Here is a 124,003-nt window from a genome sequence, read left to right as displayed (position 1 = left end):
CAAAAATGTCCCAAAATTTTTTAAAAAAAGAGCAAATATTATTACTAAAATAAAAAAAAATTCTTTAAAGGGGTTGTCCACGGCCAACACTAAAAACAGCAAAAATAAATCCTACTCTCACTGTCATGCTCCTTGATCCACTGCAGGCCGCACTGGATCAAGGAGCATGACACCATTCACCACCCATGGGATTGATGCAGGCTTTGATCGGCTGCAGCGGTCAGATGACTTCATAGGATGCTTTTCTACTTAAAGGGGTTATCAGGTGATAACTTACTGATCAGTTGGATTCCATATGCTGAGACCAACAATGATTGGAAGAATAATTTCTGATTGGCGCTTGAGTAAGTACAAAATCAACCAGCGGAGGGCGCTATAGCAGAGCGAATGCATGCGACCAGCTTATTATAAGGGCATCTATATTTATGGGTATGTAGAAGTACGTCTAATAATAAAGATATATAGTCATGTAACATAAAGAATTATTCGCTGATTGATGGGGGTCCGACCGCTAGGAACAAGAACGATCACAAGAATAGAGCTCCAGATCCCAGGATTAGATTCTCCAAGATCCCACTGTACACATGCTCAACCTGCGAGCATGCTCACGACAGCTCGATTAATTGTCCATGGGAAAAAAACGAGTGCAACGTCCCAATATTTCCAGCAGACGCATGTTGGGTAGAAGGTGCATGTAGCGGGTGGCGGAAAAAAGTAATATAAAAAGTTTTAAAACATATTAAAAAAAAAAAAAACATAACAGTTTCTATCACCGCTCTTTTCCCAAAACAAAATAAAGCAATAAAAAAGCCCATATTTCTATATCTTGATATAAAATATCATTGCGTCCTAAAAAGTCCGATCTATTTAAATATAAACTTGTTTTTCTAGTTTTTCAGTCGAACATATGGAAAAGTGAATGGCGTCATTAAAAACAATAAAAAACAAGCCTTGTCCTGCTAGGAAAAATAAGGTCAATTTTGAGCAGAAAATCTGCATTTTTTCCCCCAATTTAATTCAGAAAATAGTAAAAAAGGTTTACAATTGTATAAATGTAAAAAATGTTTAAAAAGTTTCAGTTTAATATAAATAGAAAATAAATCAATACATGTCTGTAAAAACTGTAAATTACCAAAAAAAAGAGCGAAGAACAAGTAGTGAGTGGGGTCTCCTGGTAATAATCAAACGTGGGTGAATCAGCAGCAAGTGTCTGATTTTCTCACAGCGCCTCCGCAGGAAAACTGAAGTATTACATAGTGCCCATAGGAATCTATAGGTTGCACATGTACAGTGAAGGAAATAAGTATTTGATCCCTTGCTGATTTTGTAAGTTTGCCCACTGACTAAGACATGAACAGTCTATAATTTTAAGGGTAGGTAATTTTAACATTGAGAGACAGAATACAAAAATAAATCGATAAAATCACATTGTATAAATTATATAAATTTATTTGCATTTTGCAGTGAGAAATAAGTATTTGATCCCTCTGGCAAACAAGACTTAATACTTGGTGGTAAAACCCTTGTTGGCAAGCCCAGCAGTCAGACGTTATTTGTAGTTGATGATGAGGTTTGCGCACATGTCAGGAGGAATTTTGCTCCACTCCTCTTTGGAGACCATCTCTAAATCATTAAGATTTTGAGTCTGTCGCTTCGCAACTCAGAGATTCCACTTCCTCCATAAGTTTTCTATGGGATTAAGGTCTGGACACTGGATAGGCCACTCTATGACCTTAATGTGCTTCTTTTTGAGCCTCTCCTTTGTTGCCTTGGCTGTATGTTTTGGGTCATTGTCTTGCTGGAAGACCCAGCCATGACCCATTGTTAATGTCCTGGTGGAGGGAAGGAGGTTGTCACTCAGGATTTTACAGTACCTGGCTCCATCCATTCTCCCATTGATGCAAAGTAGTCCTGTATCCTTAGCAGAGAACCACCCACAAAACATAATTTTTCCACCTCCATGCTTGACAGTGGGGATGGTGTTCTTTGGGTCATAGGCAGCATTTCTTTTTCTTCAAACACGGCGAATTGAGTTAATGCCAAAGATATCAATGTTTGTCTCTTCTGACCACAGCAACTTCTCCCAATCACTCACAGAATCATCCAGGTGTTCATTGGCAAACTTCAGACGGGCCGCACAAGTGCCTTCTGGAGCAGGGGGACCTTGCGGGCACTGCAGAATTTTAAACATTTACGGCGTAATGTGTTACCAATGGTTTTCTTGGTGACTGTGGTCCCAACTGCCTTGAGATCATTAACAAGTTCCCCCCGTGTAGTTTTAGGCTGATCTCTCACCTTCCTCATGATCAAGGATACTCCACGAGGTGAGATTTTGCATGGTGTCCCAGATCGATGTCGATTGACAGTCATTTTGTATTTCTTCCATTTTCTTACTATTGCACCAACAGTTGTCTCCTTCTCATCCAGCGTCTTACTTAGGGTTTTGTAGCCCATTTCAGCTTTGTGCAGGTCTATGATCTTGTCCCTGACATCTTTATAAAGCTCTTTGGTCTTGCCCATGTTGTAGAGGTTAGAGTCTAAGTGATTGAGTCTGTGGACAGGAGTCTTGTATAAAGGTGACCATGACAGTTGTCTTTAATGCAGGTAATGAGTTGATTAGGAGTCTAACTGGCCTGTAGGAGCCAGAAGTCTTAATGGTTGGTAGGGGATCAAATACTTATTTCTCACTGCAAAATGCAAATACATTTATATAATTTATACAATGTGATTTTTCTGGATTTTATTTTTGATAGTCTATCTCTCAATGTTAAAATTAACCTACCCTTAAAATTATAGACTGTTCATGTCTTTGTCTGTGGGCAAACTTACAAAATCAGCAAGGGATCAAATACTTATTTCCTTAGGTCCTCTGAGTGCTGGCGAAGTCTCATCAATTAACGCTGAGTTCTGTAAAACGATATTTAAAACTTTCTGCTCAACCAGATGAGTTCTTTACTCCGACTGAGACGTAAAACTTGAACAAAGGTCAGAAAGATGTGCAAACAAAAAACACTTTCAACTTCAATTCTGACTATTAACCTCTGGACACCGTGAGAAACCGGTGAACCCTGTTTTAAGATCCAAGAGTCAAGTAGGTTGTTTCATGAACGTGAAGAATAATACAAACATGTCACCAGTTCAGCTAGACACCATCATTACTTAAACCTGTAAGCAAAAAGTTAAGTAAACACAAACACCGAGAATATAGAATTGTAGAATTCTGTGATTGTCCTCATATCCCAGATGAGATTCGCCAATGCAAGTCAATGGGTGCAAGAAAAAACTCGCACCTCACTCAGACCATGTGAGCACCGTCCAATTTTTAGACACCGATCTCCTTGAAAACCCGTAATTTAATCTGCCATGTACAGTAAAATCACAGCGTGACCTGACAGAATAGAATAGAAAGAATAGATATATACACATAGAATAGATAGAAATAGAATATAATAATAGAAAGATGTAAGTCATATATGTAATCAGTACAGTGCATGTGCAGCTTACTGTACATGTATTATATTAATAAATGATTTTTTCTGAAAAAAATGGCAAGGGTATATCACATAATTTTTATAACCAGCAGAGGGAAAGTGGACAGCTACGGGCAGATTTTTATAGCTCGGGAAGGGAGTAATACCCATGGAGCTTCTCAGGCTATTAATATCAGCTCATCACAGCTCTATACTTAGCCGTTACTGGTCATAAAATGGGGAGCCCCCCAAAATTACATAGGGTTCCTCTATTTTTAATAACCAGCAAAAGCTAGACAGACAGCAGCGGGCTGATATTACTAGCCTAGGAAGTGGCTATGGATATTGTCCCCATCCCAGACTAAATACATTAGCTCTCAGCCACCCCAGAAATGGTGCATCCATACGATGCATCAATTCTGGCACTTAGCCTCGCTCTTCCCACTTGCCCTGGTGCGGTGGCAAGTGGGGTGATAGTATTGGGGTTGATGTCACCTTTGTATTGTCAGGTGACATTAAGCCCAGAGGTTAGTAATGGAGAGGAGTCTATAAGATGCCCCCATTGCTAACCCCATAGTCATATTATAAAAAAACACAGACACCCATAATAAAGTACTTTTGATTGAAATAATGACAGACTCCTTTATTGAGTATAAATTAAACCATACTCACATCATCACCCAGTCCACTGAAGCCACTGTCCCCTGTAACAGAATTAAAATGATAAACAACAATATTCCTGACCTGTCCGCAGAGAAGAGATAACTGGAACTTTTCAACCTTTTCCCATATATCATGCTTCAAACATAAAGATACCAAATGTAAATTTTTGGTGAAGAATCAACAACAAGTGGAACACAATTTTGAAGTTAAACAAAATTTCTTGGTTATTTAAAAGTTTTGTGGAAATTCATAAACTGAAAAGTGGGGTGTGCAATATTATTCTGCCCCTTTACTTTCAGTGCAGAAGTTCATTGTGGATCTCTGAATGATCCAATGTGTCCTAAATGCCTAATGATGATAAATATAATCCACCTGTGTGTAATCAAGTCTCCGTATAAATGCACCTGCTCTGTGATACTCTCAGGGTTCTGTGTGAAGCACAAAGAGCATCATGAAGACCAAGGAACACAACAGGCAGGTCCGTGATACTGTTGTTTAACCCCTTAGTGACAGAGCCAATTTGGTACTTAATGACCGAGCCAATTTTTACAATTCTGACCACTGTCACTTTATGAGGTTATAACTCTGGAACGCTTTATCGGATCCCGCTGATTCTGAGATTGTTTTTTCGTGACATATTGTACTTCAAGTCAGTGGTAACATTTCTTAGATATTACTTGCGATTATTTATGAAAAAAACGGAAATATGGCGAAAATTTTTAAAATTTTGCAATTTTCAAACTTTGTATTTTTATGCCCTTAAATCAGAGAGATATGTCACGAAAAATAGTTAATAAATAACATTTCCCACATGTCCACTTTACATCAGCACAATTTTGGAAACAACATTTTTTTTTGTTAGGGAGTTATAAGGGTTAAAAGTTGACCAGCAATTTCTCATTTTTACAACACCATGTTTTTTTTAGGGACCACATCACCTTTGAAGTCATTTTGAGGGGTCTATATGATAGAAAATACCCAAGTGTGACACCATTCTAAAAACTTCACCCCTCAAGCTGCTCAAAACCACATTCAAGAAGTTTATTAACCCTTTACGTACTTCACAGGAACTGAAACAATGTGGAAGAAAAAAATGAACATTTAACTTTTTTTTGCAAACATTTTAATTCAGAACCATTTTTTTTAATTTTCACAAGTGTAAAAACAGAAATTTAACCACAAATTTTGTTGTGCAATTTCTCCTGAGTACGCCGATACCCCATATGTGGAGGTAAACCACTGTTTGGGCGCACCGCAGAGCTTGGAAGTGAAGGAGCACCGTTTGACTGTTTCAATGCAGAATTGGCTGGAATTGAGATCGGACGCCATGTCGCATTTGGAGAGCCCCTAATGTGCCTAAACAGTGGAAACCCCCCACAAGTGACACCATTTTGGAAACTAGACCCCTTAAGGAACTTATCTAGATGTGTGGTGAGCACTTTGAAGCCCCAAGTGCTTCACAGAAGTTTATAACGTAGAGCCGTGAAAATAAAAAATCGCATTTGTTTTCACAAAAATGATTTTGCACCCACAAATTCTTATTTTCACAAGGGTAACAGGAGAAATTAGACCACAAAAGTTGTTGTGCAATTTCTCCTGAGTACGTCGATACCCCATATGTGGAGGTAAACCACTGTTTGGGCGCACCGCAGAGCTTGGAAGTGAAGGAGCACCGTTTGACTTTTTCAATGCAGAATTGGCTGGAATTGAGATCGGATGCCATGTCGCGTTTGGAGAGCCCCTGATGTGCCTAAACAGTGGAAACCCCCCACAAGTGATACCATTTTGGAAACTAGACCCCTTAAGGAACTTATCTAGATGTGTGGTGAGCACTTTGAACCCCCAAGTGCTTCACAGAAGTTTATAACGTAGAGCAGTGAAAATAAAAAATCGCATTTTTTCTACAAAAATGATCTTTTTGCCCTCAAATTTTTATTTTCACAAGGGTAACAGGAGAAATTAGACCACAAAAGTTGTGCAATTTCTCCTGAGTACGTCGATATCCCATATGTGGGGGTAAACCACTGTTTGGGCGCACCGCAGAGCTTGGAAGAGAAGGAGTGTCGTTTTACTTTTTAATGCAGAATTGGCTGGAATTGAGATCGGATGCCATATCGCGTTTGCAGAGCCCCTGATGTGCCAAAAAAAAAAGGAAACCCCCCACAAATGACACCATTTTGGAAACTAGACCCCTTAAGGAACTTATCTAGATGTGTGGTGAGCACTTTAAACCCCAGGTGCTTCACAGAAGTTTATAACGTAGAGCCGTGAAAATAAAAAAATCACATTTTTTCTACAAAAATGATATTTTGCCTCCAAATTTTTATTTTACCAAGGGTAACAGGAGAAAATGGACCCCAGAAGTTGTTGTACAATTTGTCCTGAGTACGCCGACACCCCATATGTGGGGGTAAACCACTGTTTGGGCGCATGGCTGAGCTCGGAAGCAAAGGAGCGCCATTTGACTTTTCAATGCAAAATTGACTGGAATTGGGATCGGACGCCATGTCGCGTTTGGAGAGCCCCTGATGTGCCTAAACAGTACAAACCCCCCAAAAGTGACCCCATTTTGGAAACTAGACCCCCCATGGAACTTATCTAGATGTGTAGTGAGAACTTTGAATGCCCAAATGCATCACAGAAGTTTATAATGCAGAGTCGTGAAAATAAAAAATATTTTTTTTTTAACAAAAAAGATTTTTTAGCCCCCAAGTTTTTATTTTCACAAGGGTAACAAGAGAAATTGGACCCCAAAAGTTGTTGTCCAATTTGTCCTGAGTATGCTGGTACCCCATATGTGGGGGTAAACCACTGTTTGGGCGCATGGCTGAGCTCGGAAGGGAAGGAGCGCCATTTTGGAATGCAGACTTTGATAGAATTGTCTGCTGGCGTTATGTTGCGTTTGCAGACCCCTAATGTACCTAAACAGTAGAAACCCCCCAACAAGTGACCCGATTTTGGAAACTAGACCCCCAAGGAACTTATCTAGATATGTGGTGAGAACTTTGAATGCCCAAGTGCTTCACAGAAGTTTATAATGCAGAGTAGTGAAAATAGAAAATATTTTTTTTTCCAACAAAAAAATTTTTTTAGCCCCCAAGTTTTTATTTTCACAAGGGTAACAAGAGAAATTGGACCCCAAAAGTAATTGTCCAATTTGTCCTGAGTATGCTGTTACCCCATATGTGGGGGTAAACCACTGTTTGTGCGCACGGCAGAGCTCAGAAGGGAGGGAGCACCATTTGACTTTTTTAGCGCAAAATTGTCTGTCGTGTTTGGAGACCCCCTGATGTACCTAAACAGTGGAAACCCCTCAATTCTAACTCCAACCCTAACTCCAACACACCCGTAACCCTAATCTCAACCCGATCCATAATCCTAATCACAACCCTAACGATAATCACAACCCTAACCCCAAAACAGCCCTAATCTCAAATCTAACCATAACCCTAATCAAAACCCTAAATCCAACACACCCCTAACCCTAATCTCAACCCTAACCTCAAACCTAACCCTAATCCCAATACACCCCTAACCCTAATCCCAACCCTAACCTTAACCCTAATCCCAACTCTAACCCTAATCCCAACCCTAATCCCAAACGTAACCCTAATCCCAACCGTAACCCTAATACCAACCCTAATCCAAACCCTAACCCTAATCCCAACTTTATCCCTAACTTTAGCCCCAACCCTAACCCTAACCCTAATTTTAGCCCCAACACTAGCCCTAACCCTAACTTTAGCCCCAATCCTAACCCTAAATTTAACCCTAACCCTAGCCCTAACTTTAGCCCCAACCCTAACCCTAAGGCTACTTTCACACTTGCGTTGTGTGGCATCCGTCACAATCCGTCGTTTTGGACAAAAAAACGGATCCTGCAAATGTGCCCACAGGATGCCTTTTTTGCCCATAGACTTGTATTACCGACGGATGGCCACACGTCGCATCCATCGTGCACTGGATCCGTTGTGTTTTGGCGGACCGTCGTCATAAAAAAGTTCAATGTAACCTTTTTCTTGTACGTCGCGTCCGCCATTTCCACGTATGCGTGGCCGTAACTCTGCCCCCTCCTCCCCAAGACATAGACTGGGCAGCGGATGCGTTGAAAAACTGTATCCACTGCCCATGTTGTGCACAATTTTCACAACGTGCGTCGGTACGTCGGGTTGACGCATTGCGACCGCCCCGTACCGACGCAAGTGTGAAGGAAGCCTAAGGCTACTTTCACACTAGCGTCGTACTCGGCCCACCGCAGTGTGTCGAGCCGACGTACCGACGCTAGCGTTGTAAGCGCCGCACAACGGGTGCAGAGGATGCTGTTTTTCAACGCATCCGCTGCCCCATTGTGAGGTGCGGGGAGGCGGGGGCGGAGTTCCGGCGCGGTCGGAAATGGCGGACACGTCGCACAAAAAAAGTTACATGTAGCGTTTTTTTGTGCTGACGGTCCGCCAAAGCACGACGCATCCGTCGCACGACGGATGCGACGTGTGGCAATCCGTCGCAATGTGTCGCTAATGCAAGTCAATGGAGAAAAAAACGCATCCTGCAAGCACTTTTGCAGGATGCGTTTTTTCTCCAACAACGCATTGCGACGGAAGCAAAAAAACGCTAGTGTGAAAGTAGCCTAACCCTAACCCTAGCCCTAACCCTAAATTTAGCCCCAACCCTAGCCCTAACCCTAGCCCTAACCCTAGCCCTAACCCTAGCCCTAACCCTAACCCTAACCTGTTATGATCCTAGTGGCAAGGACCGCAGGTCGGACTAGCTAAGTAACTGAACAGACTACTAGCTCTGGGGAAGTGGTAACTAGATTGACCGCAACCTGATCCTATCCGCAAACAACTATAGGCAGCCGTGGAACGTTACCTAAAAAATCCTAGACGTCTCGTCACGGCCTGAGAAACTGACTATTCCTGGAGGGAAAGTAAGTCCTCACTTGCCTCAGTGGAAGACCCCAAAGATATAGAATAGCCCCCCACAAATATTAACGGTGAGTTAAGGGGAAAGCACAAACGCAGAGATGAAATCAGATTTAGCAAATGAGGCCCGCTAATAATAGATAGCAGAAAATAGGAAGGAAACTGTGCGGTCAATAAAAAACCCTATTCAAAATATCCACGCAGAGATTGCTTGAGCCCCCGCACCAACTAACGGTGCGGGGGAAGCAACTCCGTACCCCAGAGCTTACCAGCAAAAAGAAATCACATGTTAGCAAGCTGGACTAGACTCATCATACACAGAAATCATATTGCAGGCAGATGAGCAAAAAATATTCAAACAGAACTTAGCTTATCCTGAAGAGGCAGAAAAACAAGATAATCAGGAGTAATCAGAATAGCACTGAATACATTGACAGCCGGCAACAAGTGGAAGTGAAGCAGAGCTAAATAGGAGCCTCCCTGGTGAATAACGGGGCAGCTGATCCAGCAGACCCGCAGGATAATAAACCAAACCACCAGGGGGAGCTAAAAAAACCAAAGTCACACAATACCATCTGTGACCACAAGAGGGAGCCTGAAAACGGAGTTCACAACAGTACCCCCCCCTTGAGGAGGGGTCACTGAACCCTCATCAAAACCCCCAGGGCAATCAGCGTGAGCCACATGGAAGGCACGAACCAAATCGGCCGCATGAACATCAGAGGCGACAACCCAGGAATTATCCTCCGGACCATAGCCTTTCCACTTAACCAAATACTGAAGCCTCCGTCTAGAAATACGAGAATCCAAGATCTTCTCCACCACGAATTCCAATTCTCCCTCAACCAGCACAGGGGCAGGAAGCTCAACCGAAGGAACCACAGGCACCACATACCTCCGCAACAACGACCGATGGAACACATTATGAATAGCAAACGATGCCGGGAGGTCCAAACGAAATGACACAGGGTTAAGGACTTCCAAAAACTTATAAGGACCGATAAACCGAGGCTTAAACTTAAGAAAGGAGACCTTCATAGGAACAAAGCGAGAAGACAACCACACCAAATCCCCAACGCGAAGTCGGGGACCCACACAGCGACGGCGGTTGGCAAAGCGCTGAGCCTTCTCTTGTGACAGCTTCAAATTGTCCACCACATGATTCCAAATCTGATGCAACCTATCCACCACAACATCCACTCCAGGACAGTCAGAAGACTCCACCTGACCCGAGGAAAAACGAGGATGAAACCCTGAATTACAAAAAAAAGGCGAAACCAAAGTAGCAGAACTAGCCCGATTATTAAGGGCAAACTCGGCCAATGGCAAAAAAGTCACCCAGTCGTCCTGATCAGCAGAAACAAAACATCTTAAATAGGTTTCCAAAGTCTGATTAGTGCGCTCGGTTTGGCCATTCGTCTGAGGATGGAAGGCCGACGAAAAAGACAAATTAATGCCCATCTTAGCACAAAAGGTCCGCCAAAATCTAGACACAAACTGGGATCCTCTGTTGGAAACAATATTTTCAGGGATCCCGTGCAAACGAACCACATTTTGAAAAAACAGAGGAACCAACTCGCAGGAGGAAGGCAACTTAGGCAAGGGCACCAAATGGACCATTTTAGAAAAACGATCACACACCACCCAAATGACCGACATTCTCTGAGAGACAGGGAGATCTGAAATAAAATCCATGGAAATGTGCGTCCAAGGCCTCTTCGGGACAGGCAAAGGCAACAACAAGCCACTGGCACGAGAACAGCAAGGCTTAGCCCGAGCACAAATTCCACAAGACTGCACAAAGGAACGCACATCCCGCGACAAGGAAGGCCACCAGAAGGACCTAGCCACCAAATCTCTGGTACCAAAAATCCCAGGATGGCTTGCCAACACCGAAGAATGAACCTCGGAAATAACTCTGCTGGTCCATCTATCCGGGACAAACAGTCTCTCCGGTGGACAACGGTCAGGTCTATCCGCCTGAAACTCCTGCAGCACTCGTCGCAAATCTGGGGAGATGGCAGACAAAATCACCCCTTCTCTGAGGATACCAGCTGGCTCTGAATCACCAGGAGAGTCTGGCACAAAACTCCTAGAAAGAGCATCAGCCTTCACATTCTTCGAACCAGGCAGGTATGAGACCACGAAATCAAAATGAGAGAAAAACAACGACCAACGAGCCTGTCTAGGATTCAGCCGCTTGGCCGACTCGAGATAAATCAAATTCTTGTGATCAGTCAAGACCACCACACGATGCTTAGCTCCCTCGAGCCAATGTCGCCACTCCTCAAATGCCCACTTCATAGCCAACAACTCCCGATTACCAACATCATAATTCCGCTCGGCAGGCGAAAACTTTCTTGAAAAGAAAGCACATGGCTTCATCACAGAGCCATCAGAGCTTCTCTGTGACAAAACAGCCCCCGCTCCAATCTCAGAAGCATCAACCTCGACCTGGAAAGGAAGGGAGACGTCTGGCTGACATAAGACCGGAGCCGAAGAAAACCGGCGCTTCAGCTCCCGAAAGGCCTCCACAGCCGCAGGAGACCAATTAGTAACATCAGAACCCTTCTTGGTCAAATCCGTCAATGGCTTAACAACACCAGAAAAATTAGCGATGAAGCGACGGTAAAAATTAGCAAAACCCAAGAACTTCTGAAGACTCTTAAGATGTAGGCTGAGTCCAGTCATGAATAGCCTGAACCTTGACTGGGTCCATCTCAATAGCAGAAGGAGAAAAAATGAAACCCAAAAAAGAGACCTTCTGGACTCCAAAAAGACATTTTGAGCCCTTCACAAATAAAGCATTGGCACGCAGGACCTGAAACACCATCCTGACCTGCTTAACATGGGACTCCCAATCATCCGAAAAAAACAGAATATCATCCAGACACACAATCATAAATTTATCCAGATATTCGCGGAAGATGTCGTGCATAAAGGACTGAAAGACAGAAGGAGCGTTAGAAAGTCCAAAAGGCATCACCAAGTACTCAAAATGGCCTTCGGGCGTATTAAATGCAGTTTTCCATTCATCACCCTGCTTAATACGCACAAGGTTATACGCACCACGAAGATCTATCTTGGTGAACCAACTAGACCCCTTAATGCGAGCAAACAGATCAGATAACAATGGCAAAGGATACTGAAATTTGACCGTGATTTTGTTTAGAAGGCGATAATCAATACAAGGTCTCAAGGAACCATCCTTCTTAGCCACAAAAAAGAACCCCGCACCAAGAGGGGAGGAGGAGGGGCGAATAAGTCCTTTCTCCAAAGACTCCTTTATATAACTCCGCATAGCAGCATGCTCCGGCACTGACAAATTGAAAAGTCGTCCCTTAGGAAACTTACTACCAGGAATCAAATTTATAGCACAATCACAATCCCTATGAGGAGGTAGAGAACTGAGTTTGGGCTCATCAAATACATCCTGGTAATCTGACAAAAACGCAGGGACCTCAGAAGGAGTGGATGAAGCAATTGACACCACAGGAGCGTCGCCATGAATTCCCTGACAACCCCAACTTGACACAGACATTGCTTTCCAATCCAGGACTGGATTATGAGTCTGCAACCATGGCAGGCCCAACACGACAACATCATGCAAATTATGCAATACAAGAAAGCGAATCACCTCCTGATGAACAGGAGTCATGCACATGGTCACTTGTGTCCAGTACTGAGGTTTATTCGTAGCCAATGGTGTAGCATCAATTCCCCTTAGTGGAATAGGGAATTTTAAAGGCTCCAAAACAAAACCACAGCGCCTGGCAAATGACAAATCCATCAGACTCAGGGCAGCACCTGAATCCACAAAAGCCATAACCGGGTAAGATGACAGGGAACAAATCAGGGTAACAGACAAAATAAACTTAGGCTGTAAAGTACCGATGGTGACAGATTTATCAATCTTTTTTGTGCTCTTAGAGCATGCTGAGATAACATGAGCTGAGTCACCACAGTAAAAGCACAACCCATTTTGCCATCTATAATTTTGCCGTTCACTTCTGGTCAGAATTCTATCACATTGCATAGACTCAGGTGTCTGTTCAGAAGACACCGCCAATGGTGCGCAGGTTTGCGCTCCCGCAAACGCCGATCAATCTGAATGGCCAGAGTCATTGACTCATTCAGACCTGCAGGCGTAGGGAACCCCACCATGACATTCTCAATGGCTTCAGAAAGACCTTTTCTGAAATTTGCAGCCAGGGCACACTCATTCCATTGAGTAAGCACCGACCATTTCCAAAATTTCTGGCAGTACACCTCTGCATCATCTTGCCCCTGAGAGAGGGCCAACAACGCTTTTTCAGCCTGGTTCTCAAGATTAGGTTCCTCACAGAGCAATCCAAGGGCCAGAAAAAACGCATCCACACTGAGCAACGCAGGATCCCCTGGAGCCAATGCGAAAGCCCAATCTTGAGGATCGCCACGCAAGAAAGAAATAATAATCTTAACTTGCTGAACAGAATCCCCGGAGGAACGAGGTTTCAAAGAAAGAAACAACTTGCAATTGTTCTTAAAATTCAGGAACCTAGATCTATCTCCAGAAAACAACTCCGGAATTGGTATTCTAGGCTCTGACATAGGACTGTTTCCAACAAAATCCTGAATACTTTGTACCCTTGCAGCAAGATGATCTACACTGGAGGCTAAACTCTGGATATCCATATCAGCAGCTGAACTCAGAGCCACACCAAGATTAAGAGGAGGAGAGAAGCCAGACACACAGCAGCTAGACACACGGCAGCAAAAAAAAAAAAAAAATATCTCCAAGCTTCTTTTCTCCTGCTTCTGCCATGCAATTAACACTTTATAGGCTGGCTGTACTGTTATGATCCTAGTGGCAAGGACCGCAGGTCGGACTAGCTAAGTAACTGAACAGACTACTAGCTCTGGGGAAGTGGTAACTAGATTGACCGCAACCTGATCCTATCCGCAAACAACTATAGGCAGCCGTGGAACGTTACCTAAAAAATCCTAGACGTCTCGTCATGGCCTGAGAAACTGACTATTCCTGGAGGGAAAGTAAGTCCTCACTTGCCTCAGTGGAAGACCCCAAAGATATAGAATAGCCCCCCACAAATATTAACGGTGAGTTAAGGGGAAAGCACAAATGCAGAGATGAAATCAGATTTAGCAAATGAGGCCCGCTAATACTAGATAGCAGAAAATAGGAAGGGAACTGTGCGGTCAATAAAAAACCCTATTCAAAATATCCACGCAGAGATTGCTCGAGCCCCCGCACCAACTAATGGTGCGGGGGAAGCAACTGCGTACCCCAGAGCTTACCAGCAAAAAGAAATCACATGTTAGCAAGCTGGACTAGACTCATCATACGCAGAAATCATATTGCAGGCAGATGAGCAAAAAATATTCAAACAGAACTTAGCTTATCCTGAAGAGGCAGAAAAACGAGATAATCAGGAGTAATCAGAATAGCACTGAATACATTGACAGCCGGCAACAAGTGGAAGTGAAGCAGAGCTAAATAGGAGCCTCCCTGGTGAATAACGAGGCAGCTGATCCAGCAGACCCGCAGGATAATAAACCAAACCACCAGGGGGAGCCAAAAAACCAAAGTCACACAATACCATCTGTGACCACAAGAGGGAGCCTGAAAACGGAGTTCACAACACTAACCCTAGCCCTAACCCTAGCCCTAACCCTAGCCCTAACCCTAGCCCTAACCCTAACCCTAATTTTAGCCCCAAGTCGTCTCTCCTGCCGGCCGGCAGATGGCAGCAGATGGCGGGCGCAATGCGCATGCGCCCGCCATTTTCTTTACAGAGGAAGAAGCCGGCCGGCAAGAGGAAATGCAGGAGGACCCGGGGACACCGGGTGAGTATGATAGGGTCCCCGAATCCCCCTATTTCTCTGTCCTCTGATGTGCGATCACATCAGAGGACAGAGAATTACAGATCGCTTTTTTTTTTTTTTTTGCGGTCGCTGGTAAACAGTTAATTACCGGCGATCGCAAAACAGGGGTCGGTAAAAACCGACCCCGATCATGTTCTTTGGGGTCTCGGCTACCCCAGGCAGCCGAGACCCCAAAGATCTTCCGGGTGCCGGGCGGCGGGCGCACTGCGCATGCGCCCGCCATTTTTTCCCGGAAAAAAGATGGCGCCGCCCATCGGGAGCCACGAGGAGCACCGGGGGAGATAGGTGAGTATTGGGGGGCTATTGGGGGCCATCGGGGACCACATTTCTCTGTCCTCCAATGTGCGATCACATCGGAGGACAGAGAAATTAAATGGCAAATCGCGTTGTTTTTTTTTGTTGCGACCGCCGGTAAACGGTTAATTACCGGCGATCGCAACTCGGGGGTCGGTAAAAAACCCCCGAATCATGTTCTCTGGGGTCTCGGCTACCCTCGGAAACCGAGACCCCAGAGAAAATCCGACTCTGGGGGGCGCTATTCACTTTTTCCACAGCGCCGTTAATTAACGGCGCTGTGGTTTAAGTACCCTTAGCAGCCGCCGTTAAAAGGCGTATCGGCGGTTGTTAAGGGGTTAAATCAGAGAGATATGTCACGAAAAATAGTTAATAAATTACATTTCCCACATGTCTACTTTACATCAGCACAATTTTGGAAACAAAATTTTTTTTTGTTAGGGAGTTATTAGGGTTAAAAGTTGACCAGCAATTTCTCATTTTTACAACACCATGTTTTTTTTAGGGACCACATCACCTTTGAAGTCATTTTGAGGGGTCTATATGATAGAAAATAACCAAGTGTGACACCATTCTAAAAACTGCACCCCTCAAGCTGCTCAAAACCACATTCAAGAAGTTTATTAACCCTTTACGTACTTCACAGGAACTGAAACAATGTGGAAGAAAAAAATGAACATTTAACTTTTTTTTGCAAACATTTTACTTCAGAACCATTTTTTTTAATTTTCACAAGTGTAAAAACAGAAATGTAACCACAAATTTTGTTGTGCAGTTTCTCCTGAGTACGCCGATACCCCATATGTGGAGGTAAACCACTGTTTGGGCGCACCGCAGAGCTTGGAAGAGAAGGAGTGCCGTTTGACTGTTTCAATGCAGAATTGGCTGGAATTGAGATCGGACGCCATGTCGCGTTTGGAGAGCCCCTGATATGCCTAAACAGTGGAAACCCCCCACAAGTGACACCATTTTGGAAACTAGACCCCTTAAGGAACTTATCTAGATGTGTGGGGAGCACTTTGAACCCCCAAGTGCTTCACAGAAGTTTATAACGTAGAGCAGTGAAAATAAAAAATCGCATTTGTTTTCACAAAAATGATTTTTTCGCCCTCAAATTCTTATTTTCACAAGGGTAACAGGAGAAATTAGACCACAAAAGTTGTTGTGCAATTTCTCCTGAGTACGCCGATACCCCATATGTGGAGGTAAACCACTGTTTGGGCGCACCGCAGAGCTTGGAAGTGAAGGAGTGCCGTTTGACTTTTTCAATGCAGAATTGGCTGGAATTGAGATCGGATGCCATGTCGCGTTTGCAGAGCCCCTGATGTGCCAAAACAGTGGAAACCCCCCACAAATGACACCATTTTGGAAACTAGACCCCTTAAGGAACTTATCTAGATGTGTGGTGAGCACTTTAAACCCCCAGGTGCTTCACAGAAGTTTATAACGTAGAGCCGTGAAAATAAAAAAATCACATTTTTTCTACAAAAATGATATTTTTGCCTCCATATTTTTATTTTACCAAGGGTAACAGGAGAAAATGGACCTCAGAAGTTGTTGTACAATTTGTCCTGAGTACGCCGACACCCCATATGTGGGGGTAAACCACTGTTTGGGCGCATGACTGAGCTCGGAAGCAAAGGAGCGCCATTTGACTTTTCAATGCAAAATTGACTGGAATTGAGATCGGACACCATGTCGCGTTTGCAGAGCCCCTGATGTGCCTAAACAGTAGAAACCCCCCACAAGTGACCCCATTTTGGAAACTAGACCCCCCATGGAACTTATCTAGATGTGTAGTGAGAACTTTGAATGCCCAAGTGCATCACAGAAGTTTATAATGCAGAGTCGTGAAAATAAAAAATATATTTTTTTTTATCAAAAAAGATTTTTTAGCCCCCAAGTTTTCATTTTCACAAGAGTAACAAGAGAAATTGGACCCCAAAAGTTGTTGTCCAATTTGTCCTGAGTATGCTGGTACCCCATATGTGGGGGTAAACCACTGTTTGGGCGCATGGCTGAGCTTGGAAGGGAAGGAGCGCCGTTTTGGAATGCAGACTTTGATAGAATTGTCTGCGGGCATTATGTTGCATTTGCAGACCCCTAATGTACCTAAACAGTAGAAACCCCCAACAAGTGACCCCATTTTGGAAAATAGACCCCCCAAGGAACTTATCTAGATATGTGGTGAGAACTTTGAATGCCCAAGTGCTTCACAGAAGTTTATAATGCAGAGTAGTGAAAATAAAAAATATATTTTTTTCCCCACAAAAAAGATTTTTTAGCCCCCAAAAGTGGTTCACAAATACACGTATCCAGGTGTTAGAATGGCCAAGTCACAGTCCAGACCTCAATCCAATCGAGAATCTGTGGAAAGAGCTGAAAACTGCTGTTCACAAACGACCTCCATCAAACCTCACTGAGCTCGAGCTGTTTGCCAAGGAACAATGGGCAAGAAATTCAGTCTCTCGATGTACAAAACTGATAGAGACAAACCCCAAGCGACTTGTAATCGCAGCAAAAGGCGGCGCAACAAAGTATTAAGTTAAAGGGGCCAAATAATGTTGCACGCCCCACTAATCAGTTTTAGAATTGCCACAAAAATTTAAAATAACCAATAAATTTCATTCAACTTCACAATTGTGTTCCACTTGTTGTTGATTCTTCACCAAAAATTTACATTTGGTACCTTTATGTTTGAAGCCTGATATGTGGGAAAAGGCTGAAAAGTTGCAGGGAGCCGAATACTTTCGCAAGGCACTGTACATCCTGTATTATACCCCAGAGCTGCGCTCACTATTCTGCTGGTGTAGTCACTGTGTACATACATTACATTACTGATCCAGAGTTACATCCTGTATTATACTCCAGAGCTGAACTCACTATTCTGCTGGTGCAGTCACTGTGTACATACATTACATTACTGATCCTGAGTTACATCCTGTATTATACCCCAGAGCTGCACTCACTATTCTGCTGGTTGCAGTCACTGTGTACATACATTACATTGCTGATCCTGAGTTACATCCTGTATTATACCCCAGAGCTGCACTCACTATTCTGCTGGTGCAGTCACTGTGTACATACATTACATTACTGACCCTGAGTTACATCCTGTATTATACCCCAGAGCTGCACTCACTATTCTGCTGGTGCAGTCACTGTGTACATACATCACATTACTGATCCTGAGTTACCTCCTGTATTATACCCCAGAGCTGCACTCACTATTCTGCAGTCACTGTGTACATACATTACATTACTGATCCTGAGTTACATCCTGTATTATACTCCAGAGCTGCACTCACTATTCTGCTGGTGCAGTCACTGTGTACATACATTACATTACTGATCCTGAGTTACATCCTGTATTATACTCCAGAGCTGCACTCACTATTCTGCTGGTGCAGTCACTGTGTACATACATTACATTACTGATCCTGAGTTACGTCCTGTATTATACCCCAGAGCTGCACTCACTATTCTGCTGGTGCAGTCACTGTGTACATACATTACATTACTGATCCTGAGTTACCTCCTGTATTATACCCCAGAGCTGCACTCACTATTCTGCTGGTGCAGTCACTGTGTACATACATTACATTACTGATCCTGTTTTATACTCTGGAGGTTACTGACTTGTATTGTTTGTACTCAGTGACCCCCAGCAGTGTCTCATTAGTCTTGGGGTATACAGACATTTTTCTGTATTGCAGTTTGCTGAAAGTGGTTCTCCTGGAAACTTGTATGAGGGATGAAAATGTGAGTGACGACCTCTTACAAATATCACAGACTGCTACTATGGATATTGATAGCTTCCGAATGCTGAACATAAAGAGGTGACACACTGAGCTTCTGTGTGAAATGCTGTCTTTTTGAGTGTGGCTTTTAGCTTTCTCATGTCTGCCCACATCCCCTTAATATTTCAGTGTACTGTTATTACAGCTCTGATGGGCATTGCTGACCGAAGGAGGCAGAAGCAAGTAGCCCAGATAGTAACATAAGCAACTAAGGAACTAGTTAAAGCTACAAAGGAGCATGTAACAAGCTGCATCCAGTATTTCTGTGGTTGTAGTCCATCCCAAGAGAAAGAGATAGACCCTTCTGGATGAGAGAGCCGCCATTACCGAGCAGAGCAGCGAGGCTTGTTCCTGTGAGTGAAGAGTTCATCCACCAACCGGGTGAACACCAGCTACAGCAGAGGGAAGTAGGCAGGAATATTTCTGAGCCATGTAAGAATTGTGTGAACTGTAACATGATAACTAAGTGAGACGGCTGCAAGTGTGAAAACTGCAAGACAAGCAACTGCAGGGGACAGAGAGGTGAGAAGGGGCCCTGAGCAGCAGGCTGGATGTGTGCTGTGCTGTAAAGGGGGATATGCAAGTAGCTTCTTCAGAGAGGAAGAGGACAGGAACTCTGTCACCTACGGGAAGGAGCAGTCCTAAAAGTCCAAATCGACCTTTTAAAGGGTATGGCTGCATGAATTAGAGTACGAAGTCAAACAGGAGAGCATTGCGTGGCCTATAAGTCTCTTTACAGCTCACTTGGTGCTCCCCATAGGGAGAAACTTCACCAGTTAGATCCCGTGTGTAAGGCCGGGGACACACACAACGTATAAAAAAACGGTCCGTTTTTCACGGACGAGAATTGCACAAATGTTTCCAAAAACAGTGATCCGTGTGCAGTGCGAGGATGCGATTTCCTCGCATCAAATGATCCTTTTGACATCCATGTGACATCCGTATGCCGAGATTTTCTTGCAGGCTTGCAAAACCGACATCTAATGGATTTATGTGCTCAAATGTTCGGGAAAACATATATACAGTATGTATATATATATATATATATATATATATGTCATTGAGAGACACACACACATATATATATATATATACTGTATTTATATTTAATTCAGCGCGAGATATGTGAAAAGCCGGTAATTCAATTGCCGGCTTCTCATTTCTCCTTCACAAACCCGACATGATATGAGACATGATTACATACAGTAAACCATCTCATATCCCCTTTTTTTTGCACATTCCACACTACTAATGTTAGTAGTGTGTATGTGCAAAATTTGGGCGCTGTAGCTGCTAAAATAAAGGGTTAAATGGCGGAAAAAATTGGCGTGGGCTCCCGCACAATTTTCTCCGCCAGAGTGGTAAAGCCAGTGACTGAGGGCAGATATTAATAGCCAGGAGAGGGTCCATGGTTATTGGCCCCCCTGGCTACAAACATCTGCCCCCAGCCACCCCAGAAAAGGCACATCTGGAAGATGCGCCTATTCTGGCACTTGGCCACTCTCTTCCCACTCCCTGTAGCGGTGAGATATGGGGTAATGAAGGGTTAATGCCACCTTGCTATTGTAAGGTGACATTAAGCCAGGTTAATAATGGAGAGGCGTCAATTATGTCACCTATCCATTATTAATCCAATTGTATGAAAGGGTTAAAAACACCACACACACACATTATTAAAAATTATTTTAATGAAATAAATACACAGGTTGTTTTAATATTTTATTGCTCTCTCAATCCACCTGAAGACCCTCACTCGGCAAAATAATAAACCAACAATATACATACCCTCTGATGAACTGTCACGTCCCACGAAGTAAATCCATCTGAAGGGGTTAAATCAATTTACAGGCAGGAGCTGTGCTATAATGCAGCTGTGCTCGTGCCTGTAAAACCCCGGGTGCTGAAAGGAAAGCTGGGTGATCTGTACTTACATTGAGTCGCGGTGAGGCGCCCTCTGCTGGATGAACTCATATGAACTCGAGCGTGGGAACTTTTGTGACCCCGGCCTAAAGGAAGTGCTGCTGAAGCCTTTGCCAGCAGTCTATTCCAAGTGTTAGCTTGTTGCTGTGTATACCAACCGTCTATGGCCAGGTTCACACTTAGAAGGTGCTTTATGCCGTGCATTACAACTGGGTTTCCACTTGAATTTCCCCCAAAATATATGTTTCAATGGGAGCCATTCACTTCAATGAAGCCGACAGTCACTGTCTGACCGCCGTCCTGGCAGTATTTGTATTTGGAGTCTGTAAACTTGGAGTTTTGAGGTTTTTTTGTTTTTTTTAAAGAGGATTCAGTGAGTTTCTGTTCTGAATACTCAGTGTGAACAGGGTCTTAGCGAATGTGCACAAAGATGTTGGTGGAAATGCAGAGTTTTCTAAAAACACTTCAGGAAAACAACCAGTGTCTTTTCAGTCGCTCTTGGGGCGGTTCTGCTGCCGGCGTTTTTTGCTTAATAATTTTCAAGCATGAGCGGTCTCTTAATTTACAGCTTTCAGATTTGTGAACCGAGAAGCGGATACAAGTGACAGAAGACGGAACGTGCGCACAGCCTTGTCATTTTACACTGCGGAGCATTATGTTCCGCTTAGGAGGCGCTTACTCTGGCGGAATCCTCCCGAAGCCTTTGTGCGCAGACCCCTTAGGCTGTGTTCACAAGACGTCTTTGTCAGGCCGTTTCTGTTGGGAGCCCACATGTGCACATTGCCTTGGGGTGCGAGGTTTTCGAACAGGAACGCCAAGGCCTCAATTCATCCAAACTTTTAAGCCAGAAATCTGCTGTAAAAAGCTTTGAAAAGTTTCAAAATTTTTACTAAACGTGAGGTTGTGCAATTTTCTTCTAGTTATGCCATCCTCACCCAGCAAAGTGGTGCGGGGACAGTGGGGCGCGCGACCTCCGCTCCTGAAATTCATGACCTGGGGTCAGACTTGGGGTGGGGCGCCGCACGACACTTTGCACCTCGTTCCAAGACGACTCCTCATCAAAAGCGCCTCAGACGTCCCAAGTCTTCAAGAATCAGCGCCCAAGTGTTGAAGGAGTTTTGAGGAGGATTTACTACTTCGTTTTTGCTAAAAAAAAACAACAGGAGAATAAAACTGTGTGTGAACATCGCCCTACGGAAAAGTGGGACAGAGGGGCACTTGGATGATAGTGGGGGCTGTCCTGCAAAGGAAGGACACGTGGAAAAGGAGGAAAGGTTAGTGGTTTTATGTGACTTTGATCACGATATCGCAGCTGCACATGTGGCATGTCGCGACCAGGCTGAGGACTGAGGTGGTCTCTCTGCAGCTGCTACAGGGGCTCATGTGCGTCCTCTGTGCTGCAGGTCGCACAAAAGTCGCAGCACCGGGTCCTAAAGGCGCACTACAGTGCAGGCCTCTCCTCCTCCTCCGCCCCTGCCGCAGCCTCCTCTCCTCCTCCGCCCTCCCCGGCCTCCTCTCCTCGGTGCACTGCTCGGGTGCTTTGCTGGATGACGATGGCCGCCTGCAGATTCCTCCAGACTCTCAGAAGAGGCCTGAGCCTGCAGAGGAGCGCACACAGCAAGGTATGGGCCGTCCGCCATGGCAGTGCCAGCTGTATCATAGTGTGTGACATTGTGCATGCTGCCACCCTCTGACCTTGTGCCCAGACCAGTCCCTGGCTCAGTGGGTGCTGGTGCCCAGTCTGCCCAGTCCTGTGATCTCCAGCTCCCCTGCAGGCCTGGTCTGTGCTGACTTTGCCCCTATAGGAATGTATGGAGTCCTGCATCTTGTGGGGGCATCCCTGGGGTGCAGTGTTGGGCACTAGGCATCCCCTCTATGCATTAGTGACCCAGTGCTTCCCCACTTGCTGCTGATATCTCTGGGGCTGTAGGGCAGGGTGGTCTTCTCCTGGTACAGGGGGCGCAGAGCGTCTGTCCTGTATGTGACAGCGACCTTCACAAGTTTATGTGCATCGGAATATCCGCTGCGCGTTACTATCCCGGGATTGTGAATCCGCCGGTTTTTTTTGGAACTTTGCAGCAGCGGGAAGTGTAAATGCTCACATTATTTTCTGCAGCAAATCCGTACAAAAAAATAATTGCACCGAAATCTGCGCATGATACGGCTATGTGCACACGTTGCGGATTGGGGGGCAGAATTTTCCGCACAAAATCTGCATCTCCTGGTAGAAAACGCAGGTGCGGATTTGATGCGTTTTTTATGCGGATTTTCAGCGTTTTTTACCCCTGCGGATTTCTATAATGGAAGGGGTCAGAAACGCTGCAGATCTGCACAAAAGAAGTATTTTTCCGCACCATTAGAACAGCATTTTTTTTTTCTATTGATTTACATTGTACTGTAAATCACTTTGCGGATCAGCAGCGTTTCTGCTCGGAAAAATCCGCTGCGGATATGCATTAAATCCCCATCATGTGCACACAGCCTAAAGGTGGATTTTGGTGCTTTTTTATTAGTCCATGAGCCGGGCCAGATATCGGTACCACCCGGAGTGACTAATTTTCTTTGGTATTTTTAGGTAGATGCATGTCTGTAGTTTATTTTTTGATATGATAGCCCTTACATATACGTAGCTTATTAACCCCTTCAGCCCTAGGCCTATTTGTACCCAAGTGCCTAAGCCAATCTGACCTGTGCCACTTCATGGGCTAATAACTTTGGAACGCTTTCACCTATCCAAGCCATTCTGAGATTGTTTTCTCGTGACATATTGTACTTCACGTCAGTGCTAAATGGGAGTCAATATATTTTACCTTTCTATATAAAAAAATGCTAAATATTCGGAAATTTTGGAAAAATCGCCAATTTTTTAACTTTGAAATTCTCTGCTTTTTACAAAAATACTGATACCCCCCATAATAGTTATTAATTTACACTCCCCACATGTTTACTTCATATTGGCATCATTTTGAAAATGAAACCTTATTGTTTTACGACGTAATAGGGCTTATAGTTTTATGCGCAATTTTTCACATTTACAGCAAAACCCACTTTTCAAAGGACCAAGTCACTTCTGAAGTCACTTTAAGGGGCTTACATAACAGAAACCACCCATAAATTACCCCATTTTGCAAACTACACCCCTCAAGCTGTTCAAAACTCATTTTTAAAAACTGTTAACCCTTTAGGTGTTCCACAGGAATTTTAGCAGAATGAAGGCGAAATTTCAAAATTTCATTTTTTTTCCAGATATTACATTGTAATCCAATTTTACCTGCAACCTAGCAAGGGTTAACGGCAAACCCAAACTTGGTTACCCTAATTCTGCAGTTTATAGAAACACCCCACATGTACTCGTAAACTAAAGTATGGGCACACAGCACAGCTCAACACGGAAGGAGCGCTATGTGGTTTTTGGGTGGCGGATTCACTGGAAGAAATCTAGGGGGCCATGTCACATTTGAAGGCTGCCTGAGGTACCCCCACAGTGGAAACCCCAAAAAGTGACCTGGCTAGAATGTCAGACCATGAGGATCAGACCACCAGCAGTTGGACTGGGTTCAACATAAAAATCCGCAGCGACATTGTAGTGGCCCAGGACACTGTAAGCTACCTGCCCACTATCAATGCTCCTGCAACAGCCATGTCCACTGTGAATGAAGTCTTGGAGCAAACACATGCCATCATGCAGACCCTGAAGCTTAACAGAATTGTGTGTGTGTTTGATCAAGCACTCTATGCCAAAGCTGCCGAGGTTATCTGGAAACAGGAGAAGTTCAAGAACATTATAATTAGAATGGGTGTCTTCCACACAATCTGTAATCTCCTCTCTATCATAGGGAACAGATTTCAGGATGCAGGCCTTAGAGATCTGTGTGTTGAATCCGGTGTAATCGCTGAAGGATCAGTGTCTGGAGTGATGGACGGCCGGAGGTACAACAGAGCAGTGAGACTACACAAGCTGGTCTATGAAGCACTTATGAGGCTTGCATGGAAAAACTTCCTTCCATGGCTAGAAGAAAACCATGCAAGGGACCTTCACCATCTGGATGAAACACTGAAGAACATCACAAACTTTCGCATCAGTGTGTCGCAGGGATCCTTCGAAAAGCTCTTGGATAATGAATCTTGCACACTTACCCTGAAGCTCTTTCAAGTTTATCTTGAGACCCTCAGAAATGAACAACTCTCAGCATTCTGGATGTCATACTTGGACATGGTCGAGACCATGCTGGCCCTGGTTCGAGCTTCAAGAGAAGGCAACTGGATGCTTCACCTAGGAGCAATCCGACAGATGATACCATGGTGTTTTGCCTATGACAAGGTCAACTATGCCCGATACCTAACCTATTACTATGCCACAATGTCTCGGCTGCCCATAGAACACCCAGAGGTCCATGAATACTTCATGCAAGGTGGCTTTTCGGTCCAGATCGGTAGCAAGAATCCTTTTGGACGAATTCCTGTGGACCAGACCATTGAAGAGACAATCATCAAAGACACCCAGACACCAGGGGGCACAAAAGGCTTCAGCCTCAAAGTTGGAGCTGTTTCCAGGTTCTACCTGACATCAGAGTACCGCAGTATGTACTTGAGGCAGCTGAGGGCCCTGGTAGGCCAACAATATACTGACTTCAGCCATTCAGACCTACAGGTGTCTAGGATTAGAAGAGATGAAGCCGATGTCCAATCTTTCGTTCAACTGCTGGAGACAGGTTGGGTGAACCCCTTCAACAAAGAGCATAATGGTGAACTTATCAGTTTGTCAACAGCGACTGTAGCACCACCAGATGTAGCCAAAGACCTTCAAGGGGCATACAGTATAGGAGAGGATGCATATCAAACATTCAAGGATGAGCGTTTGGGTACCGATAAGCCAACTACATTGTTTCATGACAAGATGACGAAGAACAAACTTAAAACGTTCTCTAACATCCAAATGAAGACACGCAGACAAGGTCTTGGCAAGGAGGTAATTTTGAAGGCTGACAGAAACCTATTTGGCCAGATGATACTTGTAGCTGAGAACAGAAAGCTACAAATGAGTGATGTCTTGACTCATCCCCTGGGTCCATTGCCATGGGCACTTGCCAATGGTGATGGGTCTATCCGCAAGACCAACAAGGCTGCCCTCGCAAGGGAGTTGGAGAGGAATGCTCGTCCTGCAGAAGTGATCCCCGAGCCCTCTGCAACCATCATTGATGGGATGAGCCTGGTTCAGAAACTGAAGGGAAACAATGCAACATTTGGCCAGCTAGCAGGCACAGCAATGAGTCGCGCTATCCATGAGGGTGCTAAGAGCAAGCGCATTGATATTGTCTTTGACGTCTACAAGGAGACATCCATCAAAGATACAGAAAGAGTCAACAGATATGAAGGCACAGGGATCCATTTCAAGAACATTCAACATGGGCACAACATCCAGCAGTGGAAAAAGCTTCTAAGTAGTTCCTCCAACAAGGCAAGTCTCATAAAGTTTCTGGTAGAAGAATGGAAGGCGAAACACCACAGGGAGAAGCTTGAGGAGAAGGAGCTGTATGTCACATGTGAGCAGCTCTGCTTTAAGATCACCAAAGAACAGTGGGAAGAGGCTGCTGACCTTAAGTCAAATCAAGAAGAAGCAGACACACGCCTCCTTCTCCATGCTCTTCATGCAGCAGAATCTGGTTACAAGTCGGTCATCATCACTTCGGAGGATACTGATGTCATGGTCCTGTGTCTGGGCATGTGCCACAAAATCCCATCCCACCTGTTCCAGAAATGCGGTACACAGAACCGGACAAGATTCCTGGATATCACCACTCTGAGCCGAACATTGGGAGGCAGCGTATGTGATTCATTGATTGGTATGCATGCATTTACAGGCTGTGACACCGTCAGTGCATTCGCTGGCCGTGGGAAGATGACGACACTCAAGCAGTTGAAGATGAACAAGACATACCAGGATGCCTTTCAGGAAGTTGGTCGTTCATGGGAAGTGTCTACCGAACTTTTTGAGAAGTTACAGGAAATCACCTGCCACATGTACCTGCCAACTACCCAAACAACTGAGGTAAACAGGCTCCGTTATCAGCTGTTCTGTGCCAGACGTGGAGTGGTAGAGTCAAGTCAACTCCCTCCTTGCCAGGACTGCCTTTTCATGCATGCACTGCGTGCAAACTACCAGGCTGCGATCTGGAGGAGAAGTCTGCAGAGCCAGCCATGGGTTGCAAACCCAACAGACTGCGGTTGGATGATAGATAACGACGGAAAGCTTGTTGTCAAGTGGATGCAAGGGGCACCAGCACCAGAAGCTATTATACAGCTACTGTCCTGCAAGTGTGTGCGGTCATGTGAACTTCCTCAGTGTACTTGCCTCAGCAATGGCCTGAAGTGCACAGACATGTGCAGATTACAGACATGCCAGAACAAGGGTACTGAAGACGAGCCAGTAGAACAACAGTCAGATTCAGAGTCCGATGTTGAAGATATTATGGAGTAACATATATATATATATATATATATATATATATATATATATATATATATATATATATATATATATATATATATATATATATATATATATATATATATGCACATGACATGTTCAGTGTGTATTTACATAACTTGGATTAAATTTTGTTACAAATACTACATCTAGTCACTCCGGGTGGTACCGATATCGTCATATTTGGTTCTTGGCTCATGCTAAAATTCCTGTGGAACACCTAAAGGGTTAACAGTTTTTAAAAATGAGTTTTGAACAGCTTGAGGGGTGTAGTTTGCAAAATGGGGTAATTTATGGGTGGTTTCTGTTATGTAAGCCCCTTAAAGTGACTTCAGAAGTGACTTGGTCCTTTGAAAAGTGGGTTTTGCTGTAAATGTGAAAAATTGCGCATAAAACTATAAGCCCTATTACGTCGTAAAACAATAAGGTTTCATTTTCAAAATGATGCCAATATGAAGTAAACATGTGGGGAGTGTAAATTAATAACTATTATGGGGGGTATCAGTATTTTTGTAAAAAGCAGAGAATTTCAAAGTTAAAAAATTGCCGATTTTTCCAAAATTTCCGAATATTTAGCATTTTTTTATATAGAAAGGTAAAATATATTGACTCCCATTTAGCACTGACGTGAAGTACAATATGTCACGAGAAAACAATCTCAGAATGGCTTGGATAGGTGAAAGCGTTCCAAAGTTATTAGCCCATGAAGTGGCACAGGTCAGATTGGCTTAGGCACTTGGGTACAAATAGGCCTAGGGCTGAAGGGGTTAATAAGCTACGTATATGTAAGGGCTATCATATCAAAAAATAAACTACAGACATGCATCTACCTAAAAATACCAAAGAGAATTAGTCACTCCGCTTGGTACCGATATCGTCAAATTTGGTTCTTGGCTCATGGACTATATGCTCCGATTTCACTCTGGACCTTCACTTCAGAGAACTGTCATTGCTGCAGGACAAATAATCAGCACCGAGGGTGAATTTACACCCGGAGAATATCTACTTCTACAATCTCATCTTAGCTGGGACTGTTTTGTCCTTTTGGTTTTTGCGCACGTTTGTAAAATCCGCGGTGTGTGCCCTTACCATCCTGAACATCCCTGACGTTTCCTATTACAGCCTGGAATCTTCAGGATTCTGAGCCAAGGACATAAGTGGATCTCGTAGGACGGACAAGTGGGATCCGTCCTTCTTATTGTTTTTAACCTTATTTCTGACTTTGGCTAAAAAGTTTTGCAAGTTTTATGTTTACGACAAATTCATAAATAGGGAAACCTACAAGCTCCGTGCACAGCGCAGTAATACAAACGTCGCTACGCCCTCTGCAGGCGCTACACGTGCCTCCGCTTGACTGACACCTCCAGGGTCACATGATTGTCTGCGTAGGACGCACATTGTTTTCTCTTGAGGACATTTTATACAAGGTCACTGTCGGCTAACCATGTGACGGCTATGCAACCTGTGATACTAGTAGCCTCGTCCCAGGCCGTATTTATAGACCACGTACATAGGACACGCAACATTTCCAGTCTTCCTGTCACCCGCAGCCGGAGGTTTTCACCCATTCATGCACTTTTTGGACCAGATCCTTCCACTTGCAACCTGACCTCCCCAAAAAGTCTCCATACACATAGGGGCTACAGAAGCAGCTAAGGATTCTTGCTTAGGCCAAGCTGTGGGACCTCCGTTGCTGCTGCTCCCGCAGAGCCCTGCACATATGTCACACCTGTATCTTCTGCCTCTGACATTTTGCTCATGATTAAAATTTAAAAAAATCCTACATTCCATGTTGTGTCCCTGCGTCGGCTGCGTTGGGTATGTAATGTGCTCTGCGTTTCGTCCGTCCACTCATTGACCTCTGTGATTCCAGATCTGCGCCTGTTACTTCTCCACATCCGGGTCACACAGCGCCAGGTTCTACAATGATCCGGTTGAAGCGGTGAAGGACATACCGGACGGCTCCACGCTGCTCGTTGGCGGTAAATTTAATTCTGTTATCAATTTTGTGAAGTCTCATAATCTCATATGTGAGAGCAGCACAGGGTAGAAAAGGAGGCCGGGGATATGTAGTGTTATTATGACGAGAATTAGTATTTTCATGTGAAAAGGCTTTAACTGCTGCCAGGACTCTGAGAAAGAGCATGTGAGTCCTTCTCTCCTCCGTCCACTTGTAAAAAGAGTCTGTGAGTTCTTCTCTCTTCCATCCACTTATATAGCAAGTCTGTGTTTCCTTCTCCCCCATCATTTATAGGCAGAGCCTGTGAGTCCTGCTCCCCCCTCACTTTTAGGCAGAGCCTATGAGTCCTGCTCCCCCCTCATTTATAGGCAAAGACTGTGAGTCCTACTCCGCCCTCACTTATAGGTAGAGCCTGAGAGTCCTGCTCCCCCCCTCACTTATAGGCAGAGCCTGAGAGTCCTGCTCCCCCCTCACTTATAGGCAGAGCCTGTGAGTTCTGCTCCCCCCTCACTTATAGGCAGAGCCTGTGAGTCCTGCTCCTCCCTCACTTATAGGCAGAGCCTGTGAGTCCTGCTCCCCCCTCACTTATAGGCAGAGCCTGTGAGTCCTGCTCCCTCCTCACTTATAGGCAAAACCTGTGAGTCCTGCTCCCCCCTCACTTATAGGCAGAGCCTGTGAGTCCTGCTCCCTCCTCACTTATAGGCAGAGCCTGTGAGTCCTGCTCCCCCTCACTTATAAACAGAGCCTGTGATTCCTTCGCCCCCCACCCTCATTTATAGGCAGAGTCTGTGTTTCCTGCTTTTTCCCTCTCTTATAGGCAGAGCCTGTGAGTCCTGCTCCCCACCCTCATTTATAGGCAGAGCCTGTGAGTCCTGCTCCCCCCTCACTTATAGTCAGAACCTGTGAGTCCTGCTCCCCCCTCACTTATATGCAGAGCCTGTGAGTCCTGCTCCCTCCTCACTTATAGGCAGAGCCTGTGAGTCCTGCTCCCCCCTCACTTATAAACAGAGCCTGTGATTCCTTTGCCCCCCCCACCCTCATTTATAGGCAGAGTCTGTGTTTCCTGCGCTTTCCCTCTCTTATAGGTAGAGCCTGTGAGTTTTGTCCCCCCCCCCACTTATAGGCAGAGCCTGTGAGTCCTGCTCCCCTCTCACTTATAAACAGAGCCTGTGAGTCCTGCTACCCCCTCACTTATAAACAGAGCCTGTGAGTCCTGCCCCCCTCCCTCATTTATAGGCAGAGCCTGTGAGTCCTGCTCCCCCCTCACTTATAGGCAGAGCCTGTGAGTCCTGCTCCCCCCCTCACTTATAGGCAGAGCCAGTTACCAGAACCTGGACCCCATTAACTTGAATGAGGGGCTCGAACATCCAGTGTTTGTCACTCTGTTATGAGCATGACAGCATGACTATCCATGGCCCCTTACCAGCCTGAGAATACGAGCCCCCAGCTGTCTGCTTTAGCTTGACTGGTTGTCAGAAATGGGGAGGAACCCCACACGGTTTTTTTTTTTTTCTAAATATTTAAATAATTAAAAAATACTGCTTGGGGCCCCTTCTATTCTTGATAATCAGCCTTGCTGAAGCTGACAGTCGAGGGTTGCAGCCCCCAGCTGAGAGTTTTGCTTTGCTGGTTATCAAAAATACAGGGGAACCCACGCCTTTTCTTTTTTAATGAATTATTTATAGCGCAGGAGGCGGCTGATGAATACTCATATCAGCCGCTCCTGCTCTCACTGTTATTAGCGGTAGCAGGTGTCGGATGATGGGAGCAGTAGTCCCATCAGCTGACACCAATGGCCGGAGGTAAACTGTATACCTTCTATCACAGCTGAGCGCTCACACTGTCTTTTGACAGAGTGGGAACTGGGGTTGTCTGACCGGCGGAGATGATTTTACCGCCGATCAGAATCGGTATTTGCTGCGATGTTATGCACATGACAGCACGACGAACACCCGGAGTTCGCTGTCTGTGCCTGAACAGTTGGTGTTCTCTATGGACGCCGAACTTTACTGTGTGGGTTCACCCATCTCTACCTGGGAGTCCGGCTCCCTCCTCACTTATAGGTAGAGTTTGTGATTTATGCTTCAGAAAATTATCAATCCTATCAAAAGCCTGCAACCCCCTGATTATGAACTGCCCACCATTGGTAGTACCTCAAATCTCTGCTGGAATAGGGTCCCATCTGGCTCAGGAATAGTAACCTGGTACTGCATCTAAAGTATTTTTGTGTCACCGTGGTAACAGACTACACAACGCCTGTGTAGTCAGACCCCGCAGTTCTACTCCATTGTGTCCTTCTCTTACCATTGCCTTATATTCAGTTAATAGATTAGCAAGAAGTAGAGTCGCATAGAATGGAGTGATCAGACTACAGAGCCGTAGTTTGTAGTCTGTTACCACGGAGACACAATGCATCTGCATGGGCACCAGAGTAAATCTGAGCTCCCTCTGCCCCTTTAAGGGACTCTGACTCTGATAAAGTTTGAGGACTTCTAGTTGATCGTTTTTTTGTCCTCCCCAGGTTTCGGCTTGTGTGGAATCCCAGAGAAACTTATTGACGGCCTCCTTAAAACAGGCGTGAAGCGAATAACTGCCGTGAGCAACAATGCGGGGTAAGCGTCCATCCTCCATCATCCGCCCCCCACCATGTGTTTAAAAGAAGTCTGGGGGGCCGAGTCTCTGGTGTTTTATTGAAGCGTTACAATACAACACAAAAACGTTCTCAAGATATTCGCCCAAAAATTAAACACAAAAGCAAGTATTAATTTGTGGCCAAATCGAGCTTTTCGGAAGGTTTTACAAAAGGTTTTTGCTCTTTAGGACGTACAGTCCTCGACATATTCACACAAAAAAACATATTACAAAGGAAAACATTAATTGGTCCAGTGGTTATCTTTTTATTTTTTTATATTCCACTTTTTTTGCAAATAATAATAATAATATTAATAATAATAATCTTTATTTATATAGCGCCAACATAGTCCGCAGCGCTATATATGATTTGCCCATGTGCCAAATTTGGTGCTGATTGGTCCAGTCGTTTGGCCATTAATTAATGTTTGCGTCAGTATTCTGGTTTTGTTTTTATGTAAATATGTAGAGATCAGCAGATAAAGAATTCACTTTGGAAAGTTTAGGTAGGTGCACGCGTTAAGTATTTGCAGCAGAAATTTCTGCATCTCTTAGAAGGAAAAATGCTGCTTAAAATAGGTGCGTTTTCTGCATTTTTTATGCTTTTTTTTATTATTTCATGCGCTTTTGTTGCAGATTTTCCCCACTTGTTAATACAGGTGAAATCTGCAGCAAAATGACATGTTGCAGGTTTACATCTAATGCAAATCTGCAAGGAAAAAATAAGCAACGTGCGGATGAGACTTCAGGAATCTCATTGACTTTGTTGGCATCAGGAAAACGTTCAGGTTTTGTGACAAATCTGTACAGAAAAAACCACAACGTTTGCATGGACTCTAAAGGATCTGTGCACACAGTCAGTATTTGATGCTGACATTTCTGCCTCAAAAAAGGCAGGAAACGTGATGCATAAAAAACATGCGTTTTTACATGCTTTTTAATGCGTTTTTTTATGCTTTTTTTTTTTTTCTTTCATGCGCTTTTGTAGCAGATTTTCCCCACTTATTAATACAAGTGAAATCTGCAGCAAATTGACATGCTGCAGGTTTACATTTGCTGCAAATCTGCAAGGAAAAAATAAACAACGTGTGGATGAGGCTTCAGGAATCTCATTGACTTTGTTGGTATCAAGAAAACCTTCAGGTTTTATGACAAGACCACAACGTTTTTACGGACTCAAAAGGATCTGTGCACACATTCAGTATTTGCTGCATCAAAAAAGGCAGGAAACACAATGCCTAAAAAACATGCGTTTTTACATGCTTTTTTTATGCATTTTTTTTCCCAGTTTTCAGAATGTGAAAAAACGCTGAAAGCTTTTTCGTGCTGCAGATGTGAAACTGCTTCAAATATGCAAGAGAAAATAAGCAACATATGCACAAGATTTCAGAAACCTCGTTTACTTTGCTGGGACAGTAAAATGCTTTTTTTGCGGCAAAAATGTGATGTGTGTACATACCCTTAGACTGGGTTTCAGCGTTCTAGGACCTCTGTGGTAAATTTGGGGCAGATTGGTCAGTATATTTAGTACACACGTCCTAGAGAGCGGAAACCTGGTGTAAAACTTTCCAAAGTGCCTAAATAACCCTCCGATCTCTACACATTTGCAAAAAAGGGAGGAAAAAAGCAAATAATAACTTTAATAAATATATTTTTTTAACAACATCAATTAAGATACGTAAAACGTGTGAGCATAACTATAAAATAAAGCTGTGGTAAACGGAGTAATTCTACTAATACAACATAAACATGACCGGGCCTACACTGTCAGAAAGAGACCATCTTTGTTACCCATAGCAACCAATCGGAGCCCAGCTTTCATTTTTTAAACAGCTCTGTTAAAATGAAAGCCGCTCCGTGATTGGTTGTTATGGGCAACAAGGCGCAAGGAGAGGACACACAGTGGAGGAATAAATGTGAAACACATGCAAAATCGGAGGCTGGAGGATTAGAAAGCTACAAGCAGGTGCTTATGGGAAATGTAGTCTTCAGTGGTCACATGAGCAGCGCATATTTCACGTCGAGCGGAGAGACGCAGTTATGGAGGAACTGAAGCCAGAATAAGAAATTGGCCCATGACTATCCAAAGGCATTAAGAGATTTGACAGAGTAGTAGATTGTGGGAGAACCCTTTTAAAATGAATAAACAGAAGATCTATAGTTCAGTATCTACAGTATCGCCATGGTAACAGACTACGAACGAGCCTTATGTAGTCGGAACCCTCCACTTTATTCCATATTGTCTTTCTCTTACTACATCGAATTCTCTGGAGCTTCTTACACCATAAATAGATGTCGTGGTCGATCCTTACGCTTTCTCTTACTGGTTTCCTAAGAGTCGTCGTTGTTTACCGTCATCTGATCGGCCCAGGAATGTCGGGCAAAGAGCCCAGTATGGGCAGTAATACTGCGACTTATGGCTGGATTGTGTAACCCCCGGGAGACAGAATCGCGGTATCGTGCATGGATTATTATACACCCGTCGGTAACTATTATATTGCCGTGCCGTAGACCTTCCTGGCTCTGCTTCATCTGCACAGATGTCTATGTCACCGGCTTTTGCAGCAACGATCTAATGAAGCGCGCTACTGACACAAAGTAGCTGAACTATAACGTGTCCTCGTTAATGATCTACCACGTTCTGTGCATTAAGTCCTAATGAGGTGACAGGGCGGATAAGGGACAAGACGGCGCATGGGTAAAATGGAGCACAGGCCGATGAGAAGTGACCGGGCTGTAGGGACGGCTCGGGCTGAGGGGGTCAAGGGTTCCCTCTACTAATTATGCTAAATCTTTACACCCCTATAGAACTTGTCCTTGATATGGGGTATTTACATTTATGTTCTTCTACACAAGACCCCATAATCTAGTACAGACCCCAGAATAGACTGCAGATGATTGCCTTCTTGGGGGGTGCTGTAGACCACATCCTGACCCTAGGGCCTTCTGTGGGGGAGGGTAATTGTAGGAATATGGAAAGCATAATAGGACAGATGCCCGATATCTGCAGATCATGCTCCATCCTGGTCGGTATGTGCAGGCGCAAAGTCATTGGCACCGCTCCTCTCCCAATGCTGAATTGAGTGGTAGTGGACAAACCTTTTTATATAGGACCTCTCACCAGGTCGGCAGTACCCAGTTTTTTTCTTACTATTCTATTCCTGCTGCTTCCCTGAGTATTCAGTTTTTTGTATTCTTGAAATCCATTATACAGTTCCAGAGATATGGGCTTTATTGTTTCAAACCAATTTTTACCTAGGGGTGTGGCTAACAAGGTAATTATGCAGGGCAGCCCAAAGACACGCCCCAGAGGATCCTGTGAGACACACCCTCTTGTAAAGATCATAAATATTACCGCTAAATTAAAAAGCAGATATTCCTGGAAAAGTATGGCGGGTTTAAACATTAAACCAACAACAAAAAATTACCCGGGGAGTTGGGGAAATGAAAGAAGAGTAAAACCCGGCCAGTTTTGACTTGATGATAGATCTGTCTTAAGCTCAAGTTTATTTCGAGGCAGAAAATTCCCAATTCTTAACCTCGCTTTTGTTATGGGATTACCACATCTTCTGTTGCTTTACATTCTTCCCTGACCTTGTGGGGGACAGTTTACTTGCCCCATGAGGGGGGAGGGATTACAAGGGCCTGCCATGAATTGTCTACTCCGTACCTGTATCCTATAGGTAAAGCAAAGAGGAGTGCGGTGGATCCCGGGTGCTACCGCTGACAAGGTTAGTCCAGGCGGTAAGTATAAAAAACTTCCAATTTTTTGCAACGCGTTTCGGAACCAAAACGCGTTACCGAGGATCCACCGCACGCCTCTCCTGTTGCCGGAGCAGCACCAATCATTGGAGTATATATATCACTCTTGACGTAGTTGTGCCGCGCACAGCCTGACCTCGTATATCAGTAGTGACTCTCGTTATCAGCGGCTGCCATATCTGCAGATTCTATCCGCTGCGAGCGTTACTTTATCTTAATGAGTGCAGCTACCAGGCGGCGACTTCCTAACGTGCGGTATTATCTGGCTTGTTTGCGGCAAAGCTGAGGCCGACTAACATGGCTTCTGTTACAGCACCCCTTTAAAAAAATCTTATTTTCAATGAATGAAATGTCTAAAATATAATACTACTATACATAATCTACTTCTGGCTGCAGAATGAGTTAACTGAGGGTCGCCCAGTGAGCTCGCTCTGACGGTCTATGGGGCATATATTGGCACATTGGCAGCGCAGATTTCTGTATTTTCACAGGGACATTCCTATAATCCACCCCTGTGCATTGCAGGGCACTCGTATCTATGGAGGATATTTGCCATGTGTAAACCCCGCGTGTTGCTCTTGGCCTCCGTCCAGGAGCTGCAGACTGTCGCTGATTATCTGATCACTCCCTGTCCTGTCATTCATGGCTCATCATTTGGATGATAGGGGTTATCTTATCTGCTGTTTCCTATTTGCTTTGTCACCTGATCGACCCTCATGGCCTCTCTTGCTAGTACAGCACACTTGTCGTCACACAGAGGGAACGATCACCTGATAGTGTATAATGGCTGCTGATCACCCGATGAATGAGCAAAACGCTCCTTCGTTACGTAAAATTATTTTTGAGCAAACTTAAAAATCACCATTCTCAGCAGACATCATACAGTGTAAGCAGGACAGGAGCTAAAAGGCTGAGCCTACTTATAGCCGGCAGAAAAGGGCCATGCTACACAGCCAGGTTTTGCCTCTAACAGCCATGAGAAGAGTAGCGCTCCGCCTGCTGCTGTTAACCACTTAAACGCCACTGTCAATATCTGCGGGAACAGGGGGGCACACATTGTTCAACACATCCATCTGCCCCTATAACGACACAATTGCTGAGACACAATGTTGCCTCCACCATGCCTCACTGTGGGGATGGTGATCTGTTGGCTTTGCACCTTTTGGAATTATGGCTAAAAACAGTTAGCATTGGTGTTGTCAGACATAACATGTTCCCCAATTGATTTTAGCATACTTAATGAATGTTCTGGAAAACAATGCCAGGCCTGGATTTTTTTTTGATTTTTTTTTAAAGAAATGCCATATGACATGGCACCTGACCCCACAGGCCGGACATATGAAAAATGAGGTAGATTGTTGTCACATGCAGGACACAACCAGGACTGACCAGAAATTCCTGCAGCTCCTTTAATGTTGCTGTAGGCCTCTTGGCAGCCTCCAAGATTAATTTTCTTCTTGTGTTTTTCATTGAATTTTTGAGGGATATTCAGTTCTAGGTAATGTCAGTGTTGTGCCAAATTTAAGCCACTTCTTGATGACATCTCCAGATTTACCATTTAATGCCTTAGAAATGTTTTGCTGCCTTTCTCCTGACTGATAACTTTCCACAGTGAGATCCCTTTGCTGTGTTGTCAGCTGTTTGCAGTCCATGGCTTCTGTTGTAAAATGCAGCTAAGAAAATGGGGTTAAACAGAATCCCTATAAATAATGGTGGCCATGAACTGACTACTATGTGCCAGGGGCTCACTAGGTGAGGTCAAGGTGGGCACATGAGCATTGATGCAGAAGGCAGTTGAAGCACATGTGAAATGCAGAGGTACTGAATGCCACAGGCAGACAGAAGACGTTCTGGAGACCACAGACAGGGAGGAGAGCTCCTAATAAACCAGAAACATGTAGTAGAGGTACTGGAAGCCACAGTCAGGCAGGAGATGTCCTGGAGACCACAGAGAGGTAGCAGAGGTCTTGGGAGACTGGGAACAAGTAGCACAAGTACTGGAAGCCGCAAGCAGACAGACGTTTTGGAGACCGAAGACAGGTAGTAGACGTACTAAAAGCCACAGGCAGACAGGATACATCCTGGAGACCGCACTTGTTGCAAAAGTACTGAAAGCCACAGGCAGCAGGTTGCACAGGTACTAAAAGCTGCAGGCAGCAGGTTGCACAGGTACTGAAAGCCGCAGGCAGCAAAGAGACCTCTTGGAGACCACAGACAGGGAGCTGTGCAAAATGAAACTTAAAGTCTTACTAATAAGACAGGTGTGAGTCCTGGAAGGCCTTATATAGGCTCAACATATGGGTACATTGTGCTTCTGTCAAATCCCAAATCAGTTCTTACATGTTTGCCTAATTTATTAAAATTCTGTATTGACACCAGCCAGCTGGTGGTATTAAGCGACCGTCAACACGTGTGCAGGTCGTTAATCCTTTAATAACCTCTTAGGGTTATTTAATATGTGCACAGAACAGATCATCTAGTGCCAGTGTTCTCGATGTTCTCGGCAGCTTATGTTTCCACAAGACAATGTGCTGCCGAGAGAACGATGATATTTGAAGGAAACCATGGATCATTTCACCCGCTGAATGAGCATTTTGCTTTTTCATCAGGTGAGCTTTAGCCTGTTTGCTCGTGGGGTGACCTCGATGATCGTACAAGCACTGTGTCTCTGCACTGTAGACCACTCACGTCCCATTTTATATTGCGATCACGTCACTTTCACGGTTACAGAATCGGAGCAGGTTTTTTCCTCTGCTGCCGGCTGCACTGCTGTGAACGTCATGGCGGGTAGTGATCAGGAGGCGAGCGCGGGACCGCAGTTTGGCCAAAATTTTCAATGTGTCACAATTAACTTTTTCTTGTTTTCGCAGAGTGGATGACTTCGGCCTGGGCTTACTCCTGAAAACCAAGCAGATCAAGCGCATGGTGTCCTCCTACGTGGGCGAGAACGCGGAGTTTGAGAGGCAGTATCTCCAAGGAGAGCTGGAAGTGGAGCTCGTCCCGCAGGTGACCCGTCCTTAGCGTCTCACTCTGGTTCTTATAGGTGGAGCATACGGAGTGAAAGTGGGGCTACGCGGTAACTTTTGCCGTGACGCTTGTTGCGCGTCCAAAGATCGCTTTATGCCGCTGATATATTGCAGGTTAATGGGATCACATTGTGACCTGCAAGGTAGCACAACAAGCAAGTTGCACAGAGTCAGATGGACTTTTTTTTTTGTGTGACTTGCTTGCAGCGGTCGCAGTACCTTACGGGTCGCAATGCATTAATCTGGCGGCAAAAAGCGATCTTTGACATGGCCTAGTGTACCCCGGTATAATGTCCAAGTGCATAAATCCGACCCCACAGTCACATATACACACAAGACTACCATCACAGTACTGTAATAACGGTATTATATATGTCACACTATGGCGTAACGTGAATCTCGTGTGCTCCAATGCAAAATCTCCAGCACGGCCATTAACCATCACAGGTCTTTAATGGTATTGTTCCAGACTGCAACCCTTGCACCCACTATAGGTCAAAAATTATCCCACAACATTGCACCTCAGGCGGTACCTTTTATTTAAAGTAGTGTCATATTTCTAGGATTGATGGGGGTCTAACTTGATTCTGACAATGAAGGGGCTTCACAGCTCAACAACGCTCCTGGCCGCCAACCAGGTAACTGCTGCCTGCCCTGTTCAGCTGAATGGAGTCATGATGCATCAGGTGGCCAGGGAAACCGCGGTACAGAAAAAAAGACTAAAGGCAATGCAGCACAACAGCACTGGTGGTGATCAGAGATCGGACCCTCGTGGATAATTAAAGCGGACCTATCGCCAGTCTTGGGGGCTTTTTTTTTTTTAACAGACAGGCGATTTTCCTAAATGACACTTTTTAGCAAAGTTGGTCACAACGGCCCCCCCGTGCCCCCTGAAAAGAGACGACTTTTGCTAGGTCTTGCAAGTTGTGGGATGGGGACTTTTACACCATTGGGCTGCAAAATTCTGATCATCCCCTGCTTGTTCAAGGTCTGTTACTGGCCGCACACTTGGTCGTCCGTTACGCTCCACCTGCGCCCCGCTGACCTCTTACACGATTTTCCTGCTTTCTAACTCCACTTAATGGAAAAAGATTTTCTTGTTATAGAAAAATAAATGTTTCACCGAGAAATTGTGTTTTCTTATCCCCCTCCAGGGGACACTGGCGGAGAAGGTCCGGGCCGGTGGCGCAGGGATTCCAGCCTTTTATACCGCCACGGGTTACGGCACATTAATCCAGGAAGGAGGGGCGCCTATAAAGTATAATAAAGATGGCAGCATAGCGATCGCCAGCGAGCCGAAAGAGGTGAGGAGGATTTATGTCTCGTCTCTCGCTGTTACTTTATTGCTGCAGGTTCCCGGGAGCCATAAAATGATCGACTTCAGAAATGTTCTTCTCTCCTGATCTCGGTGACGCTGCGGATACTTAAAGGGAATGTGTCACCAGAAAAGGACATATTCTTTAAATCTATTTTTTTATGTTTAATGCCTGTTTGAAAATATTATTTTTTTAACATTTTTCATTTCACATTCTATATCCACAATGGCCGCTATGTGTTATCTCTCACTTCCTCATCTTCACACGAGATTTTTCAGCAGTTTGGTTATCATCACGGACTGGATTACCGAGACTGATAACACCTCTATATACAGCAGGTAACACAGGATCCACCATTCACAATAGGTGATGTCACAGCTCACCTCCTCCTCCTGTACAATGACTGATAACACCTCTATATACAGTAGATAACAGGATCCACCATTCACGATAGATGATGTCACAGCCCACCTCCTCCTGTACAATGACTGATAACACCTCTATATACAGTAGATAACACAGGATCCACCATTCACAATAAGTGATGTCACAGCTCACCTCCTCCTGTACAATGACTGATAAGATAACACCTCTATATACAGTAGATAACACAGGATCCACCATTCACAATTGATGATATCACAGCTCACCTCCTCCTGTACAATGACTGATAACACCTCTATATACAGTAGATAACACAGGATCCACCATTCACAATAAGTGATGTCACAGCTCACCTCCTCCTGTACAATGACTGATAACACCTCTATATACAGCAGGTAACACAGGATCCACCATTCACAATAGGTGATGTCACAGCTCACCTCCTCCACCTCCTGTACAATCACGGATAACACCTCTATATACAGTAGATAACACAGGATCCACCATTCACAGTAGGTGATGTCACAGCTCACCTCCTCCTCCTGTACAATGACTGATAACACCTCTATATACAGTAGATAACACAGGATCCACCATTCACAATAGGTGATATCACAGCTCACCTCCTCCTCCTGTACAATGGCTGATAACACCTCTATATACAGTAGATAACACAGGATTCACATCTTATAAGATATCAGTGTTTTCAGGGTTTCTATTCGTTTTGTCTTTCCATGAATGTGAAGTGCGTCGTTCGCTGCCGTATTCAGGCAGAGGTGTGGGAGATGTTGCTCTGCGTCTCCACTAGGTGGCGCTCTTGCAGCAGATAACATTTGCTTTGTGCATTTGATCAGATTTCTCTCCATGGAAGGACATGGAGACACTTAGGTTCTTGTATTTTGGGGAAAAAAATAATTTTTGCAGTTGGGTTTTTGTAAACATTTTACACTTTTTGCTTTCTAAAGCTTTTGTGTTGTACTGTGCATTGCCGGCTGCATAATGAGATAACTGAGAATCTGCTAGTGGAGGTTCGGTGGGGGAGGGGGCGACATTTATGTTCTTTTTAACATTGGCAAATGATCAATGCCAGCACAGTTCCCAAAAAAATATCAGTCTTTACAGTCCAAAATGGTCAGTTCATGGAGTCTGTGTGGTTGTGCAGCAGAGATGGATTGGCATTCTAATGAGACTTTTCTCTCCCAGGTGAAGGAATTTAATGGCCGCCACTTTGTTATGGAGAACTCCATCACTGGAGACTTTGCACTGGTGAAAGCCTGGAAAGCGGATCGTGCCGGGAACGTCGTATTCAGGTGCGACCATGAGCTGAATATCTGGCATTAGTAATGTAGGAGACCAAAAGGGAGGAAAGGCCGCGTGTAATGCCATGTTTCACCAGTAGTGGCCGCTGCAGGGGATATGTATAGCCAATGACCGGTTTCCCGGGTTGATCGTGCAGCCCCCGGCCGCCATTATACCTCCATAAAGGGCATGTCTCATGAGCGCCCCCCACTGTCCATCCTGAAGGCGCATGCCCTGTGAATGCCCCCACTGCTGTGTCATTACAGAATGGGTCGGCCATGTAGAAGCGGCGCGGACCTGCGCAGCAAACTGAGCTCTGCTGCATCCGCCATGATCCGGCCGTGGACATCATTGTAACGTAATTGACTCTTTTTTTTTTTTTTAATAAACAGGAAAACGGCGAGAAACTTCAACCAGCCGATGTGTAAAGCCGCCAAAGTGACGGTGGTGGAGGTAAGTGCCAGCTGCGGCGTTACGTGGCGCCGTACGTTTACTCGCGCTTTGTTTACTTCCCTGCAGTCGATCACTTTCTGTCCTCCCATGTGATCACTGACGCCAGTGATTGGCTGCAGCGGTCATGTGTGATAGTCAGGGTCACATCGCTGCACACATGATTTTTAGACGAGGCACAGGTGGCCGCTGTATGTGTCCGTGCCATTGTGATTGCGCTTGTTGATGGTTTCCCAGCGGTTAAGCACCACTTTGCAATATATAAATCTATTTGTCTCCATGGCAACAGACTACAAACATTCCGCATGTAGTCTGCACATACTGCTGTTCACTCCTTTCTTCACGCCTACATAAACTTAGGCTCTTTTTCTCTCTGTTACCATGGAGACCCATAGATCTGCATTGGAGCTGTATACACAAATGACTGCATCATTATTATAAAGGTGGTCTCTAATTTTTTTTCACTCGAGCAGTTTGAAGACCATTTCTTCAAGTCCTGTGTCCATATTTGCTACGTATGTTTATGTTTAACCCCTTCACCCCCGGAGCTTTTTTCGTTTTCGTTTTTTGCTCCCCTCCTTCCCAGAGCCATAACTTTTTTATTTTTCCGTCAATATGGCCATGTGAGGGCTTGTTTTTTGCGGGACGAGTTGTACTTTTGAACGACATCATTGTTTTAGCATGTCGTGTACTAGAAAACGGGAAAAAAATTCCAAGTGCGGTGAAATTGCAAATAAAGTGCAATCCCACACTTGTTTTTTGTTTGGCTTTTTTGTTAGGTTCACTCAATGCTAAAACTGACCAGCCATTATGATTCTCCAGGTCAGTACGAGTTCATAGACACCAAACATGTCTAGGTTATTTTTTATCTAAGTGGTGAAAAAAAATTCCAAACTTTGCTAAAAAAAAAAAAAAAAAATTGCGCCATTTTCCGATACTCGTAGCGTCTCCATTTTTCATGATCTGGGGTCGGTTGAGGGCTTATTTTTTGCGTGCCGAGCTGGCGTTTTTAATGATTCCAATTCGGTGCAGATACGTTCTTTTGATCGCCCGTTATTGCATTTTAATGCAATGTCGCAGCGACCAAAAAAACGTAATTCTGGCGTTTCTGATTTTTTTTCTCATTACGCCGTTTAGCGATCAGGTTAATCTTTTTTTTTATTGATAGATCGGGTGATTCTGAACGCGGCGATACCAAATATGTGTAGGTTTGATTTTTTTTTATTGATTTATTTTGATTGGGGCGAAAAGGGGGGTGATTTAAACTTTTATATTTTTTTTATTTTTTTCACATTTTTTTTAACTTTTGCCATGCTTGAGTAGCCTCCATGGGAGGCTAGAAGCAGGCACAGCACGATCGGCTCTGCTACATAGCAGCGATCATAAGATCGCTGCTATGTAGTAGAAAATCAGGTGTGCTGTGAGCGCCGACCACAGGGGGGCGCTCACAGCCACCGGCGATCAGTAACCATAGAGGTCTCAAGGACCTCTATCGTTACCATTCAGAAGCATCGCTGACCTCCGATTATGTGACGGGGGTCGGCGATGACGTCATTTCCGGCCGCCCGGCCGGATGCGGTAGATAAATGCCGCTGTCTGCGTTTGACAGCGGCATTTAACTAGTTAATAGCGGCTGGTGAATCGCGATTTCACCCGCCGCTATTGTGGGCACATGTCAGCTGTTCAAAACAGCTGACATGTCCCGGCTTTGATGCGGGCTCACCGCAGAGCCCTGCATCAAAGCAAGGGAGATGACATCGGACGTACTATTCCATCCGATGTCAGTAAGGGGGTAAAGGAGTATTCCCATCTCCAAGATATTTAGAAAATACCTCCAATTAGAAATGTAGTATAGTTCTTCTGATTCGCTATGTCGATTACCCAATGTGTGACTTTGCAGTAGTTAGGTATCCATGGTTATGAGCACTCATATAATGAGTTAGTTGTTAGTGGTCGTAACTATGGATACCTAAGCTTCTGTAATGCCCTACATGTCACATGGCGAATCAGAAGAACTATACTACATTTCTAATTTGCGTTTTTTTTCTAATTTTTGTAAAACTGATTTTTGTCGGTGAACATTTCCCTCTAAGTACAGAACCTTTATTTTTAGCGGTAATCTGAATGTCTCCGTACCCCAGATTGGCGGCTGTACGGCAGCACACGGAGGTTGAGCAGCTCTGTGTTAAGGTGCCGGAGCCCCAGCTGCAGATTTGGGGTCTTTACTGCCCATTTTCTCGCCTCCTTTGCTTTTTTCCGTATTAGTGGACCGGATCCTCACCTTGTGATTTTTTTTCAGTGTCACGTTTGATGCTTTCAGGTGGAGGAGATCGTGGACACCGGAAGTTTTGCGGCAGAAGACATCCACATTGCCAGCATCTACGTGGATCGGATCATTAGGGGCGACAACTATCAGAAGAAAATCGAGGTATGATGTGATGTGGCTCGTTAGATCATGGCTGCTGTATAATGGCCCCCGGACACAATGTTCTCGGCCACCGTCATGGTCTCCTCTGATCATGGCAGGAAGGAGCTCGGCTCATTATTTCCCGGCCTGCTCCTTGTAATGACGTTCTTTCAGGTCTGCTCCGTGACCTCGTCTGGCATTGACCACTTGTTCTAGCGCTAATGGCGTCTCTTCCCTGCCTTCGCCTTCCTGTCTTCATTAGAGGCTCACGATACAGAAAGCCGAAAACGCCGCGCCGAAACCGAAGAAGGAGTCTGACCTTGTGAGAGAGCGGATCATCAGACGAGCCGCCCTGGAGTTCCAGGATGGGATGTATGGTATCCTTTATGTGGGGGGGTCATGCCGCTACCTCAGGAGCCCGGTACATGCCCGGAGATGATAGTTTTTATTATTTTTTTTTTTGTTAGTCCCTTTTGTTGGACCCTTGGGAATAGTCCAAAGCTGTACTCCACAAACTTGTAGGTATTGGGTCCTGCTATGGGGCTCCAGTGATGATGACATAGAGCAACCTGGGAAGGTGTTGTAGACTGAAATCCATATAGACGGAAAGAATTGTATGGACCAAGCTTAGGCGCGAGCTCGCTCTATACATGGCGCGGACGCCGGCTGTATAACACAGCAGGCACCTACGGCGGGTGTGATCTAGCATAAGTCCCAGCCGATCAACGCCGTAGATGCTGCATCTAAAAGCGCACATCTGACAGCACGCTGCGTGGTTCCACTAGTCTGCAGTCACATAGAGTATCTGCACACTTTCAGGAAAAATGTGGACATTCCCTTTAAGTCGCACAGTGGGAGCTGAACACGCCATTGCTTGATCTCCGATACTACGAACTGGAATACTTCTGCATTGTACCATTGGTTAGTGTAATAGTTCCGCCTCCTAGTGCTTACACCTGGTGTAATAGTGCCGCCTCCTATTGCTCAGACCCAGTGTAATAGTGCCGCCTCCTAGTGCACACACCTGGTGTAATAGTGCCGCCTCCTATTGCTCAGACCCAGTGTAATAGTGCCGCCTCCTAGTGCACACACCTGGTGTAATAGTGCTGCCTCCTAGTGCTCAGACCCGGTGTAATAGTGCCGCCTCCTAGTGCTCAGACCCAGTGTAATAGTTCCGCCTCCTAGTGCACACATACAAAAAAGCAATGGAGTACATGTCCATAGATAATTAAATACAATTTTATTAAATCACAAAGTCACAAAATTCGAATATATACAGGTCAATAAACATACGAATACAACTCATTCAGTTTGAGAGAACTGGGTAGCACAGACCAAAAACTGATGTGGATCTCGCAGACGTCATATACCGCCATAAAGTGCATAGTGCAAAAGTGTAAGGGCATTTAACCAAGGGTATAGTAAAAACGTAAAAGACAAGTTGGTGAGCCCTGTACACAGGCTCAAAAATGTCATAAGCATCACAGATTACCCTCCAAGTTCTTACCCATGTATTGGCGTCAGACAGGGATCCACACCGTTGCCCCAACGCGCGTTTCGCGTTGGCTTCGTCAGGGGGCGGTGCTGCTGGATATCCGGAGGCATTATTTATAGGTCCCCCGCTAATAAGTAATACTTCCACCTGTTGCGGCGCATGTCCGCCACTCGCCTGGCCAGGTAATGCATCACGAGCGGCATCCAAGGTGGATGCAACATGCAAATTTATTGAATATTATTTAAAACCACAGGTTGAGACGCTGCCCTCCTATGTCAGGGACACTACGGACGTCCTGAGATGGGTTGATGGCCTTGTCGTGGAGAGGGATATGTTACTAGTGACGGTGGATGTGGAATCTTTATACACTAGCATCCGCCATGTGGATGGGATGCGGGCCTCTAGGTTTTTTCTGGAATCCAGCAATCTGGATCCTGACTTACGTGAGCTGGTGTTGGAGCTGTTGGAGCTCATCCTGACACACAATTTTTTTCGTTTTTAAGGATCGTTTTTTTCTCCAGCTATACCCTCGGTTAAATGCCCTTACACTTTTGCACTATGCACTTTATGGCGGTATATGACGTCTGAGAGATCCACATCAGTTTTTGGTCTGTGCTACCTGGTTCTCTCAAACTGAATGAGTTTGTTAGGAGTGTCCTAAGTACATTTTGTTGATACATTTTCGCCCTGTAAGCTCTCCCCACGGTGGTGTAGAGCATGGTGGAGAAATTTAGGAATTTACCCTCCATTTTGGGCTTATTTCTCCTAGTGCACACACCTGGTGTAATAGTGCTGCCTCCTAGTGCTCAGACCCGGTGTAATAGTGCCGCCTCCTAGTGCACACACCCGGTGTAATAGTGCTGCCTCCTAGTGCACAGACCCAGTGCAATAGTGCCGCCTCCTAGTGTTCACTCCAGGTGTGATAATGCCACCACCTAGTGCTTAGACCCAGTGTAATAGTGCTGCCTCCTAGTGCTCACTCCAGGTGTAATAGTGACGCCTCTTAATGCTCACACCCAGTGTAATAGTGCTGCCTCCTAGTGCACAGATGTAGTGCAATAGTGGCACCTCCTAGTGCTCACACCTGGTGTAATAATGCCGCCTTCTAGTGCTCACACCCGGTGTAATAATGCCGCCTCCTAGTGCTCACACCTGGTGTAATAGTGCTGCTTCCTAGTGCTCACACCTGGTGTAATAGTGCTGCCTCCTAGTGCTCACACCCGTTGCCTCTATTCCATGGTCTGCTTATTGCTTTTTTCCGGGGGATCCCACATTTATTGGAAGCCATTTATATTGTCATTGTGTCATTATTGATTCCTCCTTCACTCGCAAAATTTCAGCAAATCTGGGGATCGGAATTCCGAATCTGGCGAGTAACTTCATCAAGAAGGACATCACCGTTCACCTACAGAGTGAAAATGGCGTCCTGGGCTTGGTATGTTACACCGTTATTATTCATTGTACACCTCAGAGCAAAGTCGCCAAACCCCCATATTTCCATCAGATTGACCCGCTGTGTCTGCGGGGAGGAGGAGGGAGCAGGAGGAGGGAGCGGAAAGAGGGAGCAGGAGCGGCACAAGACCGCGATCCAAATGATGGATTGCAGGGTAACTTGTTACCTCTCTGCTGTAACCACAAAGCTGCAGGGTTAGAATATAACAGACTGGACACTAAATGTGCACATATGTTTCCAGGGCCCGTATCCCACGAAAGATGAAGTGGATCCCGATCTTATCAATGCAGGTACGGATGGTTCAGGTTACTAAAGTGAGTGCAGCTCTGGGGTATAATACAGGAGGTAACTCAGGATCAGTAACGTAATGTATGTACACAGTGACTGCACCAGCAGAATAGTGAGCGCAGCTCTGGGGTATAATACAGGATGTAACTCAGGATCGGTAATGTAATGTATGTACACAGTGACTGCACCAGCAGAATAGTGAGTGCAGCTCTGGAGAATAATACAGGATGTAACTCAGGATCAGTAATGTAATGTATGTACACAGTGTCTGCACCAGCAGAATAGTGAGTGCAGCTCTGGGGTATAATACAGGATGTAACTCAGGATCCGTAATGTAATGTATGTACACAGTGACTGCACCAGCAGAATAGTGAGTGCAGCTCTGGGGTATAATACAGGATGTAACTCAGGATCAGTAATGTAATGTATGTACACAGTGACTGCACCAGCAGAATAGTGAGTGCAGCTCTGGGGTTTAATACAGGATGTAACTCAGGATCAGTAATGTATGTGCACAGTGACTGCACCAACAGAATAGTGAGTGCAGCTCTGGGGTATAATACAGGATGTAACTCAGGATCAGTAATGTAATGTATGTACACAGTGACTGCACCAGCAGAATAGTGAGTGCAGCTCTGGGGTATAATACAGGATGTAACTCAGGATCAGTAATGTAGTGTATGTACACAGTGACGGCGCCAGCAGAATAGTGAGTGCAGCTCTGGAGGATAATACAGGATGTAACTCAGGATCAGTAATGTAATGTATGTACACAGTGACTGCACCAGCAGAATAGTGAGTGCAGCTCTGGGGTATAATACAGGATGTAACTCAGGATCAGTAATGTAATGTATGTACACAGTGACTGCACCAGCAGAATAGTGAGTGCAGCTCTGGGGTATAATACAGGATGTAACTCAGGATCCGTAATGTAATGTATGTACACAGCGACTGCACCAGCAGAATAGTGAGTGCAGCTCTGGAGTATAATACAGGATGTAACTCAGGATCAGTAATGTAATGTATGTACACAGTGACGGCGCCAGCAGAATAGTGAGTGCAGCTCTGGAGGATAATACAGGATGTAACTCAGGATCAGTAATGTAATGTATGTACACAGTGACTGCACCAGCAGAATAGTGAGTGCAGCTCTGGGGTATAATACAGGATGTAACTCAGGATCAGTAATGTAGTGTATGTACACAGTGACGGCGCCAGCAGAATAGTGAGTGCAGCTCTGGAGGATAATACAGGATGTAACTCAGGATCAGTAATGTAATGTATGTACACAGTGACTGCACCAGCAGAATAGTGAGTGCAGCTCTGGGGTATAATACAGGATGTAACTCAGGATCAGTAATGTAATGTATGTACACAGTGACTGCACCAGCAGAATAGTGAGTGCAGCTCTGGGGTATAATACAGGATGTAACTCAGGATCCGTAATGTAATGTATGTACACAGCGACTGCACCAGCAGAATAGTGAGTGCAGCTCTGGAGTATAATACAGGATGTAACTCAGGATCAGTAATGTAATGTATGTACACAGTGACTGCACCAGCAGAATAGTGAGTGCAGCTCTGGAGTATAATACAGGATGTAACTCCGGATCAGTAATGTAATGTATGTACACAGTGACTGCACCAGCAGAATAGTGAGTGCAGCTCTGGGGTATAATACAGGATGTAACTCAGGATCAGTAATGTAATGTATGTACACAGTGGCTGCACCAGCAGAATAGTGAGTGCAGCTCTGGAGGATAATACAGGATGTAACTCAGGATCAGTAATGTAATGTATGTACACAGTGACGGCGCCAGCAGAATAGTGAGTGCAGCTCTGGAGGATAATACAGGATGTAACTCAGGATCAGTAATGTAATGTATGTACACAGTGACTGCACCAGCAGAATAGTGAGTGCAGCTCTGGGGTATAATACAGATGAGTAATGACTTGCATGATTGCTGTGTCCTTTATTTTAGGTAAAGAGACAGTGACTGTTCTTCCAGGAGCCGCGTACTTCTCCAGTGACGACTCCTTTGCCATGATTAGAGGGTGAGTCGTCTGTTCCCATGCTGCCTGCTCTCGCTAAGTTAAGAGAGTAAGGAGTGAAGTTTCCAATATTTTCCTCCTGTGTTTCCCACATAGGGGACATGTGGATTTGACGATGTTGGGCGCCATGCAGGTGTCGAAATACGGAGATCTGGCCAACTGGATGATTCCTGTGAGTACCGCTCACGCTCTGGTGTTCGTGTGTAGTTGCAGTGTGTGGTGGATACGCCGTGGGTGTCCGGTCCTGATTAATGGACTGTTGTCCCGTTCGCGCTCCGTAAAGCAAATCGGCAGCTGAGATTGACCCGCGGTGCAGATTTCATAGGCAGCGTTTCACCCTTTCCAATGTGGAGGGGGGAGCCCATGGCAGTCCCTTACATGCTTATTGCTGTGCTTTGTCACGGATCTGCAGAAAACCTTTAGGTGTGAACAGATTTTTATCTTCTATTCCCGTCTTTCATCTTGGTCTGGGCTACCTTGACTTTGCAATCTGTTAAGTTGCACCAATACCCAAACATTATTATTTAAATGGTTACTCCCATCTCCATGTCCCACTCCGACCACTGGAACTATAAACATACTTGTTCTGCAATAGCCCGATCTGTAATAATAGAAAATCAAATAATCCGAGCGGTAAATGCCAGAATTGTCGTATTTTAATTGCCACAATCATGCAAAAATAAAAGATAAAAAAAGCGATCAAAATAAGTCATATATCCTATAGTGGTGCCAATATAATCTATAGCCTGTCCTGCAAACAACTTGTCCCGAATCAGGTCCATCAAGAGAAATATTAAAGTTAGGAGTCTTGAAAAATGGAGAAGAGCAACTGTCAGACATAGAGATACAGAGATAACATGTGCAGACTAAAGACTCGGCAGGAGAGATTCCGAACCAGTGAGTCCACTTCTAAGGTGTTACTGGGTTCCCAGAAGAGCTTGGTTTCCTCTATTGTACTTCTTCTGGGGATAAAATTATTCAGCTTTGCGTTATCACCGTCCCAAAACGATGAAGATATTAAATATTTAGGTTCCTTGTGCCATGTATTTTTTGATACTTATAAAAGATATAAAAAAAACAGACTCGAAAACATCAAGTAAAGCCCGACTCACGTTTCGCCACTGCGGCTTCTTCTGAGGCTTACCTAGATTTGAACTCCACTCCATATTTTTCTGTATCTAAAATATATTCATTAAGTTACCTCCTATCTTTACTCTGATAGCACAAGCACCTCATGATAGAATAAAAGGTTTGACTCAAGCTAAATTTCGCATGGCTATAATTATTTTTTAGCTTGTCATCTTTCATGGATTCATTTTTTGTTCTATCATGAAATGTTTGCGTTCAGACAGAAAAAAAACATAGATGTCATTTAGTGAATATTTTTTACATAAAGAAAAAACTTTCTATGTATGTGTTTGCGGTGAATATGGATGATTGATATAAATATGAGGTGGTGTTCATAGCTTAGCCAAGCCCCAGAAGAAGCCGCACTGGTGAAACGCGAGTTGGGATTTACATGATGTTTTATGAATTTTTCTTCGTACAATTAACCACTTTGTATCACAGGACTTCACAATTGTTGGTATTTTTGGCCTTTGCTCTTAATAATCGTTCTCGAGTGATAAAGCAAAGCTGAATAATTTTATCCCCAGAAGAAGAAAGATAGAACAAAGTATAACCTGTTATGGGAATCCAGTAACACCTTGAATGCTGAATCTCTTTATCGAAGTCCTTGGTCTGCGCAGGACGCTATTTTATTTCTGCAGTTTACCTTTGTGTGTGTAACCAGCTGCATTTTCATTTTTTCCTGCGACTTGGGAGAAGAGTGGTGACTTGTTTTTGTTGGACAGATTCGGCTGTTTGGGTTTTCCATGTCTATGCAGGTGGCAGAGGTGATTCCGATAGGTACTTTTATTGTACTTAAAAAAGATCCATTAAAAACAGAATCTAAATCCTCAAAAAAAAGCCACTTTTGTTTCGCCACTGCGGCTTCTTCTGGGGCTTGGCAAAGCTTTGAACTCCACTTCTTAGTTATACCAATCATCTGGGTACAACCCAAACAGATGTATAAAAAGATTTTTCTGTATCTAAAAATATATTCACTAAGTTACATTTATCTTTAGTCTATCTCAACCCAAACATCTGATGATAAAATAAAAATGTATGAATGAATGATGACAATCTAAAAAATAATTATAACTCAGAAGGCTGAAAAAATGTAATTAAAACTAAATTAAAGCACAATTTACAAAATAAAAAATGCAGTTTATAAAAATCTAAACCGTATTTTAGTGGCGTTTTGAGTCTTCTATCGGAAAAACGGACATATAATATTTTTTCCCATTACATTTTACCTTGATACCATTAAAAAAGTAAAACATACAAATATAAAAGTGACATGAAAATGATTCCCCTCGAATCATAAAAGTACTAAAAAAAATTTTGAATAACCAAAGAAGAAAATTTTTGAGCATTTAAAATCGCAGATAAGCGAAAAAAAAAAAAAGTAGAATGTGCTTGCTCTGGGGTTGTCGTGGTAGTGAATGAATTTTCTGTCATGTGACCTTCTGTTACCAACATGCTACCATGGAAACCCCAGAGTGAGCGAGCCTTGAATGCATCAATGCAGCAGTTGTGTGTGTTACGTCTCTGAATATCGTATATTAATTATAAACACCGTCCCTTGTAAATTCTGTAATTTCCTTTTACCCACTTTGCTCTGGAAAGGAAAGAGCAGGAAAAGGTTAGCAGGTCTGTGTGTGGCGGGGGACGGAGCTGATAGAGCAACCACCGCAGCAAGAGATGTACCTGTGACCCTCTCAGGGAAGGTCATGTAGGGGCTGAGGAAAACATAATTGTGCTGCTCGCCCCACGGCGCCAGTCACGGGGTCACTCTGGGGTCCGTCATGGGCTGCGAGCTGCAACGACTGAGCACAAGAAACACTTAAAGAGGATAATGGATCACCGGAGAGAGCAGCAAGACGGCGGCAGGCATCTCCTGCAAAACTATGTAATATAAAAAAATTTCATTTTTGGGGATATTTCTAATTTTGAATCTTTCTGTGGTGGCCATATTTTAGAACACACTTCCTGTATTGTCTGTATAGAGGAGGCCATATTGGAGCACACGCTTCCTGTATTGTCTGTATAGAGGTGGCCATATTGGAGCACACACTTCCCTCCTATATTGTCTGTATAGAGGAGGCCATATTGGAGCACACACTTCCCTCCTGTATTGTCTGTATAGAGGAGGCCATATTGGAGCACACACTTCCCTCCTGTATTGTCTGTATAGAGGAGGCCATATTGGAGCACACACTTCCCTCCTGTATTGTCTGTATAGAGGAGGCCATATTGGAGCACACACTTCCCTCCTGTATTGTCTGTATAGAGGAGGCCATATTGGAGCACACACTTCCCTCCTGTATTGTCTGTATAGAGGCGGCCATATTGGAGCACACACTTCCCTCCTGTATTGTCTGTATAGAGGCGGCCATATTGGAGCACACGCTTCCCTCCTGTATTGTCTGTATAGAGGAGGCCATATTGGAGCACACGCTTCCCTCCTGTATTGTCTGTATAGAGGAGGCCATATTGGAGCACACGCTTCCTGTATTGTCTGTATAGAGGCAGCCATATTGGAGCACACGCTTCCTGTATTGTCTGTATAGAGGCAGCCATATTGGAGCACACACTTCCTGTATTGTCTGTATAGAGGAGGCCATATTAGAGCACACACTTCCCTCCTGTATTGTCTGTATAGAGGAGGCCATATTGGAGCACACACTTCCTGTATTGTCTGTATAGAGGCAGCCATATTGGAGCACACACTTCCCTCCTGTATTGTCTGTATAGAGGAGGCCATATTGGAGCACACACTTCCTGTATTGTCTGTATAGAGGCCATATTGGAGCACACGCTTCCTGTATTGTCTGTATAGAGGTGGCCATATTGGAGCACACACTTCCCTCCTATATTGTCTGTATAGAGGAGGCCATATTGGAGCACACACTTCCCTCCTATATTGTCTGTATAGAGGAGGCCATATTGGAGCACACACTTCCCTCCTGTATTGTCTGTATAGAGGCGGCCATATTGGAGCACACGCTTCCCTCCTGTATTGTCTGTATAGAGGAGGCCATATTGGAGCACACGCTTCCTGTATTGTCTGTATAGAGGCAGCCATATTGGAGCACACGCTTCCTGTATTGTCTGTATAGAGGCAGCCATATTGGAGCACACACTTCCTGTATTGTCTGTATAGAGGAGGCCATATTAGAGCACACACTTCCCTCCTGTATTGTCTGTATAGAGGAGGCCATATTGGAGCACACACTTCCTGTATTGTCTGTATAGAGGCAGCCATATTGGAGCACACACTTCCCTCCTGTATTGTCTGTATAGAGGAGGCCATATTGGAGCACACACTTCCTTCCTGTATTGTCTGTATAGAGGTGGCCATATTGGAGCACACACTTCCTGTATTGTCTGTATAGAGGAGGCCATATTGGAGCACACACTTCCTGTATTGTCTGTATAGAGGAGGCCATATTGGAGCACACACTTCCTGTATTGTCTGTATAGAGGTGGCCATATTGGAGCACACACTTCCCTCCTGTATTGTCTGTATAGAGGAGGCCATATTGGAGCACACACTTCCCTCCTGTATTGTCTGTATAGAGGAGGCCATATTGGAGCACACACTTCCCTCCGGTATTGTTTGTATAGAGGAGGCCATATTGGAGCACACACTTCCTGTATTGTCTGTATAGAGGAGGCCATATTGGAGCACACACTTCCCTCCTGTATTGTCTGTATAGAGGAGGCCATATTGGAGCACACACTTCCCTCCTGTATTGTCTGTATAGAGGTGGCCATATTGGAGCACACACTTCCTGTATTGTCTGTATAGAGGAGGCCATATTGGAGCACACACTTCCCTCCTGTATTGTCTGTATAGAGGAGGCCATATTGGAGCACACTCTTTCCTCCTGTATTGTCTGTATAGAGGAGGCCATATTGGAGCACACACTTCCCTCCTGTATTGTCTGTATAGAGGTGGCCATATTGGAGCACACACTTCCCTCCTGTATTGTCTGTATAGAGGAGGCCATATTGGAGCACACACTTCCCTCCTGTATTGTCTGTATAGAGGAGGCCATATTGGAGCACACACTTCCCTCCTGTATTGTCTGTATAGAGGAGGCCATATTGGAGCACACACTCCCCTCCTGTATTGTCTGTATAGAGGCAGCCATATTGGAGCACACACTTCCCTCCTGTATTGTCTGTATAGAGGCCATATTGGAGCACACACTTCCCTCCTGTATTGTCTGTATAGAGGAGGCTATATTGGAGCACACACTTCCCTCCTGTATTGTCTGTATAGAGGCCATATTGGAGCACACACTTCCCTCCTGTATTGTCTGTATAGAGGAGGCCATATTGGAGCACACACTTCCTGTATTGTCTGTATAGAGGAGGCCATATTGGAGCACACACTCCCCTCCTGTATTGTCTGTATAGAGGAGGCTATATTGGAGCACACACTTCCCTCCTGTATTGTCTGTATAGAGGCCATATTGGAGCACACACTTCCCTCCTGTATTGTCTGTATAGAGGAGGCCATATTGGAGCACACACTTCCCTCCTGTATTGTCTGTATGGAGGAGGCCATATTGGAGCACACACTTCCTGTATTGTCTGTATAGAGGAGGCCATATTGGAGCACACACTTCCCTCCTGTATTGTCTGTATGGAGGATGCCATAATGGAGCACACACTTCCTGTATTGTCTGTATAGAGGAGGCCATATTGGAGAACACACTTCCCTCCTGTATTGTCTGTATAGAGGAGGCCATATTGGAGCACACACTTCCTTCCTGTATTGTCTATAAAGAGGAGGCCATATTGGAGCACACACTTCCCTCCTGTATTGTCTGTATAGAGGAGGCCATATTGGAGCACACACTTCCTTCCTGTATTGTCTATAAAGAGGAGGCCTGTTATGTTCTGGTGGCCTAGGAGCAGCATGGACGAGCTCTGGAGTAGGTGGCCTCTTTACTGACCGCAGACCCTGAACTTAACACCGCAACTAGAAGTAGCCGTGGGATGTTCCTGTCACTCCCTAGACACCTCGTCACAGCCGGAGGACTAATTACCCCTAAAGAAAGAAACAGGAAAACTATCTTGCCTCAGAGAAAATTCCCAAAGGACAGACAGCCCCCCACAAATATTGACTGTGAGAGGAGAGGGAAATTACAAACACAGACTGAAAACAGAATTTAGAAAAGGAGGCCACGCTACCTAGAAAGAAAAGACAGGGCAGAGTACTATGCGGTCAGTATTAAAATACTACAAAAATCCACCGCAGAGAATACAAAAATCTCCACACCTAACTAAAGGCATGGAGGGTAACTCTGCAACTCCAGAGCTTCCAGCTTGGCTGAATAAATCCTTACACAAACAGCCGGACAAGAAAAAACATAGCAATTCACTGAACTATAAAGTCCACCGCATGTGGACTGCAAAAACAAAGCCAGGACTTATCTTTGATGATTTGGACAATCCAGCAGGAGAAACCAAGCAGAGATGTGAATTCCCCAGAAAACAATGGACAACTGGCACTCACCAAAGGGTGAGGCCAGACTAAATAGCCCCGTCCAAAGTGGTCGCACCTGATGACTGCTGTGAAGGACAAACAGCAGCACTACCACTTATAACCACAGGAGGGAGCCCAAGAGAAGAACCCACAACAGAATTCACAACAGTACCCCCCCCTTGAGGGGTCACCGAACCCTCACCAGAGCCCCCAGGCCGATCAGGACGAGCCAAATGGAAGGCACGAACCAAATCGCCAGCATGAACATCGGAGGCAACAACCCAAGAATTATCCTCCTGTCCATAACCCTTCCACTTGACAAGATACTGAAGCTTCCGTCTTGAAAAACGAGAATCCCAGATCTTCTCCACAACATACTCCAACTCCCCATCAATCAACACCGGGGCAGGAGGATCAACAGAGGGAACAACGGGCACCACATATTTCCGCAACAAAGATCTATGAAAAACATTCTGGATGGAAAAAGAGGCTGGAAGGGCCAAACGAAAAGACACTGGATTGATAATCTCAGAAATCCTGTAAGGACCAATAAACCGAGGCTTGAATTTAGGGGAAGAAACATTCATAGGGACATGACGGGAAGACAACCAGATCAAATCCCCAACCCGAAGCCGGGAACCCACACACCGACGACTGTTGGCAAAACGTTGAGCCTCCTCCTGAGACAACACCAAATTGTCCACAACATGAGCCCAAATTTGCTGCAACCTGTCAACCACAGAGTCCACCCCAGGACAATCAGAAGACTCAACCTGCCCTGAAGAAAAACGAGGATGAAACCCAGAATTGCAAAAGAAGGGCGAAACCAAGGTAGCCGAACTAGCCCGATTTATTAAGGGCAAACTCGGCCAATGGCAAGAAAGCCACCCAATCATCCTGATCGGCAGACACAAAGCATCTCAAATAAGTCTCCAAAGTCTGGTTAGTTCACTCGGTTTGACCGTTTGTCTGAGGATGAAATGCGGAATAAAAAGACAAATCAATGCCCAGCTTAGCACAAAAGGACCGCCAAAACCTGGAAACAAACTGGGAACCTCTATCGGATACAATATTCTCCGGAATGCCATGCAAACGAACCACATGCTGAAAAAACAACGGAACTAGGGCGTTTCTATATCTACCTATGGAAGCAGGGGGGATGGGAGTTCCGGATCTAATGGCATATCATAGAGCCTCAATATTAGTGGGTTTAAAAGAATGGTGGCAGATGACTGGAAACCACAGATGGATGCAGATAGAAAAATTTTACTCTAGACGGGGTTCCACGCGTCTGGCGCTAGAGACAGAGTTAATTCAAATTGGACCTACCTCCCCCTTAATGCCAACAATGCAGGCGGCAATCCGGTTATGGAGACTGTTAATGCCCTCGCTGCGGGGGATACCATGTGAATCATTGTCAATATTTGCCATTGAGCCCCATATTCCTTATTTAAACCTTCAACATTGGCGAGGGGCAGGTATTCAAATTTTAGCAGACATAATGGAAATCACTGGAGTTATTCCTTTTGATCAATTAGCCAATAAACACACTGGAATACGAAAATATTTCTATCAGTATTTACAAATTAGGAATTTTCTAAATAAAATTGCAATAGCGAGATATTCTGGTACTACGGGAGAGGGAAAGATGGGAAAATTTATAACAACATCAGGCCCAACTATAAAAGGAATATCAGTGTTTTATAGATCTTTAATTAGCTCAGTTGAAGAGATTAAACTGCCTTATATGAAAAAAATGGGAGCTAGAGTTAGGGGAGGTATTAGAATTAGAACTATGGGGAAATAGTATAAAGGAGGTTAAGAGAGTGTCATCGTGTATAAATCACGTGGAACAATTAAAGAAAACTCAAATGAGATGGTATCTATGCCCAGAGAGAATTGCAAAATTTAATCCGCAATCCTCCCATTTATGTTGGCGAGGATGTGGACAAGTAGGCAACCAGAGACATATTTGGTATTCGTGCCCGAGGCTTTTATCCTTCTGGGGTGGCGTGCTGAAGCTGATTATGGAGATTACAGGGGTAATGGCACAAATTACACCCTCAATGGCGATCTTACACATTGGTTTGGAAATATTTCCTAAACAAATTAGAGGGTTGATATCACATATATTGATAGCGGCTCGGATACTGTTGGCTAGAAAATGGAAGGAGACCTTTCCTCCAACCCTAAAAGAGCTGACCGAAAAGTTGAATGTGAATTGTAAATATGAACTATTGTTGTCTCAGTCTCGTACTAGGAGAAAAAAGGTAGCAAAGATTTGGCAAACCTGGACAGTGAGTAAATACTATCTGTCTTAAAACAGTTGTTACAATAATTTTTTTAATTTTTTTTTGTAATTATAATTTGTATTAGAATTTTTTTTTTTATGTTCGTGTTGTTATGTGTTAACTTTTGAAAATAAAATAAACATTAAAGGTAAAAAAAAAAACAACGGAACCAACTCAGAAGAGGAAGGCAATTTAGGCAAAGGTACCAAATGAATCATCTTAGAAAACCGGTCACAGACCACCCAGATAACCGACATCCTCTGGGAAACAGGAAGATCCGAAATAAAATCCATAGAAATATGCGTCCAAGGCCTCTCAGGGACCGGCAAAGGCAAAAGCAACCCACTGGCGCGGGAGCAGCAAGGTTTAGCCCGCGCACAAGTCCCACAGGACTGCACAAAAGAACGCACATCCCGTGACAAAGAAGGCCACCAAAAGGACCTACTAACCAAATCTCTGGTACCAAAAATCCCAGGACGGCCAGCCAACACAGAACAATGAACCTCAGAAATCACTTTACTAGTCCATCTGTCAGGAACAAACAGTTTCCCCGCTGGACAGCGGTCAGGTTTATCAGCCTGAAACTCCTGAAGAGCCCGTCGCAAATCAGGGGAGATAGCGGAAAGAATCACCCCCTCCTTCAGAATGCCAACCGGCTCAAGAACCCCAGGGGAATCAGGCAAAAAACTCCTAGAGAGGGCATCAGCCTTAACATTCTTAGAACCCGGAAGATACGAGACCACAAAATCAAAATGAGAGAAAAACAGGGACCATCGAGCCTGTCTAGGATTCAGCCGTTTGGCAGACTCGAGGTAAATCAGATTCTTATGATCGGTCAAGACCACCACGCGATGCTTGGCTCCTTCAAGCCAATGTCGCCACTCCTCAAATGCCCACTTCATAGCCAACAACTCACGATTACCGACATCATAATTGCGTTCCGCAGGCGAGAACTTCCGAGAGAAGAAGGCACACGGTTTCATCGAGGAACCATCAGAATTACTCTGAGTCAAAACGACCCCTGCCCCAATTTCAGAAGCATCAACCTCAACCTGAAAAGGAAGAGAAACATCCGGCTGACGCAACACAGAGGCAGAAGTAAATCGGCGCTTAAGCTCCTGAAAGGCAGAGACAGCCGCAGAGGACCAATTCGTCACATCAGCACCCTTCCTCGTCAAATCGGTCAGGGGTTTAACCACACTGGAGAAGTTGGCAATGAAACGGCGATAAAAAATTGCAAAGCCCAAAAATTTCTGAAGGCTCTTCACGGATGTGGGCTGGATCCAATCATGAATGGCCTGAACCTTAACCGGATCCATTTCTATAGATGAGGGAGAAAAAATGAAGCCCAAAAAAGAAACCTTCTGTACTCCAAAGAGGCACTTAGACCCCTTCACAAACAAAGCATTATCACGAAGGATCTGAAATACCATCCTGACTTGTTTCACATGAGACTCCCAATCATCGGAAAAAATCAAAATATCATCCAAATATACAATCATGAATTTATCAAGATAATTCCGAAATATATCATGCATGAAGGACTGAAAAACAGATGGAGCATTAGAGAGCCCGAATGGCATCACAAGGTATTCAAAATGGCCTTCGGGCGTATTAAACGCAGTTTTCCATTCGTCACCCTGCTTAATACGAACAAGATTATATGCCCCTCGAAGGTCAATCTTAGTAAACCAACTAGCCCCCTTAATCCTGGCAAACAAATCGGAAAGCAGAGGTAAAGGGTATTGGAATTTGACCGTGATCTTATTCAAGAGGCGATAATCAATACAGGGTCTCAAGGAGCCATCCTTCTTGGCAACAAAAAAAAAACCTGCTCCCAATGGAGAAGAAGATGGCCGAATATGTCCCTTCTCCAAAGACTCCTTAACATAACTCCGCATGGCGGTATGTTCAGGCACAGACAGGTTGAAAAGTCGGCCCTTAGGAAACTTACAGCATGGAATCAAGTCAATAGCACAATCACAGTCCCTATGCAGTGGAAGGGAACTGGACTTGGGCTCATCGAAAACACCCTGGAAATCTGACAGAAACTCAGGAATTTCAGAAGAGGGGGAGGAGGAAATTGACATCAAAGGAACATCATTATGAACCCCCTGACAACCCCAATGTCACAGACATAGATTTCCAATCTAACACCAGATTATGTACCTGTAACCATGGAAACCCCAGTACAATAGCATCATGCAAATTATGCAACACCAGGAAACGACAATCTTCCTGATGGGTTGGCGCCATGCACATGGTTAACTGTGTCCAAAACTGAGGTTTATTTTTAGCCAATGGTGTAGCATCAATGCCCCTCAAAGGGATAGGACTCTGCAAAGGCTGCAAGGGAAAACCACAAAGTCTGGCAAATTCTAAGTCCATTAAATTTAAAGCAGCGCCTGAATCCACAAATGCCATGACAGAAAATGACGATAATGAGCAGATCAGGGTCACAGATAACAGAAATTTAGGTTGTACAGTACTGATGGTAACGGAATAAGCGATTCTCTTGGCACGCTTAGGGCAATCAAAAATAACATGAGCAGAATCGCCGCAGTAAAAACACAACCTATTCTGATGTCTGAATCCTTGTCGTTCAGCTCTAGACACAATCCTATCACACTGCATAGGCTCAGGACTCCGCTCGGAAGACAACGCCATAGTGTGCACAACTCTGCGCTCACGCAAGCGCCGATCAATCTGAATGGCCAGAGACATAGAATCACTCAGACCTGCAGGCGTGGGGAACCCCACCATAACATCTTTAACAGATTCAGAAAGACCCTTTCTGAAAATTGCCGCCAAAGCATCCTCATTCCATTTAGTAAGCACAGACCATTTTCTAAATTTCTGGCAATACGATTCTGCCGCTTCTTGACCCTGACACAGGGCCAACAAGGTTTTCTCAGCATGATCCACAGAATTAGGTTCATCATACAATAACCCAAGCGCCTGAAAAAAGGTGTCTACATTAAGCAACGCCGGATTCCCAGATTCCAGGGAAAATGCCCAATCCTGAGGGTCACCACGCAACAGAGATATGACAATTTTTACCTGCTGGATGGGATCACCAGAGGAACGGGGCTTTAGAGCAACAGTTTACAATTATTTTTAAAGCTCAGAAATTTGGACCTGTCCCCAAAAAACAGATCAGGGGTAAGAATTCTAGGCTCCAAAACAGGAGTCTGCACGATATAATCAGAAATACCCTGCACTCTAGCAGCAAGTTGATCCACACGAGAAGCAAGTCCCTGAACATCCATATCAGCGCTTAACTCTTGAGCCACCCAGAGGTAAAGAGGGAAAAAAAAAAACCCACAGAGTACAGAAAAAAAAATGGCTCAGCACTTTCTTTCCCTTCTTTTGAGAGGCGGTTAACTCATTGTGGGCCAGTTGTACTGTTATGTTCTGGTGGCCTAGGAGCAGCATGGACGAGCTCTGGAGTAGGTGGCCTCTATACTGACCGCAGACCCTGAACTTAACACCGCAACTAGAAGTAGCCGTGGGATGTTCCTGTCACTCCCTAGACACCTCGTCACAGCTGGAGGACTAATTACCCCTAAAGAAAGAAACAGGAAAACTATCTTGCCTCAGAGAAAATTCCCAAAGGACAGACAGCCCCCCACAAATATTGACTGTGAGAGGAGAGGGAAATTACAAACACAGACTGAAAACAGAATTTAGAAAAGGAGGCTACGCTACCTAGAAAGAAAAGACAGGGCAGAGTACTATGCGGTCAGTATTAAAATACTACAAAAATCCACCACAGAGAATACAAAAATCTCCACACCTAACTAAAGGCATGGAGGGTAACTCTGCAACTCCAGAGCTTCCAGCTTGGCTGAATAAATCCTTACACAGACAAAGCTGGACAAGAAAAAACATAGCAATTCACTGAACTATAAAGTCCACCGCATGTGGACTGCAAAAACAAAGCCAGGACTTATCTTTGATGATTTGGACAATCCAGCAGGAGAAACCAAGCAGAGATGTGAATTCCCCAGAAAACAATGGACAACTGGCACTCACCAAAGGGTGAGGCCAGACTAAATAGCCCTGTCCAAAGTGGTCGCACCTGATGACTGCTGTGAAGGACAAACAGCAGCACTACCACTTATAACCACAGGAGGGAGCCCAAGAGCAGAACCCACAACAGAATTCACAACAGAGGCCATATTGGAGCACACACGTCCCTCCTGTATTGTCTGTATAGAGGCCGCCATATTGGAGCACACACTTCCCTCCTGTATTGCGTGTATAGAGGAGGCCATATTGGAGCACACACTTCCTGTATTGTCTGTATAGAGGAGGCCATATTGGAGCACACACTTCCCTCCTGTATTGTCTGTATAGAGGAGGCCATATTGGAGCACACACTTCCCTCCTGTATTGTCTGCATAGAGGATGCCATATTAGAGCACACACTTCCTTCCTGTATTGTATGTATAGAGGAGGCCATATTGGAGCACACACTTCCTGTATTGCGTGTATAGAGGAGGCCATATTGGAGCACACACTTCCTTCCTGTATTGTCTGTATAGAGGAGGCCATATTGGAGCACACACTTCCCTCCTGTATTGTCTGTATAGAGGTGGCCATATTGTAGCACACACTTCCCTCCTGTATAGTCTGTATAGAGGAGGCCATATTGGAGCACATACTTCCCTCCTGTATTGTCTGTATAGAGGAGACCATATTGGAGCACACACTTCCCTCCTGTATTGTCTGTATAGAGGCGGCCATATTGGAGCACACACTTCCCTCCTGTATTGTCTGTATAGAGGCGGCCATATTGGAGCACACACTTCCCTCCTGTATTGTCTGTATAGAGGAGGCCATATTGGAGCACACACTTCCCTCCTGTATTGTCTGTATAGAGGAGGCCATATTGGAGCACACACTTCCCTCCTGTATAGTCTGTATAGAGGAGGCCATATTGGAGCACACACTTCCTTCCTATATTGTCTGTATAGAGGAGGCCATATTGGAGCACACACTTCCTGTATTGTCTGTATAGAGGAGGCCATATTGGAGCACACACTTCCCTCCTGTATTGTCTGTATAGAGGAGGCCATATTGGAGCACACACTTCCCTCCTGTATTGTCTGTATAGAGGAGGCCATATTGGAGCACACACTTCCCTCCTGTATAGTCTGTATAGAGGAGGCCATATTGGAGCACACACTTCCCTCCTGTATTGTCTGTATAGAGGAGGCCATATTGGAGCACACACTTCCCTCCTGTATTGTCTGTATAGAGGAGGCCATATTGGAGCACACACTTCCCTCCTGTATAGTCTGTATAGAGGAGGCCATGTTGGAGCACACACTTCCTTCCTATATTGTCTGTATAGAGGAGGCCATATTGGAGCACACACTTCCTTCCTGTATTGTCTGTATAGAAGAGGCCATATTGGAGCACACACTTCCCTCCTGTATTGTCTGTATAGAGGAGGCCATATTGGAGCACACACTTCCCTCCTGTATTGTCTGTATAGAGGAGGCCATATTGGAGCACACACTTCCCTCCTGTATTGTCTGTATAGAGGAGGCCATATTGGAGCACACACTTCCTTCCTGTATTGTCTGTATAGAGGAGGCCATATTGGAGCACACACTTCCTTCCTGTATTGTCTGTATAGAGGAGGCCATATTGGAGCACACACTTCCCTCCTGTATTGTCTGTATAGAGGTGGCCATATTGGAGCACACACTTCCTTCCTGTATTGTCTGTATAGAGGAGGCCATATTGGAGCACACATTTCCCTCCTGTATTGTCTGTATAGAGGAGGCCATATTGGAGCACACATTTCCCTCCTGTATTGTCTGTATAGAGGAGGCCATATTGGAGCACACACTTCCCTCCTGTATTGTCTGTATAGAGGAGGCCATATTGGAGCACACACTTCCTTCCTGTATAGTCTGTATAGAGGAGGCCATATTGGAGCACACACTTCCCTACTGTATTGTCTGTATAGAAGAAGCAGCCATATAAACAAGTCTCTCAGTTACTTTTTTACCATTTAGTACAGAATTGTGCATTACCTTACATCTAGCCACAATAAACTTCAATTGCCATTTTCAGCCCATGCCTCCATCTTTATATTAATCCCTCTGTAACATTAAATTGTCCCGCTCTGTGTTGATATTCTTGTAAAGATGAGTATCATCTAAAAACATTGAAATTCTGCTCTAAATATCCTTGACAAGGTCATTAATAAATATGATAAAAAAGAGGGCCCAATACTGACCCCTGTGATGATTCTGGTCGTCTTGTCTCAGTCTAGACCGCAATTCTGAGAAGTGATCTGCAGAAATGGAAATTGTCAGCCTATTTAGTGCAGTAATTTATTTTATTGTAATTATTTTGATAGTTTCATAAATAAAAGGGAATTTTTTAAAGCTTGGTTTAAAGGGAACCTGTCATCAGGAGCGTGAACAGTAGCCTACAGACAGTGTCAGGTCGGCACATATCAGGATAACCTCAAGCATATTAATTATATACACAGTACACATGCAATCATCAGGCTGCAGTGCAGGGGCCATGGCTGGCACCTGCCAGCAGGTTTTTTTTTGAGTACGTACATATAATATGTAATGTAAACTAGGGGCGGTCAGTGAGGGATCAGTGACCTGTCAGTAGTCTGCATTATGAATACTTAATCAGAGCACCACATGGAGACCCCCCACAGGTCGCCCCGGGGCACGAGCATAACTCCAAAACTGAAAATAAAGATTAAACAACAAGCACAAGACGGATTTCATCACCAGGTATCATTGTAATCAGTATAACGGCGCCAACCTGACATTGCAGGTTACTGTGCACAATCCCGCTGACAGGTTCCCTTTAAAGGGGGCTTTCTTTGAAAAATAATTGGAAAAAGGCAGGATGGATATTGAATGGCATAATGAAAAAATGGGAACTCACTAATTATCTTCCTCTGGTACCAGTGCTTCTTGATGGTCTTTGTTCACCGCTCTCACCACTGAGACTGATGATTGGCTGCAGGGGTCACGCATGTTGACAAGACGCCATTGCTGCTACCAGATAAATAAACAGCAGTGCAAAGAAACTGATGACTTTTACATACGTTCTTTTTATACTTTTTCTTTAATTTTTTCTGTTATCTCAAAAGGGGTTTTTAATTTGTATAATCTTGAATTACTGCACTAAATCAGCTGTCAATTCCCATTTCTGCAGCTCACTTCTCAGCATTGCTGTCTAGACCAGAAGCATCACAGTGGGTCAGTATTGGGCCCTCTTCTTTTTAACACATTTATTAATGACCTTGTCAAGAGTGAAATTTCAGTGTTTGTAGATGATATGAATCTTTTGCAAATTAATCAGCACACAAGGTAATTTTTTTCTGTTATCTCATCAAAAGATGACATTGAAAGGGGGGTTCTAATTATCTGAAGAGTCATAAAGGGGATTAAATATTAAAAAAATACAATAAAATTAGATAAAGAGAAAATCTTGTCGGATCTTTATATTAGAATATGAATGATTTTTTCGTGAAGTATAAAAGCAGAACTGAAAGGTCACAGGAAAATGTCTCCACTTTGCTCACATAGGTGCGAAATTAAATCTTTTCTGTTTTCCTGAGCGTGTTTGAAGTTGTCCGCAGATATGCAGAGCAGCTTTATCTGGCGGTGCCAGGTGGTTAATGCTTGCAGCTCCTTTTCATACTGTCCAAGGGTCATGTTACTGATTTGCTTTCCTTCATTTATTTATTTATTTATCTATTTTTTTCTGACATTAAAAACTTTTGAAGTTTATTTATATTATGAAATTCAGAATTTTCGAGTTTTTAATCTATGAATTGATTTTTCCAGGAGAATGTTGTTTTTTGTTTTTTTGTTTTTTTTTTTGTGGTTGATGCACTTTTAACTTGTGCTGAGATTTCTGCATTTGAAAAAAGCTGTAAAGTATCACGTCGGCTCCAAAACAAGAAAAAAAAAATTAAATAAAATGTGTAGATTTTTAGCTGAAAACTGGAGTTGAACAAATCTTCCGAAACTCAATTAGTTCATCTCAGGAAGTTCAGTTCTCATGGAATTAATTCCATGCAATTCAGGTGGTGAGGAAAGGGTTAGAACAAATCTTCTACGACCATCCAGTACCTGTGCCGCCATCGCCACCGCTCCTCCCATCGGCTCTTCTTCTCTTTTGTTCCATCACTGTTGCTGGTTTCTGGTCGCTGCTGGCCACGTCCCCCATTCACTAGGCCCTGTATGGATACGTGGAGCTCGAGACACGTAAATGGCTGCGAGATGGCGAAGAGTAAAGTGAACGCAAGACCCATCGGACGTGGCCGGAGGCCCTGATCGAAGACGGGAGACAGAAGAGCCGATCGGTGGACTGGACGCGGTGTGACAGGTACAGGAGGACAGAAGAAAGGTGTGTGTATAAGAATTTTTCTTTTTATATCCCCCATTACGCTCTCTTACAATCCAGCAGCTGGTTTCTCCGTAAGGAAATAGCAAAAAATTTTGGTCAATTAAAATTTTTTCTTTTTTTAAAATTGAGGCATATTCTATTCTCTTTAGATCCATTTTTTTCATGCTCTGTGAGCTAAACATTCCGGACTCAGGACTGATACATTGTAGCAAACCAGCAGAGATTTGTTTAGCTCACAGAGCATTGTCTACACTGGATACAATTGTATCCACTTCTCCCCTGAGAGCAGGATCAGCTGTGTGCTGTACCATGAATGGAAGCAAGTGTTTTGTTTCACTGACAGCAAGCAGAGATCGTGAAAGGGGTGAACAAAATACACCTTAAGGTTCCAATTAATTACTGCAATTCCTTTTTCTCATCTAGTTTTTACTGTTTTTGATTTGCACCAACTTCTGCTTTTAATTTGTACTTTTTTTTAATTTTTTTTTTTTTTAAGAGCTCACCTGTTTTTGTTGTTTTGCCTTTTGTGGGCATGTTTTCTATCTTTATTTATTTATTATCTAGCTGAAGAGCCCGGCGTTGCCTGGGCATAGTATAAATATCTGTGGTTAGTTATAGCACCTCACTTCTCTTATTTTCCCATCACGCCTCTCATTTTCCCCCTCACATCTTTCATTTTCCCCTCACATCTCTCATTTTCCCCTCACACCTCTCATTTTCCCCTTCACTCCTCTTATTTTCCCCCTCACTCCTCTCATTCCCCCCTAACACTTGTCATTTTGACCTCACATCTGTCATTTTCCGATCACTCCACTATTTTCCCTCACTCCTCTCATTTTGCACTCACACCTTTTCATTTTTACCTCACACCTCTCATTTTCACCTCAGTATATACATGTTTGTCATCTCCCTTATATATAGTATACACTTGTATGTCATCTCCTGTATATAGTATATACCTGTATGTCATCTCCCCTGTATATAGTATATACCTGCTATGTCATCTCCTCCTGTATATTGTATATAACTATGTGTCATCTCCTCCTGTATATAGTATATACCTGTATGTCATCTCTTCTGTATATAGTATATACCTGTATGTCATCTCCTATATATAGTATATACGTGTGTCATCTCCCCTGTATATACTATATACCTGCTGTATGTCATCTCCTCCTGTATATAGTATATACGTGTGTCATCTCCTCCTGTATATAGTATATACCTGTGTCATCTCCTATATATAGTATATACCTGTATGTCATCTCCTCCTGTATATAGTATTTACCTGTAAGTCATCTCCCCTGTATATAGTATATACCTGTATGTCATCTCTTCTGTATATAGTATATGCCTGTATGTCATCTCCTATATATAGTATATACCTGTGTGTCATCTCCCCTGTATATACTATATACCTGCTGTATGTCATCTCTTCTGTATATAGTATATACCTGTATGTCATCTCCTATATATAGTATATACCTGTGTGTCATCTCCCCTGTATATACTATATACCTGCTGTATGTCATCTCCTCCTGTATATAGTATATACGTGTGTCATCTCCTCCTGTATATAGTATATACCTGTCATCTCCTCCTATATATAGTATATACCTGTATGTCATCTCCTCCTGTATATAGTATTTACCTGTATGTCATCTCCTCCTGTGTATAGTATATATCTGTGTGTCATCTCTCCTGTATATAGTATGTACCTGTATGTCATCTCCCCTGTATATAGTATGTACCTGTATGTCATCTCCCCTGTATATAGTATATACCAGTGTGTCATCTCTTCCTGTATATAGTATATATCTGTGTGTCATCTCCTCCTGTATTAGACCTCATTCACACGTTATTTGGTCAGTATTTTTACCTCAGTATTTGTAAGCTAAATTGGCAGCCTGATAAATCCCCAGCCAACAGTAAGCCCACCCCCTGGCAGTATATATTAGCTCACACATACACATAATAGACTGGTCATGTGACTCACAGCTGCCGGATTCCTATATGGTACATTTGTTGCTCTTGTAGTTTGTCTGCTTATTAATCAGATTTTTATTTTTGAAGGATAATACCAGACTTGTGTGTGTTTTAGGGCGAGTTTCATGTGTCAAGTTGTGTGTGTTGAGTTGCGTGTGGCGACATGCATGTAGTGACATGCATGTAGCGACTTTTGTGAGATGAGTTTTGTGTGGCGACATGCGTGTAGCAACTTTTTGTGTGTCGAGTTGCATGTGACAGGTTAGTGCAGCAAGTTGTGTGCAGCGAGTTTTGCGCGTGGCGAGTTTTGCGCGTGGCGAGTTTTGCGCGTGGCGAGTTTTATGTGTGGTGCGTTTTGAGTATGTACAAGTTTTCTGTGAGGCAACTTTTGCATGTGTTGCAACTTTTGTGCATGTGGCACTTTTTCCGCGTGTGCAAGTTTTGCGTGTGGCGAGTTTTCCATGAGGTGAGTTTTGCACGTGTGGAGAGTTTTGCGAGAGCCTAATTTTGCATGTGGCGAGTTTTGCTCGTGGCGAATTTTGTGTTTCGACTTTTATGTGGCGAGGTTGGTGTATGTGTGGTGAAATGTGCGCTGAGGGTGGTATATGTGTTCGAGCACGTGGTAGTGTGTGGCGCATTTTGTGTGTGTGTTCATATCCCCGTGGTGGTGTGGTGATTATCCCATGTCGGGGCCCCACCTTAGCAACTGTATGGTATATACTCTTTGGCGCCATCGCTCTCATTCTTTAAGTCCCCCTTGTTCACATCTGGCAGCTGTCAATTTGCCTCCAACACTTTTCCTTTCACTTTTTCCCCATTATGTAGATAGGGGCAAAATTGTTTGGTGAATTGGAACGCGCGGGGTTAAAATTTTGCCTCACAACATAGCCTATGACGCTCTCGGGGTCCAGACGTGTGACTGTGCAAAATGTTGTGGCTGTAGCTGCGACGGTTCAGATGCCAATCCCGGACCTACACACACACATACACACATTCAGCTTTATATATTAGATTTTTCTCAAAATTTTGGTGAAAGTGTTTTGTTTTTGCAACCTTGAAGTTTTCCGACCTTTTAGCATAACGTGTGACTATAAAAAGTGGCAAAATGGGTTGAAGACGAAAATAAAGCGCACTTATTTTTTATTTTGTGCAGAGATCTAAGAGTGACATCTCTCCTTGTGGTGAGTGACATGCCCGTGTCAGGAGACTTATAGGCCATGCAATGCATATTTTATTTTGAAATACCACAAAACAGCAAAAGATGCAAATTATGAATTGTGCCCAAAGATAGTTGTAGAACTTATCGCTGATATAGTGATTAATTTATTTCTATAAGATGAGAAATGTAGCTGATTATAGGATCATTGATGCGCTCAGCTGCATCCCCCTCCTCCCCCTCTATCTGCAGCTCTGGAGCTGAAGACTTGACTCATAATTAGTTGCTTAACTCATAGGGAAACTGCCCAGATCCATCACTATCCTATAACTTCAGGTTGCCCATGATTAATGATGCATCTGGAGTTGCCGTTCCCGTCTCTAGCACCTGAACGGAGCCGTAGTAAAGCCAAAGAAGAGGAAATCTGATAAACGATTTCTCCCGGTGCCTCATTAATATTTATGGCCTGGACTGCCGCACTGATGGGATAAAAGAGCGAATAAATCATCGGCTCAGTGACGGATAAGCCCTAAAGCTAATGAGCGCTAAGTATTAAATTGCTTCATATACAACAGCATCACTTGACATTATATACAGTATTGTATTCCCCCGAGCGCCGCCTCCCGTCCTCACCCTAATCTGTAGTGACGGCTCTTACATGAGGGTCGCAGATCCACTCATTGATGCCTTCAAACGTTGTGGCTTTTTTCTTGCACTGTTAAGACTTAAAGGGGATTTCTACTGAATTAGCGGCTAAAATATAAGTGATCAATGGGATCAGTGGGGACGACTCTCTGAGCTTTGCATCAGTGATTCTCAACTATAAGAAGTGAGTGTGTGTTCGAGTGTGGACCCTCACTGCCCAAGCCCCCAATTCCCTGCATAGGCAGCAATAATTAAAACATCCTATTTCCCTGCAGCCACCACCAGGGGGAGCTCCCTGTATACAGAGATACATGATAAGATCCTGCCTGCAGCCACCACTAGGGGGAGCTCCCTGTATACAGAGATACATGATAAGATCCTCTCTGCAATCACCACTAAGGGGAGCTCCCTGTATACAGAGATACATGATAAGATCCTGTCTGCAGCCACCACTAGAAGGAGCTCCCTGTATACAGAGATACATGATAAGATCCTGTCTGTAGTCACCACTAGGGGGAGCTCCCTGTATACAGAGATACATGATAAGATCCTGTCCGCAGCCACCACTAGGGGGAGCTCCCTGTATACAGAGATACATGATCAGATCCTGTCTGCAGTCACCACTAGGGGGAGCTCCCTGTATACAGAGATACATGATAAGATCCTGTCTGCAGCCACCACTAGGGGGAGCTCCCTGTATACAGAGATACATGATAAGATCCTGTCTGCAGCCACCACTAGGGGGAGCTCCCTGTATACAGAGATACATGATCAGATCCTGTCTGCAGTCACCACTAGGGGGAGCTCCCTGTATACAGAGATACATGATAAGATCCTGTCTGCAGCCACCACTAGGGGGAGCTCCCTGTATACAGAGATACATGATAAGATCCTGTCTGCAGCCACCACTAGGGGGAGCTCCCTGTATACAGAGATACATGATAAGATCCTGTCTGCAGTCACCACTAGAAGGAGCTCCCTGTATACAGAGATACATGATAAGATCCTGTCTGCAGTCACCACTAGGGGGAGCTCCCTGTATACAGAGATACATGATAAGAACCTGTCAGCAGCCACCACTAGGGAGATCTCCCTGTATACAGAGATACATGATAAGATCCTGTCTGCAGCCACCACTAGGGGGAGCTCCCTGTATACAGAGATACATGATAAGATCCTGTCTGCAGCCACCACTAGGGAGAGCTCCCTGTATACAGAGATACATGATAAGATCCTGTCTGCAGCCACCACTAGGGGGAGCTCCCTGTATACAGAGATACATGATAAGATCCTCTCTGCAGCCACCACTAGAAGGAGCTCCCTGTATACAGAGATACATGATAAGATCCTGTCTGCAGCCACCACTAGGGGGAGCTCCCTGTATACAGAGATACATGATAAGATCCTGTCTGCAGTCACCACTAAGGGGAGCTCCCTGTATACAGAGATACATGATAAGATCCTGTCTGCAGTCACCACTAGAAGGAGCTCCCTGTATACAGAGATACATGATAAGATCCTGTCTGCAGTCACCACTAGGGGGAGCTCCCTGTATACAGAGATACATGATAAGATCCTGTCTGCAGCCACCACTAGGGGGAGCTCCCTGTATACAGAGATACATGATAAGATCCTGTCTGCAGTCACCACTAGGGGGAGCTCCCTGTATACAGAGATACATGATAAGATCCTGTCTGCAGTCACCACTAGGGGGAGCTCACTGTATACAGAAATACATAAGATCCTGTCTGCAGTCACCACTAGGGGGAGCTCCCTGTATACAGAGATACATGATAAGATCCTGTCTGCAGCCACCACTAGAAGGAGCTCCCTGTATACAGAGACACATGATAAGATCCTGTCTGCAGCCACCACTAGGGGGAGCTCCCTGTATACAGAGATACATGATAAGATCCCGTCTGCAGTCGCCACTAGGGGGAGCTCCCTGTATACAGAGATGCATGATAAGAGCCTGTCTGCAGCCACCACTAGGGGGAGCTCCCTGTATACAGAGATACATGATAAGATCCTGCCTGCAGCCACCACTAGGGGGAGCTCCCTGTATACAGAGATACATGATAAGATCCTGTCTGCAGCCACCACTAGGGAGAGCTCCCTGTATACAGAGATACATGATAAGATCCTGTCTGCAGCCACCACTAGGGGGAGCTCCCTGTATACAGAGATACATGATAAGATCCTGTCTGCAGCCACCACTAGGGGGAGCTCCCTGTATACAGAGATACATGATAAGATCCTGTCTGCAGCCACCACTAGGGGGAGCTCCCTGTATACAGATATACATGATAAGATCCTGTCTGCAGCCACCACTAGGGGGAGCTCCCTGTATACAGAGATACATGATAAGATCCTGTCTGTAGCCACCACTAGGGGGAGCTCCCTGTATACAGAGATACATGATAAGATCCTGTCTGCAGTCACCACTAGGGGGAGCTCCCTGTATACAGAGATACATGATAAGATCCTGTCTGCAGCCACCACTAGGGGGAGCTCCCTGTATACAGAAATACATAAGATCCTGTCTGCAGTCACCACTAAGGGGAGCTCCCTGTATACAGAGATACATGATAAGATCCTGTCTGCAGCCACCACTAGAAGGAGCTCCCTGTATACAGAGATACATGATAAGATCCTGTCTGTAGTCACCACTAGGGGGAGCTCCCTGTATACAGAGATACATGATAAGATCCTGTCCGCAGCCACCACTAGGGGGAGCTCCCTGTATACAGAGATACATGATAAGATTCTGTCTGCAGTCACCACTAGGGGGAGCTCCCTGTATACAGAGATACGTGATAATATTGTGCCTGCAGTCACCACTAGGGGGAGCTCCCTGTATACAGAGATTCATGATAAGATCCTGTCTGCAGCCACCACTAGGGGGAGCTCCCTGTATACAGAGATTCATGATAAGATCCTGTCTGCAGTCACCACTAGGGGGAGCTCCCTGTATACAGAGATACAGGATAAGATCCTGTCTGCAGCCACCACTAGGGGGAGCTCCCTGTATACAGAGATACATGATAAGATCCGGTCTGCAGCCACCACTAGGGGGAGCTCCCTGTATACAGAGATACGTGATAATATTGTGCCTGCAGTCACCACTAGGGGGAGCTCCCTGTATACAGAAATACAGTACTACCATAAAGTAACATGCAGCATCAAACTTCGAAGCTGTGATTCCATTTTCGGAGACAAATGTTTATTCCAGGACTTTTATTCCTGTTTCTTTAGTGCAAAAAAAGCTAGAATTGAGATTGGCTGTAGGATCAGATTACACAGGGTTTGCTCCTGTTCTGTAACCATGGAGACGCACAGTTGTCAGTTGGAGCTGAAGACAGAAAGCAGATTTTTAATTAAGATTATTGTTAAAGTTGCTTCATTTATTTTGCGTGCATTCGAGCGATTAAAAGGTGTAATTGTGCAGATAATGAGATTATCGTCCCGGCGGAGTAGTGCTAGTATATAAGAAATGGGTCAGCGGCTGTATACAGGGGAGAAGTCTGTTCAAGCAATAACTGATGTATTAATCCCTTCCAGAAAATGAGTTCATCCGAGGAGCCTGGAACTAAACCGCCATCACCAGAAATGCAGAAAATGTTCTGCCGCGGTGAACGTGGATGATCGCGCCGCGCAAATGTGAATGAAATGCAATGTGTACACATGGCCGAGCGCAGAATGGCACCAGCTGGGGGGAAAAGCCCTTTATGGAGCTCAGTATCTGTCATTAACCCTTCTGGAGGACCCGACCTGTCCTGCGTTACACACACAACCCATTGATGTGAATGGGAGCTGTGTAATACTTAATTGCTCCTGTAAACTGGACACTTGCTGCCAAGTTTCCATATTATTTGTAGCTTGTCAACGGTGGTCCTATTGGCGGGAAACTTTGTGAACAGCTTGTCAGGGGTCTCGGCGGTCGGACCCCCTGCCAATGTAGAAGTTACCACCTATCGTGTGAATAGCTCATAACGTCTTGTAGGCAGAATACCCTTTGATAGGAGTATACAGTAGAGGTGGCGATAGGGAGCCCTATGAGGTTACCCTGTGGTCAGCTCCTCCATTGGGCCCACATCGTCACAACGTTTGCCATGAGCTCCCATTGGGGCTGACTGTGGAGTAATTTTCTGACTTGTAAAAAGAGCGCCACCCCTGCTCACAGGTTGTATCGGGTATTGCAGTGCAGCTCTATTACATTTCAGTGGGCTTGGGCTGCAGTACCAGACACAACCTGTGCTCAGGTGCGGTGCTGTTTCTTGAAGAAAGCTGCCATGATTTTTTAATCCATATCAATGATTCACAAAAGAGGGGGAGACCCACATAACCCAAAATAAATCCCATTACCCCTTATAAATGTAACCTGTGTACGCCACAAAAATCCACGGAAGTGTGACTGCAAGCAGTGGCTGCAGAGAGCTCGGGCCGGAGACCCGTCCTGTTAGCTGCAGCCAATCTTCAGGTTCATTGTACAAAAATGTGTTCTCGTCTAGAGCGAATATTTTATTCCTTTATTACTTTTTTTTTTCCTTTTTTTTTGTTCCCAGTTCTAACCTTTAATAATCGGATTACGTTCTGCTTCCTAGCCGAAGTGTCTCCATTAGGATGTGTTCAGAGACAGCTCATTACCACAAAAAGCGAAAAACTGCATGAACGATAATAAGGTTACTTCTCCGCTAACTTATGGTTAGCCTGACGAGTGGCAAATGCCCTCATTAGGTGATGCTGGTAGAAGATGGGACAAATGCAAAATGATTTATTGTATTCTTAAAATCTATAAATAATGAACTAAAAAAGTGCCCCCCATACACAGACGTATAGGAAACTTACATACAGCATATGGCGGCATATAGACAGCATCTGTCAGCTCCCTGTGTTAGGCAGTATATAGAGGATGTGTCCCGTTTGGTGTAGTATATAGAGGATGTGTCCCGTGTGGTGCAGTATATAGAGGATGTGTCCCGTGTGGTGCAGTATATAGAGGATGTGTCCTGTGTGGTGTAGTATATAGAGGATGTGTCCCGTGTGGTGTAGTATATAGAGGATGTGTCCTGTGTGGTGTAGTATATAGAGGAGGTGTCCTATGTGGTGTAGTATATAGAGGATGTGTCCCGTGTGGTGTAGTATATAGAGGATGTGTCCTGTGTGGTGTAGTATATAGAGGAGGTGTCCTATGTGGTGTAGTATATAGAGGATGTGTCCCGTGTGGTGTAGTATATAGAGGAGGTGTCCCGTGTGGTGTAGTATATAGAGGATGTGTCCCGTGTGGTGTAGTATATAGAGGATGTGTCCCGTGTAGTGTAGTATATAGAGGATGTGCCCCGTGTGGTGTAGTATATAGAGGATGTGTCCCGTGTGGTGTAGTATATAGAGGATGTGTCCCGTGTGGTGTAGTATATAGAGGATGTGTCCCGTGTGGTGTAGTATATAGAGGATGTGTCCCGTGTGGTGTAGTATATAGAGGATGTGTCCCGTGTGGTGTAGTATATAGAGGATGTGTCCCGTGAGGTGCAGTATATAGAGGATGTGTCCCGTGTGGTGCAGTATATAGAGGATGTGTCCCGTGTGGTGTAGTATATAGAGGATGTGTCCCGTGTGGTGTAGTATATAGAGGATGTGTCCCGTGTGGTGCAGTATATAGAGGATGTGTCCCGTGTGGTGTAGTATATAGAGGATGTGTCCTGTGTGGTGTAGTATATAGAGGATGTGTCCCGTGTGGTGTAGTATATAGAGGATGTGTCCCGTGTGGTGCAGTATATAGAGGATGTGTCCCGTGTGGTGTAGTATATAGAGGATGTATCCCGTGTGGTGTAGTATATAGAGGTTGTGTCCCATGTGGTGTAGTATATAGAGGATGTGTCCCGTGTGGTGTAGTATATAGAGGATGTGTCCCGTGTGGTGTAGTATATAGAGGATGTGTCCCGTGTGGTGTAGTATATAGAGGATGTGTCCCGTGTGGTGCAGTATATAGAGGATGTGTCCCGTGTGGTGTAGTATATAGAGGATGTGTCCCGTGTGGTGTAGTATATAGAGGATGTGTCCCGTGTGATGTAGTATATAGAGGATGTGTCCCGTGTGGTGTAGTATATAGAGGATGTGTCCCGTGTGGTGTAGTATATAGAGGATGTGCCCCGTGTGGTGTAGTATATAGAGGATGTGTCCCGTGTGGTGTAGTATATAGAGGATGTGCCCCGTGTGGTGTAGTATATAGAGGATGTGTCCCGTGTGGTGTAGTATATAGAGGATGTGTCCCGTGTGGTGTAGTATATAGAGGATGTGTCCCGTGTGGTGTAGTATATAGAGGATGTGTCCCGTGTGGTGTAGTATATAGAGGATGTGTCCCGTGTGGTGTAGTATATAGAGGATGTGTCCCGTGTGGTGCAGTATATAGAGGATGTGTCCCGTGTGGTGTAGTATATAGAGGATGTGTCCCGTGTGGTGTAGTATATAGAGGATGTGTCCCGTGTGGTGTAGTATATAGAGGATGTGTCCCGTGTGGTGTAGTATATAGAGGATGTGTCCCGTGTGGTGTAGTATATAGAGGATGTGTCCCGTGTGGTGCAGTATATAGAGGATGTGTCCCGTGTGGTGTAGTATATAGAGGATGTGTCCCGTGTGGTGTAGTATATAGAGGATGTGGCCCGTGTGGTGCAGTATATAGAGGATGTGTCCCGTGTGTTGCAGTGTATAGAGGAGGTGTCCCGTGTGCTGTAGTATATAGAGGATGTGTCCCGTGTGGTGTAGTATATAGAGGATGTGTCCCGTGTGGTGTAGTATATAGAGGATGTGTCCCGTGTGGTGTAGTATATAGAGGATGTGTCCCGTGTGGTGTAGTATATAGAGGATGTGTCCCGTGTGGTGTAGTATATAGAGGATGTGTCCCGTGTGGTGTAGTATATAGAGGATGTGTCCCGTGTGGTGTAGTATATAGAGGATGTGTCCCGTTTGGTGTAGTATATAGAGGATGTGTCCCGTGTGGTGTAGTATATAGAGGATGTGTCCCGTGTAGTGTAGTATATAGAGGATGTGTCCCGTGTGGTGCAGTATATAGAGGATGTGTCCCGTGTAGTGTAGTATATAGAGGATGTGTCCCGTGTGGTGTAGTATATAGAGGATGTGTCCCGTGTAGTGTAGTATATAGAGGATGTGTCCGGTGTGGTGTAGTATATAGAGAATGTGTCCCGTGTGGTGTAGTATATAGAGGATGTGTCCCGTGTGATGTATTATATAGAGGATGTGTCCCGTGTAGTGTAGTATATAGAGGATGTGTCCCGTGTGGTGTAGTATATAGAGGATGTGTCCCGTGTGGTGTAGTATATAGAGGATGTGTCCTGTGTGGTGTAGTATATAGAGGACGTGTCCTGTGTGGTGCAGTATATAGAGGAGGTGTCCAGTGTGGTGTAGTATATAGAGGATGTGACCCGTGTGGTGCAGTATATAGAGGATGTGTCCCGTGTGGTGTAGTATATAGAGGATGTGTCCCGTGTGGTGTAGTATATAGAGGATGTGTCACGTGTGGTGTAGTATATAGAGGACGTGTCCTGTGTGGTGCAGTATATAGAGGAGGTGTCCAGTGTGGTGTAGTATATAGAGGATGTGTCCCGTGTGGTGTAGTATATAGAGGAAGTGTCCTGTGTGGTGTAGTATATAGAGGATGTGTCCTGTGTGGTGTAGTATATAGAGGATGTGTCCCGTGTGGTGTAGTATATAGAGGATGTGTCCTGTGTGGTGTAGTATATAGAGGATGGGTCCCGTGTGGTGTAGTATATAGAGGATGTGTCCCGTGTGGTGCAGTATATAGAGGATGTGTCCCGTGTGGTGTAGTATATAGAGGATGTGTCCCGTGTGGTGTAGTATATAGAGGATGTGTCCCGTGTGGTGTAGTATATAGAGGAGGTGTCCCGTGTGGTGTAGTATATAGAGGATGTGTCCCGTGTGGTGCAGTATATGGAGGAGGTGTCCCGTGTTGTGCAGTATATAGAGGATGTGTCCCGTGTGGTGTAGTATATAGAGGAAGTGTCCTGTGTGGTGTAGTATATAGAGGATGGGTCCCGTGTGGTGTAGTATATAGAGGATGTGTCCCGTGTGGTGTAGTATATAGAGGATGTGTCCCGTGTGGTGTAGTATATAGAGGATGTGTCCCGTGTGGTGTAGTATATAGAGGATGTGTCCTGTGTGGTGTAGTATATAGAGGATGGGTCCCGTGTGGTGTAGTATATAGAGGATGTGTCCCGTGTGGTGCAGTATATGGAGGAGGTGTCCCGTGTTGTGCAGTATATAGAGGATGTGTCCCGTGTGGTGTAGTATATAGAGGAAGTGTCCTGTGTGGTGTAGTATATAGAGGATGGGTCCCGTGTGGTGTAGTATATAGAGGATGTGTCCCGTGTGGTGTAGTATATAGAGGATGTGTCCTGTGTGGTGTAGTACATAGAGGATGTGTCCCGTGTGGTGTAGTATATAGAGGATGTGTCCCGTGTGGTGTAGTATATAGAGGATGTGTCCCGTGTGGTGTAGTATATAGAGGATGTGTCCCGTGTGGTGTAGTATATAGAGGAGGTGTCCCGTGTGGTGTAGTATATAGAGGATGTGTCCCGTGTGGTGCAGTATATGGAGGAGGTGTCCCGTGTTGTGCAGTATATGGAGGATGTGTCCCGTGTGGTGCAGTGTATAGAGGAGGTGTCCCGTGTTGTGCAGTATATGGAGGATGTGTCCCGTGTGGTGTAGTATATAGAGGATGTGTCCCGTGTAGTGTAGTATATAGAGGATGTGTCCCGTGTGGTGCAGTATATGGAGGATGTGTCCCGTGTGGTGTAGTATATAGAGGATGTGTCCCGTGTGGTGTAGTATATAGAGGATGTGTCCCGTGTGGTGCAGTATATAGAGGATGTGTCCCGTGTTGTGCAGTATATAGAGGATGTGTCCCGTGTGGTGTAGTATATAGAGGAAGTGTCCTGTGTGGTGTAGTATATAGAGGATGGGTCCCGTGTGGTGTAGTATATAGAGGATGTGTCCCGTGTGGTGTAGTATATAGAGGATGTGTCCTGTGTGGTGTAGTATATAGAGGATGTGTCCCGTGTGGTGTAGTATATAGAGGATGTGTCCTGTGTGGTGTAGTATATAGAGGATGGGTCCCGTGTGGTGTAGTATATAGAGGATGTGTCCCGTGTGGTGCAGTATATAGAGGATGTGTCCCGTGTGGTGTAGTATATAGAGGATGTGTCCCGTGTGGTGTAGTATATAGAGGATGTGTCCCGTGTGGTGTAGTATATAGAGGAGGTGTCCCGTGTGGTGTAGTATATAGAGGATGTGTCCCGTGTGGTGCAGTATATGGAGGAGGTGTCCCGTGTTGTGCAGTATATAGAGGATGTGTCCCGTGTGGTGTAGTATATAGAGGAAGTGTCCTGTGTGGTGTAGTATATAGAGGATGGGTCCCGTGTGGTGTAGTATATAGAGGATGTGTCCCGTGTGGTGTAGTATATAGAGGATGTGTCCTGTGTGGTGTAGTATATAGAGGATGTGTCCCGTGTGGTGTAGTATATAGAGGATGTGTCCTGTGTGGTGTAGTATATAGAGGATGGGTCCCGTGTGGTGTAGTATATAGAGGATGTGTCCCGTGTGGTGCAGTATATAGAGGATGTGTCCCGTGTGGTGTAGTATATAGAGGATGTGTCCCGTGTGGTGTAGTATATAGAGGATGTGTCCCGTGTGGTGTAGTATATAGAGGAGGTGTCCCGTGTGGTGTAGTATATAGAGGAGGTGTCCCGTGTGGTGCAGTATATGGAGGAGGTGTCCCGTGTTGTGCAGTATATGGAGGATGTGGCCCGTGTTGTGCAGTATATGGAGGATGTGGCCCGTGTGGTGCAGTGTATATATTGTAGCACTGCAGTGTCCTCGCTGTGCAGTGAGAAGGCCGTGACCCGGCAACAGTTCAAAATAAAGTCTCGTTTAATGTACAGCGTACTCACTGGGTCTGCTTCCACGACCAACACTGACACACCCACACCCTTCCTGCAGTGTTTTATTTCTCTCCTCAGGGAAGCTGTGGCCATGGGCCACTAATAAGATCCGGCCTGGAGGAAATGGAGCGGCCCCGCTACCTTCCTGCAGTCCGTTTTAAAAATAAAAGCCCATATCGGGTTTTCCTGAACAGTTCCTTGGCCACATAACTTGACCAGGTTCATGCTTATTTTTATTCTTCCTTGTGACTCACAGTTTCTGTGACCACAAGGCACTGCAGCGGATCTAATACGCTTTTGAGCGCATCCTGGGGGACATATAGCGACCCTCGCAAATATCACCAGTCGCTGCCTCACAATAAATAAGGCATGTGTCCCATGTGGTGTATTGTACTGTATATAGGGGATGTGTCACGTGTGGCTTCTTGGCAGCTGTCAGGAACATGAGGTATTTAATTGTGTATTATCACGCACACTGAGCTCTGCTACGTTCCTTAAAGCTGAGTAGACACACGCTGCGGGCCATTCCGACCCCCCCTCTTCTCACTCTGCCTGCTGTGTGTGTGAATCCTAAACCCCTCATTTCCCCCTCCCAGAAAAAGTTTTATTGCTTTTAGCTGCAAATACCAGGCTCTGGGAAAACTACTCATTCCCTCCTCCCATCTAATACCAGCCAAAACTGGTGTGGCAGCCCTGAGTTTCTTTGTTCTATTAAAGTTATATATAGTGGTACCTATTTGGGCTAGAGAGATAAGAATTATATATTCCGAATGTCCATCGTTAGATCTATCACCCACTGAAAGCGCTAGCAGCTTGTAATTACTCCGTGTTCACACTTAAAAGAACGCCCCTGACTTGGGGAACATCATGAGCATGGTGTCATATTTATGCAAGGTTCACACAGCAAGTTATATATTAAAAAAATAGTTTTCATATCCTAAGTAAAGGGGAGGTGTCAGCCTCTAAGTGATGTCACCACAGGGGGAGTGCCTGGGTTTTGGGCTAAGAATATCTTAGTGAGACAGCATTCCAGCAGCGTCTTGTGTCCGGGGTCCAGCTGCTCTCTACATATGTACTATGCATCTAGATGTTTTTATCCTCCTAAGCCACAGGCGAGCCAAGATGATACCATGACATAAAGACTTGCAAGTGTTCTTTTCAAATTGAATCCCGTTTTATGTGTAATTTGTATTCTACACATGATTTTGTCTTCTTTATAATATCTTTTATACTTTGTAAACACTGCCTACCTTTTTATGGAGTGAAATATGTAATTTACTAGCTTGTCTCTCCCTGCTCTATAAACGAACTGTCGCTTCCTCTGAAGTGAATTATGTTACTGATTTGGGTTGGCTCCGGACCCGTTAATCCTTAGTAAATCGGAGCTGGTGGCAGCATACTTTGTTCTGTGTGTTTGGGAATCTTTGTAGCGACGGCGGCGTTGATAATTATTGTTCCCGCCTGTGTGGGTGTAGTTATATCGCCCTCTCTGCAGCGGGCTCAATAGCCAGTACATAGCAGGCAGCCTTTCTGGCCACTAATTACCCTAGGTGCAGTACTTAACCTGACCTTAGGGTAAAGGGGGCGCCAGAGAGCTGCAAGTTCCAAACCGGAAGTGGGATGTAGATAAATCCCCTTCACCAAACCAAACAACCCCGGTTCGTCACAAATTGGTGTGAATAGTGGGGACGATAAAGGTATCCTCCCCGGGATCCCTGACATATGGTTGGGATCCGTGACATATTGTTGGCAGCACGGTGTGAACCGTGACAGCAGCGTATTGCACCTTAGCGTGATTGAAATGAATGGAGAACCTCAGAAATTATATTAGAAGGTTTGATCTCAGACATATGCAGAATTTTGATTCCAGCTCTGGATTCCGGCTCTGAAGCTGCTCCGTGTGCTGCCTGTTTTTTCTGTTCTTGTGCGGTTTGTCAGGCCTGTGCTCACTGGGTGCAGGCAGTAAAGGATCCATGATTGCCAGGTCACTGGAAGCAAATAATTGTCATTCCGCGCGGCATTGTGTCGTGCCGTCTGATGGATCTCGCATAGGGGAAATTAGGAGGGGGGACAGTTGCATAGCAACAGTGTAAAAAAGGCAAGACATATAGAATAGAGAGAAATGGACTAAATGTCTTAGCTCTCAGGTTCTCCCAGCTTGGATTCATCATTATGTGGCGACATTCAGACCTTGTCAACCGAAAATCTATGTACATTGTGAAGGACCCCGCTGTCGCTCTTATAGGCGGAGTGTGACCTATTAGGGTCCTCACTGATCACTAGTGATGTATCTGTAGTGTGGGACTCATGAAGTGTGAATTCAGTGTAGTGTAATGGAGCGGAACGATGCATGGTTACTGTTCTGGTAGTCAAAAATGTACTGACATGTAAAGGGCATGCCCACCAGTGTAGAATTGCTGCATAGGGAATGCAACGTTTCTTTTACATTAATCTTTGAATATCAATTATGCTCCAGAGCTGCACTCATTATTCTGCTGGTGTAGTCACTGTGCACATACATTACATTACTGATCCTGAGTTGCATCCTGTATTATACTCCAGAGCTGCACTCACTATTCTGCTGGTGCAGTCACTGTCTACATACATTACATTACTGATCCTGAGTTACATCCTGTATTATACTCCAGAGCTGCACTCACTATTCTGCTGGTGCAGTCACTGTCTACATACATTACATTACTGATCCTGAGTTACATCCTGTATTATACTCCAGAGCTGCACTCACTATTCTGCTGGTGCAGTCACTGTGCACATACATTACATTACTTATCCTCTACTGATCCTGAGTTCCACCCTGTATTATACTCCAGAGCTGCACTCACTATTCTGCTGGTGAAGTCACTTTGTACATACATTACATTACTGATCCTGAGTTACCTCCTGTATTATACCCCAGAGCAGCACTCACTATTCTGCTGGTGTAGTCACTGTGTACATACATTGCATTACTGATCCTGAGTTACACCCTGCATTATACTCCAGAGCTGCACTCACTATTCTGCTGGTGCAGTCACTGTGTACATACATTACATTACTGATCCTGAGTTACATCCTGTATTATACCCCAGAGCTGCGCTCACTATTCTGCTGGTGCATTCACTGTGTACATACATTACATTACTGATCCTGAGTTACATCCTGTATTATACCCCAGAGCTGCGCTCACTATTCTGCTGGTGCATTCACTGTGTACATACATTACATTACTGATCCTGAGTCCGTGCTCCTCCTTTTCGTGGTAATGTTTCTCCTCCATGCTCTTATTCCGTGTTTTTCCTTTTGGTGGCGATGTTTCTCCTCCATGCTCTTCTTCCGTGTTCCTCCTTATGGTGGTGATGTTTCTCCTCCATGCTCTTCCGTGCCCTTCCTCCGTGCTGCTTCTTCTCCGTACTCCTCCTCTACGTGTCTTGCAGTGTGCTGTCTTGTAGGAGAATGTGATCTTGGGCCTTTGGGGCATTGTCTTCTCGGTATTCTGCACACATTACCTTGGCAGTGACATGACTTTGCTGGTGTTTCTGATTACTCTTGTGTAAAATCCCTGCTGCGATGACTGGTCCTGGCAGCGATCACTGCACGGTGCCGGCCTATCTGACCCTCTGATCACCCCAGGATTATGTTCTCTATTTTATGAGATATCTTTGTGATTGACCTGTAGACAAGGCGCGTTACCCGGCCTGGGATTGTGTTAGCAGCATTGTCTACTGCACAGGTTACACATGTGTTGATGACTGTGCAGAATATACCTGCTGATATATCGTGCAGCGTATGAAGGAACGGCAGTTTTGAAATATAAAGAATCCGGACAAATACCATTGGCTTAACATGCACCTGTCAGTTCAGATGTCTGTTCAGAATAATCTGCAGTTTGTACTTCTATATGACTTCTATCCTATATTTTTCACCAGTTTCCTCTGCAGACGTTATCTAAATTTTCAGATGCTATAATGTCTCCCAAATACGTGTTCATCTGTCTCTATGTAGCACATGCAGCAGTAGCATGGAGGACATTATATAACAGTACTGAGCAGTGCAGCTGTGAAGCCAGCACTAGGTGTGAGATAAACCACTGAAGAGCAGCAGAACAATGCAGAACATAACACAACAGTACTTAGCAATGTAGCTGTCAATCCAGCACTGTGGTGAAATAAACCAAAAGACAGCAACAGAAGTATGGAGAATATAACACAATATCACTGATATACTGATATATACTGATATATACTGATATAAGGTGATAACACCTTATCCTCGCCCATCACTAGGGGTGCTTTCACATTGCGTTCCCGCACCCCTTCGTTGACCCCACCAGGGCTTGTGTTCAAACCTCCCTCAAAATGGGATTTGGGCATATGCACCAATGGGGCCATAGACTATAACGGTGCCGACAGAGCAATTATTTTCAAACAGGTACGTCTACTGGAGGCGGACACTCAGACGTAGTAGATTGTATTGGGGTGTCAGTCTCCTGTATGCGTACACTCCCGAATGTGATGCACGACAGCGCACGTGTTCGCTCTGTCAACACCGTTACAGTCTATGGCCATCGGTGCATACGCACAATCCTTGTTTTGCGGGCAGTTAAGATGCAAGCCCCAACGGTGCCAAAGAACGGCTGCCTGAATGCAATGTGAAAGCACCCTAAGATAAGCAACGAGCGAGAAGCATGAAGAACATGACACAACAGTACTGAGCTTTTTTTTTTATTTTACAAGACTCAATTATTCAGTGTGCTGCTCCATTTTTTTTTGCATTTTAACCTTATTAAAGCAGTATGATTTGCAAAACTGAAATGGTCCCCAAGCCTAAAGAATTCTTAATATTCCCTCCTATAGATTAAAGTTGTTTATGATGTAATTGAAATAATAAAAAATATATCTATTTTTTTTCTCCTTTTAGGGTAAAATGGTGAAAGGAATGGGTGGCGCCATGGACTTGGTCTCCAGCTTTGGAACAAAAGTAGTTGTGACTATGGAGCACTCCGCCAAGGTGAGACATCTCTTTATAGCAGATATTATTCTATCTATAACCCCACCTATGTGTAGAGACACGGGGGGGTCGGCGGGTGCCCCTGTCCGCTAGCCGAAACAGCATGGACCAGGGATCATCCCACCGAACATCCGCTCTCTTTTTAAAGGGAGCATAACACTACTCAGACAACAGAGGGTGAGGGTAAAACAGTGTGGCAATACTGTATTGATCCACAAAACAGGCAGATAACACATAGAACAGTCCCAGCACAGTACCCAAGATGGTGCACATTACAGAGTCTCACCCTTCCACTGACTCACCGGGATGAGAGCAGCTCTTACTTCCGAGCTTCCAGTGTTGTCTACCACACCTGTGGCACACACACAGAGAGGTAATGACAAGTGTAGGAAGATGACAGTTCATTCAGATACAAGGCCAGTTGACAGGAGGGTCACAACCTGGCTTCATCTTCTAGGGCCGACTACCCCACCTGTGGTACGCACACAGAGTAGGTAACGACAAGCGTAGGAAGATGACAGTCCATTGAGGTACATGGCCAGGTGACCGGACGGTCCCAACCTGGTTTCCCCAAATGTATCCATGGTGCCAGGTGACCGGATGGTCCCAACCTGGTTTTTCCCAAACGTATCCATAGGTGCCAAGTGACCGGATGGTCCCAACCTGTTTTCTCCAAATATATCCGTAGGTTTCAGGTGACCGGATGGACCCAACCTGGGTTTCACAAACGTATCCATGGTTTAGCAGTGGTCAATGGAACAGATCTGTATTCTTCCAGCCAGGGCCAAGGTCCCCTAACCGGGCATCCTGTAGAATGACAAATCTGTGTCCCTCGTGATGGAGCCATGATGTCGTGTCTCCTATCCTGACTCTGGTTCTTTGGATGTCTGGATGTCTTGGCTGAATCTCTGGCTCCCTCTGTCTCTTACAGAGGCATATGCATATCACCTCTTTTTATATTTAACAAGTGTCCTTCATTCAGTATTTACAGATAATGCTGATGCCAACAAACTGGCTGGCATGGACAATACGTGTTGAGACACGGGGGGTCGGCGGGCGCACCAGTCCGCTAGCCGGAATCTCATGGACCAGGGATCGTCCCACCCAACGCCCGCTCTCACGTTAACGTGGGCATAACGCTACTCAGACAACACAGGGTGAGGGTAAAATAGTGTGGCAATGCTTTATTGACCCACAAAACAGGCAGATAACACATAGAACAGTCCCAGCAAAATTCCCCAAGATGGTGCACATTACAGAGTCTCACCCTTCTGCTGACCCACGGGGATAATGGTAGATGTTACGTCAGAGCTCCCAGGGTCGGCTACCCCACCTGTGGTGCACACACAGAGAGGAGGTAACGACAGGTGTAGTAAGATGACAGTCTATTGAGTCCATACAAGGTACAAGGCCAGTTTACACGAGAGTTACCACCTTCCATACCCAATGATCTCCATGGAGCCAGGTTGTTTCCTGTAGAATGATAGATCTTTGTCCCTCGTGATGGAGCCATGATGAATTGGCTGCAGTCCTGTTTCTCATCCTTTGGGTGTTTTGGCAGAATGTCTGGCTGTCTCTCTCTCCGTCTATCTGTCTCTGAGTCTCTTTATACAGAGGCATGTAACCTATTTTGAGATTTACCCTTCAGTCCAGTATCAAGATAAAAGGAACAATGGTGATGACCAAGTTGCCTTGTTTATGTAATCTATTTGTATAGATTTTCCTCCTCTGTTTTAAAAATCGACAAACTATCTGGGCTAGACAATGTATAATTACCATATCAGTGACCTCACAATTCATCAAGGATAAGAGCACACTATGTTATTTCAAATATCAGCTTACCAGTCAATATTCCAGGCTTACACAAACAAAAATTAGTTTCTTGACCAACCAGAAATCAACACTTAAATCCAAAAGCCAACATACCGATAAAAAGTCAATTCTTCTTGGTTTGCTAAACATAGTCGTCTGGGTAATTAAGGTATAATCTGGTTTCTTCACAATGCGTAATTAGCATATCAGTAAACCTCACTAGTCATCAAGGATATGAGTACAATGTTACATCAAATGTCAACTTACAAGTCAATATTGCAGACTTACACAAGCAAAAGTCTGTTTTCTTGAACAACCAGAAAGAAACGCATAAATTCAAAAATCAACATATAGATAACAGTCTATTCTTCTTGGTTTGCTAAAAATAGACGTCTGGTTAATTAAGTTACAATGCTGTGTCTCCACACCATGTATAAACGGATTGTCCTGCCATTTTCATACATAATATTAGGTATTTATTAAAGGGGGGTCCTGTGTTCAGGCTTCTGATCACTAGGTCAGAGCGGATACATAGATTGTCTCACCCTCTGGAGTCCCGTCCTGTCCTGTGTTACACACACAATCATTGATATGAATAGACACTGTGTAATACTCTCTTTCCCCCACGGAGGCGCTGCAGGAATACTGAGCACTTATTGCCAGGTTTCCATGCAGATCGCAATGAGCCCTAATAATGGCTGACCGGCACCACCTCTACGATCTGCAATCAATCGATCCAGCTTAAAAAATTAAGATTCGGAGGGAGATGAGGCCGGGTTATGGCAGAAATGTGAATGTTTTCTGCATTTAATGGACAGGACTCGACTAGCTGAACGGAGATGGATGTGTTGTTTAGGCAGAGCTTCGGCTGTTTCTATGGAAACGGCTCATTTTCCGGATGCCTGTCTTGTTTCTCCGCTCGCTATAATCGAGTTTAGGGCAATATGTGACAGCGCCTGGCAGGATGGAGTCGTCTGCCGCGTGCACAGAGGGTGTTTTTTGTCTTCAGGTGATTCCTTATAAACCTGGAGCGACACCTGGATCACAGGTGTAACTCTCATCATGTGCAGGGATGGCACTGCCAGCCGTCTCTATAGACCCCTGTCCTGCTCCTGATCGCCACATGTGATTTGCCAGATAAACATTTACCCAGGAAAAAGTTTTATATAAAGTTTCCAGTAACTTTCTCATCCCCCGATCAGTGCGGCAGAATTTCTCTCTGCTCCTTACTGGAATATTTCACATTCAGCAAATTTTCTTATACGGTAATAAGAAATTCTGCAGTTCTCCATTAAACATTACCAATATCTATTCTCAAGATTTATGCTATCAATGAGACAGAACCTTTATTATTGACTTTCAGGAAATTGAAATCTGTCTTGGTCAGGTGCTGTACACACAGGTGTATGGCCCTTTACATAACACACATAACCCTTTACATATCCACAGGTGTGCGGCCCTGTACATAGCCACAGGTGTATGGCCTTTTACATAACCACTGGTGTATGGCCCTTTACATAGCCATAGGTGTGCGGCCCTGTACATAGCCACAGGTGTGCGGCCCTGTACATAGCCACAGGTGTGGGGCCCTGTACATAGCCACAGGTGTATGGCCCTTTACATAGCCACAGGTGTATGGCCTTTTACATAACCACAGGTGTATGGCCATTTACATAACCACTGGTGTATGGCAATTTTCATAGCCACAGGTGTATGGCCCTTTACATAGCCACGGGTATATGGCCCTGTACATGACCACAGGTGTATGGCCCTTTACATAACCACTGGTGTATGGCAATTTTCATACCACAGGTGCACGGCCCTGTACACAGGCCACATGTTCACGGCCCTATACACAGGCCACAGGTGCACGGCCCTGTATATAGCCAGAGGTGTTTTCAGAGCATATTTCATATTTGAAGTTGGATGTGGAGAGTTTTAGCTCCTTATCTGCTTGAAAACCCCAGTGTGCACATGGCCTTCGGGTATTTTTGCAGCACAACTTACTTAAGCACCTGTGCGTCCATGATATGACCAGGGCCGATTAATATCCAATGGAAGTGAATAATGAAGGTTCATATTCAATGACCACAAGCAGAGGTCTTGAAAAAGACCAGAATGTGATCAAAATCTGATTGTAGTCATTCATTAAAATCGTTGTTTAGTTCCAGTGTTTATAAATCTGCACTGGTCATGTGCACAGCTCATTACACAGCCGCAGATGCTGCAGAAACTCTTGTTCATTGCCTCGCAGAAGATTCAGATTTCGCCCTCTCAATTGATGTGGTAAATCGGCAGCACAATTCACATCAGCATCCGTGTGTGCATGTTATGACCAGGATTGACTTATATCCAATGTAATCCATGAAGGTCCGTATTCAATGACCATAAGCAGAGATCATGATAATGGCAAGAAAGCGATCAAGATCTCTGCTTGCATTCATTCAATAAAAAACCCTGTTTACTTCCAGTTGTTATAGATCCGTCCTGGTCATGTCCTGGATGCACAGCTGCACAGCTCGTTACAAGACACAGCTTTGATAATTTGGCTGTTACTTTAATGAGTTGTGCAGCTGTGCATCCAGCACACGAACAGGATAGGAACATTGATGATTCCTATTTATTGGCAATAAGCAGAGATCTTGAAATCTGAGAAGTATTTTACAAGGCCAGCAGATGACAAAGCAAACAGAGATCTTGAAATCAAAGTACGTGAGAAAATTGTATCATATTTCAGCTTTGCTGTCTTCAAGATGTCTGCTTGCTGTCATTGACAAAGAGACTTAATTGATTGCTCCCAGGTGATGAGAATGACTCCTGGTCATGAGCTGCATGCACAGCTGCTGGGTCATTATAGCCCTGTGTGATGACACAGCATTTAATCTTAATTATCTAGACGTCTATTTTCAGCAGGCAAGGAGACATACGCTATTATCTTTATGTTGACTTTTGAATTTGAGTTTTTCATTGGTTGGTCAAGACATAGACTATTGTTTGTACGAGCCTGGATGCTGACTTCTCAGTTGTTGTTTGCTGCAACTCATTGTCTGCTATCTTCGAGGGACAGGGACATAGGGTAACTGAACAATAGATGTTTATTAATACGTTGATTAAACATTGTACCAGGCCAGCTAGTTTGTTGACCTGCAAAACCGAGAAGGACGATCTATGCAAATTGATGAAATACTCCAACAATGAACGTTAAACTCATCCCACCTCCCCCTGACCTGTGGATGATGGCTTGAAGGACAGTTGTGAACTATACAAGGGAGATATGCCTCTGTATCAAAGGTGACTTGAAGAAGAACCACCCAGGAGAGTTTAAGGGTATGTGCACACGCTGCGGATTTTGCTGCGGATCCGCAGCGGATTTGACGCTGCGGATCCGCAGCAGTTTTCCCAAATTTTACAGTTCCATGTAAACCTATGGGAAAAAAAAACCGCTGTGCACATGCTGCGGAAAAATCCACGCGGAAACGCAGCGGATTATTTTCCGCAGCATGTCAATTCTTTCTGCGGATTCCGCAGCAGTTTTCAACAAGCACCAATAGGAAAGTGCAGTTGAAAACCCGCAGAGGAATCCGCAGAAGAAACTGCGATGAAATCCGCAGTGAAAACCGCAGTGGTTTTGCACTGCAGATTATCCAAATCCGCTGCGGAAAAATCCGCAGCAGAATCCGCAACGTGTGCACATACCCTAACTCTTTTCTGACTTTTTCTGAGCTCCTCTAAGATGATTGATGACCACAGTCCACATAGATTGTGCAGAAAAACTTAAGAGCCTGTAAAAGACAAGCAATGCAACATTTTTAATGGAACCCAACTGCAAAAATTTCCTGCCACACTGGATGAAATTTGATTTTACCGCGTGCAGAGCGGTATAGTATGTACGCTAACATGCGCTCTTTCTTCATCATAGGGAGGAACGCACAAAATCCTGGAACGGTGCAACCTGCCGCTGACTGGGAAACAGTGCGTGGACCGGATCATTACTGAGAAGGTGAAATGCGTCGCTGTCCTGCTGCCTGCGGGGGAAGGGGGTATAATCAATGCCAGCCTGGTGGCCGTACCAGCCCATCCCGCCCTGGGCCACTGCTCATTTATCTCTGGCTCGGTGCATCACGGTGACGGCCAGGGATCCAGCAGCTGCAAAAAGTCATTGTGCACATACCCTTAAATTAGCTGCAATGGACCCCACTGCCAGCCTCATGGCCACATATCAGGTCAGTGTGCCGATTTGGCTTGGGTTGGGTATTCCTCCTCTCTTCATCCCAGTAGTCAGAATGATGAGGGTATTTACCACTTGGACCAGGGGCCTCATCATGGCTGCCACCGTTCCTGTGCCACCATATTTATACCACGCTATGATTTTCGGCTGATCCCAGCTCTTTACTCCTCCGTGTGCATTAGGCCGTCTTTGATGTGGACAGAAAGAACGGACTGACGCTGATAGAAATCGCTGAAGGGCTTACTGTAGACGATATCAAGAAATGTACAGGCTGCGACTTTGCGGTGAGTAGTGGACAATACGACGAACTATTTCTAACCTTCAGCGCAGATGGTACAATATGTCAGCATCTGCGGCCCCACCGTCACTGCTCTGTCAATAAATGTTGCATACATCAATCTTACAAGCGAATAATGAAGAAAAGTGTTGTGATCTACATTTTCAAAGTAATCTGCTTCTTTTTCCACCTAAGAGTCACTTCTACTTCTCCTCCCCGAGTGATCAGGTGACACCTGACTATTAAAGTAGAAAGGGAGGGAAAAAGATAGAGAGGTGGAGAGGCATACAGACCTGGGCTTTGGCCTTCTAGTAAGTGTTTTCTCACCCTAGAGCTGGATTCACAGCTACACTGCTCGGTCCTGCTGCTTAATGTCCTCCATACTTTTACCTTCCTAGTAAGTGTTCACCACATAGCTGTATTCAGAGTACTTCTGCATAATGTCCAACTTGATACTGCTTTCTGGTAAGCGTTTTATATCAGTCCAGAGCTGCAGTCACAGTTACACTGCTCAGTGATGCTGTATAATATTCACAATAATTCTGCTGCTTCTGGATATGTGCTAGATAGAGACAGAAGAGCAGAAATCCCTCATGTCTGTGTACGCTGTGTATGGGAAACACCATAGCAGCTATTCTCCATCCACTAGCTAAGAGAAAACTGAAAGTTATAGAAAAGGCTTGCAAAAAAAAAAGAACAAAACCCATATCAAAGCATAAGGGCCCTAACATTGACTATTCTGATAGAAAAGCGTTACATATGGCACCATTTTTGATGTCCGTGTGATCAAAGACTAAGGTTGATGTTTGACTATTTATTTGCAGGTTTCACCCGACCTGAAGTCTCTGCAGCAGATCAGCGATTAAAGCGTTGGCCGATATGTTTAGTGGCAGCAGAACATCCAGAGCCTACAGAAGTGACCAGTCAGGACCTCTTTATAACATTAGTGATTTGTTACCTGGGGCCGAGGGGGAGAGATAGGGACTTAATAAAATAGTTTTGATTAACCCTTGTAGTTCCTTGTGTTTATATGAACCATTTGAGCTGAATCTACTTAGGCTTTGTTTGCAGATATTAGCGGGACTGCCAGGAATAAGAACGTGCTGAACTCTGGGAAAATTAAAATGTTCTGCTCATTATCATGGTCAGGCTGATTAGTCTGCGTTACACCTGTGGGGGCCATAAGCCCATCACACGCTTCATAAGGGGGCAATGGCCGCACTCATTCTGGCCCTCCACATTAGTATCAGCAGACAGTACCTGTGCTGCTCGTTCTCAGCCTCCCACATGTCACAGCAACATTCACCACCCAACTGGATATTTCCACATCATCTTGGAAAGTATGAATGTTTTACTGTGATTTGTTAATGACATTGAGTTGCTGTGTAGCCAAAGCCTTAAAGGAAACTTCCACCTCTTATCCTTTTATCTTCATGTAGTTTGCGCATCATGTGCTGATTTAAGATGTAATCTCTTTTTATATCTGTGACATCCTCTAATGCAAAGCTCCACATCAGCTGCAAAGACAAGGAATGTTCTTGTTTAATTCTGTCATCCTACAGCCACCACTAGGGGGAGCTCCCTGTATACAGAGATACATGATAAGATCCTGTCTGCGGTCACCACTAGGGGGAGCTCCCTGTATACAGAGATACATGATAAGATTCTGTCTGCAGCCACCACTAGGGGGAGCTCCCTGTATACAGAGATACATGATAAGATCCTGTCTGCAGTCACCACTAGGGGGAGCTCCCTGTATACAGAGATACATGATAAGATCCTGTCTGCAGTCACCACTAGGGGGAGCTCCCTGTATACAGAGATACATGATAAGATCCTGTCTGCAGTCACCACTAGGGGGAGCTCCCTGTATACAGAGATACATGATAAGATCCTGTCTGCAGTCACCACTAGGGGGAGCTCCCTGTATACAGAGATACATGATAAGATCCTGTCTGCGGTCACCACTAGGGGGAGCTCCCTGTATACAGAGATACATGATAAGATTCTGTCTGCAGCCACCACTAGGGGGAGCTCCCTGTATACAGAGATACATGATAAGATCCTGTCTGCAGCCACCACTAGGGGGAGCTCCCTGTATACAGAGATACATGATAAGATCCTGTCTGCAGTCACCACTAGGGGGAGCTCCTGTATACAGAGATACATGATAAGATCGTGTTTGCAGCCACCACTAGGAGGAGTGTTGTGAATTAGACTTTTTGGCTCCCTCTTGTGGTCACTAGTGATATGACTCTGGGATTGTCTTTCTTCACTTTGGCACTCACCTGGGCCGTTAGTCCAGGGGTGTTGCTATATTAACTTCCTGGATCCTTAGTCCAGTGCCTGGCATCGTTGTAATCAGATCCTTCTGTTTGCTCCTGTCCGCTGGTCCTGGTTTTTGCAAGATCAAGCTAAGTCCTGCTTTTTGGTTATTTGGGTTATTTGCTTTGCTTCTATTTTTGTCCAGCTTGTACTAAATGTGATTTCTGACCTTGCTGGAAGCTCTAAGGGTGCTGGTGTTCTCCCCCCGGCCGTTAGACGGTTCGGGGGTTCTTGAGTATCCAGCGTGGATATTTTAATAGGGTTTTTGCTGACCATATAAGTCATCTTACTATATTCTGCTATTAGCTAGTGGGCCTCTCTTTGCTAAATAGCTAGTTCATTCTTATGTTTGTCTTTTCCTCTTACCTCACCGTTATTATTTGTTGGGGGCTTGTATCCAACTTTTTGGGGTCTTATCTCTGGAGGCAAGAAAGGTCTTTCTTTTCCCTTCTAGGGTTAGTTAGTTCTCCGGCTGGCGCGAGACGTCTAGAACCAACGTAGGCACGTTCCCCGGCTACTTCTATTTGTGGTGCTAGGATTAGATATATGGTCAGCCCAGTTACCACTGCCCTATGAGCTGGTTTTTGTGTTTGCAGACTTGGTTATTATTTCTGAGACCCTCTGCCATTGGGGTCATAACAGAGGAGCTCCCTGTATACAGAGATACATGATAAGATCCTGTCTGCGGTCACCACTAGGGGGAGCTCCCTGTATACAGAGATACATGATAAGATTCTGTCTGCAGCCACCACTAGGGGGAGCTCCCTGTATACAGAGATACATGATAAGATCCTGTCTGCAGTCACCACTAGGGGGAGCTCCCTGTATACAGAGATACATGATAAGATTCTGTCTGCAGCCACCACTAGGGGGAGCTCCCTGTATACAGAGATACATGATAAGATCCTGTCTGCGGTCACCACTAGGGGGAGCTCTCCCTAGTGGTGGCTGCAGACCGTGTGATTTATATCCTGTATCTTTCTGTGGGAGCTCTGCATCCTCCTCAAGAAACAATCTCTGGCTATTTTCACTTATATTTATATTGGAGTGATTCTTCTTGATCTGGATTATATTCCTTCCTGTAATATTCCTGACATGTAGATTAGACTTTAGGAGAATTTATTCTTTGCTTGAAAAGAGCCAATATTGCTGTAATTGTAGAGGACTTATAACGGCATCCTCTTTAGATGTAGCAGAGCAGAGTTTGCCTTTCTCATATATATATATGTCTTGGTCTAGTGACATATTCCGCTGTGCTGCATCTGTATAATAACCGGTGGCATACAAATGTCCTTAGTTTGGATGACTGCGGGGTACGATCAGTACACAGGGGTAATGACGTGGGGAGGGGGCTCTGGATTGCAGCGTTTCTAGTCTTTGAGCTGCGGATATTTCCGTATTCTGAAGAACAAAGCCGGTCAATGTCACATAAGGTCACCTTCCCCTCCCCCCGAATTTAATTCCTACGTGGAGAGGCGGTAATCTATGGGACAAGGTGAACTCTAAATAGAAGGCAGCAGGTGACCGCATGATGTGGAGCGGATGTCCTAAAATACTGCGCCTTGCGCCTCTCCCCATCTATTTGGTCCATTTGCAGGGTAATGACGCCGTCACTCCTGTTTATGTAGCAGACGTATTGGACGGAGAGCGGAAAATACAGATGTTTCAGAAATTGGCCAGGAGGATGCGGGAGTAAAATGCTGATACCTCTATCCAAAGCCGGCGCATTCTAGTTGAAAAATCGAGGATTTTTGTTTTTTATGTCCAGATAACGAAAATAAACTCTAAATTCTGAAAATAAGTTATAAAATACAATCATTATATAAGAGAATTGGCCTGTTTCCTGCCTCTGTGTGATCATGGGAATATATTGGGGAATTACTAAAATATACAGTGGCTTACGAAAGTATTCACCCCCTTGGCTTTTTACCTATTTTGTTACAACCTGTTTGTAATATTTTTCTAATCCGATTTGCATATGATGCATCATCACTAAATAGTCTAAAGTTAGTGATGTGAGAAAAATATAGGCATAAATTTAAATTTATGGGATCAAATAGCTAAAAATTCGCATGTGCATAAGTGTTCACCCCTTTTGCCATGAATTCCCTAAAAATTGCTTTCACCAGAAATTTCCTTCATAAGTCCCATGCTTAATGACAGGACATCCCCTGTGTACAATCTAAGTGTCACATGTGTGTCAGTATATACACTTTACCTTTTCTAAAAGGCCACAGAGGCTGCAACACCACGAAGACCAAAGAGATCCCCAAACACCACCATGAGGACCGAGGAGGTCTCCAAACAACACCATGAGGACCAATCAGGTCTCCATACAACACCGCGAAGACCAAGGAGATCTCCAAACAACACCACGAAGACCAAAGAGATCCCCAAACAACACCATGAGGACCAAGGAGGTCTCCAAACAACACCATGAAGACCATGGAGATCTCCAAACAACACCAGGAAGACCAAGGAGTTCTCCAAACAAGTCAGGGACAAAGTTGTAAGTACGTGTCAGGGTTGGGCTATCAACATCCCAATCTCTGATGATCCCCAGAGCAATATTAAATCCATTATCATCAAATGGAAAGAACGCGGTACCAGAACAAACCTGCCAAGAGAAGGTGCCCACCAATACTCTCAGCACGGGCAAGGAGCTCATTAATCGGAGTAGAAGCACAGAGACCAAAGGTAACCCTGAAGGATCTGTAGAGTTCCCAAGCAGAGACTGGAGTATCTGTCCATACGACCACAATAAGCCGTACACTCCATAGAGGTGGCCTTTATGGAAGAGTGGTCAGAAAAAATCCTTTACTTATACACAAAAATTGAAAGGCTCATTTTGAGTTTGCCAAAAGACATGTGGGAGACTCCCTAAATGTATGGAGGGAGGTGCTGTGGTCAGATGAGACCAAAATTTAACTTTTTGACCACCAAGGTAAACACTGTCTGGTGCCAAACCAACACAGCTCATCACCCCAAGAACACCATCCCCACAGTGAAACATGGTGGTGGCAGCATCATGCTGTCGGGATGTTTGGCCGCAGCAGGGACAGGAAAAATGGATGGTGCGACATACAGGGATATTCTTGAGCAAAATCTGTTTCAAGTCTGTCAGTGATTTGAGACTGAGACGGAGCTTCACCTTCCACCAAGATAATGACCCAAAGCATACTGCTAAAGCAACACTCAAGTGGTGTAAGGAGAAATGTGTATATTTTGTGGAGCGGCCGAGTCACAGTCCGGACATTAATCCAATGGAGAATCTGTGGTCAGACTTGTAGATTGCTGTTCTCCAGAGGAAACCATCTAACCTGAAGAAGCTGGAGCAGTTTTGCCTTGAGGAATCTACAAAAATCCCAGTGGATTTTTCCAACTTGCAGCTGTAATTGCCACAACAGGAGGCTCTACAAATTATTGTTTTTTAGGGGGGTGAACAGTTATGCACACATAAGTTTTCAGTTATTTTGTCATATTTGTTGTTTGCTTCACAATAAAGAAAAAATATGTTTACAATTGTTGGCATGTCCTGTACAGGAACTGATCGAACCCTAAAAAAAATATTGAAATTCCAGTTTGTGACATAGTAAAACACAAAAATGCCAAGAGGGTGAATACTTCTCGCAAGCTATTGCCCGATCTCATGGACATGGTAGAATTGTGTTCCAAGCCTGTACGGGCCTGTGATGCCATATGGTCCCATAGTGTTCTTCTACAGGAGAGACATAAAGTACCGACCTGAAAACCAGACCCCCTAAGGTACAGACCCGCTAAAGAGATGCAGACACCTGGCCCCTGACCCCCTAAATAAAGAGCACAAACAAGCCCCCTAAATTAATACAGACCCCGCTATATACCATGAACAAAGACCCCTTAAACGTAGATTGCAAAACCAGACCCACTAAAAATATACAAACCCAAGACCAAAACCCTATATACATTCAGAGCCCAGTCCAGAAGTCCTAAATGTATCCAGACCTGAGAGCAGACCCCCTAAAACAAATAGGGAACTGTAACTAATTTAGAAAATGTTGTGTAAATAGAATGTAATTTGCTTATTTCTTTTTCAGAAATGGCGCCACTCCTGTCCATAGTCTGTTTCTGGTATTGCTGCAATTACTTGGATATAGATGCAGTACCAGTCCGTGCACATGGACATTAGTGGCGCTGTTGTAACAGTTACAGGAGCTTCTCACTAAATTAGAAGATCATCAGAAAGCTAATTTCAGTTCTTCAATACAAAAAAAAAGTGAATCTCCTACATTCTATAGAGTCATTACACACAGAGTGATCTATTTCACGTGTTTATTTCTGTTAATGTTGATGATTATGGCTTACAGCCAATGAAAACCCAAAAGTCATTATCTCAGTAAATTAGAATAGTTACTAAAAACACCAGCAAAGTTTTCCTAAGCATTTATAAAGGTCCCTTAGTCTGTTTCAGTAGCTCCACAATCATGGGGAAGACTGCTGACCTGACATATGTCCAGAAGGCAGTCATTGACACACTCCACAAGGAGGGGAAGCCACAAAAGGCCATTGCTAAAGAAGCCGGCTGTTCACACAGTGCTGTTTCAAGCATATTAATGGAAAGTGGAGTGGAAAGAAAAAGTGTGGTAGAAGAAGGTGCACAAGCAACCGGGATAACCGCAGCCTGGAAAGGATTGTTAAGAAAAGGCCTTTCAAATTTGGGGGAGATTCCCAAGGAGTGGACTGCTGCTGGAGTCATTGCTTCACCACACACAGACGTGTCCAGGACATGGGCTACAAGTGTCACATTCCTTGTGTCAGCCACTCATGACCAATAGACAACGCCAGAAGCGTCTTACCTGGGCCAAGGAGGAAAAGAACTGGACTGTTGTCAGTGGTCCAAGGTGTTGTTTTCAGATGAAAGTAAATGTTGCATTTCATTTGGAAATCAAGGTCCTAGAGTCTGGAGGAAGAGTGGAGAGGCCACAATCCAAGCTGCTGGAGGTCTAGTGTGAAGTTTCCACAATCAGTGATGGTTTGGGGAGCCATGTCATCTGCTGGTGTAGGTCCACTGTGCTTTATCAAGACCAAAGTCAGCGCAGCTGTCTACCAGGACATTTTAGATCTCCTCATGCTTCCCTCTGCCAACAAGCTTTCTGGAGATGGAAATGTCATTCTCCAGCAAGACTTGGCACCTGCCCACACTGCCAAAAGTACCAATACCTGGTGTAAAAACAACAGTATGACTGTGCTTTATTGGCAGCAAACTTGCCTGACCTTAACCCCATAGAGGATCTATGGAGTATTGTCAAGAGGAAGATGAGACACCAGACCCAACAATGTAGACGAGCTGAAGGCTGCGATCAAAGCAACCTGGGCTTCTATAACCCCTCAGCAGCGCCACAGGCTGATCGCCTCCATGCCACGCCGCATTGATACAGTAATTGATGCAAAACGAACCCGACCAAGTATTGAGGGCTTTTACTGAACATACATTTCAGAAGGACGACATTTCAGATTTTAAAATCATTTTTTAAGCTGATGTTATAAAGTATTCTAATTTACTGAGATAATGACTTTTGGGTTTTCGTTGGCTGTAAGTGCAGCGCCCCAGAGTCCTGGTCGTTGCAGTACCGTGGCTCCGCCGCTAAGGGGGGCTATGGTACGTCTGATGGCACTGAAGGAGTTCATCTGACCAGGTATCACATACACCAATACATTTCACAGTCGGGCCTCCAGGGGGAGCTAAGGGTGCTATTTATTAGGCCACTCCTCACCGTGTGGGTAAACTGGGGGTCAGGCAGGAAGTTAGACAGAAAGCTGACTGGGTTGGAACCAGGCAACACCTTGTGGCAGAGGGTGTTGTGGGGGAAGATTCGGTAGGGTCCCTGTCAGGTTTGGGACCCTGACAGAAGCCTGGCAACAAGAAAGAACGTCACGGGACCGTGCCTGCTCAGCATAGTGGCGGTGCCCAAGGAGGGATTAGAAGCGAGATATATTGTGCTGAGTGAGAAACGAGATCAAAGCAAGAGGAGAATACCAGAAGGAGTCGTGCTGTAAGACCGAGGCAACATCCTACTGAGGCGCACAACCGGTGGCCGGAACGCCGAGGAAGTATTTATATATCTAGCTCCAGGCAATACTTCAAACCAACGGCAGGACAGTCAGTCACAGGCGGGCTGTCTCACCTAAATCACCTATGCAGACATGGGGGGCAACCTGTGGAGAGGGGCGACTCTAGGGTCCCGGAAGAGCTCCGAGCCTACCCGTCATACGGGTGCGTCCCAACCATAACACCGGGAGGGACGGAGGATTAGCAGAACATCATCTAATCGAGTTGTTGTGAGGGAACACGAGAAACAGACACAACAGTTGTGGGGACTATCCCGTAAGCACAGCAGGGGAGGACCACAACACATAGCGCAAGCGGGAAGACACAGATTTCCACCTGTGAAGAGAACTCTGGAGGTGCCATCGGACCGACCGGACTTGCGCAGCCTGGTGAACCGTATTCCGGACTGAGGACCCAGAGACCTTCAGTAAAGAGGTAAAGAGACTGCAACCTGGTGTCCTCGTTATTTACTGCACCGCACCATCACCACCATCCACATCTATTATTTACTGTGCGCCCCTCAGCAGGGTCACGGACCGGGCCTAGCCGCCGTGACAACCCCAGAGCAGTGACTCGGAGGCCCGGTACTGGGTACCCCTCGGCCCTGCGGCGGTGGGGGCACTACAACAGCCATAATCATCAACATTAACAGAAATAAACACGTGAAATAGATCACTCTGTGTGTAATGACTCTATATAATACAGATTCACTTTTTGTAATGAAGAATTGAAATCAATTAACTGTTTGATGATATTCTAATTTTGGAAGAAGCACCTGTATATTCCCCTGTAAAATGCTGGATCACACTGTAAACCATTCCCTTCTTATCATTTTTCTATATTAGGTTTTCCTGATACTTCTCCATTTTGATATAAAAAATAGTCACCCCTCAATCCCCCAATACTAGAGGAGTATTGAAAAGGGGTCAACAGCGTTCCAAAACATTCCAGCTGTAATATCTGCCAAGAGGGGAGACTATTAGGTCACTTTGCAGATTTCCCTTTCAAATGTTGTCTGGTTGCATAAACCATTTTAATAAGAATTATTAAAGGAGGGGTCTCCCAAGACACTCGTACAACAGTCCGAACATAAAACTTTCCAAAATGTTCACACTCTTGCACCCAACCCAGCCACACATTACACTGTCAGTCCATCGATTTCAAGAGAACAGTGTAATACTCGATTCCTCCTGCGGGAGTGCTGCAGGGAAGTTGAACTCTTATGGCCAGATTCCAGAGATGATTGCCGTGATCTACTTATTATTTAGGGACCCCTTTAAAATATAAGAACTGTTCAAATCAGACAAGTACTTTAATGAAGGGTGAAAGCCTCAGAGGGAGGTGTAATGGAGGCCATAATGATTGTCACACAGCTTTTATAAGTATCAATCATTTATTGGTAAATACAGTAGCATTTATGTTGGCGTTCCCCTTTAAGTAAAAAGTGTTATATAAAATGTCCCATAGTCGTCTCTATAAGTGACTCTTCTCAGCGAGTGATACTCGTCCTGAGTCCCTCGCTCTACGTATCTATTTCCATCGCTTACAGGAACTGACATTTAAACTGGGTCACAAATTGGCTGCAGAAATTTTTACTCAGCGCAGCTCATTATAATCTCCTGAACGGGTGACACTGATATCGCAGGCGCCCGATCTATTCCACCACCGCGTCCGTGAAATGACAGCTGAAGGCTACAGATTTAGGAAAACTATTTAAAATAATTGCATTCATTATTGCAGATGGTCCAATATTTATTTATATCTCTGCAGAGATTCAGTATGTAGATTAAATTACTGAGAATCTGTCAAAGTTCACACTCAAGTTAAAGGGATAGAAAAACAATGAGCTAAATAGTTATTTAATGTTGCTCTACATAGAAAGTTTCTGTCTATCTGCAGTCACCACTAGGGGGAGCTCCCTGTATACAGAGATACATGATAAGATCCTGTCTGCAGCCACCACTAGGGGGAGCTCCCTGTATACAGCGATACATGATAAGATTCTGTCTGCAGTCACCACTAGGGGGAGCTCCCTGTATACAGAGATACATGATAAGATCCTGTCTGCAGTCACCACTAGGGGGAGCTCCCTGTATACAGAGATACATGATAAGATCCTGTCTGCAGTCACCACTAGGGGGAGCTCCCTGTATACAGAGATACATGATAAGATCCTGTCTGCAGTCACCACTAGGGGGAGCTCCCTGTATACAGAGATACATGATAAGATCCTGTCTGCAGCCACCACTAGGGGGAGCTCCCTGTATACAGCGATACATGATAAGATTCTGTCTGCAGTCACCACTAGGGGGAGCTCCCTGTATACAGAGATACATGATAAGATCCTGTCTGCAGTCACCACTAGGGGGAGCTCCCTGTATACAGCGATACATGATAAGATTCTGTCTGCAGTCACCACTAGGGGGAGCTCCCGCTGTACAGAGATACATGATAAGATCCTGTCTGCAGCCACCACTAGGGGGAGCTCCTGTATACAGAGATACATAATAAGATCCTGTCTGCAGCCATCACTAGGGGGAGCTCCCTGTATACAGAGATACATGATAAGATCCTGTCTGCAGCCACCACTAGGGGGAGCTCCCTGTATACAGAGATACATGATAAGATTCTGTCTGCAGCCACCACTAGGGGGAGCTCCCTGTATACAGAGATACATGATAAGTTCCTGTCTGCAGCCACCACTAGAGGGAGCTCCCTTTATACAGAGATACATGATAAGATTCTGTCTGGAGCCACCACCAGGGGGAGCTCCCTGTATACAGAGATACATGATGAGATCCTGTCTGCAGTCACCACTAGGGGGAGCTCCCTGTATGCAGAGATACATAATAAGATCCTGTCTGCAGCCATCACTAGGGGGAGCTCCCTGTATACAGAGATACATGATAAGATCCTGTCTGCAGCCACCACTAGGGGGAGCTCCCTGTATACAGAGATACATGATAAGATTCTGTCTGCAGCCACCACTAGGGGGAGCTCCCTGTATACAGAGATACATGATAAGTTCCTGTCTGCAGCCACCACTAGAGGGAGCTCCCTTTATACAGAGATACATGATAAGATTCTGTCTGGAGCCACCACCAGGGGGAGCTCCCTGTATACAGAGATACATGATAAGATCCTGCCTGCAGCCACCAGTAGGGGGAGCTCCCTGTATAGATAGATACATAAGATCCTGTCTGCAGTCACCACTAGTGGGAGCTCCCTGTATACAGAGTTACATGATAAGAGTCTGTCTGGAGCCACCACTAGGGGAAGCTCCCTGTATACAGAGATACATGATAAGTTCCTGTCTGCAGCCACCACTAGAGGGAACTCCCTGTATACAGAGATACATAAGATTCTGTCTACGGTCACCACTAGGGGGAGCTCCCTGTATACAGAGATACATAATAAGATCCTGTCTGCAGCCATCACTAGGGGGAGCTCCCTGTATACAGAGATACATGGTAAGATCCTGTCTGCAGCCATCACTAGGGGGAGCTCCCTGTATACAGAGATACATGATAAGTTCCTGTCTGCAGCCACCACTAGAGGGAGCTCCCTGTATACAGAGATACATGATAATATCCTGTCTGCAGCCACCACTAGGGGGAGCTCCCTGTATACAGAGTTACATGATAAGAGTCTGTCTGGAGCCACCACTAGGGGAAGCTCCCTGTATACAGAGTTACATGATAAGAGTCTGTCTGGAGCCACCACTAGGGGAAGCTCCCTGTATACAGAGATACATGATAAGTTCCTGTCTGCAGCCACCACTAGAGGGAACTCCCTGTATACAGAGATACATAAGATTCTGTCTACGGTCACCACTAGGGGGAGCTCCCTGTATACAGAGATACATAATAAGATCCACAGGGGTGGCAGGAAACATCGAAAAGGTGAATCATGGTCTGGTAACCAGGTCCAAGGTGAAGAAGAAGTGAATGAAACATCATCGTTAGTGGTAAATATATCCTCGCTTACTCTCTCTAATTTACAAACTAAAGTACTCTCAAGGGGTTTATCCTTCTGCCCTACAGGGAGCGTTAATTGGTTTAATGTGGACAATGACTTATTCTATTTTTTTCGGCGTCTTAAATTGGCACTGTTTTTTTCGGGTAAAGAAAAGATGGTATCTCCAGTTTCACCAACGTGTATGTCCCTAGAAACTTTTGGGCTATATAACAAGAGTGATTTTGTGCCTCCGGTACAGGACCCTGTTATTGATACCTTTTGTAAATTTGTGAAGGATGATATAACCAAACTAAAGAAAGTGAGTAATAGATCTCGTCCTAATCTAACCTATGCTGAACGGAGAGAAATTGGAGTGCTAAGGAGAAACAAGTCCATCACCATCAAGCCAGCCGACAAGGGCGGGGCCTTGGTGGTGATGGACACGGTACAGTATGTTGGCGAGATTATGTCACAGCTTTCGGATACTAATGTTTATGAGAAACTTCAGGTGAACCCCACCCAGTTGTACAAAACAGAACTAGACAGTTTGATTGATGGAGCCTTGCACAATGGCCTCATTGATATCAAACTCTCTACATATCTTAAGGTAGACCACCCGGTGGTCCCTGTCCTGTACACCCTCCCAAAGATACATAAGGATCTGCGGAGGCCCCCGGGTCGCCCGATCGTATCGGGAAGGGGGTCCCTATGTAACAAGGTAGCGGTCTTTTTGGACCAATTGTTGAGAAAATTTGCCACTTCTGTACCCTCATATGTGAGGGATACCAGCGATTTTATGAGATCCTTGGAGGGTGTACAGGTCAGTGACTCTACGTGGTTGGTCTCCTTTGATGTCACCTCACTGTATACATCCATCGAACACACCAGAGGTTTGGCTGCTGTCGGTGTGGCGCTCGCCGGGTCCGACATGGCTCCGGACTGTGCACGGTTCGCCCTGGCGCTGCTGGAGTTCGTCCTCATGAGAAATTTTTTTCTCTTTGGTGATGAGTTCTACCTGCAGCGCCGCGGGACAGCCATGGGGTCCAATGTGGCCCCCACATATGCTAATATCTATATGGCTGTCCTGGAGGGTGAACACGTATATGGTTCGCGGTTCTGGAGCTATGTTAGGGGCTGGCGGCGCTACATCGACGACATCTTCCTGGTGTGGGATGGGGATCGTACTGAGCTTGAACAGTTCTTTTTGTACCTAAACAGTGTGCATTCTGGCTTGGGGTTCACTATGGAGTGCTCACAATCCAGGATGCAATTTCTGGACACTTGTGTGTACAAATTTGAGGGTCTCCTCTATACCGACCTATTTGTTAAACATACAGATAGGAACAATCTGTTGCATTTCTCCAGTGAGCATCCACGTCGCATGGTGGAGTCTTTGCCATGGAGCCAATTGTTGCGAGTGAGGAGGATTGTCTCAAGTGACACTCAAGTGGATAGTAGATTGAGTGAAATGTGTCAAAAATTTCTTGCCAGAGGATATCCCAGAATTGATCTGGAGAGATTTAAAACTAAGGCTCTATCTAAAGAACGGGTTGAACTTTTAAAACCTAAGACAGGAGTTATGACCAATAAGAGAATTCCATTTGTCACGGCATACAATGGCCTTAGCAACCGGATCTCTGGAGTGATACGGAGGCATTGGCCATTGCTCAGTAGAGGTCATATCAATGTTCAGGAATTTCAATTGCCCCCTCTATTCTCCTACAGGAGAAATAAAAATCTTAAAGATGAGTTGGTGGTGTCTGATATTGGAAGTTCTAAAAAGGATCTACAGACTACTCTGAGTCGCCCGAGTTTGGGGAACTTTCCATGTCTTAATTGTGCGTGTTGTAATAACATGGTGAAGGGGGCGGTATTTTATCACCCCCACACGGGTAAGAAATATGAGATACGGAGACGATATACGTGTAAAAGTAGCTTTGTGATCTATGTCCTTAGCTGTCCTTGTGGTCTCTACTATGTGGGAGAGACCACAATGGAGGTTAGGGCCAGGATCAGCAAGCATAAGAGCACAATTAGGACTAAACGCATTGAACTTCCAGTACCCAGACACTTCCATGAGATGAAACACTCGGTTAATCAACTGAGATATAGAGTAATAGATGACGTCCCTGTGTTGAGACGGGGCGGAGACCGGGTCTCTATTTTGAAGAAAAGGGAACTCCAATGGATTTTTGACCTAATTGTCTCCTATAAGCGTTTAAGTGGGTTGGTTGTGGATCCTCGCCGGTGTATTGCTTTTAACCATGATTTTAAATTTATGATGTGATTTGATGTAGTACCCATGTACGGTGGTGTAATTTTGATTATCCCTAATTCCCCTATTATATGGGAGCTTTTGAGCCATTTATTTCTCCCTTAAAGAAAATTATGAATTATGATACACATGATGGATACTCTAAATGCTGTTAGCTGTTGAGCCCTATTAGCGTATGTTTAGTTTATAATATAATTACATCTAGAGATATATGTTGGTGAGATGGATAGATGTTCATATATTCAATTTGATATATGTAAGGTTTTGCTTTTGCGCCAATTTGGTATTAATTTACACACTGTACGATTGGATTTGTTTTTCCCCCTGTATGTTTTTTATGTATCTTTGCAGGGTTGGTGTGATATCCAAGGAACAGGGGGATGCTTTATAATACCAATCAAATTGAATTTATGCATTGGTTTCTATCAGAATGTTACTGGATCTGGGTAATAATGGATATCCCCGATGCTCTTTTTCAACATGGCTATGTGAAGTCAAAATTGTGAAACTATGGACACAACATTATCCACTTGAGTGGAGAAGTGGAGCCCTGAAAGAATGCGTGCTGGCTTTCTTTGTAAGGATAAGACTATAAATATATGCGCACTGGGACAATGATGTTGTGGACCGTCCATTTTTTGGAATCGAACTTGTGCTCTGAAGGAAGAAAGTGGAACATCGCATCTGGATAAATACTGGCTTTTATGATTATAATGAACTGTATTTGGACCGGCGTACTAAACACTATGGAATGCTGTAATGTGTCTCCATAGTTGTATTGAACTGTATCCGGACCGGCGCTCTTATAGAGCATTGTGAACTGTTGTAATTTGTTTCCATGGGGATGATGTGGGAGTTCGGTGGGAGGATCCTTTGCCCAGGCGTGCGCAGCGTTGCTGGTGCTTGTGGAGGAGGGTGACAGTGGACGCTGCCTGTATGACTCAGTGCGGTCACATGTGACCGGCACTGGTGTCTGATTGGGCCGCACTGGCCCTGCACACGCCCACTGCACTATGGCAACGGCTGAAGCACGGTTCTGATAGGGTGACACAGTGTGTTTACATCCGGATAGCCAGGGCTGCAGAGACTACGTTTGGGGACTGGTATGTTATCATAAGAGCGATCAGGGGGTGTGTTTACACTAGGGGACGAATACTATATGTACTGGGTAGTGTATAATTGTGTTTTTATGCGTTTCTATGTAATTTGTTATACTGATGTTTTTTTCTATGTGATCATGACACTGCCATTGGTTCTGTGTTAACTATGGGGGTGGTCTTAATGGTATATAATGGTGGTTAAGAGGTGACTGTACTGTGCTTGACAAAGGTCCTCGGACCGAAACGTTGCCGCAGGAGGCAGAATAAAGTGTGTTATTGCCTGACACTCCCGGATGTGGCGCTGTCCTTTGCTTATATACTTATTGTGGACTATGACCAGGAGGACACCCTGGTGTGGACGTGCGCTCTGATGTCCATGAAGACAAAGTTGGTATTGGGTGCGGTCTGACTTTCTTTTTGGTTGGATTTACATAATAAGATCCTGTCTGCAGCCATCACTAGGGGGAGCGCCCTGTATACAGAGATACATGATAAGTTCCTGTCTGCAGCCACCACTAGAGGGAGCTCCCTTTATACAGAGATACATGATAAGATCCTGTCTGCAGCCACCACTAGGGGGAGCTCCCTGTATACAGAGTTACATGATAAGAGTCTGTCTGCAGTCACCACTAGGGGGAGCTCCCTGTATACAGAGATACATGATAAGATCCTGTCTGCAGTCACCACTAGGGGAAGCTCCCTGTATACAGAGATACATGATAAGATCCTGTCTGCAGCCACCACTAGGGGGAGCTCCCTGTATACAGAGATACATGATAAGATCCTGTCTGTAGCCACCACTAGGGGGAGCTCCCTGTATACAGAGTTACATGATAAGAGTCTGTCTGCAGTCACCACTAGGGGGAGCTCCCTGTATACAGAGATACATGATAAGATCCTGTCTGCAGTCACCACTAGGGGAAGCTCCCTGTATACAGAGATACATGATAAGATCCTGTCTGCAGCCACCACTAGGGGGAGCTCCCTGTATACAGAGATACATGATAAGATCCTGTCTGCAGCCACCACTAGGGGGAGCTCCCTGTATACAGAGATACATGATAAGATCCTGTCTGCAGTCACCACTAGGGGAAGCTCCCTGTATACAGAGATACATGATAAGATCCTGTCTGCAGCCACCACTAGGGGGAGCTCCCTGTATACAGAGATACATGATAAGTTCCTGTCTGCAGCCACCACTAGAGGGAACTCCCTGTATACAGAGATACATAAGATTCTGTCTACGGTCACCACTAGGGGGAGCTCCCTGTATACAGAGATACATGATAAGATCCTGTCTGCAGCCACCACTAGGGGGAGCTCCCTGTATACAGAGATACATAAGATCCTGTCTGCAGCCACCACTAGGGGGAGCTCCCTGTATACAGAGATACATGATAAGATCCTGTCTGCAGTCACCACTAGGGGGAGCTTCCCTGTATACGGAGATACATGATAAGATCCTGTCTGCAGTCATCACTAGGGGGAGCTCCCTGTATACAGAGATACATGATAAGATCCTGTCTGCAGTCACCACTAGGGGGAGCTCTCTGTATACAGAGATACATGATAAGATCCTGTCTGCAGTTATCACTAGGGGGAGCTCCCTGTATACAGAGATACATGATAAGATCCTGTCTGCAGCCACCACTAGGGGGAGCTCCCTGTGTACAGAGATACATGATAAGATTCTGTCTGCAGTCACCACTAGGAGGAGCTCCCTGTATATAGAGATACATGATAAGATCCTGTCTGCAGCCACCACTAGGGGGAGCTCCCTGTATACAGAGTTACATGATGAGCTCCTGTTTGCAGCCACCACTAGGAGGAGCTCCCTGTATACAGAGATACATGATAAGATCCTGTCTGCAGCCACCACTAGGGGGAGCTCCCTGTATACAGAGATACATGATAACATCCTGTCTGCAGTCACCACTAGGGGGAGCTCCCTGTATACAGAGATACATGATAAGATCCTGTCTGCAGCCACCACTAGGGGGAGCTCCCTGTATACAGAGATACATGATAAGATCCTGTCTGCAGTCACCACTAGGGGGAGCTCCCTGTATACAGAGATACATGATAAGATTCTGTCTGCAGTCACCACTAGGGGGAGCTCCCTGTATACAGATATATGATAAGATCCTGTCTGTAGTCACCACTAGGGGGAGCTCCCTGTATACAGAGATACATGATAAGATCCTGTCTGCAGTCACCACTAGGGGGAGCTCCCTGTATACAGATACATGATAAGATTCTGTCTGCAGCCACCACTAGGGGGAGCTCCCTGTATACAGAGATACATGATAACATCCTGTGTGTGTAGTCGGTGGTGATGACAGATCTGGGTTCCTTGGGTGTCTAATTACCCTCCTGTTAATCAAGACACTGGTATTAATAATGACACATGGTGGAGATCTATCACCAGGTTTTGGGGTCCATGCTGCATCTCCATCTTCTGCACTCGTCCTTCAGTCACTTCTTTGGTCATTTCAGCCACACAAATCTTATAGAATTTTCAGCCTCCACTTTGCAGATGGCAGATATCAGCTTGTTTGGTTCTCGGTGTGAACAGTGGCAACAGATTGGACGTTGTAAGTTCTTATTTGCTGCTTCGCTGACAAACACAAGATGTTCTACAAGTTTAGAGAAAGCAAATGAAACTTCTGATTTCCTCTTCCTACAGAATTCCATATTTATGGGCATCTGCTGCGTTTATGTCGAAAATATGCAGAAGTGACAGAACCGAGCAATTTTCCCGTGAAAGAATTATACTGATTGCTGGGGGGTCCGACTGCTAGGACCACCACTCACCCAGATAGGGAGGCTCTGCCGTGGTGGGTTCTCGGGATTGTGGTCAGTTATTCTCTTTCCTATAGTCAGAAACACCATTAAATTCTGGGAATCGTCAGTTGTAATTCATGAGAGGCTCTCAGAACCGCTGCGCAGGGAACCATCATTCTTCAGGATAATCGAAAGGAACACTAGACAGATCCTGAAATGTTCGTGCCTGTTGGAGTCACAGATTTAAAAACTGAAATTCTGCTTAAACAATGAAAAATGAATGATTAGCTGAAACCCAAAGACCCCTTTAATTTTCACTTTAAGGGGCCATTGATTACGTGTTGCATTCCCTGCTCCATCTGCATTGTGACTGTATAGTAAATACCGATAGTTTGTATAGGTAGAAAATAGCTGACACGTTCTGAGAAACGTCCAAGAATCCTGAAGACCCGTCATTAGGAGTAATTGCAGCCTTGTGACTCCTCCGCAGGAGGCGTTTCGTCTGTGATGGCGGATCCGATGATTGCCGGGTGTCCGCGGCGTCGGCGGCTGTCAGTCATCTTTGGCTTTCTTTAGTTCAGCAGCTTTGAGTGAAACAATGGAGGCTTTGTTTTGAGCATTGGACAATCAGAAAAGCACATTAATGGGAACGTGTCATCAGAAAGCCACCTGTTGGGTAAAATAAGAATCACATTTTTATGATTTGTATTTTTAAAATATTTTTTATATTTTTTTTAATTCTTCTGTATCACATCTAAGTAAAAAAAATCCTGAAATTCTGAAATAAGCTGAAGCTCCATGTTAATAACAAGATCACTTCTCAGCAGTCTCACTGTTATGATTTTCCCAATGGCAGGGAAATCAAAAATAACAAACGGACTAGCTCTCGAGTGATGGAAACTAAAGTGACCGTGACCTGAACCTGACACAACACTGGAAGTAGCCGGGGAGTGTTTCCTACGATGCCCTAGACACCACGCGCCAGCCGGAGATCTAACTACCCCTATCAGAGGAATATACAGGCCTGCCTTACCTCCAGAGATGAACCCCAAAAGGAGATAGCAGGCCCCCACAAATATTGACGGTGAGTCAAGAGGAAAAGACATACGTAGGATGAACAGCAGATTTAGCACAGTGAGGTCCGCTTACTAGATAGCAGAAGTACAGTAAAGAGTTACTTCACGGTCAACTTCAAAACACTACTCAAAAACACCATCCTGAAATTACTTTAAAACTCCAGTGACAACTCATGCCACTGGAGTGGCAATTTCAGTCCACGAGAGCTTCCGGCTACAGAGAGTCACATTGCAGATAGCTGGACAAAAAATAGCATTAACTAGGAACAAAATTCAACTTAGCTGAACTGGAACTTGAGGCAGGAGAATGCAACAGAATGCTACTGATACATTGTTGGCCGGCATCAGACCAGCAGCCAAGCAGGCTTAAATAGGAAACTCCCCTAATGGGTGTCAACAGGTGATCAAGGATAGAAGAAGGCAAATAAGTGGCAATACCATAAAACACCACCGGGGGAGCCCACAAACAGAATTCACAACAGTACCCCCCCCCCCTTAAGGAGGGGGCACCGAACCCTCACCAGAACCACCAGGGCGATCTGGATGAGCACTATGGAATGCACGAACCAAATCAGGAGCATGAACATCAGATGCTGTCACCCAAGAATTATCCTCCTGGCCATAGCCTTTCCACTTAACCAGATACTGAAGTTTCCGTCTGGAAACACGGGAGTCCAAGATCTTTTCCACCACATACTCCAACTCACCCTCAACCAGCACAGGAGCAGGAGGATCAGCAGACGGAACAACCGGCACCTCATACCTCCGCAATAATGACCGATGAAAAACATTATGAATAGTAAAAGATGCTGGGAGGTCCAAACGAAAGGACACAGGATTGAGAACCTCCAGAATCCTATAAGGGCCGATAAACCGAGGCTTAAACTTAGGAGACGAGACCTTCATAGGAACAAATCGAGAAGACAACCAAACCAGGTCCCCAACACAAAGACGAGGACCGACACGCCGATGACGATTAGTGAACTGTTGAGTCTTCTCCTGGGACAACTTCAGATTGTCCACAACCTGTCCCCAAATCTGATGCATTCTATCAACCACAGCATCTACTCCAGGACAATCCGAAGACTCCAATTGACCGGACGAAAAGCGAGGGTGAAACCCTGAATTACAAAAAAATGGAGAAACCAAAGTGGCAGAACTGGCCCGATTGTTAAGGGCAAACTCTGCCAATGGCAAAAAATCAAGCCAATCGTCCTGATCAGCGGACACAAAACACCTCAAGTAAGTCTCCAAGGTCTGATTAGTACGCTCAGTCTGGCCATTAGTCTGAGGATGGAATGCAGACGAAAACGACAAGTCGATGCCCATCCTGGCACAGAACGCCCGCCAAAATCTAGACACAAACTGAGTACCCCTGTCAGACACTATATTCTCAGGAATACCATGCAAACGCACAACATTCTGAAAAAATAGAGGGACCAGCTCAGAGGAGGAGGGCAATTTGGGCAAAGGTACCAAGTGAACCATCTTGGAAAAACGGTCACACACCACCCAGATGACGGACATCCTACGAGAAACAGGAAGGTCAGAAATAAAGTCCATAGAGATGTGCGTCCAAGGCCTCTTAGGAATAGGCAAGGGCAACAACAACCCGCTGGCCCGGGAACAGCAGGGCTTAGCCCGAGCACAAACATCACAAGACTGCACAAAAATACGTACATCTCGAGACAAGGAAGGCCACCAGAAGGACCTAGACACAAGATCCCTGGTGCCAAAAATTCCAGGATGACCTGCCAACGCGGAAGAGTGAACCTCCGAAATAACTCTACTGGTCCAGTCATCAGGGACAAACAGTCTACCAGGCGGACAGCGATCAGGCCTATCCACCTGAAACTCCTGCAAAGAGCGCCGCAGGTCTGGGGAGACAGCTGACAATATCACCCCATCCTTCAGGATGCCAGTAGGTTCGGAATCACCAGGCGAGTCAGGCTCAAAACTCCTAGAGAGGGCATCCGCCCTCACATTCTTAGACCCAGGCAGATATGAGACCACAAAGTTAAATCGAGAGAAAAACAACGACCAGCGCGCCTGTCTAGGATTCAGACGCCTGGCTGACTCAAGATAAATTAGATTTTTGTGGTCAGTCAAGACCACCACCTGGTGTCTAGCACCCTCAAGCCAATGACGCCACTCCTCAAATGCCCACTTCATGGCCAAGAGCTCCCGATTTCCAACATCATAATTTCGCTCAGCGGGCGAAAACTTTCGAGAGAAAAACGCACATGGTCTCATCACTGAGCAGTCAGGACCTTTCTGCGACAAAACTGCACCTGCTCCGATCTCGGAAGCATCTACTTCAACCTGGAACGGGAGCGAAACATCAGGCTGGCGCAACACAGGAGCAGAAGAAAAGCGGCGCTTAAGCTCCCGAAAGGCCTCCACAGCCGCAGAGGACCAATTAGCAACATCAGCACCCTTCTTGGTCAAATCAGTCAAAGGTTTAGCAATGGCAGAAAAACCCGCTATGAATCGGCGATAGAAATTCTCTGAACCCCAAAAATACACTTTGAGCCCTTCACAAATAGAGAATTAGCTCGTAAAACCTGAAAAACTCTCCTGACCTGTTGAACATGAGATTCCCAGTCCTCCGAAAAAATCAAAATATCATCCAAATACACAATCATAAATTTATCCAGATATTCACGGAAAATATCGTGCATAAAGGACTGAAAAACGGAAGGGGCATTCGCGAGACCGAAAGGCATTACCAAATACTCAAAATGGCCTTCAGGCGTATTAAATGCGGTCTTCCACTCATCCCCCTGCTTAATCCGCACCAAATTATACGCACCACGTAGATCGATCTTAGTGAACCACTTCGCCCCCTTTATGCGAGCAAAAAGATCAGTCAGTAAAGGTAACGGGTACTGGTATTTAACAGTAATCTTATTCAGAAGTCGATAGTCGATACAAGGTCTCAATGAACCATCCTTTTTACCCACAAAAAAAAACCCTGCCCCCAATGGAGACAAAGAGGGCCGAATATGACCCTTTTCCAAAGATTCTCTGATATACTCCCGCATAGCAGTATGTTCAGGTACAGACAAATTAAACAAGCGACCCTTAGGAAATTTACTACCGGGAATCAACTCAATAGCGCAGTCACACTCTCTGTGAGGGGGGAGAGAATCAGTTTTAGGCTCCTGAAAGACATCATAAAAATCTGACAGAAATGCTGGGATCTCAGAGGGAGTAGATGAAGAAATGGGAACCAAAGGTGCATCCCCATGAATCCCCCGACATCCCCAACTCAGCACAGACATTGATCTCCAGTCCAAGACTGGATTATGAATTTGTAACCATGGTAATCCAAGTACTAATACGTCATGTAGATTATATAACACAAGGAAACGAATAATCTCCTGATGGTCTGGGGAAAGATGCATAGTCACTTGTGTCCAATATTGTGGTTTATTGCTAGCCAAAGGTGTAGAATCAATACCCTTTAAGGGAATAGAAACCTCCAGAGGCTCTAAATCAAACCCACAACGCTTGGCAAAGGACCAATCCATGAGACTCAGAGCGGCGCCAGAATCCACATAAGCATCCACAGTAACAGATGATAAAGTACAAATCAATGTCACGGACAAAAGAAATTTAGACTGCAAGGTACCCATAGAAAAAGATTTATCAACCTTTTTATCAACCTTCTTTATGCGTTTAGAGCATGCTGATATAACATGAGCTGGATCTCCACAATAGAAGCACAACCCATTTTTGCGCCTGTAATTCTGTCGTTCGCCTCTAGACAATACACTATCGCATTGCATATGCTCTGGTGCCTTTTCAGAGGTCACCGCCAAATGATGCACAGGTCTTTGCTCAGAAGATACCGCCATATGGTGCACAGGTTTTTGCTCAGAAGATACCGCCATATGGTGCACAGATTTGCGCTCCCGTAAACGCCGATCAATCTGGATAGCCAATTTCATGGCATCATTCAGACCTGTAGGCACAGGGAACCCCACCATGACATCCTTCACGGCATCAGAGAGACCTTCTCTGAAATTAGCTGCTAGAGCGCACTCATTCCATTTAGTAAGCACCGACCATTTACGAAATTTCTGGTAGTATATCTCAGCTTCATCTTGCCCTTGGGAAAGAGCTATCAAGGCTTTCTCAGCCAAAATCTCTAAATTAGGTTCTTCATAAAGCAACCCCAAAGCCAGAAAAAACGCATCTACATTTAATAACGCAGGATCCCCTGGCGACAATGCAAATGCCCAACTTTGTGGGTCACCCCGCAATAGAGAAATAACAATTTTAACCTGTTGCGCAGGATCACCAGCAGAGTGAGATTTCAGAGACAAAAACAATTTACAATTCTCTCTGAAATTCAAAAAACGGGATCTGTCTCCGGTAAAAAATTCAGGCATAGGGATCTTAGGTTCAGACATTGGAGCACGAATAACAAAATCTTGTAAGTTCTGGACCTTTGAAGCCAGGTTATTCAGACCTGCAACCAAACTCTGTGGATCCATGATTCAAACAGGTGTAACCAAAGCCATTCAGAGATTAAGAGGAGAGGAAAAAAAAAAAGGCTGAAGACTGCAGTTTAAGCAAGGAGTACAAATAAGCACTAAGGTGCACTTTCCAAACACAGAAGGAAAAAAAAACCTTTTCATATCCTTTCCTGCTTTAGTGCATAGTTTTAACACATGTGGGCCGGCCAAACTGTTATGATTTTCCCAATGGCAGGGAAATCAAAAATAACAAACGGACTAGCTCTCGAGTGATGGAAACTAAAGTGACCGTGACCTGAACCTGACACAACACTGGAAGTAGCCGGGGAGTGTTTCCTACGATGCCCTAGACACCACGCGCCAGCCGGAGATCTAACTACCCCTATCAGAGGAATATACAGGCCTGCCTTACCTCCAGAGATGAACCCCAAAAGGAGATAGCAGGCCCCCACAAATATTGACGGTGAGTCAAGAGGAAAAGACATACGTAGGATGAACAGCAGATTTAGCACAGTGAGGTCCGCTTACTAGATAGCAGAAGTACAGTAAAGAGTTACTTCACGGTCAACTTCAAAACACTACTCAAAAACACCATCCTGAAATTACTTTAAAACTCCAGTGACAACTCATGCCACTGGAGTGGCAATTTCAGTCCACGAGAGCTTCCGGCTACAGAGAGTCACATTGCAGATAGCTGGACAAAAAATAGCATTAACTAGGAACAAAATTCAACTTAGCTGAACTGGAACTTGAGGCAGGAGAATGCAACAGAATGCTACTGATACATTGTTGGCCGGCATCAGACCAGCAGCCAAGCAGGCTTAAATAGGAAACTCCCCTAATGGGTGTCAACAGGTGATCAAGGATAGAAGAAGGCAAATAAGTGGCAATACCATAAAACACCACCGGGGGAGCCCACAAACAGAATTCACAACATCTCACTATCATCACAGGATTATAATGTCAAGTGTCTCCTATAGATAGAAATCACAGGATCCAACATTCGCGATAAATATTGTCACAACTGTCCTCCTACACCCCGTACCATGACCTCTGCACAGGTCACAGAGCATGTCCACACACCCCTTCTTACACTCTGCACAATGACCTCTGTACAGGTTACAGAGCATGTACACAACACTCTCCGATGGAAAATAATAAGTGGTCACAGCTCACCTCCTCTTACACTCTGTACAATGACCTCTGTACAGGTCACAGAGCATGGTCACCATACTCAAGATGATAATAAGTGGTCACAGCTCACCTCCTCTTAGGCTATGTGCACACGATGTGGGTTTGCTGCGGCCCCGCAGCGGATTTTTCTGCTCAGAAACGCTGCAGATCCGCACTGTGATGTACAGTACAATGTTATTCTATGGGGGAAAAAAAGCTGTGCAGATGGTGTGGAAAAATCAGTGTGGAATTGTTGCGGATTTCAAAGATGTGCATGTCACTTCTTTTGTGTGGATCTGCAGCGTTTCTGCACCCCTCCATGTTAAAATTCCGCAGTGGCAAAAAACGGTGAAAATCCGCACAAAATCCGCATCAATTTCGCATAAAAAACGCACAAAATCCGCATTAAAACCGCGGCAAATCCGCGGCTGCGGATTCTGCCAAGAGATGCGGATTTTGGGCAGAAAACTCTGGACCTCTTTTCCTATGTGTGCACATAGCCTAACACTCTGTACAATGACCTATGTACAGGTTATAGAGCATGCACACAACACTCTCCCATAAAAGATAATAAGTGGTCACAGCTCACCTCCTCTTACACTCTGTACAATGACCTCTGCACAGGTCACAGAGCATGCACAAAACACTCTCCCATAGAAGATAATAAGTTGTCACAACTCACCTCCTCTTACACTCTGTACAATGACCTCTGCACAGGTCACAGAGCATGCACAAAACACTCTCCCATAGAAGATAATAAATGGTCACAGCTCACCTCCTCTTACACTCTGTACAATGACCTCTGCACAGGTCACAGAGCATGCGCACAACACTCTCCCATAGAAGATAATAAGTGGTCACAGCTCACCTCCTCTTACACTTTGTACAATGACCTCTGCACATGTCATAGAGGATGCACACAACACTCACCCATAGAAGATAAGTGGTCACAGCTCACTTCCTCTTACACTCTGTACAATGACCTACGTACAGGTTAGAGAGCATGCACACAACACTCTCCTATAGAAGTTAATAAGTGGTCACAGCTTACCTCCTCTTACACTCTGTACAATGACCTCTGCACAGGTCACAGAGGATGCACACAACACTCTCCCATAGAAGATAATAAGTGGTCACAGCTTACCTCCTCTTACACTCTGTACAATGACCTCTGCACAGGTCACAGAGCATGTACACAACCTTCTCCTATAGAAGATAATAAGTGGTCACAGCTCACCTCCTCTTACACTCTGTACAATGACCTCTGCACAGGTCACAGAGGATGTACACAACTCTCCCATAGAAGATAATAAGTGGTCACGGCTCACCTCCTCTTACACTCTGTACAATGACCTACGTACAGGTTAGAGAGCATGCACACAACACTCTCCCATAGAAGATAATAAGTGGTCACAGCTTACCTCCTCTTACACTCTGTACAATGACCTCTGCACAGGTCACAGAGGATGCACACAACACTCTCCCATAGAAGATAATAAGTGGTCACAGCTCACCTCCTCTTACACTCTGTACAATGACCTCTGCACAGGTCACAGAGGATGCACACAACACTCTCCCATACAAGATAATAAGTAGTCACAGCTCACCTCCTCTTTCACTCTGTACAATGACCTACGTACAGGTTAGAGAGCATGCACACAAAACTCTCCCATAGAAGATAATAAGTGGTCACAGCTTACCTCCTCTTACACTCTGTACAATGACCTCTGCACAGGTCACAGAGGATGCACACAACACTCTCCCATAGAAGATAATAAGTGGTCACAGCTCACGTCCTCTTACACTCTGTACAATGACCTCTGCACCGGTTACAGAGCATGCACACAACACTCTCCCATAGAAGGTAATAAGTGGTCACAGCTCACCTCCTCTTACACTTTGTACAATGACCTCTGCACATGTCACAGAGGATGCGCACAACACCCACCCATAGAAGATAATAAGTGGTCACAGTTCACTTCCTCTTACACTCTGTACAATGACCTACGTACAGGTTAGAGAGCATGCGCACAACACTCTCCCATAGAAGATAATAAGTGGTCACAGCTTACCTCCTCTTACACTCTGTACAATGACCTCTGCACAGGTCACAGAGGATGCACACAACACTCTCCCATAGAAGATAATAAGTGGTCACAGCTCACCTCCTCTTACACTCTGTACAATGACCTTTGCACAGGTCACAGAGCATGCACACAACCTTCTCCTATATAAGATAATAAGTGGTCACAGCTCACCTCCTCTTACACTCTGTACAATGACCTCTGCACAGGTCACAGAGGATGTACACAACTCTCCCATAGAAGTTAATAAGTGGTCACAGCTCACCTCCTCTTACACTCTGTACAATGTGTCAATGACCCACGTACAGGTTAGAGAGCATGCACACAACACTCTCCCATAGAAGATAATAAGTGGTCACAGCTTACCTCCTCTTACACTCTGTACAATGACCTCTGCACAGGTCACAGAGGATGCACACAACACTCTCCCATAGAAGATAATAAGTGGTCACAGCTCACCTCCTCTTACACTCTGTATAATGACCTCTGCACAGGTCACAGAGCATGCACACAACACTCTCCCATAGAAGAAAATAAGTGGTGACAGCTCACCTCCCCTTACACTCTGTACAAGGACCTCTGCACAGGTCACAGAGGATGTACACTACTCTCCCATAGAAGATAATAAGTGGTCACAGCTCACCTCCTCTTACACTCTGTACAATGACCTACGTACAGGTTAGAGAGCATGCACACAACACTCTCCCATAGAAGATAATAAGTGGTCACAGCTTACCTCCTCTTACACTCTGTACAATGACCTCTGCACAGGTCACAGAGGATCCACACAACACTCTCCCATAGAAGATAATAAGTGGTCAAGGCTCACCTCCTCTTACACTCTGTACAATGACCTCTGCACAGGTCACAGAGCATGCACACAACACTCTCCCATAGAAGATAATAAGTGGTCACAGCTCACCTCCTCTTACACTCTGTACAATGACCTCTGCACAGGTCACAGAGGAAGCACACAACACTCTTCCATAGAAGATAATAAGTGGTCACAGCTCACCTCCTCTTTCACTCTGTACAATGACCTACGTACAGGTTAGAGAGCATGCACACAAAACTCTCCCATAGAAGATAATAAGTGGTCACAGCTTACCTCCTCTTACACTCTGTACAATGACCTCTGCACAGGTCACAGAGGATGCACACAACACTCTCCCATAGAAGATAATAAGTGGTCACAGCTCACCTCCTTTTACACTCTGTGCAATGACCTCTGCACAGGTCACAGAGGATGCACACAACACTCTCCCATAGAAGATAATAAGTGGTCACAGCTCACCTCCTCTTACACTCTGTACAATGACCTATGTACAGGTTAGAGAGCATGCACACAACACTCTCCCATAGAAGATAATAAGTGGTCACAGCTCACCTCCTCCTCCATTTTACATAATAATCTGTGCCCAATCACACAACTTGCACACAGCACAACTCTCCCTGTCCTACACAATGTATAATGACCTCTGCACAGGTCACAGAGCATGGTCACAATACAGAGGATAATAAGTGGTCACAACTCACCTCCTCCCACCCTGTACAATAATCTCCACACATATCACACAGTTTATACATAACACTCTACCATAGAAGATAATAAGTGGTCACAGCTCACATTCTCCCCCACTCTGCACAAGGACATCAGCACATGTCACAGAGCATGCACACAACACTCTCCCACAGAAGATAAGTGGTCACAGCTCACCTCCTCCGCCTCCCTGCTGCACAGACATAGGGATCCTCTGCAAGTTACCAGTGATCGCTGGGGATTTCATCTTCCGGACACCCGAAGATTAATTTAAATTCAGGAGAATATGCAAAAAAAGATGGATTACTCAAAGCAGAGCACTGAGGATAGGAGCTGACCTGGAGTGTGGCGCCTATAGCGGGATGTCAGCCACTCTCCGCACCTCTAGACATCCCGCCTCCGCTGACAGCCTTCCATATTGGGGCCCACCAGGTGATTGGCTTCTGTGAATATTCACCCGGATCTGTCTCCCATGGTGCGTGAAGTCCGTCAGCTGCGACCTTGGACACCCCCAGAACGACAATCAATTCTTCAGAAATTCTTCCGTCCTTGCAGTCTGTCCTTGCTGTCAGAGACCACACAGGAGGCGCAGCCTGTAGATTCCTTTTGGGACAGTCCCTATGAACAATCGCTTATACTCCCCCCCACTTTGCTAAAACCACCAGTAATCACCTTAAAGTAGTTCTCCATTTTGGACGGTCCATACTTATTAGAGGTTCCCTTGATACTAAACAGATCAAAAAGTGTCCTCCTGTTGAACCCACCAACAATCAGCTGTGATATGTAGGGAAACTTGGCTGCAAGTGTTTCATTTCTCTGCAGCACCTCCGCAGGAGAAATGAAGTATTACCGTGTCCATTCATATTATTACATTTTATGTGCAATACAGGTAAGTCCTCCAAATTGAAGGACACTATAACTGCTTTCAAGTGGTGGTCATGCATTGCACTCTTATTAACGACACCACACTCATTGTCAGTTGTCTAGATCATCTCTCCTTCTATCTTGACTCTATCTCTCTCACACTGAGATAGCACAACAGGCCTCCAGACTCTCCACCGCTATCTCTCAATACTGGGATGTCTCTCTCAACATTGAAGCTTTCTCTTCCATTCCTTTTGGGTGGACCCAGATTCTTTCTGCCGGGGTCGCTTGCAGAGGTAACCTCCCCTTATTCAAACCTTATCCTGCTGCTGATGCCCTCTGTAACTGACCCTGAGTGGTGGGAAATGACCCCTAAATAACTTCAGACACATGTACAATGTGTAAAAGGTTAGATAAAACATAAAAACTACTCCATAAATGGTGATATAAGATAAAAAAATAATACAAATCATATAATGGCAATGATGGAGGGGCTTCAAACTAGGCAACTTAAAGTGGCTAGAACATTTATAAGAGGGTAATTTTTCATCCATTTTAAAATAGGCCAGATTCACCTGTTTATACCTAGACCTTTTTGGCCATTTTGACATCTTTTCTATTAACCACTTGATGACCTTGCGATTTTCTGTTTGCTTTTCCCTACCCTTATTCACATTTGAATAACACCATTCAGTTTATCATGCGATGAGCTGGAAAGCGGGAAAAAAATTCTAAACTGCAAAAAAGTGCAATTTCATAATAGTTTTTTTGTTTATTTACCATGTTTACTATATATATAAAACTGACTTCGCAATATGATTCTCCAGGTCAGTATGAGTGTGCAGATACTAAACACGTATAGTTTTTTCTGTATTTAAGTGGTGAAAAAAATTAGGAAATATTTGTTATATGGGACTGGGTGAGGGCTTATTTTTTGCTCCCTGAGCCGTCGTTTTTATTGATACCATTTTGGGGTAGATACAATGTCTTACTTCATTTTATTGCAGTGTTGTAGTGGCTTAAAAAACATTATTCTGGTGTTTTTATTTTTTTTATTTTTAGGGGTTTACAATTGGATTAACTTATTTTATATTTTGATAGATCGGACTTTTATGGATGCAGTGATATCAAATATGTATATTTTTTGTAATTGCTTTATTTTTAAAGAGGCAAAAGAGGTGATTTAAACTTTTGTAGGTTTTTTCCATAGTTTTAAAAAACATTTTTTACACTTTTTACTTTATTTAATAATCCCCTTCTGTGACGAAGAACAACGAGTTCTCTACCGACAAAGTATTAAATGCCGCTGTCAGTGATTGACAGCAGAATTTAACCAGTTAGCAGATGGTGTGGAGCTCCGATCCACCTGCGGCTGTTAAAGGCACATGATGGCTGATGAAATCAGTCATCATGTGCAGGGAAAAGTGTGGGCTCGGATGTGCAAACCCAAGGCAGGCACACAACCTTTGATGTAAATGTAGGTCAAAGGTTGTGAAGGGGTTAATAGCAAGTGTAACACCATAAGTGATTTTTTTTTATTTGTAGTTTACCTAACAGACCTCGTTTAGTACTTTGGTAAATGACTTTCCCTGGATGCCGGAGCCTTTGGTTGACATCTGCCATGTTCTGCCCCGATGCAGAGCGGCTCATTCAGACATGACGTTTTGGCTTCACAAACTTCCCTTTCATCCAGATACAAAATATTGTGAGAACGGAACATCTGAATCCGGGTCGGAATCTGCCAGAACATATCACAGCGATATACGTCTACTGCTGGATATTTCTGGGGAAAGCTAATTACGAGCGCGATAATGAGAGTGCAGCATCAGGTGTTGGATGCGTCCATAAAAACAACTAATAGACACAAAATCCTGCAATTACGTCCTTTTAGCTTTGTGGGTTCAG

The 124,003-nt window shown here is 44.8% G+C and overlaps 1 protein-coding gene across 2 annotated transcripts; it reads left to right on the top strand.

Annotated features, from left to right (window-relative positions):
• The first annotated feature begins 22,262 nt into the window (after nt 1-22,262).
• Nucleotides 22,263-93,356, top strand: OXCT1 (3-oxoacid CoA-transferase 1). Of its 2 annotated transcripts, XM_077281414.1 has the most exons (17): nt 22,263-22,574; nt 29,313-29,421; nt 31,921-32,011; nt 38,663-38,798; nt 39,973-40,122; nt 41,722-41,828; nt 42,210-42,270; nt 44,588-44,695; nt 44,937-45,051; nt 47,510-47,604; nt 47,864-47,912; nt 49,893-49,965; nt 50,059-50,134; nt 85,942-86,031; nt 91,763-91,843; nt 92,254-92,355; nt 93,173-93,356. In XM_077281414.1, the coding sequence occupies exons 1-17, from the start codon at nt 22,500-22,502 to the stop codon at nt 93,212-93,214; spliced, it is 1,560 nt and encodes a 519-aa protein (XP_077137529.1). In that variant the 5' UTR covers nt 22,263-22,499; the 3' UTR covers nt 93,215-93,356. The 2 variants fall into 2 exon arrangements, with proteins under 2 accessions (XP_077137529.1, XP_077137530.1); XM_077281415.1 differs by lacking the exons at nt 22,263-22,574; nt 29,313-29,421; nt 31,921-32,011 and adding an exon at nt 33,915-33,996.
• The last annotated feature ends 30,647 nt before the right edge of the window (nt 93,357-124,003 follow it).

The sequence above is a fragment of the Ranitomeya variabilis genome, chromosome 1, assembly GCF_051348905.1.
Source record: "Ranitomeya variabilis isolate aRanVar5 chromosome 1, aRanVar5.hap1, whole genome shotgun sequence".
NCBI classification, from domain to species: Eukaryota; Metazoa; Chordata; class Amphibia; order Anura; family Dendrobatidae; genus Ranitomeya; species Ranitomeya variabilis.
This window is presented reverse-complemented; position numbering and strand designations above follow the sequence as displayed.

Bases quoted from the DNA above. Each gene is read 5' to 3' on its own strand.
- OXCT1 (XM_077281414.1), top strand. From the start codon at position 22,500: ATGACGATGGCCGCCTGCAGATTCCTCCAGACTCTCAGAAGAGGCCTG. The intron at 50,135-85,941 runs GTGAGTACCGCT...TTCTCCTTTTAG, and splicing joins TGGCCAACTGGATGATTCCT to GGTAAAATGGTGAAAGGAAT. The intron at 91,844-92,253 runs GTGAAATGCGTC...CGTGTGCATTAG, and splicing joins ACCGGATCATTACTGAGAAG to GCCGTCTTTGATGTGGACAG.